Source organism: Narcine bancroftii, chromosome 3 (genome assembly GCF_036971445.1).
Source record: "Narcine bancroftii isolate sNarBan1 chromosome 3, sNarBan1.hap1, whole genome shotgun sequence".
Lineage (NCBI taxonomy): Eukaryota > Metazoa > Chordata > Chondrichthyes > Torpediniformes > Narcinidae > Narcine > Narcine bancroftii.
Genome location: NC_091471.1, coordinates 288,460,118 through 288,604,296, shown reverse-complemented (window position 1 = coordinate 288,604,296; position 144,179 = coordinate 288,460,118). Strand labels below are relative to the sequence as shown.

The window sequence follows — 144,179 nt, the reverse complement described above, 5'->3', positions numbered from 1 at the left end:
TACTCTCAGTTTGATTAATGATTCCTCATTTTGTGCAAGATTCTACTTATTACAATTTAAGGTGGTGCACAGAACTCGTATGCCCAAATATAAATGATCCCATTTTTATGCAGATGTTGATCCTTTTTGTGGGAAATGTAAAATTTTTGAAGCTTCTCTGATTCATATGTTCTGGGAATGCCCAAATTTAGAGATTCTGGAAAGAGATTTTTCAAGATTAATTTGGAACCCCTGTCTGTTAATTGCTCTGTTTAGTTTTTCTCATGATCCAAATAAACTTTTATTGGCATCTCAGGAAAAAGTTTTATCTTTTACCTCATTGATAGCCAGATGAGCAATTTCATTGAAATGGAAAGGAGTTTCATTCCCCTACTCATACACAATGGCCATATGATGTCATGTCCTATTTAAGTTTAGAGAAAATCAGATATGATAAAGTTTCAATTTATGAAATTGCGGGACCCGTTCTTAGATTTTTTTTAGAATTGGAAGAATTAATAATTGCTGTATCTGGTGATTCTTTGCCTATTCTCTGGGGGTGGGGGGGGGGTCACCATTGTTTCTACATTATTGTTGATATTTTTCATTAGACATATAAAGGAAGGGTTAGATTAGCTTTGTTTAGATAGTTTTTATTAGCTTTTTTCCTTTCCTTATTTTATCAAGTTATTTCAATAAATGACTCTGACATGGTTGCATACATTATTTTTATCAATAGTTTGAGGTGCTACAAGTAATTGTTGATGTAGTTTTATATTTTTTCATTATCTTTCTGTGTGTTTACGTATACAATTGAATCACTATATAATTGTCATATTTTTCTGTATGCTTATACGTTAAACCCACTAAAAATATTTTAAAAAGGGTGGTCTGATCGGCTGCATCACAGAGAAATGGATCCGAAGTCAATCCACAGGACCTTAAGAGTGGCAGAGATGATCACTGGAGTCTTCACCCCCTTCCTTCCCCCAACCAATGGACATGACCTACTAGGATTTTTTTATGTCTGAAGAGGGCACACAAAATCATTGAGGACCCCTTCCACCCTGCACACACCTGTTCTTTCAGCTACTCCCATCGGAGAAGAGATCCAGGAGGATCAGAGCCAGCACCACCAGGCTGAGGAACAGCTTCTTCACACGTGCAGTGAAAATGCTGAACGACCAAAGGAACTGCTCCCACTGACCATCCGAGACTCTCGGGTGTACAAATATTTATTTGTAGAGATGAAATACTTGTCCTGCAGATGTACCGTTTGTCTGTATGTGTGTTTGTCTGGTTGTGTCTGCATGTTTTGCACCATGGACACTGTTCCGTCGGGTTGTCCTTGTACAATCAGGTGGCATAAACTTGACTTGATGTTTGGATTGACATCTTGCGGACAAAATTGTACCCTTTGCAGGTTTAATTGAACACGCCCCTAGTGAGAGTGGATGTTAAAGGTCTCTGTCTATTTGTGGAGGGGGGAAGGATTTATCCCAAAATTCAAGTCATTTTGTGCCCTGATGAGTATTTTTGCTGAATGAAACTAATTCCTGATTGATATGCGTATCTCCCCCTGTAATTTGTTGCACAGGATCATTACTTGGCTAAGAAACGCGCTGCTCTAGATGTAGGTGGGTGAATGTTCATGGTGCATTCGAGGCTGCACGTTCTTCCCAAATGCAACGGAGATTTCTGCGGAACGTCGTTGCCTGGAGGGGAACGCTTCTATCTCCCTGCAGCCTCGCCAGTGTCGAGAGGGAGGGCACGCCACACGACCGCCTGGCTCCATCAAGATCTGTGGGCAGCGGAGGTGCGGGCTGAGCTTTCACACCGCCACGTTCGCTGCAACGCAGCAGCTTTCAGACTCCAGACCGCAAAGGGCTTTCGGGCACCTCTCGGATCTGTGAACTTGTTTCAGACGGGAATCGTGCGATCAATCCGGAGACCCTCCTCTGGCCAGTTCCAGAGCCGCCCCTCCCGACGTGGAAGCGAATCAACTAGGGTGCGAAGTTCGGGGGTCGTTGACGGGTCTCGCTGAAGACGAGCCTGGACGCTTCTCTCTTCGTTCTTCGAAGCTGCCACGTTTTGGTTACAGGTTTCCGTGGCCCCCAGCGCTGCAGGAGTTGAAACTAACCCCGTCTCTGTCCTGTTGCTGCACAGATGACATTTCTTTGATGTTTCGTAGGTATGCTTTGCACTGGCGTTTTGAATCCTCGCTTGGACATGACCCTGTAAGCGTTGCAGTGGAAGGTGACCGAACCCTCGACAATCCGGTAACGAGGCGCGGGGCATTTATTACCGCCAGCTCACTCATTCTATGTCTCATTTCTCCCTTGTTGGTCTTAGCTGGGGCGGGGGGGGGGGGGTTAAAAATTCTGTGTCTCTGCGTTGTCTTCCGCTCCTTCTCTCTGCCCCAAATGATTCTTTCTTTCTCTGGGACCTTTTATAAAAGGTGTGCCTTGCCACAAGCAGCTGACGGCGGCGGAGGTAACTTTGGCCGTGGCTTTGCTCGTTGGCGGAAGACGTGAGACAGTTCTGAAACCATCTGCGGACAAGGTGCTGGGGTGAGAAGGGCTGGGCACGGATTCCCTTTAAAACGGCCCTTGCCATTTGAAGTCGGGCTTTGAAATTAGTTTGGGGGAGCGTCCATTGACCAAAGATTTCTGGGTTTTGGTAAAGAACTTTTAAAACGCAACAAAATAACGTTACATTCTGGACGTTGACACATCGCAGTTCTCGCTTGCATTTTAAAGACTTCAGCAGCCTTAATTAATGCGCCAACCAAAATCGGCGCGGCGACTCCGAACAGCGATGTAAGTCGAGCGCTGAACTTGTTGGCAGGTAGCTGTGAGGTTGAATGATTGTTGTCAGGGGGCAGGAGATCTTTTGTAGCTGTGAGGTTGAATGATTGTTGTCAGGAGGCAGGAGATCTTTTGTAGCTGTGAGGTTGAATGATTGTTGTCAGGGGGCAGGAGATCTTTTGTAGCTGTGAGGTTGAATGATTGTTGTCAGGGGGCAGGAGATCTTTTGTAGCTGTGAGGTTGAATGTTGTCAGGGGGCAGGAGATCTTTTGTAGCTGTGAAGTTGAATGATTGTTGTCAGGGGGCAGGAGATCTTTTGTAGCTGTGAAGTTGAATGATTGTTGTCAGGGGGCAGGAGATCTTTTGTAGCTGTGAGGTTGAATGATTGTTGTCAGGGGGCAGGAGATCTTTTGTAGCTGTGAGGTTGAATGATTGTTGTCAGGGGGCAGGAGATCTTTTGTAGCTGTGAGGTTGAATGATTGTTGTCAGGGGGCAGGAGATCTTTTGTAGCTGTGAGGTTGAATGATTGTTGTCAGGGGGCAGGAGATCTTTTGTAGCTGTGAGGTTGAATGATTGTTGTCAGGGGCAGGAGATCTTTTGTAGCTGTGAGGTTGAATGATTGTTGTCAGGGGGCAGGAGATCTTTTGTAGCTGTGAGGTTGAATGATTGTTGTCAGGAGGCAGGAGATCTTTTGTAGCTGTGAGGTTGAATGATTGTTGTCAGGGGGCAGGAGATCTTTTGTAGCTGTGAGGTTGAATGATTGTTGTCAGGGGGCAGGAGATCTTTTGTAGCTGTGAGGTTGAATGTTGTCAGGGGGCAGGAGATCTTTTGTAGCTGTGAAGTTGAATGATTGTTGTCAGGGGGCAGGAGATCTTTTGTAGCTGTGAGGTTGAATGATTGTTGTCAGGGGGCAGGAGATCTTTTGTAGCTGTGAGGTTGAATGATTGTTGTCAGGGGGCAGGAGATCTTTTGTAGCTGTGAGGTTGAATGATTGTTGTCAGGGGGCAGGAGATCTTTTGTAGCTGTGAGGTTGAATGATTGTTGTCAGGGGGCAGGAGATCTTTTGTAGCTGTGAGGTTGAATGATTGTTGTCAGGGGGCAGGAGATCTTTTGTAGCTGTGAGGTTGAATGATTGTTGTCAGGGGGCAGGAGATCTTTTGTAGCTGTGAGGTTGAATGATTGTTGTCAGGGGGCAGGAGATCTTTTGTAGCTGTGAGGTTGAATGATTGTTGTCAGGGGGCAGGAGATCTTTTGTAGCTGTGAGGTTGAATGATTGTTGTCAGGGGGCAGGAGATCTTTTGTAGCTGTGAGGTTGAATGATTGTTGTCAGGGGGCAGGAGATCTTTTGTAGCTGTGAGGTTGAATGATTGTTGTCAGGGGGCAGGAGATCTTTTGTAGCTGTGAGGTTGAATGATTGTTGTCAGGGGGCAGGAGATCTTTTGTAGCTGTGAGGTTGAATGATTGTTGTCAGGGGGCAGGAGATCTTTTGTAGCTGTGAGGTTGAATGATTGTTGTCAGGGGGCAGGAGATCTTTTGTAGCTGTGAGGTTGAATGATTGTTGTCAGGGGGCAGGAGATCTTTTGTAGCTGTGAGGTTGAATGATTGTTGTCAGGGGGCAGGAGATCTTTTGTAGCTGTGAGGTTGAATGATTGTTGTCAGGGGGCAGGAGATCTTTTGTAGCTGTGAGGTTGAATGATTGTTGTCAGGGGGCAGGAGTTCTTTTGTAGCTGTGAGGTTGAATGATTGTTGTCAGGGGGCAGGAGATCTTTTGTAGCTGTGAGGTTGAATGATTGTTGTCAGGGGGCAGGAGATCTTTAGTAGCTGTGAGGTTGAATGATTGTTGTCAGGGGGCAGGAGATCTTTTGTAGCTGTGAGGTTGAATGATTGTTGTCAGGGGGCAGGAGATCTTTTGTAGCTGTGAGGTTGAATGATTGTTGTCAGGGGGCAGGAGATCTTTAGTAGCTGTGAGGTTAAATGATTGTTGTCAGGGGGCAGGAGATCTTTTGTAGCTGTGAAGTTGAATGATTGTTGTCAGGGGGCAGGAGATCTCTTGTAGCTATGAGGTTGAATGATTGTTGTCAGGGGGCAGGAGATCTTTTGTAGCTGTGAGGTTGAATGTTGTCAGGGGGCAGGAGATCTTTTGTAGCTGTGAAGTTGAATGATTGTTGTCAGGGGGCAGGAGATCTTTTGTAGCTATGAGGTTGAATGATTGTTGTCAGGGGGCAGGCGATCTTTTGTAGCTGTGAGGTTGAATGATTGTTGTCAGGGGGCAGGAGATCTTTTGTAGCTGTGAGGTTGAATGATTGTTGTCAGGGGGCAGGAGATCTTTTGTAGCTGTGAGGTTGAATGATTGTTGTCAGGAGGCAGGAGATCTTTTGTAGCTGTGAGGATGAATGTTGTCAGGGGGCAGGAGATCTTTTGTAGCTGTGAGGTTGAATGATTGTTGTCAGGGGGCAGGAGATCTTTTGTAGCTGTGAGGTTGAATGATTGTTGTCAGGGGGCAGAAGATCTTTTGTAGCTGTGAGGTTGAATGATTGTTGTCAGGGGGCAGGAGATCTTTTGTAGCTGTGAGGTTGAATGATTGTTGTCAGGGGGCAGGAGATCTTTTGTAGCTGTGAGGTTGAATGTTGTCAGGGGGCAGGAGATCTTTTGTAGCTGTGAAGTTGAATGATTGTTGTGAGGGGTGTTAGGTCTGCTTTGTTCATGATTGAGTGAGACAAACACCAGACTGAGTCGAAAACAGGGTTCTTTGTTCTTTATTACCGGATTGTAACACTTGCAACTAACAATGTTAGTTGGAGAATGCATTCTCCGACTAACATTGTTAGTTGCAAGTGTTACAATCCGGTAATAAAGAACAAAGAACCCTGATTTCGACTCAGTCTGGTGTTTGTCTCACTCATTCATGAACAAAGCAGACCTAACAGGGGGCAGGAGATCTTTTGTAGCTATGAGGTTGAATGATTGTTGTCAGGGGGCAGGAGATCTTTTGTAGCTGTGAGGTTGAATGATTGTTGTCAGGGGGCAGGAGATCTTTTGTAGCTGTGAGGTTGAATGATTGTTGTCAGGGGACAGGAGATCTTTTGTAGCTGTGAGGTTGAATGATTGTTGTCAGGGGGCAGGAGATCTTTTGTAGCTGTGAGGTTGAATGATTGTTGTCAGGAGGCAGGAGATCTTTTGTAGCTGTGAGGATGAATGTTGTCAGGGGGCAGGAGATCTTTTGTAGCTGTGAGGTTGTATGATTGTTGTCAGGGGGCAGGAGATCTTTTGTAGCTGTGAGGTTGAATGATTGTTGTCAGGGGGCAGAAGATCTTTTGTAGCTGTGAGGTTGAATGATTGTTGTCAGGGGGCAGGAGATCTTTTGTAGCTGTGAGGTTGAGTGATTGTTGTCAGGGGGTAGGAGATCTTTTGTAGCTGTGAGGTTGAATGATTGTTGTCAGGGGGCAGGAGATCTTTTGTAGCTGTGAGGTTGAATGATTGTTGTCAGGGGGCAGGAGATCTTTTGTAGCTGTGAGGTTGAATGATTGTTGTCAGGGGTAGGAGATCTCTTGTAGCTATGAGGTTGAATGATTGTTGTCAGGGGGCAGGAGATCTTTTGTAGCTGTGAGGTTGAATGTTGTCAGGGGGCAGGAGATCTTTTGTAGCTGTGAAGTTGAATGATTGTTGTCAGGGGGCAGGAGATCTTTTGTAGCTGTGAGGTTGAATGATTTTTGTCAGGGGGCAGGAGATCTTTTGTAGCTGTGAGGTTGAATGATTGTTGTCAGGGGGCAGGAGATCTTTTGTAGCTGTGAGGTTGAATGATTGTTGTCAGGGGCAGGAGATCTTTTGTAGCTGTGAGGATGAATGTTGTCAGGGGGCAGGAGATCTTTTGTAGCTGTGAGGTTGAATGATTGTTGTCAGGGGGCAGGAGATCTTTTGTAGCTGTGAGGTTGAATGTTTGTTGTCAGGGGGCAGATCTTTTCCTTTGGCTAATTTCTCAGTGTGGGGCCCCAGAGAGGTTCCTTCAAGGGACTTTTCCGACATGCTGTCATCCTAATAGATTTTTTTGTCAGCGACATTTGAAGTTGATTGATGCCTGCTGCTGGCTGCCACTGACCTGCTGTTCTTCTTTTGATGTCTCCTATCTTTCAAAATTTCTAGGAATCTGATCTTTGCTGATGGTTAAAGTTGAGTAGCAAATCTGCTCTTAAAGAATGTATTCACAAAATATGCTGCATGAGAGAATACTTCCTGTCCACACACTAGGAAACTGGGTGGCATAGGGCCACTAAGGCTTTAATACAAACACAGAGACTTTGCTACTTTTTCTTAGTCATTCTACAGGGTAAAATTTAAGTCATTGGTTAGCACCCTTGCCTCTGAGTTGCAAGCCATGGGTTCAAATTTCATTCCTTGGGCTGAAATCGCAGAGTTGAGGAAGTGTTGCCGTTGTGATGTCCCTTCCAACCTGTCTTCCTACTCATGTAGATAGAGCTAAAATTGGCAACGGACTCTCACTCCAGAAATGCTGGAGGAACTCGGCCGGTCTTGCAGTGTTAGTGGAAGGTGAAGGTATATTACCGACGTTTCAGGCCTGAGCCCTTCTTATTGAGGAGGCTCAATAAAGACTTGGAGGGAAAGGGGCAGTGTTGCCTGATGCCCCAAAAAATCAACCAGATGCAAAAGCCAGCCCGAAACCAGCCCAACCTCCACGCACCCACCAACTGGCCCCAGTTTTAAAAAAATAACACAAGAAGAAACATAGTCATGTACAGCCCACGGACCCTGAGATGCTGCTTTTGTATCACGTAATGTGCCCCTGCCCCCATCCCTTGCCCTTTCTGCAGATTCTGCCCCTTAATTTGTCCTCCATTTGGGGGTGTAGGCCCTACAGCCCCCAAATGGAGGACAAATGAACATCTGGCTCAAGGTAGCACCAGATGGAGGACAGAGTCCTCAAAAACCCAGGCGGTCTGGCCTAAAACTGGACATATGGCCACCCTATTAAAATCCATGCGTGATTTTGGTCAATGGTGACTATTCTCCGAATCCGTCCCGCACTGTACCGCTCGGCCCGGTCCTCTGAGACCGCTGCTGACCTCTCTGCCTGGTGCTCCGCTCCACTTCGGCTGAGCCCACTCTTACCACAACAATTGTTTCACTTAGTTGTTTTGCTTCACAACATAAAACTTTAGCCCCCCCCCAAAAAAAAATGCAAAGATTCTTAAAAGGGGCCCAAAAACCTGCATCCTGTAAATTTTCCCAAGGCCAATCTCCAAAAGGAGCTCAATTAGACAGGAAAACAGCCCATCTACCAAAACTAGAAAGGGGAAGAATGGGAGAGGGAGGAGTCCAGACCAACAGAGAAAATGTGTTAATTGGATATGATAAGGTGAGAATTGTCCGGCTGAGTTCCTTCAGTACTTCTGTGTTTTCACTACAATCACAGTGTCTGCAGACTTTCCTGTTTCATTCCTCACTCCAGTGTAACCCAGCAATAATTATCAGTGAAGAATGACATACATATTAGGTTTATTTATCTTGATGTAGAGAAGCAGGAAACTGCTCTTTTCCCAAAATCAATTAAAAGCAAATTGTTCATTTATGCTTGTGGAATCCTTAAAGTTTTATGAAAGTCAAACAAGGTGGTTTCCTTTATCTGCCATCCAGTAACTTTATTTACTAAGAATAACAGTGGACAACAAAGATTTTGCTTCCTGTACTCTTTTGGGTGTATTTTATGGATTTTGAGCTGCTGATCACGAAAAGTGCCTTAAAACTTTATTATGACGTACTGTTTTTTTTTAAGATATAACCTATTTTTGTATTTCAAAACTATGAAATGCAACGTGTCATTGAAAATTCATTTTCTGCATTCTCACTTGGACATCTTCCCTGCTGATCTAGGTGACGAACATGGTGAAAGGTTTCCACCAGGGCATTGCTACTGTGAAAAAGCAGGATCAGGGCAACTGGAATCTGTCAATGCTGGCCGACTATTGTTGGACACAAGAGGCATCAGATGTTGAGTTCAAACCAAAATCAGTGGCAAAATATTTTCCAGTCAATTGAACTAAACGCAATATGTTGGCGTCATGATGCGATTAAACATGCCAAATTCAATATAAGTCAATTTCATGTTTCTCTAAATTCCTATGTGATACAACAAATCTGAAATTTTATTTGTGTTCAGCTTGAAGTTGTCCATCATAATCCCCAATTCAGGAAGCAAACCGTTTGGGGTTAAAAGTGTTGTCCAGTGTAATTGCCATATTCATCGAATTCAGTTTAGACCCTCACCTTTTGATGACTAATATAATCATTAGGGCTGCCAAATATTAAATTGATATTTTGAAAATTAAAAAGGTATTTGACAGTGAATAGGAAAATTTTTTTTTCCTGTGATTCAAACTAAACGAAGATAAATGTAGGAATGAGGAAGGAAGAGGAGTCTTTGAGAGAACGAAATGGTCATTGAACAGTTGAGGTGGAGCAGCTGCGATCATCGATTGTACAGAAACAGCAATATTTGAGGTAAATGAATTCACTTCATGCCTACATTTCCATCTCCCCTGAAAACACTTGTATCTGTGATTGAGTAGTTATACCGGGAAAAGCTCCTGTGAATCAAAACCCTCCAAGTCTTGTAGGAGCAAAATAAAAAGGGTCTGAAGTATTTATTTAAAAATTATTTTGAATAATGAAGTTTCAGCTTTATAAGAAGGCTAATTTCAAAAAGACATCCTCTCTGAAATTGTGAGCACTTGTTTCTGTAATTTATTTGTTTTGTAATACTTTTTCATTGCCAATAAGGAGTTAAAATGGGTAATAAGGAAGGTAATTGTGGGTGTGAATCACAGCACTGTTGCCGTGACAGTATACTGGATGAACATAACAAATGCAGTTAACGGTGATTGTCTGATGTGGGAGGTTATTCAAGGGTAAAGATCAATAGGGTCTATGCTCAGCTCGCTGCCCCTTCTTGATCTGTTGGAACAGAACAGGATTAGATGGGCAGGGCAGTTGGGGAAGGGCAACATCAGTGAATACTGTCAGCAGGCAGCAGAGGGGCTTGTTGTCAGACAGTTCAGACTTCCAGCAGGTGCTATAGCCTTGTATAGTCGGAGAAGGACCACTGCTCACCTTAGAAATATATCCAAGAGCACATATAGAGGTTAAAGGAGATTAGTGGACTAAAAGAGCTGGGGCAGAAGATGCTATAGCCTTGTATAGTCAGAGAAGGACCACTGCTCACCTTAGAAATATATCCAAGAGCACATATAGAGGTTAAAGGAGATTAGTGGACTAAAAGAGCTGGGGCAGAAGATGCTATAGCCTTGTATAGTCAGAGAAGGACCACTGCTCACCTTAGAAATATATCCAAGAGCACATATAGAGGTTAAAGGAGATTAGTGGACTAAAAGAGCTGGGGCAGAAGATGCTATAGCCTTGTATAGTCAGAGAAGGACCACTGCTCACCTTAGAAATATATCCAAGAGCACATATAGAGGTTAAAGGAGATTAGTGGACTAAAAGAGCTGGGGCAGAAGATGACAATACAATTTGGAAAGTGAATTAAGGCCTATGACGTGATGATTCACAAGAGCACTGGCACATTGTGCTTGAGGAATTATTGCATGAAGAAGTAATACGATGCATGGCTAATCCAACCATTTGGCAAAGAGTTTCACCCGAGGTAAAGTGAAAAGGTGAATCCAGGAGTCGATTTTGTTTCCTGCTCTGTGTAACAAAATTGAAATCCTCGTTGTGGATGTGGGTTTAGGAGTCACCACTGTTCTGTGTTGATCCCCCAGCCAGAGGGTTCAGACAGATTTCAGCTTGCAAGCTATTAGGCTAAACTCTTGACGTTGTCATCCTCTGTTGCTAAGTAACTAATAGTAACCCTACATTAAAGCAGTCAGTACCTCAAGAGTAAGATTTCTGAATAGATGCTGCAAAATTACTACTAAATTAATTTGCTTATGCTCTCAAAAGGGAACACGTCGACAAAAAAAAAAACAAGTGTCCAAGCCTGAAAGGAGAAGCTATGTTATAGGAGTCAGGAGATGTAATATAGTCTTTTCTATCTCTGCTTTGCTTGCAGTTGAAATCCCATCCGTGGCAATTGATGCACCATCAATAGCTCAAAAAGACTACAAGTTATGTAAAACTGACAGGCTTTTATTAGCAAAAGAATGGAAGCCACGTCCATGCTGGCCGACTGTCCTGAACTGGGGAGGGGGCTGTTGGAATAGCCAGCTTTATTCAGGAGTCTGTGGGAGGAGCCACAGGTATAGTCAGCCAAAGGGGCACGTCCAGACAACTAAATATACATACAGTGGTTTACCACATTCACCCCTTGTTTTAGAAAGAGTCCAGTAGGGTGAAGTGAATTAGGTGTTAGTACAAATTAAGTCTTTTTGGTGGTCTGGTCTGCTGCTGTGACTGTTGTAGTTGTCGAGTTGGCATGCCATCCACTAGGGCTAGGGTAATATACCATGGCTCTGGTACATCATGGGTAATGATAGGTGAAGGGCGTGTGGAGTGATCAGTAATGGTCTCAGGAAATCTTGAGGGCATCAGGTCCCTACCAAAGACCTTGCCCTCTTGCCCATCAAAGTAAGTCTTGTAGGTGTATTGTGGGTTGGCGTGGAGGAGGTGGACCCTTCCGACCAGTGGGTCAGACACGATTCCTCACGTGCTTCTGGAGGAGGACCAGCCCTGGGGTCATCAGCCATGCTGGCAGCGTGGTCCCTGAAGCTGACTTCCTAGGGAAGGAAAACATTCTTTCATGTGAAGTGGCATTGGTGGCTGTACATTGGAGCAATCTTATTGAATGGAGTGCCTCTGGGAGGACATCTTGCCAGTGGGAGACTGGAAGACCTCTAGACCGCAGGAGGGTTGCCTTCCAGACAGTGGCATTCTCTCTTTTTGCCTGCCTGTTCCCTCAGAGGTTGTAACTGGAGGACCCGTTTGTGGTGTCTGGCCAGCAAGTACTGGTGCAGCTCATCACTCATATTGACATGTCCAAACAGGGGATGGCAAACAGGAAATGTGAGTACTCATCAATGATGTTGAGGAAGTACACGTTGTGGTCAGAGGAGGGGAGTGGTCTTTTGATATCAATGCTCAGGCGTTCAAAGGGACGGTGGCTTTTTATTCAGCTGCACTTTGTCTCATCGATAGAAGTGCAGTTTGCATTCCATGCAGACCTGGCAATTTCTGGTCATAGTCCTGATCTCCTCGATGGAGTAAGGCAGATTGCGGGCTTTGATAAAGTGGAAGAACTTGGTGACTCTGGGGTGGCAGAGATCATTGTGGAGAGCTTGCAATTAGTCTATTTGTGCGCTGACACATGTTCCATGGGATAGAGCATCTGGGGGCTCATTGAGTTTCCCAGGCCAGTACAAGATATCATAATTGTAGGTGGAAAGTTCGATTCTCCACCTCAATATCTTGTCGTTTTTTTATTTTACCTCACTGCTGAATGTTGAAAAAGCAACTGCAAGTTGGTCGGTCAGTAAAGTAAATCGTTTGCTGCCGAGGTAGTGTCTCCAGTGCCCTACTGCCTCGACAATGGTTTCTAGACAGAGGAGTGTCAGATTTCAGGACCCTGAAGGGTGCGGGAAAAGAAGGCAATGGGTCTGCCTGGATTGTAGACAGCAAAGTCGGATGCATCACTCTCCACCTGGAACGGGGGGATTCGTCCACAGCGTGCATCCTGGCCTTGGCAATGTCTGTCTTGATGCGGCTGAAGCCCGCACAGGCCTCTGACATCAGGGGAAAGGTGGATTTAATGAGGGGGCAGGCCTTGTCTGCATAATTGGGGGCCCACTGGGCATAGTAGGAAAAGAAGCCCAGGCACCTTTTTAGAGCTTTGAGGCTGTGGGGAAGGGGGCGTTCCAAAAGTGAGTGTATGCGATTGGGGTAGGAGCCAATGGATAGTCTCCGCGATGCAGCCAAAGATAGCAAGACAGGTTGTGTTAAATACGCATTTAGCCTTATTTTGTGTAAGGTTAAGGAGTTTGGTGGTCTGGAGGAGTTTTTGGAGGTGACCATCATGATCCTGCAAGTCATGGTTGCAAATGGTGACGTTGGAATGTGGCCTGCAGCTCATACTGGTCTACCATTTCATCCATCTCCTGCTGGAAGACCGAGACCACCTTAGTGACGCCAGTGGAAACCCTCAAGAAATAGTACAGGTGGCCATCTGCCTCAAAACTAGTATATTGGCGGTCCTCTGGGCAGACGCAGAGCTGGTGGTATACTGACTTTAGGTCAATGGTAGAGAGTACCTGATATTGAGCGATTTCGTTTACCGTATCAGATATATGGGAAGAGAGTATCCTTCCAGCTGTGTAAATCTGTCAATGGTCTGACTGTAGTCAATGACCATTTTGTCTTCCTCCCCATTCCCAACCACCACCACTTGGGATCTCCGAGGGCTGGTGCTGGCTTCATTACACCTCAATTAATAGCCGCTGCAACTCTGACCTAATAACGGCCCTGTCTCTGGCACTGTACTGCCTACTTATGGTCGCAACGGGGTGAGGTTGGCAAACACTGGTGGAGGGATGAAAGCCTGCAAGTCATGCGCAGTGGGCAATCTTCGGGTTGCTGGCCATAAATGGTGGGTGGAGAGGTTTGGGGGGGGGGGGGGTGCTTTTGCTGGTGGAACACAGTGGGCGACAAAAACTGCTGGTTACAGACAATGAGTGGGGATGGGGCCCATCGTACTTCATTGTCACACTTTGCATTGAAAGTCCAGCCCCAATAGCAAGGCAGCGCAGAGCTGTGGCATCACCAGGAGTTTAGTCTTTGTAGTTTGGGCCTCGCATGGTAAGAATCAGTACACATCAACTTTGTGGAATTGCAAAATCAAAGAGACTTTGTGGCTTACTGGCCTTACCACAAGGGAGTAACCCTGCAATGTGTCGGGGTGGATGGAGCTCTCTGTGCCCCCACTATCGAACAGGCAGCATGACACCTGGCCGTTTCCCTGGATGTCCATCGTCAGTCTGATGAGTCGGTGTGCACTACCTTGATCCAGTGTGACAGAGACCAGTATTGGGATCGTTGTCTGTAGATGCAGCAGAATGTTCAGGTGTGTGGTCCCAAGATGGCGGCATCCCAAGATGGCGGCATCCCAAGATGGCGGCGTCCCAAGATGGCGGCGTCCCAAGATGGCGGCGTCCCAAGATGGCGGCGTCCCAAGATGGCGGCGTCCCAAGATGGCGGCGTCCCAAGATGGCGGCGTCCCAAGATGGCGGCGTCCCAAGATGGCGGCATCCCAAGATGGCGGCGTCCCAAGATGGCGACATCCCAAGGGCAGTGTCCCAAGATGGCGGCCCCCGTGGCCCGCACGTGGCACTGCTGGGTTGGGGTGGACTTGGACACACATTTTCGCGTAATGGCCTTTCTTCCTACAGTTAGACTTGCTGCGTTTCCTCAAGTGCTTTTTCAGGGCACAGAGGTAGCACTTCGGGGGCTCGCAGAGTACAGCAGCCATGGTCGGGTCATTGGTGGGACATAACGGTAGCAGTGTTAGGGGCTTGTAGTGTACAGAGGCCGAGGTCAGATCATTGGCAGTGGCGGTGTTCCGCAGGTTTGCGGCCCTCTCCTGTCCCAAGATGACGGTGCCCAGGGCAACCGCATTGTTAGCCGTTCAACTGCCCTCCACAAGTTGAGCTCGCCTGCTGCAACAGTTTCTGCTGGATGTAGTTGGACCTGATGCCCGTGACATAAGTGTCTCTGATCAGGTCCTCTGTGTTCACTGGGACCATCACGACTTTGCAGTCGCAGGCCCATCCGAAAGCTCACAGGACCCCGAGGTACTCAGTGCTCGATTTCCCCATGTCCCTATTTTTGGGTGACTTCATTTACCTTCCACATGTGCTAGCATTTCAGGATGTCCATTGCCTCTTGGTATAACTTGGCATCTCTGATCATTGAATATACCAGGGGCCTGACGTGGGAATGTAGTAGCACAGCTTATTGTCTCTGATTCATCGATGGTAGATGATGCCTGCAGGAACGCTTTGAAGTAATGCAGCCAGAGTTCAAAGTTGTTGGAGGCTACAGGCGATTGTGGGTCGATTTACAACTTCTTTGGTTTTTGGATCTGCTCCATTATCAAAATTTATTGCTAATAAATTGAAAGTGTATCAGCCATGATCGTATTGAATGGCGGAGCAGGCTCGATGAGCCATTTTTGGCCTACTCCAGTTCCTACTTCCTATGTTCCTATGTTCCTAAAATTGATGCACCGTCAATAATTCCAAAAGACTAGAAGTTATAAAAAACTGATAGACTTTTATTAGCAATAGAATGGAGGCATGTACTCTCCTCTCTCCCCCCGCCTCTCTCCTCTCCATCTCTCTCCCCCCCGTCTCTCCCCCCCGTCTCTCCCCCCCGTCTCTCCCCCCGTCTCTCCCCCCCGTCTCTCTCCCCCCCGTCTCTCTCCCCCCCGTCTCTCTCCCCCCCGTCTCTCTCCCCCCCGTCTCTCTCCCCCCCGGCTCTCCCCCCCGTCTCTCTCCCCCCCGTCTCTCTCCCCCCCCGTCTCTCTCCCCCCGTCTCTCTCCCCCCGTCTCTCTCCCCCCCCGTCTCTCTCCCCCCCCGTCTCTCTCCCCCCCGTCTCTCTCCCCCCCTTGGGGAGGTTGAAATATCAACTTAGGATTTTCTACAATTGTCTCTACAATTCGGGTTAATGTCCTTGGACAGTGAAAATGGGGAATGGAGATAGGGTGGGGAGGTTGAAATATCAACTCAGGATTTTCTACAATTGTCTCTACAATTCGGGTTAATGTCCTTGGACAGTGAAAATGGGGAATGGAGATAGGGTGGGGAGGTTGAAATATCAACTCGGGATTTTCTACAATTGTCTCTACAATTCGGGTTAATGTCCTTGGACAGTGAAAATGGGGAATGGAGATAGGGTGGGGAGGTTGAAATATCAACTCAGGATTTTCTACAATTGTCTCTACAATTCGGGTTAATGTCCTTGGACAGTGAAAATGAGGAATTCAATTGTAGAAAATCCTGAGTTGATATTTCAACCTCCCCACCCTATCTCCATTCCCCTTTTTCACTGTCCAAGGACATTAACCCGAATTGTAGAGACAATTGTAGAAAGCAGAGTCAATATCTTGCAACTTCTGGGGTAAAAGAAAGTCTGTTTGAGCAAACATCAGAGTGAGAATAACTTGTACCAGGTAGTAATGAAGGAAGGAATGCATGGATTTTAGAAGGATCAAAGACTTTGTTAAATTAACTTGCAATATAATTTCATCCAGTATCAACCCAAATTTGAGTTGGTGAATCAGATGTATTATTTTGGAGAATTTAATAGGACACTGAAACAGGGAGCTAAGTTCATGCCACAGATGTAAATGTTACATATATCGCATACCCAGTTATACTGTACATGGCATATTTCCTAGATTATACTTCACATTTCCATCTGTTCACTCTGCCCACAATGTAAACAAATGTTCAGCTGCTGGCTCTATACTGATGAATAGCCACCCATCCAATGTGTGAATCTTTTTCAGCTGCAGATTTAATAGCACCTTTTCTAAATTCGTTTTGGATTTCTACAATTCAATTTGTTTTGGTTCGGTTTCCATGGATACACACTGGCAAACAAGATGATGATGCCAGACGCAGAAACAAATGAAGCACAAGAGGGGGCAAGAGGAGGTGTAATTAGTCATAATGGAACAGCAGAAGAGGAGGGAGTGATGAAAATCTGTCAAAAGGAAAGCTTGCGTGGTCTTGGACAATGGCCGGAGGTGGGGTGACTGGAGGGTTGTGCCCATGCATTTACTGAGGCCCTCACTACAAGCAACTGCCTCATTTCCTCCACTCCCAACTGCTGTAATGGAAGAGGGGTGGATGACCTGATGTTTGAGGCAAGACAGGAGCTGTAGGTTGTAAGTGTTAGAGATTGAGGAAACTAGAAATTCCCTTGTTTTCTCCGTTCGCTTTACTATGCAAGAGCGAGAATCTTCAAGTGGGATCCCTTGGACCAATTTGGTCAGCGTTTGCCAGTTACATACATATTCTATTCAGTGGAGTTCTTTCTTTCATAGCAATACTGAAAGTTTTTCACAAATCCAACTCCGGCCCTAATCGCAAATCGGCCAATCGTGCTGTGTGGATTTGTTACCAGGTGCCACTGTGATATTCTGCCAAGAATATCATCTCATGGATAGATCATACTCAATTGTTTTCATAGTTACTGTACATGGCCCAGAGTGGAGCTCCTGCCCAGGGCCTCGAGGCCAATACTTTGGATCCTCCAAAAGGTCGTCTTGGAGTGCTTTATGTATTTCAAAATACATATTTTGAAATACATAATTGCACTGATTATTGCCATCTGGCCAATTATACAATTTTACATTGAAATCTCCCAATTACATCATTGGGATACAATCTATTCATTTGGAGGGGGGGGTTGGAGAACTTGTGACTAGAAATTCGATTTTGTTCACTACAAGAAATGAAAACCTGGTAAATTTCATGTCAGTCCATCGTGCCGGCGAAACACTTGAGCATGGCCTTGCAGCAATTCTATCGATGAACATGCAATATGCTATTGATATTACAGCTGCAATATTGGTGTGTGCAGACAGAGCGACAAAATGGTGACTGCCTCAGGAGTTGCATGACTTCTTCACCAAAAGTGGTGAGATCTGGAATCCTCACTGGTCCTGGAAACTATTATTTATAAATAATCCCCACGTCGTGTTGTGCGATAGGCTATCCATCTGTTAAATCAGTGATTCTACTTTGAAGTTGCAGGAATGTGCAGAGAAGATCACACATATACATGTAAGAAAATATTTCCCTCAAAACTGACATGCATCTTCTCTGCACTGTCCAGTTTCAGCAGCTTTTGAACACAAAATATTCAGTAATCTTGTTTCTTTTGTTATTTGTTGTGAAATTCTAACCCAAGAGTGTAAGGAACATCTGAATTTTCAGTTTTTCAAATGACGCTGAACCAATTTTAAATGTGACAGAGTTGTTATAGCCAAATATAGGTTACCTTGCCATTAAATTATATCCTTTGGTGATGTTTCTTCCTCGATCCAAAGGATCGCTAATGATTATGACAGAGCTTGGTTAGAGATAGCGTGACATGGATGTGAGCAGTTGTTAAGCTGATGTTGTGCACTGGTTCCTATTTAACCTTCCCTCCTAATCCTAATTTCAGTCACACTAAGAAATGTGATTGCATTGGATACATAGTGACTTTCTAATGAGTTGAACCTTATTCTATAATAATCCAGATATATCTGTCTTCAGTCAGTGCTGTTGTAAGCAGAGAAGACAGTTCAAAGCCAAGGTCATATTTACATAAATCTGATATTACCATTGGTAGAACTGCAAGAATAGGGTGATTGTGCAACAGGCACTCTGCAATTTTTCATCAATTGGTGTCCTCACTTTTTAGCAGAGCTGTTTTAAGGTTCAAAGCCTTGAATTAATCTTTACAAATCAAGGTGTTTTTCTTTAAACAGAGCAATGAGATCCATAGCCTAGGCTTTTATTTTGATTGTCAGAGGGATGTTTTCAAATCAAAGTGTGAGAGTTATTTCTTTTCTTTCTTTTTCCCCTTTCTTTGATGCACAGATCCCGGTGGTATTTCAATATCCAACCCAAATGACATGGAGCCCTTACACATGGATTGTTGCCTGACCATTGATCTTTGAAGGCAGCACATTAAGATCGATCCTGTGAATGAATGTAGCAGTGCAAGCACCTGTTGGGTCAATTGTGCGTATAGCCAATACATCTGCTCTCAGTTAATTTGTTTGTGTTTTTTATTCAGGAGAAAACTAGTTTTAAGACATGTTTGAAGTTGTGAATGATGCTTCATTGGATTTTATTCCCACCAAAAAGATTGGCATCTGACCTCACAGAAAGAACCTGATTGATTGTGGACATTATCTCGTTTCCCTTTTTTTGTGTATTTTCACCAACACAGCATTACTTTAGTTATCCTGCTTCATCTATTACAAAATATAAATCTTCATTATTTTAAGGGTTCTGATCAAAATCAACTATTTTCTGTAATTTTAATGAAAGATGCAAAGGATTTGGTAGCTATTAGCCCCATCTACTCCAGGGAAAGGCAAACTTACTTTAATAGCCTTCATCAACCTGGTCTGCCCACTAGATTTTATGATATCAGTTCTAATAATCTATATTTCAGTTCTCACTGTGCCCCAACCCCTTTGCAGTGTTCTATTAAAATGCCAAAGGGCCAGTGGATAAATTGTAAGTGCAGTAATCCAAGTTAGAATACTGAGTGGTAAAAACGAGATTAGCATTAATGCCCGTCTGAGTGCGTAATCAAAAAATGTCATAAAAGGAAACCTGGGGACAATTGTATGGAGAGACAAACAAGACCGTAGTTATAACCATATAACCACTTACAGCACATAACAGGCCAGTTCGGCCCGACTAGTCCATGCCGTAACAAACCCCCACCCTCCTAGTCCCACTGACCAGCACTCGGTCCATACCCCTCCAGTCCTCTCCTATCCACGTAACTATCCAGTCTTTCCTTAAATGTAACCAATGATCCCGCCTCAACCACGTCTGTCGGAAGCTCATTCCACATCCCCACCACCCTTTGCGTAAAGAAATTTCCCCTCATGTTCCCCTTATAATTTTCCACCTTCAATCTTAAACCATGCCCTCTAGTTTGAACCTCCCCCACTCTTAATTGAAAAAGCCTATCCACCTTTACTCTGTCGGTCCCTTTTAAAATCTTAAACACCTCTATCAAGTCCCCTCTCAATCTTCTACGCTCCAGAGAAAAAAGCCCCAGTCTGCACAACCTTTCCCTGTAACTCAAACCTTGAAATCCTGTCAACATTCTCGAGAACCTTCTCTGCACTCTCTCTATTTTGTTTATATCTTTCCTATAATTTGGTGACCAAAACTGTACACAGTACTCCAAATTTGGCCTCACCAATGCCTTGTACAATTTCATCATAACCTCCCTACTCTTGAATTCAATACTTCGATTTATGAAGGCCAACATTCCAAATGCCTTCTTCACCACACCATCTACCTGAGTATCAGCCTTGAGGATACTATTTACCACAACTCCTAAATCCCTTTGTTGCTCTGCACATCTCAATAGCCTACCATTTAATGCATATGACCTATTTAGATTTGCCTTTCCAAAATGTAACACCTCACACTTATCTGTATTAAATTCCATCAGCCATTTCTCAGCCCACACCTCCAGCCTTCCTAAATCACCTTTTAATCTACGATAATCTTCCTCACTGTCCACAACACCACCAATCTTTGTATTATCCACAAACTTGCTTATCCAATTCTCCACCCCTACTTCCAGATCGTTAATATATATAACAAACAATAGTGGACCCAGGACCGATCCCTGAGGAACTCCACTAGTCACCGGCCTCCAATTGGACAAACAATTTTCTACCACTACTCTCTGACACCTCCCATCCAATCATTGCTGAATCCATTTCACTACCTCCTCATTTATACCTAATGCCTCCACCTTTTTTCCTAACCTCCTGTGGGGAACTTTGTCAAAAGCTTTACTAAAGTCTAAATAGACAACATCCACAGCTTTCTCTTCATCAAACTTTTTTGTAACCCCCTCAAAAAACTCAATCAAGTTTGTCAAGCATGATCTACCCCTGACAAAACCATGCTGATTACTCCCTATCAATCCCTGTACCTCCAAATATTTGTAAATACCATCCCTCAGAACACTTTCCATCAACTTGCCCACCACAGACGTCAGACTCACGGGCCTATAATTCCCAGGTTTACATTTAGACCCTTTCTTAAACAGCGGAACCACATGCGCCACCCTCCAATCCTTTGGCACTACCCCCCGTGGCCAGTGACATCCTAAATATCTCTGTTAATGGCCCCACTAACTGTCCACTAGCCTCCCTGAGTGTCCTAGGGAATATTTTGTCCGGTCCGGGAGATTTATCCACCTTTATCTTTTTTAACACAGCCATCACTACCTCCTCGGTTATCCTTATATGCTTCATGACCTCCCCACTATTTTTCTTTACTTCAACTGGTTCAACATTTTTTTCCCTAGTGAATACCGAGGCAAAGAAATCATTCAAAATTTCCCCCATTTCCTCTGACTTCTCACTCAGCCTACCCTCACTATCTACAAGGGGTCCAATTTTATCCCTCACTAATCTTTTACTTTTAATGTACTTATAGAAACCCTTTGGATTTACATGTATGCAAGATACATGTAAACATGTAAACCTAAACAGCTCATCAGAGGATTCTAGTAGTATATGCACTCCCAGCTATTTCCTTGAACATGTTCTGAGACAAATATAAGATAGATCAATGTGACTATTGGTATACATAGAAATGCACCACTACAAATATGAAAGGGGACACAGGGACACACTGTACAAGTTCGTGGACACATAAGACATCCCTTTCAGCTCCACATGTAAACTTGAACAGATGAGCACACAGACTTGGGAATGAGCATAGGCTGTTCCATGTGCACAAGAAGATCTTTATCCAGCTGAATGACACTGAAAATAAATTGGGGGTGGGGAAGAAACTGATCTTTTCGAAACTTTGAATCTTAGAGTACATTTTCTAGTTCCTTACTCCATGGTTTTCCCTGCCAAGGGTGAATATTGATCAGTGCCAACCAATCAAGTGCCTACCAGGTTTACCAAGCCTGGTATGTTCAAACGAGCTGCTGGCTTGTAGTCAACTGTGTCCACTTCCAGTTGGGCTCTATCTGGAGCAAAGAATAAGATGCAAATGTAAGCAGAAGAGAAAACTGAGTAAATTTGTCCCAACAACATTGGATGGTTGCTGCCTTGAGAAGTTTGATGTATTAATAGAGTTGAGCGATGAAGGATGAGAAATGAATTCATTGAGGTATATGAAGGGTTCAGATAGGTTGGGCAGCTCGCACCCTTTCCCTGCAATAGCAAATATCAGAGAACTGTTTAAAGTGAGTGGAGGGAATAAGATTTTTACACAGAGTGGTGGGCACCTGAAATGCATTGCCAGGGTTGGGGGTGGGGAGGTGGGGGGGAGGGGAGATGGCACTGGTACAATAGGAACATACAAAAGATTCTTAGGCTTATTAGTGTAATAAAAAATAGAGAGTTGTGGATGTGATGTAGGGAAATTAGGTTGTTGTGGAGTAGGTTTACGTAGTTTGGCACAACATTGTGGGCTGTTTTGCAATGTTCTATGCTTAAAAGTGCTATTGACACTGTGGAAGGACCAATGGATAAAGACTGTGAGCTGCAAGACCAAAATCACTCACATTGTCCCTCTCGTATAGGAGTCGCACCACTGGGCTCTGTCCCAGCTGACACCTCATGGCCATTCAGAGTGGCGCCATGAAAGGAGCATTATCATCAAAATGTGGTGCTCGGTTAATGATCAGCCCTGCAGCTCTGTGTCTGGTGACCCTCGATGTTTTGCGGATGTCCTTCCCTGCAGCAATTGATTTTTTTTGGACCAGCTGGATCAAGATCTGTGGCTCACTTCTGATTGGAAGACTAGTGATTTTGTTGTTTCTTGTCTGTGGTTTAACAACAAGTCATAGTCTGCCATACAGCACTGGGCAGACCATCATATGAGCAACTTGAACTGTGAACAACAGATAAGCTTGTACTTTGACAATATCAAGATTTACATTAGAGATCGTCTGTGAGATGTATGTAGAAGTACATTTGTAATATCACAATTAAAGATTCATGGCCAGTGCCTTGTAGTTGCTCAGGTCATTTTTAAAAATAACAATTACCCATGTTTTCCCATCCCAATTGTTAACCAGTTCCAAGTGTATGAATATTTTAAATAAAAGAGGAAAGTATGGAAATATTCAATCAGCTCAGCAGTATCTTGAAGAGAAAATTAAATTTGATATTTCTGTTCAGTTAAGTGATTTGGGAAGGGCTGGGGTTTGCACAGCTAGAGTTGACTAAATTGATTCATATCCCTGCCATTTTTCTCAACACCAGCAGTGGGCATCACATTTGGGTTGATGCTTAGGTACAGAGCAGAGAGAGAGAGAGAGAGAGAGAGCGCTGTAGATTCTGTCATTTGAATGAAATACTAAACTGAAGCGCCATCTGTTCTCTCAGGCAGGCATGGATAATCCTGCAGATTAACTGGATTAAGAAAGGGGGTTGGAGGTCCTCTCCACAGTGTTCACAATGGTACTTATCCCAAATCAATATTACAAAGTACCCTGCACAGATGCAACCTTAACACTCTAACAATCTTACTCAGCTTTTAGCTGTTAACAGTAATTGCAACTTCAACTTCTATGTAAGCTTCAGTACTGAATGCAACTCACCTACAAATGAACTGAAAGAATATGTCCCCTTTATAAATTGTTCAGCCCCACCGTTTTCATTTAAATTGGCTGGGTGCATCCCTGAACCCCTCTTTTATAAAGTCATATATCTATTAAAGAACCATGTCTGTGATGATGCAAATCTTTCCCTTTTTGATTGTCACTTTTCTGTCCAACTTATTCCTTCTAAATCAATGTATTGCTTGATTTAATTCAATAGGTAAGGTTGTTTAAATGGGGAAACATTCTGAGTTTATTGGCATCTTGAAACATCCTACTCCAGTTGATTCCACCAACTGCAGAAGTACAGAGCAGAAAACAGTTCATGTAAATCATGTTAGGAAACCCTCTCTGAGATTTTTTCTGCCCTATTTAAAAATTCCCCATGGTTCCTTCATGACGTGCTGGGGCGGCAAGATTGGTGTAGCAGTTAGTGCAACGCTGATACAGCGCCAGTGATCGGGATCGGACTGGGATTTGAATCTCTTGCTGTCTGTAAGGAGTTTGTATGTTCTCTCCATGTCTATGTGGGTTTTCCCTGGGAGCTCCAGTTTTATCCCACCATTCAAAATGTACTAGAGAGTATAGGTTAATTAAGTGTAAAATTGGGCAGGATGGACCCGTGGGCCAAAATGGCTGGTTACCATGCTGGATGTCTAAATTTAAAATGTTGATCAATGCTGGGACACCAGGAGTTGAAAGTACATATGATAACATAATGTACTCCTGTGGCTCAAAGTGTTTTATGATGTGCCTGTGATGGACCTTGAATTGTTTTCCTCTGTTAAAGATAAGAAATAAATGCAAGTCATATCAGTTATTGAAGTCCTTTCTCTATTGACATTGTGTTGCTGGCCTCAGAAGATGCAAATGAGTCATCCCCAGAGCAACCTCCTGAAACTTCAAAATCATTACTTTTTTGGGCCTCAGCATTTCAGTCTTAAAAATGTAATAGCAAGCATGGGTCCATTCAGCCCATCAAGTCTGTGCTGGCTCTGAGAAGAGCAATCCCATAACCTATCCTTATGCCTTAATTAATCCCTGTGTATGGGAGTTTTCTTTTCTTTCACACTTCCCTTATTTGCTTCCTCCCCAAATTTTACAACGGTGTCCCTGGTCCTTGAACCATCTGCTGATGGAAACAGGTTTGCTCAGCTGAACGTGATCTTGTACACACCATCAAATCTCTCACCCTTTACCCCAACCTCATCCTATCTTCATCCCTGGGAAGGTAAACCTGTGCAGACTCTCTGGTTTATATCTTTCCTAACATAAGATGGTCAAAATTGGAGATAGTATTCAAGTTGTGGCATGAGTTAAGGTTTAATATAAGCACTAGCCACAGCACTCCACCCAATACTGTGCCACCTCCTGCTTTATGACCAAGCAAAATGTGGCCTCATCTGAACAGAGACATTTGAGCACCAGTTCCCAATGTGTTATAGTTATCTCCTGAAACTCTGCCTTTCGAACTCCAATCTCCCTTCTTTCTTAGGGTCATTCAACATGGAAACAAGCCCTTTGGCCTTTCTTGCCCATGCTGACCAAATGGTCCCACCCACATTAATCCCACCTGCCTGCAGCACAGTGACCAGAACTGAACACAACACTCCAAATGGGACCTCACACCACTATTGTGGCAGCACAGTTGGCAATGCCTTCACAGCGCCAGGGATCGAGATTGAGGTTCAAATCCCATGCTCTCTGTAAGGAGTTTGTACATTCTCCCCGTGTCTGCGTGGGTTTCTCCGGTTTCCTCCCACCATTTGAAATATACTGGGGTGTAGGGTGTAAATTGGGTGGTATGGATTCGTGGGCTGAAATAACTTGTTACTGTGCTGTATATCTACTTGTAAAGTTACAGGCACAGGCATCCAGTCACAACTTCTTGTTCCTTCTTGCCACCTGCCTCCCTACAGCCTTTGGAATGCTCTACACCCTCTCTATGAAGTTTGCTCCTCCTTTCTGCCCTTTCCTGATCTCAGAAGATGGGGTCAAAATGGTAAGTGAGAACCTGACTTTCCTCCAGTCCAAGCAAGAACATATAGCCTTATTTTGTATGACATGGAGGAAAGTTGCTCGTTGAATGAGATACCATGGAGTTGTCTTTGGATGTCCAATCCAGCGCATTCACTTCTTTCAGAAAAAAGGTGGCAAGAAAGCTGGGGAAGAATTATTTTTAATGAAAGGTGTGGGTGCTTCTTGTGGAGTGCTGATATTAAACCTCTATAAAACACTACTCAAGACATAACTAGAATAACTATCTCCAATTTTGACCACCTTTTGTTAGGGAAGAGGCATCTCCTGCTCTGACATGATAGTTGCCACCGTCATCAAGGCCCTACGCAGTCTCTTCACTCTATTCGACTTCCCCAACTATATCCACAGTGACCGGGGATCCTCTATAAAACACTACTCAAGACATAACTAGAATACTATCTCCAATTTTGACCACCTTTTGTTAGGGAAGAGGCATCTCCTGCTCTGACATGATAGTTGCCACCGTCATCAAGGCCCTACGCAGTCTCTTCACTCTATTCGACTTCCCCAATTATATCCACAGTGACCGGGGGTCCTCTATCAAACATTACTCAAGACATAACTAGAATACTATCTCCAATTTTGACCACCTTTTGTTAGGGAAGAGGCATCTCCTGCTCTGACATGATAGTTGCCACCGTCATCAAGGCCCTACGCAGTCTCTTCACTCTATTCGACTTCCCCAACTATATCCACAGTGACCGGGGGTCCTCTATAAAACACTACTCAAGACATAACTAGAATACTATCTCCAATTTTGACCACCTTTTGTTAAGGAAGAGGCATCTCCTGCTCTGACATGATAGTTGCCACCGTCATCAAGGCCCTACGCAGTCTCTTCACTCTATTCGACTTCCCCAATTATATCCACAGTGACCGGGGGTCCTCTATAAAACATTACTCAAGACATAACTAGAATACTATCTCCAATTTTGACCACCTTTTGTTAGGGAAGAGGCATCTCCTGCTCTGACATGATAGTTGCCACCGTCATCAAGGCCCTACGCAATCTCTTCACTCTATTCGACTTCCCCAACTATATCCACAGTGACCGGGGGTCCTCTATAAAACACTACTCAAGACATAACTAGAATAACTATCTCCAATTTTGACCACCTTTTGTTAAGGAAGAGGCATCTCCTGCTCTGACATGATAGTTGCCACCGTCATCAAGGCCCTACGCAGTCTCTTCACTCTATTCGACTTCCCCAACTATATCCACAGTGACCGGGGGTCCTCTATAAAACACTACTCAAGACATAACTAGAATACTATCTCCAATTTTGACCACCTTTTGTTAGGGAAGAGGCATCTCCTGCTCTGACATGATAGTTGCCACCGTCATCAAGGCCCTACGCAGTCTCTTCACTCTATTCGACTTCCCCAATTATATCCACAGTGACCGGGGGTCCTCTATAAAACATTACTCAAGACATAACTAGAATACTATCTCCAATTTTGACCACCTTTTGTTAGGGAAGAGGCATCTCCTGCTCTGACATGATAGTTGCCACCGTCATCAAGGCCCTACGCAGTCTCTTCACTCTATTCGACTTCCCCAACTATATCCACAGTGACCGGGGGTCCTCTATAAAACACTACTCAAGACATAACTAGAATAACTATCTCCAATTTTGACCACCTTTTGTTAAGGAAGAGGCATCTCCTGCTCTGACATGATAGTTGCCACCGTCATCAAGGCCCTACGCAGTCTCTTCACTCTATTCGACTTCCCCAATTATATCCACAGTGACCGGGGGTCCTCTATCAAACATTATTCAAGACATAACTAGATTACTATCTCCAATTTTGACCACCTTTTGTTAGGGAAGAGGCATCTCCTGCTCTGACATGATAGTTGCCACCGTCATCAAGGCCCTACGCAGTCTCTTCACTCTATTCGACTTCCCCAACTATATCCACAGTGACCGGGGGTCCTCTATAAAACACTACTCAAGACATAACTAGAATACTATCTCCAATTTTGACCACCTTTTGTTAAGGAAGAGGCATCTCCTGCTCTGACATGATAGTTGCCACCGTCATCAAGGCCCTACGCAGTCTCTTCACTCTATTCGACTTCCCCAATTATATCCACAGTGACCGGGGGTCCTCTATAAAACATTACTCAAGACATAACTAGAATACTATCTCCAATTTTGACCACCTTTTGTTAGGGAAGAGGCATCTCCTGCTCTGACATGATAGTTGCCACCGTCATCAAGGCCCTACGCAATCTCTTCACTCTATTCGACTTCCCCAACTATATCCACAGTGACCGGGGGTCCTCTATAAAACACTACTCAAGACATAACTAGAATAACTATCTCCAATTTTGACCACCTTTTGTTAAGGAAGAGGCATCTCCTGCTCTGACATGATAGTTGCCACCGTCATCAAGGCCCTACGCAGTCTCTTCACTCTATTCGACTTCCCCAATTATATCCACAGTGACCGGGGGTCCTCTATCAAACATTACTCAAGACATAACTAGAATACTATCTCCAATTTTGACCACCTTTTGTTAGGGAAGAGGCATCTCCTGCTCTGACATGATAGTTGCCACCGTCATCAAGGCCCTACGCAGTCTCTTCACTCTATTCGACTTCCCCAACTATATCCACAGTGACCGGGGGTCCTCTATAAAACACTACTCAAGACATAACTAGAATAACTATCTCCAATTTTGACCACCTTTTGTTAAGGAAGAGGCATCTCCTGCTCTGACATGATAGTTGCCACCGTCATCAAGGCCCTACGCAGTCTCTTCACTCTATTCGACTTCCCCAATTATATCCACAGTGACCGGGGGTCCTCTATCAAACATTACTCAAGACATAACTAGAATACTATCTCCAATTTTGACCACCTTTTGTTAGGGAAGAGGCATCTCCTGCTCTGACATGATAGTTGCCACCGTCATCAAGGCCCTACGCAGTCTCTTCACTCTATTCGACTTCCCCAATTATATCCACAGTGACCGGGGGTCCTCTATCAAACATTACTCAAGACATAACTAGAATACTATCTCCAATTTTGACCACCTTTTGTTAGGGAAGAGGCATCTCCTGCTCTGACATGATAGTTGCCACCGTCATCAAGGCCCTACGCAGTCTCTTCACTCTATTCGACTTCCCCAACTATATCCACAGTGACCGGGGGTCCTCTATAAAACACTACTCAAGACATAACTAGAATAACTATCTCCAATTTTGACCACCTTTTGTTAAGGAAGAGGCATCTCCTGCTCTGACATGATAGTTGCCACCATCATCAAGGCCCTACGCAGTCTCTTCACTCTATTCGACTTCCCCAACTATATCCACAGTGACCGGGGGTCCTCTATAAAACACTACTCAAGACATAACTAGAATACTATCTCCAATTTTGACCACCTTTTGTTAAGGAAGAGGCATCTCCTGCTCTGACATGATAGTTGCCACCGTCATCAAGGCCCTACGCAGTCTCTTCACTCTATTCGACTTCCCCAATTATATCCACGGTGACCGGGGGTCCTCTATAAAACATTACTCAAGACATAACTAGAATACTATCTCCAATTTTGACCACCTTTTGTTAGGGAAGAGGCATCTCCTGCTCTGACATGATAGTTGCCACCGTCATCAAGGCCCTACGCAATCTCTTCACTCTATTCGACTTCCCCAACTATATCCACAGTGACCGGGGGTCCTCTATAAAACACTACTCAAGACATAACTAGAATAACTATCTCCAATTTTGACCACCTTTTGTTAAGGAAGAGGCATCTCCTGCTCTGACATGATAGTTGCCACCGTCATCAAGGCCCTACGCAGTCTCTTCACTCTATTCGACTTCCCCAACTATATCCACAGTGACCGGGGGTCCTCTATAAAACACTACTCAAGACATAACTAGAATACTATCTCCAATTTTGACCACCTTTTGTTAGGGAAGAGGCATCTCCTGCTCTGACATGATAGTTGCCACCGTCATCAAGGCCCTACGCAGTCTCTTCACTCTATTCGACTTCCCCAATTATATCCACAGTGACCGGGGGTCCTCTATAAAACATTACTCAAGACATAACTAGAATACTATCTCCAATTTTGACCACCTTTTGTTAGGGAAGAGGCATCTCCTGCTCTGACATGATAGTTGCCACCGTCATCAAGGCCCTACGCAGTCTCTTCACTCTATTCGACTTCCCCAACTATATCCACAGTGACCGGGGGTCCTCTATAAAACACTACTCAAGACATAACTAGAATAACTATCTCCAATTTTGACCACCTTTTGTTAAGGAAGAGGCATCTCCTGCTCTGACATGATAGTTGCCACCGTCATCAAGGCCCTACGCAGTCTCTTCACTCTATTCGACTTCCCCAATTATATCCACAGTGACCGGGGGTCCTCTATCAAACATTATTCAAGACATAACTAGAATACTATCTCCAATTTTGACCACCTTTTGTTATGGAAGAGGCATCTCCTGCTCTGACATGATAGTTGCCACCGTCATCAAGGCCCTACGCAGTCTCTTCACTCTATTCGACTTCCCCAACTATATCCACAGTGACCGGGGGTCCTCTATAAAACACTACTCAAGACATAACTAGAATACTATCTCCAATTTTGACCACCTTTTGTTAAGGAAGAGGCATCTCCTGCTCTGACATGATAGTTGCCACCGTCATCAAGGCCCTACGCAGTCTCTTCACTCTATTCGACTTCCCCAATTATATCCACAGTGACCGGGGGTCCTCTATAAAACATTACTCAAGACATAACTAGAATACTATCTCCAATTTTGACCACCTTTTGTTAGGGAAGAGGCATCTCCTGCTCTGACATGATAGTTGCCACCGTCATCAAGGCCCTACGCAAATCTCTTCACTCTATTCGACTTCCCCAACTATATCCACAGTGACCGGGGGTCCTCTATAAAACACTACTCAAGACATAACTAGAATAACTATCTCCAATTTTGACCACCTTTTGTTAAGGAAGAGGCATCTCCTGCTCTGACATGATAGTTGCCACCGTCATCAAGGCCCTACGCAGTCTCTTCACTCTATTCGACTTCCCCAATTATATCCACAGTGACCGGGGGTCCTCTATCAAACATTACTCAAGACATAACTAGAATACTATCTCCAATTTTGACCACCTTTTGTTAGGGAAGAGGCATCTCCTGCTCTGACATGATAGTTGCCACCGTCATCAAGGCCCTACGCAGTCTCTTCACTCTATTCGACTTCCCCAACTATATCCACAGTGACCGGGGGTCCTCTATAAAACACTACTCAAGACATAACTAGAATAACTATCTCCAATTTTGACCACCTTTTGTTAAGGAAGAGGCATCTCCTGCTCTGACATGATAGTTGCCACCGTCATCAAGGCCCTACGCAGTCTCTTCACTCTATTCGACTTCCCCAATTATATCCACAGTGACCGGGGGTCCTCTATCAAACATTACTCAAGACATAACTAGAATACTATCTCCAATTTTGACCACCTTTTGTTAGGGAAGAGGCATCTCCTGCTCTGACATGATAGTTGCCACCGTCATCAAGGCCCTACGCAGTCTCTTCACTCTATTCGACTTCCCCAATTATATCCACAGTGACCGGGGGTCCTCTATCAAACATTACTCAAGACATAACTAGAATACTATCTCCAATTTTGACCACCTTTTGTTAGGGAAGAGGCATCTCCTGCTCTGACATGATAGTTGCCACCGTCATCAAGGCCCTACGCAGTCTCTTCACTCTATTCGACTTCCCCAACTATATCCACAGTGACCGGGGGTCCTCTATAAAACACTACTCAAGACATAACTAGAATAACTATCTCCAATTTTGACCACCTTTTGTTAAGGAAGAGGCATCTCCTGCTCTGACATGATAGTTGCCACCGTCATCAAGGCCCTACGCAGTCTCTTCACTCTATTCGACTTCCCCAATTATATCCACAGTGACCGGGGGTCCTCTATCAAACATTACTCAAGACATAACTAGAATACTATCTCCAATTTTGACCACCTTTTGTTAGGGAAGAGGCATCTCCTGCTCTGACATGATAGTTGCCACCGTCATCAAGGCCCTACGCAGTCTCTTCACTCTATTCGACTTCCCCAACTATATCCACAGTGACCGGGGGTCCTCTATAAAACACTACTCAAGACATAACTAGAATAACTATCTCCAATTTTGACCACCTTTTGTTAAGGAAGAGGCATCTCCTGCTCTGACATGATAGTTGCCACCGTCATCAAGGCCCTACGCAGTCTCCTCACTCTATTCGACTTCCCCAATTATATCCACAGTGACCGGGGGTCCTCTATCAAACATTACTCAAGACATAACTAGAATACTATCTCCAATTTTGACCACCTTTTGTTAGGGAAGAGGCATCTCCTGCTCTGACATGATAGTTGCCACCGTCATCAAGGCCCTACGCAGTCTCTTCACTCTATTCGACTTCCCCAACTATATCCACAGTGACCGGGGGTCCTCTATAAAACACTACTCAAGACATAACTAGAATACTATCTCCAATTTTGACCACCTTTTGTTAGGGAAGAGGCATCTCCTGCTCTGACATGATAGTTGCCACCGTCATCAAGGCCCTACGCAGTCTCTTCACTCTATTCAACTTCCCCAATTATATCCACAGTGACCGGGGGTCCTCTATAAAACACTACTCAAGACATAACTAGAATACTATCTCCAATTTTGACCACCTTTTGTTAGGGAAGAGGCATCTCCTGCTCTGACATGATAGTTGCCACCGTCATCAAGGCCCTACGCAGTCTCTTCACTCTATTTGACTTCCCCAACTATATCCACAGTGACCGGGGGTCCTCTTTTATGAGTGATAAGCTGCGACAGTCCCTGCTGGCCGGGGGCATTGGCCCTAGTTACAACCCCCAGGGAAACGGGTAAGTGGAAAGGGAGAACACCATCTGGAAGGCCGTCCTCCTGGCCTTGTGATCTAGGGGCCTTCCAGACTCCCGCTGGCAAGAGGCCCTCCACTCCATCAGGTCCCTTCTATGTACTGCCATGAATGCCACCCTATATGAATGCATTTTTTTCCTTTCCCAGAAAATTTACGACAAGGACCACGCTGCTGACTTGACTGACATACCCAGGTCTGGTCCTATTTAGGAAGCCATAAGTCCAACCCTCTAGTTGATAGGGTCCATCTCCTCTATGCCAACCCCCAATATGCCTACGTGGCATATCTTGGTGGATATGAGGACACTGACTCCATTAGTGATCTGGCTCCTCCAGGAGCCCTAGAGACCTCCATAGATCACTCCACGCCCCCATCACCCCTGACCACAGGAGATGCACCTGAACCATGCTCCCCTGCCTCTTCCCCAACAGAGGATATGCCAGACTCATTGTTGCTTACCCACCAGCACACCACCGATGAGCAAATTCAGGCGCCCAAGACTGTCCAGGATGTCATCACTGTAACACAGTCACAACTGGTACTAAGACGGTCCCAATGAATGACCAGACCACCTGAGAGACTTAATTTGTGACTTTGTAAGCACCACTTCACCCCACTGGACTCTTTTTTAAAAACAAATAATAAATGTGGTAAATCACTGTTGCATGTCCTGGTCGAGCACATCCATTGGCTGGCTGTACCTGTGGCCCCTCCCACTGGCTCCTGTATAAAGGTGACTGTTCCACAACCATCTCCTCTGTGCAGGGCAGTGGAGCAGCATGAACGTGCCTTTGTTCTTTAGTGAATAAAAGCCTATTGGTTTCTCACCCTCAGTCTTAGAGTAGTTGATGGTGCATCACACAGACACTATCAAGTCATTTCTCTTCATCTCAGTCCTATATGTCTGACATCTTGAAATCAGTTCAATCATTTGAGACCCTCAAGACAGAGGAAAGAGCCTTTCAGTTCGATGGTTGTGCTTGGTTCACAGAAAATAGGCATTCATTTCAAGTTTACTGGAACCATTTAACTTATACACTTTTAAGTGTTCCCTGTTCTAAGCTAAATTATTAAACTTACTGATGGTGTTGAATCTTCATATGAGGACATGTCCACCTGTAATTTTGAAACAAGTCACTCCAAGATGTGGCACATTCTCCTATTGAGTTGTATCCTAATCATGTTAAACTGCCCCATTCCCATCTAACTTTCCTTCTTGCCTAGTTCTCTGCTTCAACCACCCTCCTGAATGCTGACAAGTGGTGGGAATGTTTCATCACTCTGCTGGAAACCTCAACAGTGCTGAACTGGCTGGGTCTGAGTAAATTTCAGCCATATTTCCCCACCCCCCCCCCCCACCCACTTTAGTCCAAATAGATTTTCAACCTCAACAACGCCTCTTGAAGAAAAAAATCTCCTGTTTTCTGAACAACTTTTTTTCTCTCATTTTATATCCATGCCTCACATCTCATCCTTTCATAACACCTCTATCAAATCAATGCAGAATCTCCCCACTCTACAGAAAGCTGTTCACACTTTGCAAACCTTACTGATAAATTTTAGTTCCTGATGTTAGGTAGTCCCTATGGCATTTCTTTTGCACCTTAAGTTAAGGCATGAAATTAGGGTGCATTTATTTTCCAGTCAAAAAGTGTGCAATCCTCTTTCAAAAGGGTATCCGGGTGATATGGATGAAGGTCAGGATGGCACAGCTGTTGGAGCCACACACTTCCAGCCAGCAGGATAAGTTCAATCCTAACATCAGATGCGCTCCGTGTGTGGAGTTTGCGCGCTCTCCCTGTGACTTCATGGGTTCCCACATCTCAAGGATATGCAGATTGTTGTTAATTGGCCACTCTAAATTACCCTTAGTATGTGAGTGAATGGTGGAAACTGATGTGAATTTTGGGAGAATAACATGGGGTGAGAACATAGACTTTAAAACAACACAGTACAGGCCCTTTGGCCTATAATGTTTTGCCAACTACACAACATTATGAGGGGTATAGATGGAGTAAATGCAAACAGGCTTTTTACCACTGAGGTTAGGTGAGACAAGATCAAGAGGACGTGGATTAAGGGTGAAAGCTTTAGGGGGCTCTTCTTCACGCAGAGTGTGGTGGAAGAGTGGAATGAGCTGCCAGCAAAAGTAATGTGCTGAATTTTGACATGTAAAAAAAATTTGGATAGGTACATGCACGTGAGGAGGTCAATGGGGCCAGGGAGAATATTAGTTTGGCATGGACGAGATGGGCCTGTTTCTGTGCTGTTGAGCCTATGGTTCCATATAACCTCATCCACAATCAATCTAACTGTTCCCTCCCTCAGAGCCCATAAGCCCCATTAGCGTATCGAGGTCAGTGATGGTGTTGTAGCCATATACTTTCCTTCGTGGCAGTACGCCAATGAGAAGGTCGGAGGGGTTTAGCTGGGTGGTGTTTGGGGGATTGAAGAATGCAATGTTGTGTCTAGTGAATAATAAAAGAAAGTCGACTTAATGGTGACTGAAAGAAACGAGTGAGTGTATTCTTTATTTGTTTTTAAGCTGTGGTAAATCAACGCCATCACAATGGTCAACACAGACATGGGGCCAATGGCCTGTTTCCATGAAACATCACTTTATGGGTGGGGAAGATAAATGGAGTTGAACTTTGGATCATCCATGATCTAACCCACAGATAGCGTAGCGGTTATCTTAATGCTGTTACGGCACTAGCGATCAGGACCTGGGTTTGAATCTGGCATTGCCTGTAAGGAGTTTGTAGGTTCTCCCTTCATCTGTCTGGGTTTCCTCCGGGTGCCCCTGTTTCCTCACACCATTCAAAATGTACCGGGGATTGTAGGCCCATTGGTGTAATTGTGTGGCATGGGCTTGTGGGCCAGAAGGGTCTGTTCCCGTGCTGTATGTCCACATTAAAAAAAATTTAAAACCCAAAAGCATATCAGGAATGAACGACCTGCTCCTGCTGCAATGTTCCTTTCTGCTTGCGTGTTAATCAGAACAGTACATGGTGCCTGCTAATTGTATTTCCCACCCTGCTTGCACATGGTACTGAAGTTCACCTTTGACTGATCTGCTCCATGAACCACTGTCCATAAAGATGCCTTGTTCAATTTCATGTTATTCTTTTGCTGTCCTGTGAGAGGAGACAAAGGAACACAGAACAACAAAATCTATATCATCTTTTTTTGGACACGTAAACACCGTCTATCGAAACTACAATTTAGCTGATGGTTTCCTGAATGGCTTTGTTAAAGTGGAATTATACAATGCAGGAGGAAGCAAAATGTATGCTGTCAGCTTCATGTAATAGCTATGGTACTTCGCTCCCTGATATTCTTGCTGACATCTCGACCCACATAATGTGCTGTTATGTGATAGGTTGAGGGCTGGGTTGCTGTGGGGATAAGTTGTCACTGGTAACAGAGGATGACAAGGAAGTGTGATAAGTTGCAAATAATAGATTTGGGTCTGCCAATGGAGAAGGGGAAAATTACTGAGCCAATATCATAATCAGATAGAAAATAATGGTCAGTTCTGATACAGAGAGATAAAACAAATTGTCGGAAATTGCAGAATTCAGTAGTAAATTTTGAAGGCTGCAATGTGGCCTCTCAGAAAACAAGATGTTGTTGCTCTCATTTACATTGGGCCTTGTTAGAAGTGCAGAAGACCACAGACTGACAGGTCAGAGTTAGACTGGGTTAAACCCCAAATGCAGTGCAGTCGATCAGTGAATGCAAGTGAATCATTAGCAGGAAGGACTGTTTACGTCCCAGGGGAATTGTAAAGACAGAATTTGCACTTTCTTCAGTTGCCTGGGGAAGTGTGGTAAGATGAAGATGGTTGGTGGGAACCGAAGGCCAGACTAGTCAGTAGTAAAGTGAATGATCCCTTCTTAGCGCTGAAAGAAGGGCAAGGAAAATGTGGGTCTAATGGTGAATCCTGTGTGAGCTGATAGAAATTGCAAATAATGATTCATGATGAAAACACTGCAGGGGGTGAAACTGTGGAGAAAGACAACAGGTTAGAGGAAAGTGCAAGGGGAGAAAAGTCTAGAAGGGGTTTGGAATTCAATGGTTTGAATTTGGTAGCTTTCATATCAGTAAAGAAGGAAGAATTAAATAGAACTAATGGATCATGACCATTAAGAGATCAAGTGAGTTACTATTGTTCTGGAGAGGAGTGAAGAGCATTTATGTGTTGATGTGTGGCACTAAGGGTGGATACACTCAATGTCACCAAAACTAAGGAGCTGATGGTTGACTTTAGGAGGGAAAAACCAGAGATGTACGATCCAGTTGTGAGAGATGAGTAAAACTAATATGAAAATATGTGTAATGAATAAAGCCAGTATGAATAGGATAAGGGTAGATAATAGAATGTAGGAAGTAAAGTTAGTTTGAATAAGATAAGTCTTCTAGCGAGTCAGCAAGTTCCGCATATGTAATTAGTAATAGACGCATATAAGAGTTAGTAAACCCTGAGGGTTGGGAAGGTGTGAATAAGGACAAAGGCAGATGAATAAGGACAATGACATGATGGGATACCCCCTGGTCCTCCAAGTTCACAGAAACAGCACGTAGGCAGACAGGATTGCCTAATGCCAAACTTATCCAGGAGGCAGAAGAATGGTGGGGGGGAGGGTACCTCTACACTGAAATGAACTGTATAAAAGTTGGGTGAGCCCCAGTATGTGTGTGTATTCCCAGGGTAAGGGGAAGCACCCAACTTTGCATTGTTGTATAATAAATGTTCTTTGTTCTCAATTTTTGTCTCGAGCAAATTCTGTGAAGGTTCTCACAAATGGGGGCTCGCCGGGATCCCACTCCCTCCACTGACAGAGTGCCCGACGACGAGGGTAGGTGCACCCCGGCTGATTCAGCTGGACTCACGGATGGCGGGTGACTGGTCAGTGGATGAAGTGAGTGATATCCGAGAAGAGGCATTGAGAACAATCAACGGGAGGACGTTAAGGAAGCGCGCTAGGAATAGCTACTGGATCCCGGTAAGAGGAATTTTACTTACCTGTTAGTATGGGAGGTGTGAGTAGTACAGGAAATAGTCCTAAGGAAGGATGGGACGATCAGATAACTAAGCAAAGTCCGTTAGGATTAATGCTATCTGATTGGGGTGCGGGGAGAACCCACGGGAAAGACAAACAGACCATGGTCAGGTATTGCTGTCTGGAATGGGTTAAAAACCCGATAAAAGGGAATTCGGTATATTGGCCAAAGTTCAGATCTGATGAGGACTGGATGTGTCAGGCATTGAACATCTGGCTCTATCAAAATCAAAGAGATAATATTGAGAGCAGAGAATATGCAGCCTGCTGGCTCAGTGGATCGGTTGATCAACTGGTTTTGAATGAAAAGTAATGTAAGGACAAGAAGGATGAGGAACCTTTTGTTCCTGAAACACAAGGACGGTATGTGTTACATTCCCTTCCTCCACCTTATGCTCCTCCTATGCCGGCTCCTATCTTTCCCCTCTCTCCTATGCTCTACCCTTCTTCACCTTCCCCTCCTCCCCCACAGCTAAAGAAAGGAGAAGAAAGTAGGGGTGGTATGATGACCCGTTCACAAAGTACTAGATTACCACCTCAATTGACAAGAGAGGGAGGAGACTTTGATTCAAAACAGTGTGAGACCCTCCAGGAGGGAAGGGCAGAACCCTTTGATTCATTTCCCGGAGAGTAGGAATTTAGATATTATAAAAGAGAGGATAAGCCAGAAATTAACTGGATGAGACCTTTACGGGAAGTTCCCATGGGAGGGGGTCTCGGTTTCGTAAATGTGCCCCTGACTAGTACGGAGGTGCGTAATTTTAAGAGAGAATGCCCAATAAACAGAAAGGAAAGGCTAAGATTTTGATGCAGGCAGTCAAGGAAGTCGTGGAGGGACAGCAAGGAAAGGGTAGGGGCTGTGTGCCAGCTCCTGGATATTGGGAGGAGCTCCGGGAGTGGGAGAGTAGAGACCAGAGCAGGGGAAAGGGTAGAGGTGAATTCCGGGGATGACGACCGTTCCCGGGACCTCGTGGTAATCCCGGTAGGAATTGGGAAACAGGAGCATTAGTTTGCTACCATTGTAAAAAGGAAAGACATTTTAAGAGAGAATACCCAATGCGAGCCAGGGAGACGCGATCTTACGCACTGATGGAAGCAGATTATGAATGGGGGGGTCATGGTTCTCAGTCAATACACACTGTGGGGCTGCACGGAGAACCATTGGTAAATTTAAGCATAGGATCCCACAGTGACAAGATGACCTTTTTTTTAGTAGATTCTGGGGCAGCCCGGTCTAATATTTTCAACCACCCGAGGGTGTTAAGATAGAGGGGACAGTGATGATTTCGGGAGTAGGATGAAGAGATTTTACGGTCCCTGTATTAGGGATGTAAGAATACAAATGGGAGAGAAGATAGTAACGGAGGACATTCTACTAGTTCCCCAAGCTGGAGTTTGTTTGTTAGGACGAGATTTACAGGACCAATTGGCTATCGGCACCAGACTACAGGAATCAGATATTGGGGTTCAATTGTATGTATTAACCGAGGATCGGGAACTAATAAATCTTGGAGTATGGGCAAAAAGAAGCAATAGAGGAGTGTTAGATATTCCTCCCCTGCAAGTTACTTTAAAATATCCTGAGCAAGTAATTAGACGAAAGCAGTATCCAATTCCAATGGCTGGCCGAAAGGGGCTGCAGCCAGTAATTGACCAGTTGGTGAAAGATGGTATACTCGAACCTTGTATGTCACCTTTTAATACCCCTACCCCTGAGGCGAACGACCAGTACATATCCAAATATTTAAAGGGACTTTCTGCCTCTCTATATGAATTAAAACAGAAGGGGTTATTAGCTCAAAACCCACCCCTGGAGCATCCTATTCATTTTATTAAATCTGGTGATTGGGTATATGTAAAAGCATGGCAAGATCACCAACTAAAATCTGTCTGGGACAGCCCCTATTGTGTACTTTTGATTACAGACCCTGCAGTGCGAATGAAAGAAAAGGGGTGGACTCACATAGAACAAATTAAACAAGCTGCTGATCCACAGACTAAAGACATTGATAATCTACCCTCCACCTGGTGTGCAGTCCTTCATCCTTCTGATCTGAAAGTTACACTACGCTGGGAAAAAGTGCTGTAATGTTGTTTTTACCATTCGCTTTTTTGTTCCCTTGTTGGTTCCCAATTTTTGGGAAATCACCAAATTGCTCACAATGTATTAAGTCCTCCTGGAATAGGGGCAGCAGAGGTGACAATTATTTACCTTTAGAATGCAGTCAGGGCGCAGGTATAGAGTATAGTCATAGTGGGGTACCTTATTTAGTATGGGTTAATATAGGATCCCAACATGGACCAGGGGAACAGAACGGCTCTAGAGGAGTAGATTTGATTTGTATTTTGGCCTCTACAGGTATTAAAAAGAGGAGTTTTAAAGAGATAGCACAAAGAAGATGGTGGGACAATGACAGTCAGAATGCTAGGATTGTACATGTACCAGAGATAGAGTGAATACATATGCTAATGTTCACAGACTGGCTGCAACTCACAGGTTCAGTGATACTTATGCTAATGTTCGCAGGTTACGTGACAAGAAACACACCCCTCCCCAACTTGGTCTCCTGTAAATCATCCTTTAGGCCACACAGACATTCGGAATGTTAAGAATCACCACTGTAAGGGGAGTTCCAGCTGTAAACGACGTAAGCTGCTCCAGAACACCACAACTGCTTGGCATTTAAATCATTTAATCAGACTCCAGCCTTGGAGATCATCACCGAACAGACAGTGATAGCCCTGAATTTATGGGCTGAAGAAAGACGACAGATATGAGCCACAGTTCAACATAACCACCTGGCTCTCGATTACTCGTTGGCTGCTGAAGGCAGCGTTTGTGAAAGACTGGTTAATGACAATGCTCACAGCGGTCAGGCGGTTAAAGACACTTCTTCAGGAGTTCGAAAATCTTCCCATGCCCAAGTTCAGACTTGGCAACCTTGGTCTGGTGTGGGATGGACTAGACTTTTTATTGGTAACTGGAGTCTGATACCCACAGCCCTTATAGCAGCTGGACTCGCTATTCTGGCCATTATGGTGCTCCCCTGCCTAAAGACTTGTGTGCAGATTTAATTCAATGGACCCCTCGTCAGATCACTATAACCCAAAGGATGTATGTTTTTCCAAATTCTGTCTGATGATGCTGAGACTGCAGTTCGTTTACTGACTCGCAGGGAAAAAGACCAAGTTTACAAGTAATACATTCCAGTTGAGAATTCACGAAGCGTAGCTAAAAGAAAAGTGAGGATTGTGAGAGATGAGTAAAACTAATATGAAAATATGTGTAATGAATAAAGCCAGTATGAATAGGATAAGGGTAGATAATAGAATGTAGGAAAGTAAAGTTAGTCTGAATAAGATAAGGGTCTTCTGGCCTTAGAGAGAGTCAGCAAGTTCCGCATATGTAATCAGTAAGCGTAAGCCTTAGACCGAATTAGCAAGTTCTGCAATTAATAAGCCCTGAGGGTTGGGAAGGTGTGAATAAGGACAAAAGCAGGTGAATAAGGACAATGACATGGGACCACAGCACGTAGGCAGACAGGATTGCCTAATGCCAAACTTATCCAGGAGGCAGAAGAATGGTGGGGGTGGGGGGAAGGGTACCTCTACACTGAAATGAACTGTATAAAAGTTGGGTGAGCCCCAGTATGTGATTCCCAGGGTAAGGGGAAGCACCCAACTTTGCATTGTTGTATAATAAATGTTCTTTGTTCTCAATTTTTGTCTCGAGCAAATTCTGTGAAGGTACTTCTGTTTCTCACACAGTGAACAATGGGGGGGGGGGAGGGGGCTGGTGAGAGGTGGAGAAGGTGAGAAAATTTCAATTCCTGGGAGTCACCATCTCGAGGACCATTCCTAAACCCAACTCGAGTGTCATCGTGAGGCAAGCTCGTTAGCACCTCCACTTCAGGAGATTGCAGAGGTTTGGTATATCAAAGAAAACCTGGCAATGCTCTACAGATGCGTAGCAGCAATTGTGCTGACCACCTGCATCATGCCTGGTATGGGGGCACTAATAAGTTCCACGCAGAAAGCCCTCCAAAAGGTAATGGAGGTAGCCCAGTATATCACAGACAAAACCCGCCCCACCATTGAGAAAAACTACATGAAATGCTGCCGTCTGAGACTCGCGACGATCATCAAGGATCCACACCACCCAGGACATGCTCTGTTCTTGCTGCTGCCATCAGGAGAGGTATAGGTGCCACAAAACTCTCACCACCAGGTTCAGGAACAGTTGCTAACCCTCCACCATCAGACTCCTCAACGGCAAACTCAATCATGGACACTTTTAAGGCCTCTTACTTTACCCATTATTTATTATTGAATCTTCATTTTCTGTATTACAGTTTATTCACATTTCCTTCTTTGTTTACATTTCTCTCTTTTGTATAGGAATCTTTTCTTGAGTACAGTTTTTTTTGACTATCAATAAGTAGAAATTCTGCCTGACCTGCAGGAAAAAGAATCTCAGGGTTGTATGTGATGTCATGTATGTTCTCTGACAATAAATCTGAACTTTAATTTGAACCATGTGGAGTTTCTTGTGGGATGAGCTATAGATGGTGCCTGACTGTTAAGTTGTGTACTGCCCCCATTTTATGTTTTTATTTCAGATTTCCAGCATCTGCAGTTTTTAAAAACTTTAATAGTTTGTTGAATCCACTTCCTTTGTAAACTGAACTGCCTTTTATCTGTAAGTCGTTAGACACTTTTTCACCTCTCTCACAACATCTGGGCTGTCTTCACTAAAATCACAAGTGTTACTATGTGCCAGCAATGTGCTACCTTCTCTCTCCCTAGATCTCTCAGCAGCATTTGACATGTTAAACACATCATCCTCTTGAGTGGAATCCAACTCAGGGAACATAAACATTAATGAGCTTTGAAATGAGGTTCAAGCGCCGTCTGCAAAAGTTCCTGATCATGTCATCTGAAGCTTAGGTTGCCATTGGTGTGGATTGGATTTTGTGTGGCTGTAGGGACTGCAGAAGTGCTGGAGGCACTTGGTAGGCCCTTTCAAGTGGACCCTCTGCCTTGAGTGTGGCGGCAGGAGCAGATCTTAACTTGTGGACTTACCTTTGAGTGTTGCCTGGTCCACCTGAAAGGGCCTATTCATATCCAGAGATGCCTCCAGATATGATGGAGGTGGGGCGACTAGTGCCGCAGCGCCACACGTCATAAGTATGTGGCATAGCAATGACCGTCTTCCCTATCCATAATCCCCCACGCTGGTGGAACTGCTCTGTGTTTCCCACAACAGTTCCAGCTTCGTGGGGGGATTATGGATAGGGAAGACTGCCATATTGCTATGCCACATTTTGAGTAGCAGAGAGTGGCCAGCCAGGGTGTGATAGCTTGCATCAGCCACCCCTCGACAGCCCCCCTGCCCCTGCATTCCCCGCCGGCCGCCTCTGCCCCGATGTTCCCTGTAGACAGCCCTTGCCAACCTCCTCACCCCAGTGGGGCTGGGGCTGTCAGGTAGCGGGGCGGGGAGGGGGGGGCTGTCAGGTAGCGGGGCGGGGAGAGGGGCTGTCAGATAGCGGGGGGGGGCTATCAGGCAGCGGGGCGGAGGGTTGGGTTGCTGGCTGATGGAGTCACCAGCCCGCCTCCAGGCATCCGCTTACAGGTGCGTGGGCAGAGCGCGGTACTCCAACGGTTATCCCTCCCGGAGGAGGATTAGTGTTGACGCCTTGGCGACATTTCTGCCTCATCCAGGTCAGTGTGTCTTTAGCCGCAAGGGGGTATACTACAAGGCTTTTCACTGGGGTGTTCAGGTCACCTGAAAGGGCCTGGTGACTCTGGGGGACTCTCTCATGCTTCTCTCTTTCTGACTGTAATATGCTTTGGCAATTCCTGCCGGTGGAGAATATGCAGGCAAAAAGAAATTTCATGTCATATGACACTGATTTATGCCTTTGACATTCAATTGAATCTTGAACACTGAGCTACAGGTTGCAGCAATGGTCCAGGTGTTGCAGAAGACTCACCGCTAGGGAGGGCAACTCCGGGCCGCCGCGGGAGGCGCTGCTGGCGACTCCGAACCGCGGGAGGCGCTGCAGGCGACTCCGAGCCGCTGCGGGCGCCGTAGGTACTCCGAGCCGCGGGAGGCGCCGCCTCTCTGTGGGTGAAGATGATCCTGCGGCCGGGGCTGCCTTGTCGCGGGATGAAAGCCCGAGGTTGCGGCAGTGTGGATGCCCGGCGCCGAGTCCCGCTGCGAGTTTGAATGAAGTTGGGGAAGGATTCGGCCTTTATTGCAGGGGGACTGCGCAAGGTGAGTGGTTGGCGGCGAACGCCAGTGCCGGTGCTGCTGAGGCAGGGAATCAAGGCCCGACGGCAGCCGGCCCCTGCGCATCCCGCTTGTCCCCAGCCAGGGTCCGGCCCCCGGCCCCCGCCCCCCGGCCCCCGCCCCCCGGCCCCCGCCCCCCGGCCCCCGCCCCCCGGCCTCAGGAGCCGCCCTCAAAACCCAACTCGGCCCCTTGCCTGGGATATGGGGCTGGTGTTGGCAAAGGCCGGGCCCGGGCGTACCGCTATCTCCCCTTCCCCTCCCCTCCCCCTCCCCTCCCCCTCCCCCTCCCCTCCCCCTCCCCCTCCCCTCCCCCTCCCCTCCCCCTCCCCCTCCCCTCCCCTCCCCCTCCCCCTCCCCCTCCCCTCCCCTCCCCCTCCCCTCCCCTCCCCCTCCCCCTCCCCTCCCCTCCCCCTCCCCTCCCCCTCCCCTCCCTTCCCTTCCCTTGCCGGCTGCGGGCAAACTTCTCCAAAGAAGAGACCGGGGGAAGGAGTTCACCTGTTCTATTGTCTGGCGAATCTCCGGGGTGGGGGCGGGGGTCCTGGATCCGGGCGATAACTGCCTTTTAAATGGGATCTCGGCACTGGCGGCTTCTCCCCCTTCAAGCTCTGCTGGATCAGCGGAAGGGAGGGCCTCATCTCCAGGTTATTTAGCTGCAAAAGTGGCCGCAGTTTTCATTGCATTTGGGTTGTTTGAACTCCTTCTTACCCCATTGCCTTCCCCTGACGATATAAATCGCGTGACACCCTTCAAGGCAGAGCACAGTCTGAAAAATGGCTTTAGGATTTTAAATGTATTCCCTGTGACTCGATGGAGTTTTGTAGCACAGAAAATGGCCATTAACTTTATGCTAAGTTTAGAAGTAAAAACACGAGAGTCTGCAGACACTGGTTGAAGTAAAAACACAATGCTGGAGAAAGTCAGCAGATCAGACAGCAAAGATAACCAACGTTTTGGGCTTGAGGCCCTTCAGCTAGACCACGTTAACCATCAAGCACTGACATTATTTCATTCCTTTCGCCCTAAACTACTATATTCTTACCCATATTCCACAATTCCCCCACCTCACTCATTTTTACAATAGGGGCCATTAAGTATGCTGTTTGACCTGCTGAGTTTATGCAATGTTGTTTTTACTTTATGCTGAGCTTCCCAGGTGGGCCAACTCTGTGACATTTTCCCTGAATGCTTGTGATTCTGTTTCCTTCAGATACATGGCCAGTTCCTTTCTGAAAGTCAAACAGAATCGGCTTTCATTATTACTGCAGATAGAATGAAGGAGCTTTCCGATGGCTGAGTGGGTAGAGCTGATGTCTCATCACACTGACAATCTGAGTTCTTTGGATTTTTCCTGTGTGGAGTTTTTGCCAGGTGCTCTGGTTTTCTCCCAGCAAAAGTCATCCTGGTTGGTAGGTCAGTGGCTGCTAAATTGCCCCTATTGTGCAAATGAGTGAGGTGGGGGAATTGTGGAATATGAAGATGGGAAAGAATATAGTAGTTTAGGGTGAAAATAAGGTTGGTGTGCTTGATGGTTAACATAGACTAGCTGAAGGGTCTCTCCATGTTGTATGAATCTATTTTTCTTCTGTCATTACAGGATCTCTTGGTAATTAATCATACATGGTCCTTGATCCTCTTGCCACTAGAAATAGTTTCTTTTTATTTACTTTGTCTAGATTCTCCATAGTTTTGAAAATCTTTTTCTGCTCAACTTTCTCTTTTCCAAAGAACAGCTTCTCTGCTTCTCCACTCCCTTATACTTAGGACCATTCTTGTAAATCTTTTGTGGACACTTTCCAAGGCACTGCCATCTTAAATTACTGTTTCAAAGTCCACCAAAGTGCTTTTGTAACTGCTTTCTCAACCTGCCCTAATGCTATAAAATTATTATATCATATACATATATTAAAACTACAAGAATGCAGGAGGAACTCAGCAGGTTTCGCAGCATCCGTAGAAGGTAAAGATATAGAACCAAAATTTTGGGTTATGAACAAAAAGCAGGCAGGCCCCCGAATTAAAAGGCTAGGGAAAAGGGGGAAGAAAGAGCAGAGGGAGGAGTAATGTACAAAAGGTGATATTTGGAATTGGATAGGAGGACAAGAGAGGAAAGGTGAGAATTGATCAGGGAGGGGGTGACTTTATGAATATAGAGCTGGAAACCAAGGGAGAGGGGAAGAGAAAGAGAGCCAGTTAGAGGAAAGGAGAAATAGGAATAGTGGTGGGTGGGGGCTAATGGAAACTAGATAAATTGATGTTGATGCCATCCGGTTGGAGGGTGCCCTGGCGGAAGACGAGTTGTTGTTCCTCCAATTTGCAGGCAGTCTCAGTCTGGCAGTGAATGAGACTTTGAGCAGACATGTCAGCAAGAGAATGGGACAGGGAATGAAAATGGGTTGCCACCAGAAATCCCTGTGATTCCAGTGGATAGAGCTAAGGTGCTGAACGAAGCGATCTCCCGTCCGTGTCCAGTCTCTCTGATGTAGAGAAGACCACAATGGGAGCTCCGGATGCAATAGATACCCCCTACAGATTCACAAGTGTTGCTTCACTTGAAAAGACTGTGGTGGTGAGTGAGGAGATGTGGCTGGAAATGTAGCACCTCCTGCATTCACAGGGACAGGTGCCAAGGGTAGGAGTGGATGAGAATGGAAGATGTGTCTGGTGATGGGATTACGTAGTTGGTGGCGGAAATGGCAGAGGATGATGTATTGGATGTGAAGGCTATTGGGGTGGTAGGTGAGGAAAGGTAAATTCAGTCCATCTTTCCCTCGATGCTGAATGCAAGAAACTTGGATATGGTCATTTATCTGCATGCCAGGATGTTTCCAGGGGCTTGCTGTAGATAAATATGGACAATCTCAGTTGCTGAGGAATTGAATGGTAATAAAGGTTGTGCAATTATCAGTAAATTTCCCTATTTCTGACCTGTTCTGATCCTTATGTTGGACCTGCAATCCTTCCCTGAAAAACTCTTGCTGGCATGAATGATTTCCAATGGTGACGGCCATCTTTGCATGTATGATAAGCCAGGGATCCAACTGTTGTTTCAGTATTTGGATAATGAGGGACATGGAATCAGAGATTGAAAGCTGACATATACCATGAAGCAAGATGGATGTTTTTAATCTGAGCTTTTGGAAGTTGATGCATCGTTTACTACTTTTCCCCATCGCTCAGATTATCTGGCTTGGCTTGTACTTTCTGGGTTTATACTTTCATCCTTTAGTTTTTGAACAAGTGTAAAACCTGTTCAATTCTCCTTTGGCACCAACCCTCAGCGATCTATGATGTATTCTGTTCAGTCCTGGCACCATATTAAGGAGGGGAGACTTTCTTTGTTAGGATTTTGTGAAGATTCTTGCTTATTTTATGAATTTGCATGCCTGTTTTTGTGTCACGGAAATAGAATTTAGCCCTAGATTTGCTCTTTGTGAAAACTTAATGCAATAAATCTGAATCTGGTCATTTAAATCAGGGTTGAATCAATAGGGTAGACATTAAGTCCACACTTGGCATCAATGGGTGATCTGAAATAACAGCCAAGATCTTTCCATTCACAGTATTTAGATGCATGCGTTTCCTCCCAATAACTGCCACATCCAATATATAATTCCTCTTCCATTGCCACTACCAATTACGTGATCCCACCACTAGACTCATCTTCCCTTCTCCTCTTTGCTCCACTTGGTCTAAAGCCACCTTGATGATGAGATGGTCATTCACCTGGTCACTGGATTTCAGCTTCCTTGACGATTGATCCAAGCTGCATTGAAGTCTGGAGCTGAGTGGACCTGGCAAAATGCAACCTAGGGAGTGGTGAACAGTTTGCTGACATTTGATAACACTTTGAAGTGTTATCAAAGCCATTGCTTTGATTAACCAATTGCCATCCTACTTTATTCTTAAAATCCGGAGAATCCACTACTCCTTGTCCATGTGAATTCTCTCACTATCCCTGCTGTTTCATGTTTTCATCATCAGTAATTTTTATAATCAGGTTCTGCACATTTAAGTCCACTTCATGACTCAGGAAAAACTGTGAATCATGCACCAAACGTCAACAGCTTAGATTAAAAATGTTCACCTTGCTTTATATGTCAATTTTGAATCCCTCATTCCATGTCCCTCTTTTCTAGTTTTTACGTCTTAATTTTATTGACGTGTATTTGGTGATACATACATCACCAAATGCCAAGAATATTTTGTATCCTCTGTTTGTCCTTTTTATCTTTATTGTATGTTTTGTCAAATGCCAACTAAAATGCTCTCAGTCGTCTTCCATAACCTTATTAAAATCTTATTAAAAGTTTTCTTTGGCCTCCTTTCTGGCTTTCCTTTATTGCTCCACACATCCATGGAATTATATCCAGCAGTTTCCCTATCACTTGGGTTATCTGGCTTGGCTTGTGCTTTCTGGGTTTATACTTGGATCCTTTAATTTTTGAACATGTGTAATTTGTTAAATTCTCGTTTCCTTTGGCACCAACCCTCAGCAATCTATGATGTGTTCTGTTCAGTCCTGGTACCATATTAGGGGCAACTTTCTTTGTTAGGATTTTGTAATGGTTCTTAATCATTTTATGAAATTGCTTGTCTATTTTGGTGTCATGCAAATAGAATTTAGTCCTGAGTTGGCTCTATGTGAAAACTGTATTCAGTGGTGATTGAAATCAGGGTTGAGTAAATAGGGTAGGCATCAAGTCCAAACTTGGCATCTATGGATAATCCAAAATAACAGCCAAGATCTTTCCATTCACAGTATTTTGATGCACAAAGGTTTTGCTCATCCACAAGAGGTACATTAAGTTAGGTCATCTCTGGTTTGATATTGTCAGAGGGTTTTGCGAAGGTCATATCTGTGCGGGTAATCGTCACTGATTCTTTTCCAGACATTGTAAAGGAAAGCAGCTGCAGTAAATTGTGCCATTTGGCAAATATTCAGATGATGAGCAGCTGACAAGCAATGATCTTGGTGCCAGAAGTGAAATAAATTGCTTCTGACAACTTGTAGGATTCTGTTTTTGGAGTTGTGTACTACATTATTTTGTTTCTGCACTGAATTTGATGGAATAAAACCACATTGGTCCATTTTGAAACAGAATTAGATTTTGTGTTCTTCTTTTGTATTCACCCAGAATTTTTGTTATTGCATTTTTGCTCATGCTTGATCTGTACTGCTCAGTCCTTGGACTATAGCATCTTATTCAGAGAATATGGATCAGTGGGCATAACAGTCAAATAGACAAACCAAGCTTATCCATTGGGGTAAATTAGCCATGAGTGATGATTGCATTTGCTGCATCATTTATATTTTTTATAGTATGACTGTCAGACAGAACAGGTCACTTTTTTTCAGTCGAAGCTTACTAATTTTTTGAAAGTTTACAATAGATTTTCAAAGAGAATGGCAAGAGTTTGCCTTTGCAACAGTGGGCAAAGTACAATAATGGTTGTTATTTTTAAGGCAGTGTGTAAATTGCATTTTGGCATTTGTTGATTGGAATTGTGTTTGTGAGCGTCTAGGCAAGAGGTTGACTTGTGTGTCAGAATTTCGCAGTTCATCCCATGTAGTTAATCATTGGACAACAGATTGCTTTGGTTCAGGGGGCAGCTGTATGACCGTGCTCCTGCTTGCTCATTACAAGTCATCTCTAAGTAGTAAATACAATAAAATCCCTGTTATTCAAGCAACTGGCAAAAAAAACTCAGAAAATAAATAGGTAAAGAATACAAAAGTTTGCAATTGGTGCACCCTAGTGATTAGTTTGGCAATCACCCCGCACACATTTGGAAAATTCACTTATCCGACATCTGGGTGGAAAGAGGAATGTTTCTCATTCTGCAGAGACTCTATTTGCTGCAGTGGAAAACAGAATTTTTTTGTTTTTATGTTAGGTTTCCAGCATCTGGTTTATAATTTTGTTCATCCTCTCATAGATTTTATCTACGTTGCGAAATGGTATTTCTTTCTTAAATATCTCCGGTTCTCTACCTTCCTCTCTTCATACAAGGCATTCTATAAAAACTCAAGTTCTTGATTTTTTTTTTTCAATTCTGCACATTTGGAGATTTTAATGTTTTCAAATGAATGTGGAATTTTCTATTTGTGGTAGCTGCAATAGTGCTTGTTCCAGAGACTATCAAAATACCGGCTTCTTTGGTGGAGTCACTGAAACTTGGTGGGGGTGGAGTTGGGATGGAGCTATGATGATCTGCAACTGTACTTTTTGTCACCAGCAGCAGGTTATTATTTCCTGTTAATTCTCCTTACCTGAGTTCGTTTTAGATAAACCTTATGGGGATAAGAATTCCCCTTGCTGGCTCATTGGCCGGACTCACAGTATGAGTCACAAAATTGTGGACTTGAGTCTTCTCTGGAGAACATGCATAAATTCAAACTGTGTCTCCCAGTGGGGGAGTAATGCATTTTTGGTATTGTTGTTTCTAAAGTTAGATGGCATCTTTCCCACCTTGGGTGAATAAAATAGATTGCATGGCACTAATTCGAAGAACTTTGTAAGTATCCCTGATATCCTGGTCAATATTTATCCTTTAACACTTATGATCTTTGGAACTTTGCTGTGCTGACTTCAGTATTCCCCTGTTATGGGAGTGACAATTCAAAATGGACTTTGTTTTCTGTAAAGATATGAGGTCTGATTATAGGTGTCTTTATGTCCCTATGCTTAATTGATAAATGGTCTTCTAAAAATAAATCACTGATATTTTCACAAAACATTGTTTTTTGACACTAGCTTTAAGTTACTCTTTAAACTATTCTGGGGCTTTGAGCTGGCACTTATTTTCTCTCTCACTATGTCTTTGTGGGAGGACTCACGTGGTGGATTAGTGGCCGGTAGGGTAAAACCAGCCCTCTCCAGAAAAGAAGAAAAAAAAGTTAAGAAAAGACAAAGTTCAATAAATACAAAATATAAGGAATAAAAGATAAAGTTGCAGAGAAGAGAAAGAAAATGGCACCAAAGAAGGAAAAAGTAAAAACAACGGGGAAAAAAAAGAAGAAAAGATGCCGGAAAAGAAAGGAGAAGGCCTTACCTGCACGAAGGAACAGGGAGCCGTGGCGGAGAAGAGCTCCCGATCTCCGAGGTTGGTGACGGCCCCGCAGAGTCGCGACCCTCCCCCCCCCCCGACCGGTGGACTGCAAAAATGGCTCTCTGAGCCAAACAAAAGTGCACAACTGCGCAATCAAAGGTAAAAGGAAACACCGACAGGAGGGGGGCTCAGCCGAGGAGGAGGCAACCATGGAGCGACCAGCTAAGGGATGCCCGACACCAGGGCTCTCAGCTGGAAGATGAGGAAAGTGGCAGGAGAGGGAGTGAAGTACCAGTTGAGGAAAAAAGTTGACGGGGTGAAAGGAAAGAGGAGCAGCAGCAGGAGGCTCGACAGATGAGCAGCTCAGAAGAAGAGGACCAACAGCAAGAGGCCAAGCAAGAAGAGACCCAACAAAGTGAGACAAGCTACTCATCAGAAAAATCAGAAGAGACACAGATACAAAGAAGAGAAGAAGACACAAACACAGGTACAGACACAGAAGAAGAGGAAAAAGACGACTAAGATCTTCACAGAGAAAAAAGAGATGGACAGAATAAAAATAAAGTTTTTTTGAGAACAAATGAGAGCATTAAAAGAATGGTTGTCATTAGAATTTAGTGCAATTAAAAGAAAAATGAAAATAGCAGAAGATAAAATGCAAAGATTAGAGCTGGTCATGAAAGAAATAGGGAAAAGAGTAGAAAATGTGGAAGAACGAGAAACGGCTGTAGAAATGGAAGTAAATGGCTTAAGAGGAAAATTGGAAGAAAGTGATAAAAAAATTAGAGTCACAAGAGTTGTTAGCTCAGAAAATTGATATGTTGGAAAATTATAGTAGGCGAAACAACATAAAAATAGTGGAACTGAAGGAAGGTGAAAAAGGCACAAAGATGAAGGAATTTATAAAAGGATGGATCCCAAAGGTCCTGGGAACGACAGAAATGCAGGAAGGAATGGAAATAGAAAGGGCACACAGAACACTAGCTCCGAAACCACAGACACATCAAAAACCAAGATCCATCTGAGTAAAATTTTTGAGATATATGACAAGAGAAAATATACTGGAGCGGGCAAGGAATAAAATTAGAGAAGATGATAAACCATTGGAATACAAGGGTCAAAAAAATTTTTTTACTCAGACATAGTTTTGAACTCTTAAAGAAGAGGAAGGAGTTTAATACAGCAAAATCGATCCGATGGGAAAAAAGGTTATAAATTCATGTTAAGACATCCACGTGTGCTTAAAATATTTATCCCCGGAGAGCAAAACAGAGTGTTCTCGGATCCAAAGGAAGCACAAGAATTTGCAGAACACTTGCAGGACAGAAGGAGAGATGAAGAGATGTAATAAGAATGAAGAATGGCGATAAAGAATATATAAAGATGTAAAAACAATGTATATGTAAAAAAACTAAAGAAGGGAAAGAGAAGGGAAGGAAGGAAGTAAGGGGAAAAAAGGGAGAACTTTGTTATATGTGTAAAAACAAAAGTCTTTTCTGGGGGGGGGTTGGGTGGAAGAGAATAACCGTCACTGCGAAATCAGTTGACCGTTGCGAGAAGGTTCGCAATCCAAATGGTAAGGGGTGTTGTGGTTGCCCGGCAAGGGATAAGGGGCAACTCAGAGAGGGGGCGGCGAATATTTGGGGTTAAGGGAATATTGGATGTGGGATTTGTTGGAGTATTTTATGTTTTAAATGTGTTGTCATACATTGAGTTTAAAAAGGGAAAACTGAGAGATGAAAATGGGGAAAAGGGGGATAGTGATGGTGAGGAAGCAGAAATGAGGTGTAAACAGGATATGAGATGGCCATGTTGAATTATATGACTATAAATATTAATGGAATACATAACCAAATTAAAAGGAAGAGGCTATTAAATTTACTGAAAAAAGAAAAAGATAGATATAGCATTTGTGCAGGAAAAGCATCTAACTGAAGTGGAACATAACAAATTAAAGAGAGACTGGGTAGGACACGTAGCGGCTCCATCATATAATTCAAAAGCTAGAGGTGTAGCTATATTAATTAATAAAAATGTACCATTCAAAATAGAGGAGGAAATAATAGATCCAGCAGGGAGGTATGTAATGATAAAGTGTCAGATATGTTCAAAATTTTTGAATTTGCTCAATATATATGCCCCTAATGAGGAGGATCAAAAGTTTATGCAAGATATTTTTTTGAAGATTGTAGATACACAAGGAAATATATTGATAGGAGGGGATTTTAACCTTAATTTGGATCCAATGTTGGATAAAACTGGACAAAAGACTAGTAAAAAGAATAAAGTGGCCAAATGTATGGTTAAATCAATGCAGGAAATGAAACTTATGGATATATGGAGGAGGCAGCATCCAAGAGAGAAGAAATACTCATATTATTCAAGTAGGCATAAAGCAAACTCAAGGATTGATATGTTTTTGTTGTCAGCCCATATTCAAAGGAGAGTTAGGAAAACTGAATATAAAGCTAGATTACTATCTGATTATTCACCTCTGTTATTAGCAATAGAACTGGAGGACATCCCACCAAGAACATATAGATGGAGGTTAAACTCCATGCTACTTCAAAGGCAAGAATTTAGAGAATTTATTGAACGCCAAATTAAAACATACTTTGAAATAAGTGAAAGACAAATTTATATGGGATGCAATGAAAGCCTTCATTAGAGGGCAGATAATAAGTTATGTAACTAATATGAAAGAGGACTACAATCGGAAAATAGAGCAGTTGGAAAGGGAGATAGTAAGTACAGAAAAGGAACTAGTAAAAAGGGATGATACAACAAAAAGGACAAAAAAATAAAATACGAAACATTACAAATGTACAAGGTGGAGAAGAACATAATGAAAATAAAGCAAAAGTATTATGAACTTAGGATAAAAAACACATAAAATATTAGCCTGGCAACTTAAAACAAAACAATCTAAAAGAACAGTATTGGCATCAAGGAAAAAGGACAAACAAATTACATAAAACCCAATAGAGATTAATGAGAACTTTAAGGAATTTTATGAAGAGTTATACCAAACTGAGAACGAAGGGAAAAATGATAAAATAGAAGAGTTTTTACTTAAAATTGAACTGCCGAAATTGCAAGAAGAGGAACAAAATAAACTGATAAAACCATTTGAAATAGAGGAAGTACAGGATATATTAAAAAATCTGCCGAACTATAAAACGCCTGGAGAGGATGGGTTCCCAATAGAATTCTATAAAACATTTAAAGAGTTATTAATTCCACCTCTCCTGGAAGTAATGAACCAGAGAGAAGAAACACAAAACTTGCCAGGTTCATGTAAGACAGCAATAATTACAGTAATACCAAAGACGAGGAAGGATCCACTAACACCAGCATCATATAGACGAATATCTCTACTTAATTCAGATTATAAGATGATAGAGAAATTATTAGCATACAGATTGGCCGATTGTGTACCTAAAATAGTAGAATAAGATCAAACTGAATTTATTAAGATAAGACGAACAGCGGATAATGTCTATGAACTTATCAATCTAATTCATGCAGTTCAAGGAAATAAGAAGCCAACAGTGGCTGTTGCTTTAGACGCAGAAAAGGCCTTTGACAGAGTAGAATGGAATTATTTATTTAAAGTATTACAGAGGTTCAATCTACCAGAAAAATATATAAATTGGATTAAAGCATTATATAATGGACCATTGGTGAAGGTAACAGTAAATGGATATGTATCAAACCAATTTAAATTAAGTAGGTCAACTAGACAGGGATGTCCATTATCCTCCTCATTGTTCGCTTTAGCAATAGAACCATTGGCAGAACTGATAATAACAGAAAATAAAATAAAATAAAAAGGATAAAATTAAAGGAGAAGGTGAATAAAATCAGTTTATTTGCAGATGACATCATAGTTTACTTAACAGAACCAGATATATCAATAAAATAATTACATAAGAAATTGAAGGGTATGGAGAAATATTGGGGTACAAGATCAACGCAAATAAAAGTGAAGTGATGCCAATGAGTAATGCGGATTATACAGAATTTAAAAAAGAATCACCATTTAAATAACAAGCAATCCGATACCTAGGTATTAGGTTAGATAATAACTTAAGCCACCTGTACAAACTAAATTATCAGCCACTAATAAAGAAATTGCAGAAAGACTTAGAACATTGGAAAGAATTACCACTAATGTTGATAGGGAGGGTGAACTGCATAAAAATGTATGTCTTCCCAAGGATACAATACTTATTTCAATCGTTGCCAATTCCCTTAACAGAGAAATTCTTTAACCGTTAAAGAAATCTGTATAACCTTCAGCACGCATCATAAGCCATTGAGAAAACATCCCTACAAATCCTCTGAATTCAGTAGAATAGTAAGTAAACCAACATCAGTGTCTTCTCCCAGGCTAATATCCCCAGAATTCCCTACATTGAACTGGCCACTGTCATTCACGAGCATAATACAAGAATCCTAGAATGAACAGGTGAATGGTCACAGGACTGAAGTGTGTTTATTTTAATGCAAGGCCTATTGTAGGTAAGGCAGAGTCTGGATCAGTATTTGGAATTATGATCTGATAGTTATAGAGTTATGGCTGCAACTTTTGCAAGAGGGACCAGACTGGCAGCTGAATGTTCCTGAGTTTTATCATGTTAGACAAAATAGAGAAGGTGGTAAAGAGGTGGAGGCATAGGTGGACTCAACTACTGAGGCAGTGTGGATAAAGATCAGAATTTTTAAGAAAGTGCAATATTGGCTTCCCAGTACCACAAAGTGGTGAAGAGATATTTAGACAGATTATGTAAAGTTGTAAAAGCAACAGGTTTGTAGTGGGAGATTAATTTCACCAATATTGCCTCTGATGTCCTTCGAGCCAGAAGCTGAGATGGAACAGAATTTGTTGATTGAATCCAGGGTCTGGCTAGGTGATCAGAGTTCCGGTGAGGGGAACACTTTGGGAATAGTGATCACTCTTCCTGAAATTTCAAGATAGTTATGGACAAGGATATGTTTGGGCCTTGTAGAAAAGTATTATGACATTATGACATGATGAGAGCTGGGGGAAGGTAATTGAGTACAGGTGTTATTGGGCCGACCACAACCAACACATGACATTTGTTTAAGAATGAACATGAGAGTCCAGTGCGAAGGAAGGCTGAAGATGGCAAAAGTTAGAGAATCTTAAGCCCCTTTTTCTTCAAGGTGAGAATATTGCACCTTTAGTGTGCCATGCTATTCTGTGTAAAAGGTATCAACATGGAATGAGGGGGCTATTATAGTCCCATCTTTAAGCTGGCGGCGGAGGAAGTCTGATCACATTATGCCAGTGCTGCTTGGTTCAATGTTTAAAAAAAAAAGCAAAGCTGGCTAAATGACGAATCTAACAGTATTGCGGGATCTCTGTGTAAAAAGAGTTATAGATGACTGGAGAGGTCATGAATTGAGACAAGTAAAAGGAGCCATATATAAGGTCAGGAAACTACAAAACAGGGCCCTGGAAGAATATCAAGCAGGACACTAGGAGGGCTAAAAAGAGCCATGAAATGTCCTTGGTGAGCAGAATTAAAGAAAGCCCCAAGGCACTTTACATGCATTATAAGCAAAATGATAACAAGACCTCACAAGGACAAAATTGGGAATTTATGCTTGGAGTTGATAGAAGTAGGTGAGATACTAAAAGGTGTTTACCAGGAAGGACATGGAGAGTGATAGGGAGCCTAATGTGAAGATTGCTGTTGCATTAAGGCATTTTGAGATCAAGAAAGAGGTAGTGTATGTTTTGAGGAGCATTAAGGTGGGTGTTTCCTGGGCCTGATGGGATATATCCCAGTTCTATTGAAAGAAGGTGATGAAAGGCTTGTACCTTTGCTACATAGAGGCACTGTTTCTCCAGCATTTGTGTGTTGTTTCATCTGTATACAGATGCTATGCATTGCATTGATATAGAATGGACATATGTTGATGCCATATGCTTTTCAGGCAATAGCATAGTGACTGTACTTAACAATAGCATTTATTTGCTTCAGGAAGATTCAATGCAACAGAAATGTATCATCAATGTTGCAACAGCTGCGATACATTCTTTTACATTTGTGGTGAGTATATGCTTAAGGCTCAAAGGTGCAACATGCACTTATTAAGAAAGCTACATTGGTTGTAAAATTGGTGACCAAGGTAAACCCTGGGCTCCTCAAGTTTGTTGTATAACATGTACAGTCAACCTGAGAGTTTGGCTCAGCATCATTATGTGTTAAGCATGTTACATTCGATGACATTTAATGTTTCTCCAACTTCCTATATCTTTGTGTTCAGCTTGAGGTTGTCTATCATAATCCCCAGTTTTTCTTCAGGTAGCAAACCTTTTGTACAGTGATTTCCGATAGATCTGAGGGTCCTGGTTCATAGCTCATTGAAGGTAAGGCATTGATTATAATAGTAAGGAGGTAATGTTGCAGCTATATAAAACTTTGGTCAAGTAACACTTGGATAACTATGTGGAATTATGGTTGCCCCATTGCAAGAAGGATGTGGAGGCTTTGGAAAGGGTACAGGGGCTTGTAAGGATGTTGCCTAGTTTAGACATATGACTTGTGGGGAGAAATTGGATAAACCTGGGTTGTTTTCTCTGGAGTGTCAGAGGATAAGGGGAGATCTGAGAGAGATGTTTAAGATCATGAAGGGCATTGATAAAGTGGTGAAAGTGTCACACATGTCTAAGATGAGGGGGAGGAAGTTTAAAGAGAGATATGCAGGACCAATATTTTACATAGAGAGGTGGATGTCTAGAACTGGCTGCCAGGAGTAACAACGAGATGGTGGCAGTATTTAGTGGGTCAGCCCTTTGATGGCTGGAAATAGTCCATCAATGTTTCGAGTCAGGAACCTTCATCAAGATTCATTTTTAAATTTAATTTTTAAAAAAATTCTAAATATACAGGCCATTTCGGCGCACGAGGCCATGCCACCCAATTTACACCCCGTTAACCTACATCCCCAGTACGTTTTTTTTGAACGGTGGGAGGAATCTGGAGCCCCCAGAGAAAACCCATGCAGACACGATGAGAACATACAAACTCTTTGCAGACAGTGTGGGACTCGAACCCCAGTCTGGACCCAATCGCTGGCGCTGTAAAGGCGTTGTGCTAACCGCTACGTCAACTGTGCTGCCCTAAGGTAAGGAAATTGAACAAGACCAGGATCAATTCCAAATCTGTTATGCACCTACAGGGATGGTATCGTCACCTACAGGGATGGGTAGATGGTGGATGTGCATTTTCCGGTTGCTTGAGACTTACTCTTGCAATGCTTAATTAGAGGCTCTGATAGATCCGTGGTTAGAGCTCTGGCCTTGTAAACCAGGGGTTGCAAGTTCGTTCCTCACTGGGGCCTCATTTCTGTGAGGGGCCCTGGACAAAGTGAACTTACAAAGTTCATGAATTTCATGTATGTTACATTCTAAATGTAGTATTATGTGATAATAATGGAACCTTTGCCTCATGTCTAATATAAGGATTTTGTTTTGCCGGTTGCTTGAATTCTGGATACCAAGGGTTTTACTGTATTTGAATATGGATCATTGGACAAAATCCATTTGGAGCTGTCTGATAGGAAAGTTACATCTGAAATTTGCATTTCTGTTGGTGGAGATTGATAACTTGGCAGAGTGGTGCACCAACAACAACCTTGCACTCAATGCCACTAAAACTAAGAACTGATTGTTGACTTCAGGAAAGGAAATCCAGAGGTATACAATCCAGTAATCATTGCGGATCAGAGGTAGAGGGGGTGAGAAATTTGGGTTCTTTTTTATTTTGAATATTTTATTTATAATTTTTCAAACTCGGTGTAAATAATCCATAATAAAAAAAGCACACTACATTCTCCAATTATATACTAACTTCACCATCAAGTCTAATTTCCCCCCTTCATTCCTCCCAACCTTGTCCCAATTAATACATCCAACAACAAAATGAAATAGTCACCCTAAAGAAGAAAAGTCAGTAATAAATTAGCCCTCCTTCCTTATTCCTGTAACATTTTTCATATCCTGACAAATTAAGAACATAAAGGCCAAAAAAAACCCCAAAACCATTACACATTACAATTTTTTTACGAGAAAGGTAAAAGCAAATTCAAAGAAAAAGAACATAATCGTAGGATTTATTGGGACCCCACCGCCAGCCTCCAGGTCTTTGAATTTACATGACTCAACCTGATTAACGTGGATCACATCCCTCCCACCCCAAAAGGAGAGGGCAGGCGGGAACGGACGGAGCGAGTAAACACAATGAACCATGCTATGTCTTTTATCTTTTCACCTATATAATGCAGGGACAGTTTCCAAATTTTAAGGAAGGTGTCCTATTTCCTCCTTAAGTTAAAAGTCATTTTCTCCAGGGGAACATAGCTCTGCAGTTCCACATTCGAACATGCAATGCCTAGATGAGAGTCCGACCTCCAAGTGACCACTATGCACTTCTTGGCCACTGCCAAAGCAATCAACACAAACTGGATATGAAATTTGGACAGCTTTATTGTAAATCTTGTGTCCGTGATGTTCAAATTAGGTTCTTGGGAGTTACTTTCTCGGAGGATCTTTCCTGGACCCAACGTACCAATGGCATCATGAAGAAAGCACGTCAGTGCTTCTACTTCCTCAGAAGTTTGTGGAGGTTTAGTATGACACCAGAAACCCTGGCAAATTTCTACTGAGGTGTCGTGGAAAGTGTACTGACCGGCTGCATCACGGTCTGGTGGGGGAACACCAATACCCTGAACATAAATCCCTCCAAAATGTAGTGACACAGCCCAGGACATCACAGGCAAAACCCTCCTCACTATTCAACACCATCGTCAAAGGGCAGCAGCAATCATCAAAGACCCTCACCACCCTGCCACCAGGAAAGGGGTCTAGGTGCCACAAGACTCTCACCACCAAGTTCAACTTCTTCACTATCAGACTCCTCAATGACAAACTCAATCAGGGACTCATTTAAGGTTTCTTTTGTTCTCTCTGTATTGCACAGTCAGTTTGTATATACTCTTTATCTGTTTACAGTTTTATTTGCTGGCATGTTTACGCTGTGTACTTTTTTCCCACTACCAATTAGTCACGGTAATTTTGCCATGGTCGCAGGAAAAAAGAATCTCAGGGTTGTATGTGATGTCATGTATGTACTCTGACAATAAATCTGAATCTGATCTGTTCCAGTATCCTTCTCACTTTCATTCTATTCATTAAAGAACATAAGCAGGATGCTTGCTGCCAGCCCATCTTACAATACACTACAAATTATCTGCAAAGACCTCTGACAAATGTTGACTACAAAACTGGCATCTATTTGGGTGTATTCTCTCTGTGTTTTTAATTTGAAAAGAAAGACTCAATTGAGTCCTTATTTTCAATGTGGCAATCTGGTAGGAGGGAAGCTGAGCGCAAGTACATATTATAAAGCAAAGAGCACTGATTTTAAAAAAATAATCTTGTTTGTTGGCCCTTGTTATGTAGATGCTCTGATCTCAGCAATGCCAGAATTTTCTTTTTCATATTTTAGCATTTGCAATATTTTAAAATTAAAGGTGTGGTTCTTAACTGAAGGGACAGAATTATTTGCTGTTTCAAATGATATAAAATCAAGATTTGTTGCAAAACCAGTGTTTTTCAAAACAGGTACAGGTAGTTAGGCTGACTTCCAAGCCTGGAAGTCAGCCTGTAGAAAACTGAGGTCCTCCATCAGCCAGCTCCCCACCATGACTACCAGCCCCCCCACATCTCCATCGGGCACACAAAACTCAAAACGGTCAACCAGTTTACCTATCTCGGCTGCACCATTTCATCAGATGCAAGGATCGACAACGAGATAGACAACAGACTCGCCAAGGCAAATAGCGCCTTTGGAAGACTACACAAAAGAGTCTGGAAAAACAACCAACTGAAAAACCTCACAAAGATAAGCGTATACAGAGCCGTTGTCATACCCACACTCCTGTTCGGCTCCGAATCATGGGTCCTCTACCGGCATCATCTACGGCTCCTAGAACACTTCCACCAGTGTTGTCTCCGCTCCATCCTCAACATCCATTGGAGCGCTTTCATCCCTAACATCGAAGTACTCGAGATGGCAGAGGTCGACAGCATCGAGTCCACGCTGCTGAAGATCCAGCTGCGCTGGGTGGGTCACGTCTCCAGAATGGAGGACCATCGCCTTCCCAAGATCGTGTTATATGGCGAGCTCTCCACTGGCCACCGTGACAGAGGTGCACCAAAGAAAAGGTACAAGGACTGCCTAAAGAAATCTCTTGGTGCCTGCCACATTGACCACCGCCAGTGGGCTGATATCGCCTCAAACCGTGCATCTTGGCGCCTCACAGTTTGGCGGGCAGCAACCTCCTTTGAAGAAGACCGCAGAGCCCACCTCACTGACAAAAGGCAAAGGAGGAAAAACCCAACACCCAACCCCAACCAACCAATTTTCCCCTGCAGCCGCTGCAACCGTGTCTGCCTGTCCCGCATTGGACTTGTCAGCCACAAACGAGCCTGCAGCTGACGTGGACTTTTACCCCCTCCATAAATCTTCGTCCGCGAAGCCGAGCCAAAGAAAAAGAAGACAGGTAGTTAATTTTTGTTTGTTCACAGAATTAAAATTGTTCAGGGTGTCGTTTTTAAAATGTTGCATTATCTTCCTTTTTCCATTCTGACCTTTCAGGAGTGATATTTAAGTACTGCCTTACAGTTGCATCTGTTGGGAGTCAATTAACCTTGCTATCTGTTTAAATTGCTGCTGTTACACAATTCTGTTTGAAAGGTAGTTTTGAGTAGAAGAACAAACATTGATCGTTCTAGTCAGGGCTTTTGTTCATAACCAAAATTCTTGCAGAAAATCTGCAATGTTAAAATTTGATTGAAAACCCCTCAGCATGCAAATGTAGCTACTTGGAGCAACACTTTTGCTCCTTTCTTAACTTTGCCAACCATTATCCCCAGGTGGTCTGAGTTTATCACTAAAAATTCTGAATGCATCAACTTTCTTCAGCACATCACTCTTGTCAACAATATCCTTAAGCTTCTAGTTTGCAGCTGTTGTAGCTGATCAAGCAGGCGAGCAATGGTAAAAAATGCAAATGCTGATAATGACATATAAAAATAGAAAGTGCTGGCAGCGCACACTAGTTTCAATAATTCTTGTGGATCCCCTCCTAATTTCTTAAGATGATATTTCACTGCCCTCCAGTAACATTCAGTCCATCTCCTAGATAATCCAACTAATCTTATGGATTGAATCGAAGCATTACAAATCTGTGGAAAATTCATTGTAATTTCTTCTGAGGATGAAGGGTTTTGATACAAAGTAACTCAACAAGGCATGAATGTTCCATTGGAATCTTGTGTCAGTCGTACAGGTAAGTATAGACCAAGCTGTCAGGACAAAGAAATGGCTATCAACCATTCCTCCATTAATCTTGTTTTTATTCTCACAACGTTCTTATTAATTCCCTCAGGTTCTATCACTCTTCTTCAAGCTAACAGCATTTAATAATAGGCAATTAACGTGCAGAGAAGAAACCAGCACCTCTGGAGGAAGCTCACTCGATCACAAGTACTTGCACACACTATACACAAAGCTGGCTCACATCCCTAAAGTTCCTGTCATTGAACCAATTTTTTTTTTGCAAACCAGATCACTCCCATTGGTTTTTTTTAAAAAAATTCAATATAAATTTGTTCCAGTTCTTGAATGGATGCATAATTTTTGCTTCCACTGTTCATAGTTGTGGCAGGGTCCCTTCTGTCATTTAAGAGAAAGTTGGATGTGTACCTGGAGGTGAGGGGATTAGAGGGTTATTGGCGGTGAGAGGGAGGTTTGAGCTAGTGGAGTTGTTCTAGTGAACTGGTGTGGACTCGAAAGGCCGACATGGCCTGTTTCCGCTCCGTAATTGGTTACATGGTTATATATGGTTAAGACGCACATTTTGTTATGGCAGGAATATTCTTTTCCTTGAAATTTATGTGTCATTATGGGAAAAATACAAGCCATTCACGTGTTAGCTTCTGTTGAATCTCTGAATGCATTTGAGAAGAGTCAAGGGATAGTTATTGCAATAGTTACAGGGAGAAACAAAGTTGCTGATGGTCATTTCTTGTGATGGTTTGTAACACCCTTAACATTTATACCAAGTCCAGGCTGCGCATCTCTGTCCAATATTTTGCCGCAGGTCATGTCTCTTGCTACTGCTAAATAAAATGCAGCTCTGCGTTGCCTCATTCACTCTAGAGTTGGGGGAGCTATGCAGGTTCGATTCGTCGACCAAGTCCTGTAACCAATACTGTATTATGTAAGCAGGGCAAGAAAAGCTTACAGTGAAGCACTTTGATATTTCTTGTCTCCTTTGCAGATTCTATCTAAAACGACTAATAATACTATGGGTTGCAGCATCCAGTTGTTTTTGGCTATGACGTAAAAGGCATGGTTCCAGTTCAGTCATTTCATGCGTGATAGCAGTTACCGGTAAGTATACTATATTGTTTTAAAAATGTTTAAGTATTTATTAGTTCTCTATTGTAGTTGAAGTACTAACCTCTTACGTATTCTAGGAATATAGTGGCCAGTGCCACAGTGGATGTAGGATCGGGTTTTAACTCTTGTATTCCTTGATAACTTTGGTTGACAAAATATTTAAATGTTATATCTTCATATTGCAACAATATAATCCCCAAAGATAAAAACTGGGATTTTTCTTGCACTAAATAACAGACAAGAATTGGATTTGAGCTAAATGCAATCTGCTGGAGGAGCTTAGTAGGTCAACCAGCATAAGTGAGAGAAAAAGAAGGTTGATATTTCAAGTCAAAACTCTTGATCAAAATTTTTGCCTTGAAATGTTGACCATTCTTTGTCCCCCACTGATTCACTGAGTTCCTCCAGCAGGTTGTATTTGGCTTCAGATTCCTGCATACTGGGTGCATAGGATGGAGATGAATTTATTTTAACGCCGCTTTCAATGCAAGCTCTATTTTTTGCCCATAGTTCTATGAGAACTTGCTTTATCATCGCATGTGAAAGAAAGCATTTCAAATGTGATATTCTCTCAGTAGTGCACTGAAATAACAATTCACCACAGTCACTGGCGCTCACACTGACTTTGCCAGATGCAGAGGGTCAGACAAACTTCCCAGTGAGGTGACTTGATCTGAGGCATTGGCTCCCTGAGAGTCTCTGTCAGTCTCCACTTATGTTTGAAATTTTATCATCTTTCACGACCCAAGGCAGTCAACACAAAATAATTATAAAGGGTAAACATGGTAGTTATTTTTATACAGAATAAGCTCTTGGTACTGTGAGCAATCAACTAATCTGCATTCATTTTGGTCATGGTGAGTAAAGGAGGAATATTGACCACAAAATTTCTTCAGAAGTGCTCAGGAGCTGACTGTGGCTTTCAGGGCAAGAAGACTTGAATTCTGTTTAATCTTTCACTTGAAGAAAAATGGTCATGCAGGGATTTCTGCTACCAATATTCTCAAAAATCTAATTAAAAAGACACCAAATAAGATGATCGGGAATAGGAACAGTTCTGAAAGTACATTAGGCTACATTTGGCAGGAGTTTAGTGTTGAAGGAGGAGGAAGATGATCGACTCAAAGTTAGAATTTATGTGATGCCAAAAAAAGTAGCCCTGAAGCTAGATTAGGATCCGGAAGACAAAGGAATTTTAGAAGCAAAAGGAGCATACTGGGTGCATAGGATGGAGATGGATTTATTTTAACGCCGCTTTCAATGCAAGCTCTATTTTTTGCCCATAGTTCTATGAGAACTTGCTTTATCATCGCATGTGAAAGAAAGCATTTCAAATGTGATATTCTCTCAGTAGTGCACTGAAATAACAATTCACCACAGTCACTGGCGCTCACACTGACTTTGCCAGATGCAGAGGGTCAGACAAACTTCCCAGTGAGGTGACTTGATCTGAGGCATTGGCTCCCTGAGAGTCTACCTCCTGAATTATCATCTTTGACAGAAGGTTAAGCTAAAGCAGAGCTTTGCCTTCTGTCAGAGCTGGAATGCTTTTCATTTTTTCAAAATTAAAATTACTTTAAATGAAGTAAACGGGAAATAATTAAATTAAAACAATCTGAATGAGGGGGGAAAATCTGTTTCCTAATTGTCAAGAAAGAAACCCCAATAAAGTGAGCTGCATCACATCTGACTAACAGATTCCACGTATTATGCCAAAGAACCCCAGTCACATGGAGCTGATCTGTTTTGGGATCGACGAGTGCAGTGACAGATGCATTGAGTTTGTGCAAGTCCAGGAATGACTTACCCGGAGCACCCAACCAGCACGGCGTGGCCCCAAACAATGAGGTCTTGACCAAGATCTTGGATGTGAAAACTGAGCGTGTTGCTGAATCTGCAAAGAGAATGTATCCAATTCAAAAGCACCAAAATAGGTGGCTTCAAAGTCATTCTACTGTTGATATGGCGTGACCATCGGTTCAAGTATTTGGCCGACAAGAACAGCAAGGGAGCATACTAAAATCTCAAATGATATGATTAGGATGGCTATGATCACGTCAAAATTCTATTAAAAGGATTGTTTTTTTTCTAGAACACTGATTTGGTGGAGGCTTCTTAGCCTGTTAATGCATAAAGTAAAGAAAGTTAAACTTGAAGATAATTCAGAAAGTTGGAAAAGGTAAGTGACCTCCATGTGTTGAACCCTTTTCTGTTCACCTTCAAATCGCACTTTTTTGGCGCTCAGTAATTTTCTGAGAGGTAACGGAGTACTGATGCTGTCTCAGATTTTAGATCTACTGCATAGCTGAGGATTCTGGTGGCTCATCAAGAACATCTCACGTGTTTAATAGTGGAGACTTTTTAAGATAGTAAACCACTGGGAGTTGGCACTGATTTTCATCTGATTTGGTGGGGTGGGAAGTGAGGTAGTGTAGAAATGCAAGAAACCACAATAATGAAACCAAATGGTTTTGTAACCATTACCTGAAGCCTTAAAGAAAATCTGAACAATCCCATACATCCTTTCTTTAAAAAAAGAACCATTATACCAGCGTAGCCATGATACTTGCCTGTCATTCCACATTGTTGATGCATCAGATCTATTTTAAAGAATTGTATGCAAGATAATTGCTGGAACTTTGATAACACACAGCTGATTCCTGATTTTTCTTTTCCAGTATTTATTACCTTCAGTTTAATGCATTTGTCAAATCATGGGGCAAGAATTGTAACTGCTATGACAAGAAAGACAGACTTTTGAGTAATGTTAGGAAAAATCTTTGGCAAGTGTAGTAATTAAGAACCCAGTTCTTGCATTCTCTTCCAGAGCGGAGCAGTAAAGCAAGATGTTGCATGTAACGTGCATATGGTGATTGCACACGTGGATCGATTGGCATGGCCTGATAAGCGAGGGCAAAAGATCGGAGGGTGGAGCTGGCTAGCCATGAATCCGAAAAGGATAGGCAGACCCTTCTGCAGCATCACCAGAATTTAGGCTATCACATGTATTCAGGACACACAGGCGAAGTTGCAGGAGGTGCGCGAGGTCCGTATAGTTAAATGATATAACCTTTAAACTGCAAAAATAGTCAATGCTGTTATGCAAGCTAAGGTTTTTAAGCTCGCATTGTTTACTCCTGCCACTGAACTATAACGTGATAGATAAGTGTACATGTCTTAATTCCTTTGAAGCAAATATCTAGCAGCAAACTGAAGTAATCTCTCCCAATCTTTATTATTTCTGAGTGTGCATAAGGGGTGCACTGTTGTATTTTGTGTTTGGGCAGATATTATTCCCTCCATAATTTGAATAGTGGAGTGAAGGAGGAGTGTACATGCTTGTGCAGGGTTCTTGATATTCAGGGTAAAATATGAGCTCATCGGATGATACAGTCAGGGTCAGATTCCAACACACGGCTTTCACAATTTCTAAAGAACTGTTAGTGTGATGTGATTGGGATAAATAATATTGAAACTTCTCTTTAAAAATTTGTGATGTATTGGTTGTCACAGGATGGGACAAAATTAAAGCTACATCCTAACGCATTTCAACTTTAAAGGGTTTGTTATTCTATTAGCCTTGGAATAGGAACATAGGGAGTAGGAACAGGAGTAGGCCAAAAAAGTCCCATCGAGCCTGCTCCGCCATTCAATAAGATCATGGCTGATCTAATTTATGACCTAACTCCACCTACCTGCCTTCTCCCCATATCCCCTAATTCCTCTATCATGTAAAAATTTATCTAATCGAATTTTAAATATGTTTAATGAAGCAGCCTCAACCACTTCCCTGGTTAGAGAATTCCAAACATTCACTACTCAATGCTGAAGGAACTGAGGTGAAAACACTGGATATTCTAACCAAATTAATGGGGCACAACAAAAACATCTTTGGATATATTCCTTCATTCAAAATTTAAAAAAGAATGCCTCTTCATCATATTCCCCAGAGTCAAAGAGACTGTCTATTACAATTCGATGGAGTTCATACAGATTTTTCTGCTTTTTTTTGAGGCTGATTAAAATCTGATTTCAGTTCTTGTTATATTCTTTAAAAGAGTATAAAATATAGAACAGGACAGCAGAGGGCCCAGGTTATCTGTGCCAACCATGTTTCCAAATTAAACTTATTTCATCTGCCTGCTCATTATCCATGTCCTGCTGTTCCCTGCATGTTCATGTGCATGTCTAAATGTCACTATTGTATCTGCTTCCAGCACCTGGCCCAGCTGCACATCCAGGCACCTGCCACCTTCAGTGTGCAAAACAAAAACTTGCTTCGCACATCTCCTTTGAACCTTCCCACTCGCCCCCCCAACCCCATCTTCAAGCTATGCCTCTCAGTATTTCCACCTTGAGAAAAAGACTATCCATGCATTTCATAATTTTACGAATTTCTATCAGGTCTTGCCTTTACCTTATGATACTCCACAGAAAGTAATTCAAGAAAATTAGTATGGTATCCTTGCAGGGTGAAACAGGAAAAAGTGTTTTAAAGGAAATTAAACAAATATTTGTATTGTCTACATGGGAGAATACAAACCTGGAGATGACGTAGAACAGGTGAAGAGTGAGTGGGTGATTTAAAAAAAAATTGTAAGGAATCAGCGCTGGTTTTTAAAAAAAATTGTCTCTAAGAAATTAATAAGACTTCGACTATAAGCATTAGGCCCCAAAGTCCTGCATCTCATGATTTTTTTGAAAGAGATGATTATTTTTATCATACGAAAATTCACAAATGCAAAATTCTATTAACTCGTAGATTCGCTTGCTTTTCAGAAACTGGAATATGGTAAACATAATCCTCCTATTTAATAAAGGCAAGAGGAAGATGTTGGGGCACAATGGAGCATTAGCAAGGCATCTGAGAAAATAATAATAGAATTAGGATAAATCAAAATGATCTCTGATGAACGGGAAATCAAGTTTGGCAAACTGTTTGGTGTTTTGAGCCTGTTACTTTTGGGTATGATTTTTTTTAAATTTTGAAATCTAAAGGCCTTTTGATGAAGGGCTCCAAGTTTATTCAACAAAATTTAGAGCCCATGGCATTAGAGGTGACATTATGCTGACATTAATTGACTAATAGTGAAAAAAATAGAGAATAGGAATAAATTGTTTTTTTTTAATGGGAAGCTTTGATTAGGACGTTATCATTTTCTATACAAATTGACTCTGGGGCCTGAGTTGTTTGTAATCTTTATCAATGATGTGTATGAGGGAATCAAGTGTAATAAATACAAGTTTGTTGCAGCAAGAAAGTTAAGTGACAGTGTCACTTGTAAGATGGTTGATAGAGATGGGCTGGGAAATCAGTTGAGGATGTGGAAGATAAAACACAATGCGAATAAATGTCATTCATATTGGTTGACACAAGAGAAACAGTTCATTGTATTAAAGGTGAGAGATTGAAAGGTGCTGGAGTTCAGAAAAACCTAGATGGGTAAGATCAGATCAATGAAAGTTAATTTGCAAGTACAATAACCAATTCAGAAGGCATTTGATGTGTTGGTGTTTATTTCAAGATGAATGAGCAAGTCTATATGGAGAGGAGTTATGAAGAGGCTGGACATCAGTCGGCAACTGGAATTCAGTGTGCAACCCAACACAAATGTGCTTTCGATAGACTGTAACTGGAGTTTGCCTGATTCATTCTAGGGATTTGGGGGTTTCCTAAGAGGCAAGGTTAAGTTGATTTGGGCTGTATTTTCTTGCGTTTAGAAGAACCAGAGGCAAACTTTTAATGAAACATTCACAAAATAAATTCATGGGACTTGACAGGATACATATGGAGGTAAATATTTAGTCTGACTGAATTGCAGCCTCAAAGTAAGAGATTGACTCTTACAATTGAGATGAAGGGAAACCTCCTCACCAAGAGGATATTGAATCTTTGCATGTTATTCTCCCAAAGGACAGAGGATGCTCAGGCAATGAGTCGAATCAAATTTGAGATAGATAAACTTTTGGTTATTAAGAGAATCCAGGGTTAGGAAAATGGGTTGGAGGTGAATGTTCAAACTGGCCTATTATTGTTTCTTGTGTTATTTTGGAAGGTACTCTTATTCAAAGTTAGTTATTTCAAACTTGTTCATTTTAGCACAAACTTTGCTGAAAGTAAGAGAGAAATTCAGATTTGCATTTTATTAGTGCCTTTTATGACCAAATATCCCAAAATATTTTGCTGCCCAATGAAGTGTAGCCATATTGTAATAGTTTTGGAAAGGATTTGCCAGTAATTGGAGGTTCATGCAATGTCAATTTAGTCACTTGAACCATCCCTGATGTGAGTTGGTATCTTGCTAGTGTGATATATTCTGCTTTTTCTCTGCCGCTGTCCTTTCCTTCTGATGCTTTTTAATGATAGTTGATACTGTGCAAGGGGTGTTCACACTTGGATTGAGAAACTAGCATGTGGTTTCACCTTGCACTGAAACTGGAATCGCACTACAAAAACAACCTGAACTTGAGTTGGGCCTGGCCTAACGTAGTATTGGAAAGCATCCTGACTCCATTTTTCCTTGGTGCCAATATGTAACACTAAAAATAAGCACAGCTTCCTGCATTAAAATCATTTGGACTCTTATCCCAGATTTCTTTCTTGGTGTAGGTAGATATGAATATTCATATTGCAACAATGAAACTTTATTTTGTTTCCCCAAAACAACAATTCTATTTTGGATCATTCAAGTGGCTAATTACATCCCATAGACTAGCCTTAAGCCATGCAATGAATATCTTGTGATTGATCATTTGACTGAGCTGGTTGAATACTGAAGGGGAGATGGAACACAACCAATAACATCAATATTCCATGGTTAATCTGTTTGTTGTTCAGTGATTCTTACTGAATTGCATTCGCCTTAGTAGGATTTGTCTGCATCTTTGTTTTATTTTGGTCCAAGGAAGTATTCATAATATTCTGATCTATATGTCATTTGTCTTAATACAAGTGTTGATCCATTACTGCATTTGTGATAATAAAACTGATGTAACTTGGATTCCTATAGGTTATTACCTATGCTATCGCCTTATAAAATTAGACGAAGAATTATTCTTAAATGGATAGACCAGGTTAGCATCTGAAAAATCACAGCCCTGGTGTTACTGGTAGGTCCCAAAGTGTCTGAGAGCAAAGCCACATCAGATGAGCTGCTATTAACTACCCTTTTGTTTTGAGCTGGTATCCATTTGTATAAGGTGGCTTCCAGTACTAATGAGCACATTTTGAGTACAAGCCAGCATCTTCAGAAATGGGAAGAGAATGAGGAAGAGATACCACCTCTCAGATGAGATTGACAGTGTTTGGGTTGTAAGATGAATGGTGGTTTCCATGCAGTTTTTTAGTTTTGTTATGCAGTCACATGGATAAAATGAAAATGGATAAAGTGAGCACATTCCCGCACAGTTATTAAATTTACAGTTGATGCTGTAGTATTTAAGTACAGTAGTTCAGATTTTGTTTGTGTTGAGGGCTGGAGGTTCCTTGGCTGTAACTATTTATTTAAATTGCTGACTTTATAGGGAAGTGCTTGTGTGAAGATTTCCTGTACTTAAAATCTCCCCGACAATCATCTGCTGAGAAACTGAAAGAAACGTCGAACAGCTGATTGTCAACGTGGTTTCAGTACATCAAACGAAAGTTGCACACTCGCCTTATTTGATAGATGGCAACACAGTGAGGAACTTGGTCCTGGCACTAAGAACAATAATTTTATATGGTAAATATTTTTTATAAAAGGCTAACAATAAGGAGATAAGAGAAATTGCTCATGACATAAATTTTGCTTCTTCTGTAATTGTTATTAATCCCTTCTCTGTAATTATTTATAATCCCAGTTTTAAGATTTGCTCAAAATGCTTTGTAAATTTGTGAAAGAACAGTTTTAAGTTGTATTTAAAATGTCCTGATTTTTAGAGATATTTAGCAGTCTTAATGAAGTAAATATAAAACAAGTATTTCACTCTTGTGACAAATGCTAGAATAGAGATGTGGCTAAATTCCACCTATAGTCCAGGTGTTGAATGACCAGGCCTGAGCGTGTATTTGTTTTTGTCGTTCGGAAATGGTGTGCAACCTTAGTGTCAGCCCAGTCAAAAGGTTGTATGTCCAAGACCCATTCCAAGGTTTTGAGCTGCCGACGCTGAGTGCAGTAGTGTGCCATTACTGTATTGTCAGGAGCTAGATTAAATTTGAGATAAATGTTTGAGATCCCTTGGCACTATTCAAAGAATAGAGAATTTCCTTGGTGCCACATTTTCTACATTACATCAGTGACTACACATCAAAAGTACATGACTGTCAAGCCCTGAAGTTGTGAAAAGCACTTGCAAGTTCATTGTTTCACTGATTTTTTTAAAAAAGAAATCGCTAGTTCATCCCTAGTTTGGTAAGTGTCAGACTTCTATGCCCATTGTTAGTTTTATTACAGATATTAATAAATTTAAGATGGCTCTTTTGAATATTTTTTTTAAACTTTATTTATTCGTTCAAAATACAGATAATAAGTAACATATATAACAATAAACTAAACATGAACGATATATTTTATATATTAATGTTTCACAAATATTTCCTGCTCACAAAAAAACACATTCTGAGTCCCCTCTTGATTGAGCTCCTTGATCTCTGTTATTTCGTGATGATGGTCTGGGGTAATAGTTAACTCTGAAAATGGGACTTGCAAGGAGGAGCTTGATCTATACAGATTGTTTCTGAATGTGATTTACAGCATATGTAGAGTATCAGTAGAGAGAGAGAGAGTGCTTCTGTAGTTCAAGAATGTCAGTTCAACTGCAGTTACTCAATGCAAACACCTGAATTTGAGTTTTGTACTTTGCAAAATGTATAATAAACTTTTTTGCTGCTAAATTTTCAAATATCTAGTTGGATAGTAGCTACTTTCAGTCTATTTTTTGCGATGCACAATTGCAGATTTTTTTTAACATTTGTGATGTTGGAAAAAGTAATTTATTTTTGATTAAGCTGTGTAGCAAGGATTGAGGAGATGGCCACAGTAGAAGCACTGTCTGAAAACGCAGTAGTAGAAGATATGGAAGATGCAACCTCGCCATTCTATGTTGAGAAGCACTCGTGGGATGGACTCAGAGAGATCATCCACAGCAGCAGGAAGTACCCTGGCATTGTCATTAACAAAGCACCTCATGATTTCCAGTTCATTCCAAAAAATGATAAATCTGGGCACCATTCCCACCGTGTCTATTACTTGGGTAAGTACTAGCTAACATCAGAATGATAAACCACACAGCATATAGACAGTTCAAGCTGCAAGAGGTTCTGCTGAGAAACCTGCTTAGAACTTAAGGTTATTAGTGTTGGTCTTTCCGCGGGTAAAATTATAGGATGCAAGTCTCACTTTGATGATGAGATGAAAAAAGATTGCTGTTTCATTGCAGTTCCTGTGGTTTGATTTTTCTTGTGGCATGTGGGAAAGAAAATTGCCTATAATTTCAAGTATCCTTATATTGTCAGTTAATAATACTTAAAAATGTAATATGCATAATATACTTCAGATTTTGCCTACTGGAAGGCAAACAGATTTGCTATGAGCATTGCCTGGTGCCCCTAACAATAAGGGAAAGAGGAGCAAAAGAGAGTCATTTCAGAGACACTGAATGACCGTGGATCCTCTGTTCAGACTCAAATTATTGGCAGCCCCCGGTCCAAACCTGATACAATCAGGAAGCCTTCAGCGCCTAAGGCCCTTTGGGAGCCCTTTATCGCCACTGGTACCCTCTCGATTCCTAGTTCTGAAGCCTGGTTCCCTTGAGCCAGTCTCCAGCAGCCCACAGCCTGTGTGAATCCTTCGACTGCATCCTGAATGGATCTTTCGACCGCTGAGCTCCTTATTGCTTTGCTGCTGTAGTCATCTTCCTGTAGGGCTGTATCCCAAGCTTCTCCTTCTCAACGCGGATTGTTTTCCCTGTATCTGGTGCCCTGTGTTGGCTTGCTGCCCCCTCTAAGTCTGCACCCCTTATGGTATGCTGCCCAGCACCGGAGCCACCTGTGTCTCTACTCCATGCTCTCCCACGTTGAAACATTAATATTTACCAGGAGTCAGAAATTGCTTGAACTCTGACCCATACTGAGTTGCATGTGAAAGCAGGTTGTAGAATGTGTGCTTTTAACATATTCAAACTTTTAAAACTATATCGGAATTATTCTTGCACGACATATTGCAAATATTTCTATAGCCATTCTACGATGTACATAGTGTGGTATAGGTGGAGAAAGTTTTAAAAATGTTATAAATTACAAAGGCTGGGTGAAATGCAAAATAGGCATTTTATCACACTGTGTTCCAATTGGTAGAGTATAGTGAAAAATAGTTTCAGAAAGTCAAAAGAAAAACCCAAAGAGTCAAAGGTGGTGAAAATTCATAATTCAAGCATTAATGAAGTAAAAGTACCTGTGCAGTAATAACCAAACCTCTGCCAAGAACCAGCTGTGTTGAGGAGATTATCAGCTTTGAATGATGCTCATTAACGGGATACTGCTCAGAATTTGCCGAGGGTTTCATTTTAACTACTATTTGGCCCAACTTGATTGTAATATTTTTATTGATTATTTCTCTAAACTACCTTTTCCATAGGGATGCCTTATGGGAGTAGAGAGAACTCTCTTTTGTATTCTGAAATCCCAAAAAAGGTCCGGAAAGATGCTCTTTTGCTGCTGTCTTGGAAACAGATGCTTGATCATTTCCAGGTGAAATTTTTTTTATTCTGTGTAAGCTTTCCTTGGCATGATGACATGATGTGGCACATCCAATAGATCCACTCTTTCAGTGACCAGGGCTCAATCCTAACCTTATTCTCTCTTACTGTGTGGTGCTCCATTTTCCTCCCCTGTCCCAACAATGTGCAGGTTGGTTAATGTAAAAGCTCAGTAGGTCTCTCTTTCTCTGGTTGGTTAGGGTTAGGGTTAACCCACCTCACTGACAAAAGGCAAAGGAGGAAAAACCCAACACCCAACCCCAACCAACCAATTTTCCCCTGCAACCGCTGCAACCGTGTCTGCCTGTCCCGCATCGGACTTGTCAGCCACAAACGAGCCTGCAGCTGACGTGGACTTTTTACCCCCTCCATAAATCTTCGTCCGCGAAGCCAAGCCAAAGAAAGAATTGCCCCTAATGTGTAGGTGGGTAGTGGAAAGGAGTGTGGGGAGAACAAATTAGAATTAGTGAAGATGGAGGGTTAATGATAAGCATCAGCTTAGTGGGCTGAAGGACTTGTCATCTTGCTAAATAATTCTATGTCACCATGAATACTTAGATCGTTAGTGCAGAATGCCATAGGGTACTAGGACAACATTTTATCCTGAATGTCATATTGCACATACCAAAACATAGTAGCACATTCAACGCAGCAATGGAGAAAGGAAACCGAGATTTAAAACAGAAAGCTTTAAAGTTGCATTCAAGATGTGTTAAGAGATTCAGCATCAATATCCCACAATAGGAGACAGTGGTTCAGTCCAAGATATTTAGTTTGCATTCTCTTCATCCTAAAAATATAATTTCATTTTTTTAACTTCCATCTACCATAAAGCTATTTTAAGTAGTGAGTTTTGCAGATTTTAAAGGTTAGACTTTTTACAATCCTCTTCATTAATTAATTACAGGACATTGTTGACATCACTGAATCCCAGGAATGCCTGCTGCAAGCTGTTAACGAGACTTAGACTCAATTCCTTAACCAATTTTGCAATTGTATCATTGTTTTTCCCTTCTAAAGATGAATGTGTCCATTTCTCTGACGTTTATAATGCTATATTTTATGAAAAACCTTTTTAAACTTCATTTGTGTATCAGTTCTGCTCCTATCTCCATGATTAGCCCAAATTTTATATTCACAACTGAATATATAGAAAATTGTAACTGGGTAACAAAGGAACAGGAATTTTTAAAAAAAACAACCAATGAACCAATGGGGACAATTCAGAAAGAGCTTAAAGAAAACAAACAGCACATTCTATGGAGGAAAGAGTTGCTGCAACATTTTTGATGATGTTTTGATTGCATCTTTCATTCTGTTAGCTGAGCTGATTACTGGAAAAGACCTATACAGTAAAACCCCTGGAACCTGGCACCTTTGGGGATTGGTAAATGCTAGATAAGTGAATTTTCTGGTTGCTTGAATACTTCTGTGTTTTTTTTTATCTATTTATTTTCCACAATTTTTTTTTTTGCCATTTGCTTGACACTGCCAGTTGCTTGAATTCAGGGATTTTACTTTATTTTTGTTGTGCCTTATGTTTGAAAACTTAATTTTCTGAACCACATTACTCTTAGCTCTCAGCCAATTAATCATTTGGGGTAATACCAATTGGTTAAATTGTATCCTCTTTTCTACCACCAACAATTAGATGAGAAAATTAATCCTTTTTCACCCAGATTTCTGGTAGTTGGAATATTCTTACACCATGTTGACACAATAATGTAAAAATATGTTTTCAGTTTGTTTGCAGCGATGTAATAATTGCACCTATTTGGTTTCCTAAAAGAGTTGGGCTATCCACTAAATTTGTCTTTGGATGACGGCTGGTTTTGTGCCCATCGAACTTCAGCCAGGCAGAATCACTTAATTCAGTTTACAAGGTTGATTTGTTCTGTGGCTTCCAGATTGCCGGTCCATTACTTTAATCTATAAAAAGCTACATCCTACTTCATGCCATTAAAATACAGATCAGCTTTTATGTTACAAAATAATTTTCTCTCATAAACAATGTATTCAGCATCTTATCTATTGCCTTAATTAATGCATATGTTACTGAAATTAAAAGATTACATTGGCACTATGTGAAAGTAAGGCAGACTTGAGGGCTGTTGTGATCAGAACTATTTAATGTTGATAAATCTAATACCTGTAATTGTAGATTATTGGTCAGAGAGTTGTCACAGGGTACCTTTGTATTTGTGGCTTTCTAGGCGACTCCACATCATGGGATGTATTCACGTGAAGAGGAGCTCCTCCGTGAAAGGAAGCGCCTTGGAACATTTGGCATTACCTCATATGACTACCACAGAGATAGTGGGCTCTTCCTGTTCCAAGCTAACAATAGTCTTTTTTATTGCAAGGATGGTGGGAAAAATGGATTTAATGTAAGTATGAGATTGAAACTACGACAGTAATCTGTCTGGCCAGAGTGGCTGGTTTGTTCATTTCCTTCCATAGGCTTACTGTGTACCTAACTTGTTGTAACTTATGAAGTGATTAACTGCAGGCTTTTCTTTATATCACTGAAAGGATTTTTGTGCCTTGGATTAGAATTAATAGTGTGGGGGTTTTGTATTTTGTTGTTTCTGCATAATTTTTGAACACTTGCATGTCTGGGTAACTTGTACTCCACATCATGAACTGAGAGCAAAAAAGGACATTAGTGATTCCTCAGATGGTTCTATTGCATTTTCTCAAAGGCAATCTCACAGACCAGGAGTATCATAAATTGTTGAGCCAGTGATAGGATTTCCACAATTATAGACTGAGAAAGTAAATGACAACCAAAACTTCCTGCAAGATCCTATCAAGTGAGTCGTGACTCGTGGTAACATGTCTTGAGGATGGTCTGGGTAGTGCGTTCTATGTTTGGCAGTACTTGGTGTCTCAAATGGCTGTGAAGAGTTTTGAAAGGATGCTGCATTACTTTAAAAGAATTAAGGTTGAACAAGGAGACAAACTTCGGCAATTTATTTTGAACAGGGACAAATGATTTGAAGTGATTTACAAAAAAAAAATTGAATAAGACTCAATTAGATAGAAAACACTATGAATTCAGAACCAGAATTTCTGTACAAGGTTTGGCACATCCAACTGTAATTTATTCAGGAAAATCAATAACTTGAAATATTTTTTTTATCACTGATGAGGTCACTATTTAAGAGAGGGTTTCTAATGTTTGATTGCCTCTTGAGTCATCTTAGCATTGCTTTAGTTCCTTGGAATGGGTGAAGTCAGATTAACACTATAGCTGACTATTGTCCTTTCATAAATTGGTTGGGCTTTGCTGCCTTTTTCAGACCTTTTTTGAAAAAAAAGTAGTTCTCCCCATAAATGTAGGGAGCAAAATTAGCTGTTGATTTATGAAAGTAAAAATTTTTTCAGAACTATGAACATGCCCCCTGCTGTCTTAGATGAGAAAAGTATCATTTAGTTTTGATGTTGAGCTTTGTCAGCAGGGAAGCCAACATCATAACTGTTTCAAACAGCAGTAGGATTTTCATAAAGGTCTTGGGGTGCCTAGGTTAAATAGAGATAAAAATGGCTCTGCTTTACTAACTATGTTGTGGGCTAGGGGAGAAACAACTGAATTTGCTCTCATTCAATGTTTAGGGCCAAATATCAGAAAAGTCATATGATTACGGTGGTTTGTGCCTTTAGAGAAAAAAGTCTGAGCAGAACAGTGATAAAGCACAGTGAAATTTTGCTGTAGGTTGCTTGCTGAAATACTATTTGGAGCCTTTTGCAGAATAAAGTTGTGGTTGGTTTGTTATTTCCTACATTTAATCTGCAGTTTGGCAAATGATACTTTGCTATTGTAAGGTAAAACATCATGAGATGGGAATGTGTAGGGAGTTACCCTGTACAGGGCTGTAACAAGAAGGGGAGGTGTCCTTGTACTCCTGTTAGGTAAAACATCATGAGATGGGAATGTACAGGGCTGTAACAAGATGTGAATGCATCCTTGTACTTACAAGATAAGAGAGACATTGATGGATTGAGAGGCAGGAAGCTAGCAGGGAAAGGATAGCAACAGTTTTAGTCATTGGACAAGTAATGATATGATGATGTTCTAAGCACATATCCAAGGGTATAAAAAATCACCATTTTGCTGATAACGGCAGAATGCATTCTCCGACTAACATGGTTGGTCGCAAGTGTTACAATCCGGTAATAAAGAACAAAGAACCCTGATTTCGACTCAGCCTGGTGTTTGTCTCACTCATTCATGAACAAAGCAGACCTAACACTACCAAGAATGCCATTCCTTACCGCTTGATTTCTCTTACAGATATCGCCAATGAAGCCAGTAGAGATTAAGACACAATGCTCAGGTCCTCGTATGGACCCCAAGATTTGTCCAGGAGATCCCTCTTTCATTTCATTTATAAATAACAATGATTTGTGGATATCAAACATTGGAACTGGGGAAGAGAAACGATTGACATTTTGCCATAAAGGTATGGAAATTTACCATTGAGTAATGTATTTGCAGTCTGTATTAATGTTGAAAGTGTGTTTTGACATTCGGTTTTGCTATATCTGCTCTGCCTCAGAATCATCCTTTTTCCCCTACAACATTCCATCTTTTTTTACTTTCAACATGTGCTAGTGGTACATTTTAAATTTTTGCAGGAGTTGCTTTATTCACCAAGTAGGTTCATCTGTTAGGATGAGCATCTAGGTTCAGATGCTGGAAACTGAAATAAAATAAAATCCAAAATAAGCTAGAAATTGGTGGTTAGCTGGAGATGGGAGAATTATATTGTTGACATTTTTTTGCCTCTTCCCTGCTTGAGGTGTGATTCTTGTTGTAAGGATGGTAGCCAACTATCAGAAGTGTTTGTGTTCATTCTACAAATAGGGCCTGGCTAGAAGACTGTGAGAAAGGGATGTTGGAACCAAGTTTGCTGCTCTCATCCTTGTTAACAAGTGTGCCCATGGATGATCAAGAGGATGGAAGAGAGCCATAAGGTCACCATTGCAGTCAAAACTAAAATTGTATTGTATGGTACTTGCAGCAGAGAGAGGCCATTAGTCCGAGGTAGTCCATGTGGAAATTTCCTTTCTAAATGTGCCTCTTTAGCATTGCCCCCTACCTAGTCGGAGGACACACCAGCTGCCAATCAAGGTTTGGTACCACCCCACCCATTAAGTGTACTCTCTAGTCTGTTATACTTGACCATGGGCCATTGGGTGTTGTAATTGGATTAACATTCCTGGCACTGAGCCATTACCCAACCCTGTAAATTACCTGGGCTGGACTCTCCAGCCTGCCTGTACTTGGCCTTGGGCCATTGGATCTTGTAATTGGATTAACTGGCACCAAGCCATTGAAACCCTCCTAATAACCTGGACTGAACCCCCAGCCTTTCAGTGCCATAAAGGTGCCATGTGTGCTTTGTTCTCTCTTTTTTTGCCATCTTCAAAGGCCCACCCTGCTTCACTCCAGGCTGAGGAACATGGAATGACACTAGAGAAACTGTTGGTGAGCTGTGCACTAAATAGGGTTGGAGTGTTGATTATTGTCTTTCAAGGGGTGGCAAGCATCATATTGACTTTTCCCTTGGTTGGTTGTTTGTGTGTGCATGCATTTTCTTCCCACATATGTTATTAGTTGCCTGCTTCTGTTTAATCGCTCTCCGACTTTTTCCTACAATCGGTAATAAACTGTACGCGTTGTTCATTGCCAACTCAACTTTTCCCCATGATCGGTAATAAACTGTACGTATTGTTTCACTGCCTCTATTTTTCCCCCTCGGCTGCTGTAAATTGCATGCGTGTGTAGTGCACGTGTGTGTTGCAACTGTTACCATTCTCCAATGTATTTTCCTTCAGTAAATAAAATCCTTTGCTACCAAAACTGTGTGTTGAGAGTCTTTGCCTTTGAGACCCACAAAACCTGTTTCCTCACTCACAACACTCCTCTAAATCTGATTTTTTTTAAAGCCCATCAAAAGATTCTGGTACAGTACTTAGTCCCTCATCTGTTTATCTGGCTTAATCATGTTGAGTTCTTCAATTACTCACTCGAGAGTTCCACTTTCTAACCTTTTTTTTCAGTTTCTTTTATCACATGAACATGGTCCTTGAAAGGCTCTGCAAATTGGAATCATTTTGACATCACCAGCTTCTGATAGAAAAATATACTCCAGTAATTTTGTATTATTTGTGTGAAATATTACAGGCAGGTTTGCCATTGAAGAACCTTTCATTCTCACTTCAAATAGGCAAAAAAAGTTGCCACCAGAGACCATGAGGAATCTGGTCCCTCAATGTCTGGACTTCCTCAAATTGTAACATGAAAAGCACAGACCACTACTTTGAACAAAGAGAGGGAATATAACTAATTGAGCTCTGGGATCTGCACTTGTCTTAGATCAAACCTAGTCTGTGAGCTTGGAAATAATACATGATTAAACGGCAGAGAAGACATACACTTATATTGGGTACTATTACATTTATTGCATCAGATAGAAGCCAGACAATGTTCCATGCACTTGCAAAATGCCTTAAAATGTGCACTTTGTGAACTCCATTGACTGCTGGTGAGTGACTTTCAATCTGACATTCATTCATTTTGTCTGCCGATGGTTTAAAATATGCAACAAATGATTGTAGAATTGTAATTGTGAAATGTGCTGAGCTTCTATCTTAATGTTTTATACTGAAATGTATGGAGAATGTGTTTTCATTCAGGTGATCAACTATTTTCCAGGCTTGCCTAATGTAGTAGAAGATCCTAAATCGGCTGGAGTAGCAACTTTTGTAATACAGGAAGAATTTGACAGATTTACAGGTTACTGGTGGTGTCCTACAGGAACTGAAGGTATGACTTTAGCTGCAACAATTCCAAAATTTTAGACAATGAAAAATTGTTCAGATATGCTTGTTACTTCCTTCGCTTTCTTTTTTTAAAATTCCTGATGAAAATCATGGCACAACTTTATAAATCTTTGGATAGCCCATGGCTGGAGTATTGTGTTCAATTCTAGCCACTCTGCTCTGGAAAGGATGTGATTGTACTGCCAAAGACGCAGAGGAGTTTCACCAGCATCTTTGCTGAGGTGGGTCATTTCGGTTACAAGAGGAGACTGGTTAGGTTGGGTTTGTTATCCTTGGAGCAGAGGAAACTGAAGTAGCAGCACAGTAGACGTAACAGTTAGCGCAGCACCTCTACAGCGCCAGCGATCGGGACCGGACCACAGCTTCATCTCATGCTGTCTGTAAGGAGTTTGTACGTTCCCCCTCCCCCCACCCGTGTTTGCCTGGGTTTTCTCCAGGGACTCCCACCGTTCAAAATGTACCAAGGATATAGGTTAATGTGTAAATAGAGCAGCAATTGAGAACACATGCGCTGAAATAGCCTGTTACCATGCTGTATGCCTACATTTTAAAAGTTTTTTTTTTAAAAATAGGTGAGAAATGTTACCCCACAACAGAAAGATCTAAAATCAGAGGGCGTGCATTTTAAAGTGAGATATCAGACGGGTTACTGGGAATCTGTGGAAAATTTCCTCCCCTCAGTGGGTGATCACCTTTCTGTGAAGGTGACAGAGACTGGTACCTTTGCAACATTTAAAAAGTATGTGGAGGAGCACTGAAAGCTCCAAGGCATGGAATGCAGCAGACCAGGGTCCAGTGGATGGGATTGGATTAAATGGGTAATTAATGGTCAGTATGAGTATGTGGACCAAAGGACGTGTTTCTGTGCTGTGTTCCTCACTCCTTCACCTGTCTTCTTGAACTGTGTAGTTTTGTTTTCAGTCAATTTTGAAACCACTTGTCCTAATCCAAGTCTGCATATGAATTCAAAGTCCCGTAGGCTAATGCATTGATGATTCATCTCACTGAGTTCAGTCTGGCCAGTAGGATGTGGTGACGTCTTGACACATCACTTGCCAGGTTTGATTCTCCAAAAGATAAACACCACTGCTTGTTTTCTCATGTCTAAAAGCTAATCATGCTGCAACACATTTGCAAGTTGTTTATATCTGTGTCAAGGTTAGTATTTACTGTTCAGATCTAATTTGGACAGTAAATGCTAGTTGAAAATAAATGACATTAGGATAGATAAAGAGATAGGAAGGGTTTCAAAGGACATGGGTCAAATGCGGGCAAATGGGACTAACCCAGAATTGCACCTTGGTCAGCATGAGCAAGTTGGGCTGAAGGATCTGTTCTGTGCTTTCTGGCTTCCTGCCGATATGGCAGTTGCCTTAGGGAAGGTGGTAGTGAACAATCCTCTTGATTTGCTGCACACATTGTGATAAAATTATTCCCAAAATGCTGGCAAGTGATATCTCTGGATTCTGGCCTGTTGGCAATATAGGAATGGCTAATCATGTCTGACTTGGAGGTGGCAACAAAGCTCTTTTACTTTTAAGCAGAAAGTTCTGTCCAGGTGGTCTTGGAGGGTTGGCTGCTGCTTTTACTGTAGAGAGCCCTCACTCCAGCCTCCATGCTCTGGTGAACAAGGGGGTGAATCCTTAAGATGGTGATGGAAGGGGGGCTTTGGAAAATTAGGAAGCCAGTCTTCCAGTTCTAGTATACTTGTAGCTGGTTGAGTTAAATTAGCTGCAGACAGTTCACAAAGTCGCTGGAAATAACGAAGAAGATGCAATATCTGAACCGCCATTTCTTCAGAGTTGTGAAATTCTAGATCTTCTTCAATAACTCTGACGTGAACTTCAACTATTTGTTGGCCTTTAAACCAGTTGCATAGAGGAGGTAGTTCTTGGACAATACATACCAAAATCACTAAAATATCACGGTTAGCGCAACGCTGTTCAGACCCAGTGATCAGGACCAGGGTTTAAATCCTATGCTGTCTGTCAGGGGTTTGTACATTTTCCCTACAAGTGTGGGTTTCCTCCAGTGTTCTGGGGTCCTCCCACCCTTCAAAACATATAGGAGTGTTGGTCAATTGAATGTAATTGGGCAGCACAGACTGTGGGCCGAAAGCGCCTGGTACTCTGCCATATGTCTAAATTCAGAATTAAGATTAAATAAAATAACCTGACATAACAGTTTACAGAATCTTGTGCAGGAATTGCTTGCTTCATTATTTTGTCAGAGAAAAATAATTTCTATCCTGCATGCACAATGGCGCTTTGTCCATGCAAATTAATTTGTTTCGTTTTTTTTAAATAAAAACTCTACTGGAGCTGACTATGGATTTTTATAAAAGCCTTTTTTTCCAGATTCCGATGGTGTGAAGACTTATTACCTCTTGTATGAAGAAGTAGATGAATCAGAAGTGGAGGTCATTCACGTACCCTCCCCTGCACTGGAAGAGAGGAAAGCTGATGCTTATAGATATCCAAGAACAGGTTAGGAATAGAACCTATGACCTCCAGTATAATGGCTTAGTAAAAAGAATAATGATTGATAGGTACTTTTATGCGTTTTAAAAGGGCAGCTAAGTTTATGCAAAACAGTAGAATTAATTTGTTTCCTTTTAAAATTGACAATATCCTTGGACCTCAGGGTGGGGGGGGTGGGGTTCTTGGGAAGGAATGCACTAATGGAATCAACGAGAAGAAGGATAATTATAGCATTATATTTGATTGCTTTATTGATGCACTGTGCCAGACTCCTGGAGTGATTTTGGATCCTGCCTGTTGCTATATGATGTGCCTGAAACAATGCTCTTCACTGCCACTCTTCCAGCAATTAATCTCTCACTGTGCTTTGAAAGCAGGCAGGGGAAAATAGTAGGTCTGCTCGGTGCTAACATGCATGACTCAGGACTTCAGGCCCAATGCTGGGAACATAGAGCACCTACTCTATATGTTGGCTAACTGCTCAGATCTCTCATCACCTTCTAGGGATTTGAGGAAAGCTGCCATCTGTGCTCTTACGAGCACTCCTGCCAGTCCCTAGTTGGGAAATTTCTCTGCAGTAAAGGAATATCTCATCTGGGTGAGCTGTATTACCAAACTAGAGAAGGAGACATAGCAGTTTTAATCAAAAGGACAATAATTCCCATCATCCAACTGGAAGTAAAGAAGGAGACCATAGTATCAAGGTATGGTCTACCAATGGACAACGAAGTGTTACAACAATGCCAGTCGAGAATCAGCCAGGTTCCTAATGCAGCAGCAGGGATGGCAAATTTCACACTTGTTCCCGCAGCGAGCAGCCCAGGCGAGTGTATTCCTTAAAAGTATTGGAGGGTACCTACCTGGTTTCTACATGTGGATTCTAGGACAATGAGCAATGCCAAGACAAACTCTCTCGGGGTTTTTTTTTTTTGCTGCTACTGATTCCAGTATCTGCAGTTTTTCATTCAGCAGTCTTTGGAGTAGAGCAAAGCAGGCACTAGAGCATCTCCCTTCAGAACTTCCCAATATTTTTTGAACTTGCCATGCAAAATTGGAATGATGCAGCAATTAGACATCCTGATAGTAGGCTATTGGTTTAACTTCATTAATGTTTTTCTGCAACTTCAACACTATAAAGTGAGGTATTGATGACTGAAGCTTACAAAGTTATAATTTTTCTGAATAATGGATTGTGTCAGTCTCTAAATAGAATTTTAAACCAGTGAGAGTCAAAAGCCTTGGTTACTATTTTAATGCCTCTTGTTTGTGTATAACAAGCCACTACTTTTGAGATGTGCTTTAATTCACAGCATCATGTGAGTGCTTTCAGCGGAAGGATTGTAGCAGTTCAAGAAGGTAGCTCACCTTCAGGATAATAAATTCTGGCCTTGTCAATGACAAGATAGAAGACAGAAAATGTATAAATAAAATCTTCTTAAAAGATGACACACTTGTTAACAATTCTGCAAAATAAGAATATTGAACAGTCTATTAACTTGTTTAAACGTTCGAAATTGCACAGCAATTTTAATTTCATTAAGACCTTCCTGTTTAGATCTAACATTTTTTAATATCTTACCCTGACAGGGAGTAAGAATCCCAAGATAACACTCAAGTTATCTGAGTTCAGAACAGATGCCCAAGGGGTGGTGAGTATTCATTTAAAAGTGGCGTATTGGATGGTTCAGAAGTTTATATTTGTATTGAAAGCTTCAGAGTTTATCGGGGAACATTTTTTTTCCCATGTGAATCAAAATTTTAAAAATCGCTGCAAATCTGAAACAAACCCAGAAAAGGCTCTAATACTTGATCTGACAAAATGTTGTGGACCTGAAATGTTAACCTTTTTTCCGCAATGCTGCTTGACTTGCTAAGTGTATCCAACTATTCCACCCCATTTTTTTTTTCTTGAGACAGTAAACCATTTGATTTGTTAGATTTGAAACTATTTATCAGGCTCGTATACTTCTGTAGATTTTAGTACAGGCAACCCCCATCCCACCTCTCACTTTACACCAGTGTTATATTCCTAGAAAATGGTTGGTATCGTGTTATTCCATACTGTAAAGGTCATAATCTCTGTGTGGTTTAAGAAAATACATTTATAATTATTTTTCCACATTCTGTAAGAACGAATTTTATTTCATATCTTAAAAAAAAATCAGATAGTAATTGGTTAATTTTGTAAGTGTGAATTTCCATCATCCAAATTGGTGTAATAAAGGGGCAGCCTCTATATGCAGAACTATCAGGTATGAAATTGTCAAGTTTTAGAAGGGAATATGATTGGGGAAGAAAATTTTTAAAAGTGATCAGGAATATAAATCTCTTTAGAAAACATTGAATCAAATTATGACATTTGAAAAATAAATTGTGATGTATCAGTCCTGACTTATGAACAATTGATAAACTCACCCTTGTTTGATTATTGGTCAGAGTGGACACACTAATTGACAAGGATACTGTGAATGTGGGAAGAGTATATTTTAAAAAAAGTTGCCAAGGTGATAGCTAAGAAGTGTTATTTGATGACTTAGAAGAAAAGTTGAAATTGTTCTCTCTAAAATGTAAAAAATACTCAGGAGTTTTAATGATTAAATAGAAAGGACACATTTTCCATCAGGTAACATCATTCACTGAAGTGTATGAAATTAAAAATATTTACTTTCAGCACTGAATCTCTGACCAAAAATATCAGTGGAAGCAGAACAACGTATCTATTGATATCCACTTCTCTTAAAGACTGGCCAAAGATAAAAGATTAAGAATAGTAAATTGTAAGATTCTCATTGACTGGGAAATCAAAAGAGTAATAGACTGAATGATTTGTAGAACAAGCTGATTTCACCCTGCTTTGCCTCTTCTTTGACTACATAAGCGTAAGAAATGAAACGGGAATAAAATTTCAAAGATTTATCACCCACAGAAGGAATTCCTTCCTATCCCAGTCTTAAATTGCCGCTCCCTTTATTTTCAAGCTTCCTGTCCCCTTGTCGCCCTCACCAGGACAAGTGTTGTTATGGCATCTACCCAGTCAGCTCTGATGAAGGATCTTTGACTTGAAGGGCAATGGCCCTGTTTCATTTTCCACAGATGAAGCCTAACTTGAATGTTCCAGCATTTCATTTCAGATTTCCAACATTTAAATTTTTTCATACATCTATCTTGTCTGTTAGGTCCCTCATTCTGGTTGTCTCTGTACCTGGCTTCATTCTTACTAAATTCTGAAGCAGAAGCCCAGTTCACTCGACAATTAAATATATATATTTTTAAGACACCTCCCTCGTAACAGAAATTATTCTCGTGAACTTTGATTTCCTCCAAGCTGAATACATTCTCCCTTATTAAGGAGCCATCAAGTTTGGACTCATTGAAGCTTTGTACAGCTGCAGCAGAATTTCCCTACTTTTTCAAAATGCATTTGATATGAGAGAGTTAATTGTCATAGACACAATATTTAGATGCACCAAGATTCTTACATGCTGCCACCTGGCAAGTACACCAATTTGTTTTCAAATAAATGACCACAATATATTTTCCTGTAGGGTCATCTCATTTAAATAAAGATTTTGCTTTTCTGTTCTTCCCACTATACTCTCTGACCTTCATTTATGCATATAGCCTTTTGTGCATTCTCGGGTTCCTTTTCACAACTTCTTTTCTCACCTGCCTTTGTATTAGCTACAAACTAATGACTTTGAGGGAGGGAATCCCAGTTGAAATATGTCTTGTGGGTTTTATTCCCTGGATTCTGTTTGTAACTTTAATTGTAATGCATTGTTTTCTTCCTTTGGTAGATTGTGAGTACACAGGACAAAGAGCTGGTGCAGCCGTTTGAGATTCTTTTTCCTGGGATTGAGTACATAGCTCGGGCGGGATGGACAAAAGATGGACACTTGTAAGTTTCCTCCCTTCTGGGTTGCTTAGTAATTGATTTTCAAAGAAAATATAATGGTCGCCTAATGTAATAGAAGATTCTAAATCGGCTGGAGTAGCAACTTTTGTAATACAGGTTTACAGGTTACTTGTGGTGTCCTACAGGAACTGAAGATATGAATTTAGCTGCAACTATTCCCAAATTTTAGTCAATGAAAATTTGTTCAGATATGCTTGTTACTTTCTTTGCTTCCCTTTTTTTTAAATTCCCAATGAAAATCAAGGTACAACTTTATAAATCTTTGGTTAGCCCATGGCTGGAGTATTGTGTTCAATTCTAGCCACTCTGCTCTGGAAAGGATGTGATTGTACTGCCAAAGACGCAGAGGAGATTCACCAGCCTCTTTACTGAGGTAGATCATTTTAGTTACAAGAGGAGACTGGTTAGGTTGGGTTTGTTATTCTTGGAGTAGAGGAAACTGAACAGGGACCTAACAACTTTTTGAGGGCTGAAATGGTGAGAAATTTTACCCCATGACAGAAGGATCTAAAATCAGAGAGCATGCGTTTAAAGTGAGATATCAGACGGGTTACTGGGAATTTGTGGAAAATTTCCTCCCCTCAGTGGGTGATCGCAAGCTGGATGTACTTTCTGCGAAGGTGGCACTGAAAGCACTGAAAGCTCCAAGGCATGGAATGCAGCAGACCAGGGTCCAGTGGATGGGATTAGATTAAATGGGAAATTAATGGTCCCTATGGGTATGGTGGACCTAAGGATGTGTTTCTGTGCTGTGTGCCATTTTCAAGTTGTTTATATATGTGTCAAGGTTAGTATTTACTGTCCATAACTGTTGAAATATATACCTTGAATTGCAACAAACAATGTCATGCACAAAATGAGGATTTTGTAGTAACTGTGTCTCAGTGCGAAATGAAGAATGAGAAAATGATCAGATGTAGTCGAGTTGAAGTTCAATAAAAGTCATTTACTCAGTCACCTGCAGCTATTGAAAGCCCTCGCTTTCCAAATGACGTTATCACATTGTGACATCGTGCTGTCACTCGAAACCTCCCGAACCGGTTCGATTAAGCCTCTGTGAGCTGCTACATGGACCCTCCACATCCCCCTGAACTGGCGATAGGAGGCTGAACCACTGGTGTCATTACTGCCCCCTGCTCTTGGCTGATCGTCCACACCTTCACATCAGGGTCATGGCGAGGACTGATCAAGGTCGAGATGAGTAATCGTAAATGTCTCTGGAAGCCCTCAATGTCACAGTAGCCATTAGTGACGACTGGCCATGGCATTTTCCCAGAAAATGCAAGGGGGTCGGCAGCAGTGAGGTACAGAACCCCAGTGTTGATGGTATAAACACCAGATGATTGTCACGGAGTGATATTTGTCCGGGAGAACATGCGCCTGGGCCTTTGGATGTGAGACAGCACTAATTTCTGTGGGCCTTGCGCCTTGCTGTTTACGCGCGCCACAGAATGTCTGCATGGGCGGCTGCTCTTCGAGGATTATCAAAGTCCTCATCAGCCAGCATGAGACAGCTATCTCCTGGCATATGGTCTAAAAACAACTGCTTGAAGGGCAAGCAAGGCCTATGACCATCTGCCAGTGCCAACATGTCGTTCATTAGCTCCAAAGGGGCACGGTTCCCCAGGCCATCAATTATGGAGGAGTCGTGCAGTTTGCTTGCGTCATGAGAGACCGTAAATCCAGAGAAAGAAGTCATTAAGGGCTTTGTACTTGCCAAGAGCTGGTGGCTCCAGAAGGAAATCCACTACTTGACCGGCCATGTCCTCGTCGAAGGCACTTTGTCGCCAGTACTTAGTGGCGTCCACTTCTATCGTGTGAACGTGGAACTGTGGCTCAGCCTGCCTGAACCAAACTTCAGGTTGAGTGGTCCAAACGACAGACAGTTTAACCAAAATTGCTGTGTTGTCCTTGTTGGGTCCAAAATCCATTTGGGCCTGTCGGGGTCACCAATGTAGTAACTGTGTCGCAGTGCGAAATGAAGAACAAGAAAATGACCAGATGTAATTGCGTGAAAGTTCAATAAAAGTCATTTACTCAAACAATCACGTGAACTTTTGAAAACCCCGTGCGTTCCAAATGACGTCATCGCATTGTGATGTCATGACGTCACTCAGACCTCCTGAGCCAGTTCGATTAGCCTCCAGTGAGCCGCTACAGATTCATTAATCACCTGGAAGTGATAAATTCAAATAATTTTCCCAGTCACTCTTGATCTTAACTAGGAAAACTGTTCTCAAATCTATCAAATCACTATAATTAATTGATATTGCACCTCTCTGGGAAAATTAAAAGATAAAAAGTGAATCAAGAATGTTTGTTTCAGAAATCCATGGAAAATCAGAGAGCTTGGACTGAACAAAATGTCTGACGTGTGGATATCTGAAAAAAAATTATTGGGTAATTTAAATTTTGCTCTCAATCGTTCAAAAGAAGCAAAATAATCATGAATAAAAAGATCTTTAAAATTATTAATTCCCAGTCTGCACCAGTCTCTAAAACTACACCTGGCAAAGAAGGTAAAAATAAAATGATTATTTATAATAGGCTGGCTAGAGAAAAACTATTGAATCCAACAAAATTTCTAAATTGTGCTCATATTCTCAACCTACGTCAAATTTTCAGGATACTTGTTAATATATAAAAAAAAGATAAAAAGGGCCTGAGGACTGCCTACATGGATTTTTTTTTAAGTTATCTCGCTTCTATTCAGGTATTGATCGATTATGTGATAAATATAAAATTCTTGAGGCTTCTAAACGAGGCCTTGCCCTAGATTAGAAAATTTTTGGAAAAATTACTTTAAAACTTTATCAACCACTTTTAAGGTCAAATTGGAACCATGTCCCTTAATTGCTCTATTTGGATTTTCTCAGAAAGAGGAAAGACTACTGACTTCTCTCAGAAGTGAATTTTAGCTTTTGCCTCGTTGATAGCTAGATGGATAGAAAGCATTTCACCTACTTCTACTTAATAGTTACGGGAGATTATACCCTTCCTAAGTTTAGAAAAATTTCAGAAATAATGTTAAAAGTATAAATTTGAACTTTCATAAGATGCAGGGCCCATTCATGGAGTATTTCCAAAATTTAACAAATTGGGGGTGTTTGGATGCTCCTGTGAACAGCACTGTCTGGTTTCCAAATGTCACTCTTTGTTTCCTATTTGATAGGCAAATTTGCCTGGTTTAGAGGGAGGGGTTTTAGTTATTAGGCTTTATTTTTTTCCTTTTTTCTTTTTTATCTTCTTTGGCTTGGCTTCGCGGACGAAAATTTATGGAAGGGGTAAATGTCCACGTCAGCTGCAGGCTCGTTTGTGGCTAATATTTTGATATAATAGGTTTGATTGGGAAGGTGCTCACAATTTGTACTATGTATGATCAAGGTTTTATTTGCCTTATATTCCATCTCATATATTGAATCTTTTTTTTAAATTAAACTCAGATATTTTAAAATAATTCACGGTTCAGAGCTAATTTGGACGGTAAATGCTAGTTGAAAGTAAATGACATTAGGATAGATAAATAGATAGGAAGGGTTTCAAAGGACATGGGTCAAAGGCAGGCAAATGGGACTAACCCAGAATTGCACCTTGGTCAGCATGAGCAAGTTGGGCTGAAGGATCTGTTCTGTGCTTTCTGGCTTCCTGCCGATATGGCAGTTGCCTTAGGGAAGGTGGTGGTGAACAATCCTCTTGATTTGCTGCACACATTGTGATAAAATTATTCCCAAAATGCTGGCAAGTGATAACTCTGGATTCTGGCCTGTTGGCAATATAGGAATGGCTAATCATGTCTGACTTGGAGGTGGCAACATTCCCACTCTTTTACTTTTAAGCAGAAAGTTCTGTCCAGGTGGTCTTGGAGGGTTGGCTGCTGCTTTTACTGTAGAGAGCCCTCACTCCAGCCTCCATGCTCTGGTGAACAAGGGGATGAATCCTTAAGATGGTGATGGAAGGGGGGCTTTGGAAAATTAGGAAGCCAGTCTTCCAGTTCTAGTATACTTGTAGCTGGTTGAGTTAAATTAGCTGCAGACAGTTCACAAAGTCGCTGGAAATACCGAAGAAGATGGTGTTTCCGAGCAATATCTGAACTGCCATTTCTTCACTGAGTTGTGAAATTCTAGATCTTCTTCAATAACTCTGAAGTAAACTTCAACTACTTGGGTGGGCTTTAAACCAGCTGGTTCTTGAACAATATATACCAAAATCACGGTTAGCGTAAGGGTTAGCGCAACGCTGTTCAGAGCCAGTGATCAGGACCAGGGTTTGAATCTTGTACTGTCTGTCAGGAGTTTGTACATCTTCCCTATGAGCGTGGGTTTCTCCAGGTGCTCCGGTTGTCCTCCCACCTTTCAAAATGTATAGAGGTTGTAGATTGATTGGGCAGCACAGACTCGTGGGCTGAAAGGGCCTGTCTAAATTCAAAATATACCAATTAAGTATTGACTATATAGTGAAATTGACCAAGCATTAAAAAAAATGTGGACCAATGTAATTTAAGTCTACTCTCAAAGTTTAAAAAAAATACTATGATATTCTGTTATGCACATGGGGTCCTTTAGGAGATGAGTGATTCATATCTAATTTTCTGAAACAGTTTGAGTTCCTTAAGTGCAAGTTAGCATCTCCTTTCAAGAGTAAATTTAAAAGGAGATTTAATGCAAATTCTATCAACATAGCATTGCTTTTTCCCAGCCCAAAAAAAAGACCCAACTTGGCCAACACAGTGGTTTTGCCCATGACTAAAATTATGGCCTTTGAATCTGCTGTCAGATGAAGTATTTTGAAGAAAGGGAAGCGTGGTTTCCAAGGCCCACATTGTCCATTATTTGTATTCTTAACCAACAGTCTCTTCAGGTACTTCACAGACTGCCTCTTAGACGCCACAGTGTACAATCATGAACAGAATAGAAATGACCTTTTACCTTCAATCTACCACCTCTCACTTGATGCCTAATGCTTATTCCAATCACAGACTCACTGGACAGCCTGAATTGCAGTAATGAATAACTTGTCTCTTCTTGCTCCTTTGTCACAGTGCCTGGGCAGTGTTACTAGATCGACCTCAACAAAGACTCCATTTAGTTTTGATTCCAACGTTATTATTTATTCCGGTGACCAAGGATGAAAGCGAACGGATTAAGTTTGTAGAGGCTGTGCCAGAAAATATTCATCCACATATTATTTATGAAGAAATATCTGATATTTGGATAAATGTAAGTCCAAAAGTTCCTGAAGAATATAATCTACCTTTTTGAACTTGGTATGTTCGTGTTAGAGCATGAGATGCTTTCTGAAAAAGTCCTTCAGCACTGAATAATTGAGCATTCATAGTTTTCTCTGATCCATACCAGCTAAGAACTGAATATAATCTAATGATAATTTTATATGGGGTCCAGCTAGTGGATGTATGGATGTGGAGTTCAAAGAATTATTTGTGTACTTACAAATTTTTACAGATGGAAAGAGGGTGGCCAATTAAACGAACACAAACCTAATTAAATAATCCTGCAAACAAGCAATTGCTGATTCTCTTCTAAAATATGTTAGAAATGAACAACAAATGTTGAAAGGGGTTTTCATGCATGTAAAAGGGTTTGGCTTTTGATTATTGAAAATTCACGAAAGTCTCCAGGCACAGTTGTCCAGTTAGCAATAATATTGTTCAATATTGTCAGTCTCCTCAACGTAATTTATAATTACTTGGGGGAAAAAAAATCCTCTGTTAATACCACAAATGCCATTTGGAAGAGAAAATTTGAGGAGGAATTGAGAGTTCAACTTGAAAAATTGAAGATGAAAGTGATCTAGGTCTTCTGAATGAGTCATGAAGTAAGGAACCTACTTAATCCAGCGTGAGAGGGAGAATGAAGGACCTCAGATTTAAAAGTCACTTGGCAGCAAGGATAATGATAAAAGAGATGCACTGCTCTTGCTTGTTGACTCAAGATACGGCAAGAGCTTTTGGTTAAAATTTTCAGCTCCGTTTAAAAAAAAAAAATGGCGCGGTCAGTGTAGCAGTTAGCGCAGTACTGTTACAGCACCAGGGACCTGGGTTCAAATCCGGGTTTGTACGTTCTTCCTGTGTCTTCTGTGTGCTCCAATTTCCTCCCATGCTTCAAAATATTATCCAGGGTTGGGTAGCATGGGCATGTAGGTTGAATGGGTGTGTAACCATGTTGTATATCTAAATTAAATGTTCAATACTCAGTGCTGGAGGATCAACAATTATTGTTACAATTCTTCTCCACCACACTCAGTCCTCTCCCCTCTTGATGGCATTTGATGATCAGGAAGTACATGCAGAATCTTCAGTGATTGCATGAATAATTGAGTAAAATCTTCAATGAGCGGTTGTACATTGTATTGTCTTTAATTATTACCATGTGTGCTAAGCTAATTAATTGTCATTTCCCACTTTCTCCAAGGTCCATGACATATTTTACCCTTTTGTACAAACTAGAGAAGATGAAATAACTTTTATCTGGGCAAATGAATCACAGACTGGGTTTTGTCATTTATATAGAATAACATCAATTTTAAAACAAGGCTGCTACCAGTGGGCAAAGCAATTCAATCCAAGTGTGGGTGAGTTACTGCTCTTTGCTTTTAACTATTTGTCTGGTGGAAAGACCAAAATTAATTCATATGATCACAAATTTAAATATGATAGGCATGTATTTTAAATATTGCAGTGTGAAACAGTTTTTAAAAAAGTTTTAGTTTAATGCATTTTGAACCAGGTGTCTAAGTTTAAAATGGCAATGTCTCACATTTAAAAATTTCTCCTTGATTCTTCTCTCATTCTTCAGATCAAATTTGTAGGTATGGGAACTTGCATGGGCCCAAACCATTGCCAGTCTTTTTGTTGAATAATCCTCAATTTTTCTCCAACTCTGGTCCCCTCCCTCAGTTCTGTTTCCAGTAAATTGATGACTGTATTGATGCTATTTTCTGTACTTTTATAGAACTCAAATGTTTTATCAGTTTCTGCCAATTCTACACTGCCTTCACCTTCACAGTCCATTTATAACTCTTCCCTTTCTTGGTGTCTCTGTCTCCATCATGGGAGAAAAATTAATGACAAGCATCCACTACAAACCCACTGCTACCACAACAATATATCATTTCTCCCTGCCTCCAGCAGGGACTTGATTTCATGCTCTTAGTTGCCCGGTGCCTTTTGTGAGATTGTACAGACAGCTATTTGAGATATTTTCCTTTTATCATATTTTACAAAACTCTCAAATTGTATCTTGTTTATTTCTTCCACCTCTACTTCCATTAGAATCCCTCCCCCCAATTCCATGGGCCAGGGCAAAAATAGTGTTCACCTGGCCATCATGTTCTACCACCTCAGCAGCTACATGCAACAGAGATTACCCTTTACCATTTCTACTACAAAGGACTTGCAACAGGTTATGGGCTTTTGGAGAAGCCTCATGTGAACCTGATATGGAGACTGAGATTCATGAGGGTGCCAATGGGAAACAGAGGCCCAAAGAGGCTCTGTCATTAATAGCTTCCTATTCATAGCAGAGGTTCAAAATTAGGAGCTCAGGTTCACCATTGGAATGGACAGGATGCTGCTCAGCAGGAGAGAATACAGGGATGCAGGAGGCAAATCCTCTGGTACTCAGCATCTCCGAAAAAATCTTTTTTGCTTCTCTTTCTCTTAGTGGTGGGGCTCTGAGCCAGTGGCACCTCTGGATGTACCTTTATGGCAAACAAAAGTAAATAAATTGCTTGTTATGTATGTGACAATAGAGGCATCTAGAGATCCCAGCTTTTTAAAAAGAACTTAAAATACTGCCTTCAAAAAGCAAAATGTTGCAAAGGCCAGAAATCGAAAATAACACAAAAACATGTCAGATTAATTTCGATAGCGTCTATGCGGCATTTTGATTGTATGTCCTTTTGAGTAAGGGTATCTTCAATAAGGACATAAAACATGAAGCAGGTGATAACCACTCAATGCCTCAAATCTATTTTCATCTTTACCCTTAGAGCAGAGATTTCCTAGGAACCGTGGCACTCACTAGTCTCTTTGAAATATATGTCCTGATATAATTTAAGTATCAGATTTGTATCAATTAGACATTGGACAACTCTATCGAAATCTGCAAAACCAAGCAGCTCAAGGCATTTATCTCTTTGTACATTATTTTCTCTTGGTCTCGTTTCAACTCTATGGGCGCACACTGACTGGAATAAGACAAATTGAAAGGGTCGGGGGCCAGAAGTTGGAAAATAATTTTTATTCCTAATAAAAGAGAGTCCTTTGAATTCTGAGCTGGGAATTGGTCCAATGTGTCAATTACTAATTCAAGCATAAAAATGGCTCTTTTTTGTCTGAGCATCCACTATCCATAAAACAGGATTTTAATGCAGAGCCAGGTGCCATTACCGCGTGTATGCTGAGACTTTAAAATGTTTTATGGATTGTCCATTTTGTAATTAGTCTCATGTGTTCTGGCAAGTGAGCATACAAAACCTGATTTTTGTATTTTTCCAAGATTTTTTTATGCTCGAGTGCCTTGTATTTTATTTTATCTCAGATTAAAAGCACTGCAGTTCATTGGTTGCCAGGGCAACGTCTTTTACATTTTTACTCTTCGCTGGCTACTTGGTGTAATTTTACTTATTGTGCCATTTCTTTGACTAAATATTCCCTTATTATTTTCAGATGATTTTAAATGTCGAGTTAAAGAGGAGGTTGCACTAACTAGTGGTGAATGGGAGGTGCTCGCAAGACATGGCTCAAGGGTAAGCCTGCACTGGATGGGTTGTGAAAACCAGTGACTTTACTAATGGGACTGATAGCAAGGTAGTGAATTAGTTATAGTTATATACTGAGTTGCATCATAATTAGACTTAATTCTGAAATATTTTCTCCATATGCTGATGCTCTTCATTCATTTGCTCAAGTAACATTATATGGGCACAAAAAAATGGCGATACTGTCAGATCTGCTGCACCCAGCAGTGTGCTGGTGCGGACATGCAGGGAGACAGCCCACCCCCCGCGAGGTCCATCCACCCAGTAGGACTGCAGTTGGCTCCATACTGGCGTTAAATGGCCTGCCAAAGGAGCCAACGGTAGTTTATTTTAAAATCCTCAGGGTCTGGGCCAAGATGGTAGCGCCTATGTATGGCAGTAACCGCAAAGGGTTGCAGACTCCAGGGAAGCAGAAGACTGGTGCAGGGCACCAGAAAATGGGGGAAACCACCCCTCCCTCCCCCCATCAGAAGAGGAGAAACAGGAGACAACCCGCAAGATGGTGACCATGGATGGCAAAGCAATGAGTAGCTCTGAGGCTGAAGGTGGCAGGCTGTTTGTGACTTGAGGGGAGGAACTCATGCGGGGTGCTGGCAAATCCGGTCAAAGGACTCTCACTAGGCTGCAGACTGCTGAAGACTGGTTGAAGGCATGCCAGGCATTGGAACCACGATGGAAGAGGGTGCTAAAGACACTAAGGGCTTCCTGATTGTGTCGGAGCTCAAGTTACTGATGATTTGGGCTGAAGGCTTTGTGGCTGCGAAGACTGGGAGTACTGGAGGCAAATCCATGGACCTTTAGTGATTCTGGGTAGACTCTATTTTACTTTGACTGTAAGGAGTGCTGGGCAATTTTTGTTGATGGTAAATCTTTGTCTGCCATACCGTAGACTCAAGAAAATCACATTTTCTGTTTTATTATATGTCAATAAAAGAATCTTGAAATAGCCAGCAGAAAAAACTGTGTTGTCCGTTCCAGCTGAGAAAATTATTTAATCTCATCTCTAACTCGTGGTTTATAGTCGTAGGTTACATTTTATCAAGTGCTTATCCAGTGTTTTTTAAATGTACTGTCAACCTTGCAAACAGTGAAAAGATTAAAAACAATCAACTCTTTTGTCTTTTAAACTATGCTGCCAAGTATTGTCTGCAAAGCTAAGTTAAATAGGGTTTTCCAATTCCCAGTATCTAGAAATTTTTTTGTTTAACACTTCTTCATCTTTGCTAATGAATGAATTCGAGCCAGTCACGCAAAATTACTTGCCTTTTCCTCTGGCATTATTCTTGTAAAGCTCTTTTATACCACCTTTTTGCAGTCATATTACCTTTCTACAATGTTATCAAAATTACTGATACATTAGCAATCAAGCTAAAGCCGACCTGGTATTCTGTTTCAGCATAACCTTTCAGTTCTTGTGTACATTGTCTTGGCTAAAGGCAATAATCCATATATTTTGTAACCTACCTTCCCTACAGGCCTCCGAGATCTGTGTATATGCAGCTTAACATCTGTTTCTCTACATTTGTCTTGTACACTTCCCAAGTTTGAATTCCATTACCCATTTTTCTGCACATCTTATTTATCAATTTTCCTGCCGTCTGCAGTTTTTTCCCTCAGTATTGATCACATGGCCAATTGTTATCATCTACAAGCTGCTTAATCATTTGTTCAGTATATCTGAACAAATTGGTGTGTACCACAGAAATCATCTCCTTTCTTTGAACTCTAGCACCCCATGGCAAAAGGCCTTCCAGGCACTAAAACCCCAATCAGTATCCTTTACTGCTTGCCATTGATTCGGCTTTCCAATTTAAAGTCCAAGATAATATTTTAAAGAGCTACAATTTTAGACAGAAATATCCATCCTACTTGCATATAGCATACTATGTGCTTCCTGCATTCAATTATTTTTTTTAAATCTTTCAAGATTTTTCTTCTCAACTTGAAAGGATTGAGAGTTTGCGTCAATAGCTCCAGTCACTTTGTTAACGAGAGAGTTGGTGGTAGCTGTTGACAGCCTTCTCTCTGAGTGAACTTGAATCTATCATTGAAATGTCATTTCTTTCAGCAAGTATTGCTGGATGATGACCCAGAATTGGGTATTATTTGTCAGTGAACCTTGATTACAAATAATTGAATCAAGAACCCATTGCATCCAAGCATAGTTCTTCTTTTACTTGAAATTAGCAATACATGAGCAACATTGTGGTCAAGAGTGCAGAGAAGTATCAAACAAATGTTCACATGGCGTTTGCTCCTTTTTTTTCTTGAACTATAGAATGATAGAATCCAAACCAATGCAGATTTATTGGGCAAGAAGAAAGGAGGGCTTGAACCAGGAATACCACAACATTAGAAATACTGTGCAAATTTTTACTGTGATAAACTAAAGACATTGCTGGTTTTAAACTCTGTTTATAGCCTTTGATGCTTTAACCTTTGACACTATTTGTGCCTCTTCCAATTTCTAGATCTGGGTGAATGAAGCCACCAAGTTAGTTTATTTCCAAGCCACTAAGGACACTGCTTTAGAACATCATCTCTATGTGGTAAATTATGAATCTCCAGGGGAAATAGTTCAGCTAACAAAAGCTGGCTTCTCACATAGCTGCTCGTTGAGTCAGGTGCGTGTTTTCACTTCTGAATTCTGGGGAAATGGTGTAGAAAGTTGAAATGATTGTTTTTCAACAAATAGCAAAAAAAAAGAGATGAGATCAGTTAATTAAATCATGGGGAGGGATAAAAAGCAAGGACTGAAGAGTTCTTTGATTTGAAAAACACACTAGGGCCTGAAATCATGTTATTCACTAACCAGCTCTGAAAGCTTAATGTACCTATAAACATTTAAGTTATTAACGAGTTAAATATCTTGCTTTTAAAATATAATTTAGTACCAATAAATTATTTAAATACAATATTGCACAGTACAATTTCAAACTTGCATATGTTGCTGTTGATCATTGCCTTCCAAAAGTTCATTTATAATACTGCTTCTGTTCACTGTTTTCTGATCCACTTCCTCTTTACAGCAGTGGTGATCCCAATGAGGTGCCTCCTCACTTAAAGTGGTCTGTTTTATATTTCGCAGTCCTGCATTATTGGTCTATGTAAAATTGTCACCAACTTGATGTAAAAAAAAATGATGAGGGCTTGAGTGATTCTCCATGATTCTGAGATCATTTGTTCTATTACAAGACGACACAGTCGTTTTCTTAAAGCTGGTCACATTGTCAATGGTCACTCGGATAAAATCATTCCTGCCTATTTAAAAGAAACATAGAATGAGTTGTTCAAGCAACGTTTCTCAAATTTATTTACTTAACTTTTTTTTCCCCTTTGAAATAGCCTGGTTTTTTGGTTATAAATATTCTTCACTCTATAAAGGATTACAAGTAGGTAGTTTTGTAATCCAGACAGATCATGTATGTTGATAAATATTGATTTTTATGCCTTGGCAATTAACAAAACTACCCAACTTTAAATATTTTCCTCCCAACCAGCAGCATTACTAGTTCTCTACAGGAGCATGTTCCGTGAGTGCTCTGTCTTCAACTGGATCCTCACTGGAGAAAATTGTTGCCCTTTCATTGTATTGTAAACACCGTGATTAGGTTATTGCATGTCCAGTGAGTTCATGAATAGTCAATGCGACGAGTTGTTATATTTGAACTACCATTACAGCAAGATACAGTGCTCATCCAGTTTTCCAGCTAAGGCCTAGACAGTGTTTTGCATAATTATAAGGTCCACTCTTTTATTTTCTTGCTCCTTGCATTAATGCCTAATGTACCAATGGCTTTCCATAATTATTAATTATACCTCCAATTTGTTCAACTTTTTCACTGTTAGTAATTTCTCATTGTTTAAAAAAAATATAATTCAGATACATTTAAAAACTTTTTAAAAATTTTTCACACTGTGAACCATATCAATTAAAATACATACAAACATTTCCCTCTTAAATATACACAGTGGCATTTTCTCCCCCATTCCCCCCCCCTACCTTCCCTCCCCATTAAACGTTCAACATATACAATACAATAAACCCATTAAACAATGTCATCACACAATGAAAACAAGCGTCATACCCACACTCCTGTTCGGCTCCGAATCATGGGTCCTCTACCGGCACCACCTACGGCTCCTAGAACGCTTCCACCAGCGTTGTCTCCGCTCCATCCTCAACATCCATTGGAGCGCTCACACCCCTAACGTCGAGGTACTCGAGATGGCAGAGGTCGACAGCATCGAGTCCACGCTGCTGAAGATCCAGCTGCGCTGGATGGGTCACGTCACCAGAATGGAGGACCATCGCCTTCCCAAGATTGTATTATATGGCGAGCTCTCCACTGGCCACCGTGACAGAGGTGCACCAAAGAAAAGGTACAAGGACTGCCTAAAGAAATCTCTTGGTGCCTGCCACATTGACCACCGCCAGTGGGCTGATAACGCCTCAAACCGTGCATCTTGGCGCCTCACAGGTTGGCGGGCAGCAGCCTCCTTTGAAGAAGACCGCAGAGCCCACCTCACTGACAAAAGGCAAAGGAGGAAAAACCCAACACCCAACCCCAACCAACCAATTTTCCCTTGCAACCGCTGCAATCGTGTCTGCCTGTCCCGCATCGGACTGGTCAGCCACAAACGAGCCTGCAGCTGACGTGGACTTTTTACCCCCTCCATAAATCTTCGTCCGCGAAGCCAAGCCAAAGAAAGAAAGAAGAAGAAAAAAAGGTGTAATCTCAGGCTCTCTTCTGATTTCCAAGTTGACATTATACATTTTTCTGCTACAGCTAAGGCTATCATAATAAATCTTTTTTGCGCTTCATCCAGTTTGAGGCCTAATTCTTTACTTCTTAGAAGAAAGATCTCTGGATTTTTTGGTATGTTGCTTTTTGTGATTTTATTTAATACCTGATTTAGATCTTCCCAAAACTTTTTCACTTTCTCACATGCCCAAATTGCATGTACTGTTGTTCCCATTTCCTATTTTAGCGAAAACATCTATCTGATAATGTTGGATCCCATTTTTTAAACTTTTGGGGCGTGATATATAACAAGTGTAACCAATTATACTATGTATCATGCGTCACCTTGTGTTTATTATATTCTACATAGTTCCAGAGCATAACTTTTCCCATATTAATTTTTTTATCTTTATGTTTAAAACTTTCTCCCACTTTTGTTTGGTTTATAGCTTATTTCATCACTTTCCTTCTCTTACAGATTGATGTACATATTTGTTATAAATCTTTTTATTATCATTGTTTCTGTAATCACGTATTCAAAGCTGCTTCCTTCTGGTAATCTCAGTCTGCTTCCCAATTTGTCCTTTAAGTAGGCTTTCAGTTGATGGTATGCAAACATTGTACCATGAGTTATTCCATATTTGTACTTCATTTGTTCAAATGTTAATAAATTATTTCCCAAAAAGCAATTTTCTATACTTTTAATTCCTTTTCTCTTCCCATTCTCTAAAGGAAAGGTTATCTATTGTAAAAGGGATTAGTTGATTTTGCGTCAATAATAATTTTGGTAGTTGGTAATTTTTTTTTCCTTTCTAAGTGAATCTTCTTCCATATATTGAGTAAATGATGCAGCTGGTGAGCTTTTATATTGCACCCAGCTTTTCATCCCACTTATAAAGTATATGTTCCGGTACCTTCTCCCCTATTTTATCTAGCTCTATCTTAGTCCAATCTAGTTTTTCCCTTCTCTGATAAAAATCTGATAAATACCTTAATTGTGCTGTTCTATAATAATTTTTAAAGTTTGGTAACTGCAAACCACCTTGTTTGTACCGCTCTGTTAATTTATCTAACGCTATCCTCAGTTTCCCCCCTTTCCATAAGAATTTCCCTATTATCCTCTTTAGTTCATTGAAGAATTTCACTGTTAAGGGAATTGGTAACGATTGAAATAAGTATTGTATCCTTGGGAAGACATTCATTTTAATGCAATTTACCCTCCCTATCAATGTTAGTGAGATACATTTAAAAACTTGAGCTAAAGGTAAAGAGGCTCACACTTGCTTGCACTGTCCTGGCTTTGCTCTTTAAATAATCCATAAATATACATATGCAAGTCCTATTCCATCTAACTTTCTGCTCAACCTATATCGTGTTGCAAACATGGTTAGATATGTGAGATATGTGATTCTTTATTCAATCAAGTTCTTAGTTTTTAAAAAAAAGCCCTATGCACTTGAGCATTTTGTGAGAACAAACTAATTCCTTATCTAAACCAATTGCTGTCTTCCATTCATTACATGCTTATGTTATGTATAACTCTGCCAAATGCCTCCTGTCTTATTTATAAAGACTGAGGTGAATTTTCAAAAAAAAAAGCTTTGTGGACACATCTTGCCCTTTACAGATCTATGCTAGCTTCTTCTGATCAGTTCATATTTGTTTAATCTGCTTCTAAAAATGATTCTAATAGCCTCACCAGAACTGTTAGATCATTTGGCATGTATTGTTCCCTTAAGTAATGAAGACATTTTCTGATTTGACAGTTGTGGGAAGGGGGGTGCTGAGATGGATCCACGAGTCATGGAGAGTGTGTCAACAATCTCACCACTCACTCTTCTGGGCAGATAACAGCAGGTTCCTGAGATTTGTCTGTAATTTTCTTTCACCATTTTGTGGCTAAGTTTGTTATATTCAAAACATTCCCTCTGCTTGATGCATCTTTAATTTTCCATGGATACCAGTGATATTGTTCCAAGTTTATTTGTAGTATGGCTATTTCAGAACTTGCATGAAGGTGATGGCATTTTGATTCACTCTATGGCTTGAAATTAAAAAGACGATTCATGATTCTTATTATTGACTTGTCCTCCGTAACCTTACAGTTGTCAGTCAGAATAAAAATAATCTGTCTTCTTGAGCTGTATAGAAGGAAGAATGAAGGGTGGAAACATATTCCCATCTTTTTTTTTAAAAACTGCTAATTTTGAGATCTTTAGATCTGCAGACACCTGAGATACTCATTCAAATTTTAGAAGTCTTGGTTTATAAACCTGACACTCATCTTGAATGCATCTCTTAAATTTTCCTCAGAACTTTGACATGTTCATCAGCCATTACAGTAATGTCAGCACACCTCCTTGTGTCCATGTCTACAAACTGACAGGCCCTGAAGAAGACCACCTGCACAAAGAGCCAGAATTCTGTGCCAGTATGATGGAAGCTGCGGGTGAGTGTTTGGAAGGAAATAGTGTCAGCTTTTCTTAAGTCAATGTGTAACAATTTTTCAAATGGCTTATGTAATCAAAAGAGAGATCATTCAATTCTAGGCTTGTTGCCCTGTATTAGCAGGCATAATCTTCACCAAGATGACAACTTGAATGCTCCCAAGTTGCTTTCTGCTGCTATTGACTAAGTAAAGTTTGGTGGAGATAGTTTAGAAGAGGATAGAGGGGTGCAGCCCAGATTTCCTATTAGTGGCTTCTTCCTGCATCTGGTTGGATAGCCAGTTAGGACAGGACTGGGAGGATCATTGTGGGTTTCAGGATTAGCTGTCACAAAAATATGCATTTAAAAAAAAACCAGTCAGGTCAAGGGAATTCTGGAGATGGTCTGGTTCCCATGGATCTTCATTCCAGCAAGAAATCAATGGGAAGCAAAGGGTCCTCAACCTGAAACTTTACTCTGCTTCTCTTCCCATGGATACAGTCTGACCAATTTCCAGCAGTTTCTGTTTTTATTTTATTTTATACATATGCAGATGATCTGACTAGTAATAACGGTGTTTGGGAGGTACAGTGATGTGGCTTCACGGAGCCACTATCTCAGTACTAGAGACCCTGGTTCAATCCAGATCTCAGGTGTTTTCTATATGGAATTTGCACACTCTCTGAGACCACATGGATTTTCTGAGTCTTCAGTTTCCTCTTGTGGCCCAAAGGCATGCAAGTTGATGAGAATGAAAATGAGATTAATTTTGGATGAGTGTAAATGGGTAGTCAATGCCCGACGCAGACTTAGTGGGCCATAAGGCTTATTTCTGTGTTGTAAATCTCTATGATGTGAAAACTAGTGGAGATGTAAATAATGAAGTTGGTTGTCTAAAGATAACACCACAAAGTAAATCAGATGAAAAGTTGGGTGGAACACATTGAAGCTTTCATTTAAACTAATCCTCCTTTGCACCCCATAACCACATTCTCATTGTCTACCCCCACCCTCCAAGCTTCACACACACACCAGTCCACAGTGTCCAATCAGCCTAACGGTTCATATGACATTGGGATGTGGGAGGAAACACAAGTACACGGGGGAACCCACGCAGAGACAATGTCCAAATCCCATACAACAGCATGAAATCAGCATCAAACCTAGAACACCACAGCTCTGAGGCAGTAGCTGCACCACTTGTGCTGGCTCCCAGTGGCATGAACAAAAGTGCCTTTCAAGGAAATCCAAAAGCTGTAGATGCTGGAAACCTGGAATAAAACTCCGATAGCTCAGTGGTTGAGGCTCCAGTAGCTGTGGTTAGAGCACTGCCCTTGTAAACCAGAAGTTGCGAGTTCATTCCTCGTTGGGGCCTCATTTCTGTGGGGGGGTGGGGGCACTGGATAAAGTGGCGACTCTCTGTCTTCCTTATGGTAGACAAAGTTAAAGAATTTCATGCGTGTTACATTCTAAATGTAGCATTACATGACATTAATCTTTTATACCTTAATCAACTTTCTTTGTCCATAGGTGTTGCCAGACCTAATTAGTTCGTCCATTTTATATCAGTGCCCGCAATTTGTTGGTCTGGCCTTGAATCAGTAACTCTGGCCACCACTCGTCTCTGAGGCAACTTGACAAATCCTTCCAAAATGGGAGCAGCAAAGGTTCTCATTCTCCCCTCTTGATCCCTCCCTGATGCCCTCCAACACCAAACATATAGAAATGGACCAACAATACCCACCACAGCAAGCAAATATTCCCACTTGTGCTGCAAAAATTGAGTTTTGACACAAAAATCGGAAAGGCAGAAACAGGCACAGGAGGCAGTTCCACAAGTTCAAATTTTATGATGTGCTAATTCAAATAGGCTTGAAGAATAGAGACATTCTTAAATCTTTTTAATTGGAGGCCTCCACTATATAGGCCACTCCCCTGTCTGTCTATCTCATTTCGTCCATCTCTCTACCCTCTTCACTCTCCATTCTGAGAACTCCCCCCCTCTCCATTATCACTTTCCAGCTCTCTCTGCTTCTGCCCTCTCATGCATATCCACTTAAGACCTCCTGCCTGTGGGGTGCGTTCCTTCCTTTGCCTCACCCTCCTCCTTTGTATTCAGATGCCTGTCTGCTTTTTGCTCATACCTGGAGGAAGGCACAGGCCCACAAAGTTGGTTATGCATTTTTTGCTGCATAAATAACGTTGCGTGACCTTCTGAGTTTTTCCAGCACTTTTATGTATCACTGAGTCTGCAGATTTACTTGTTTAGCAGCCACTATTATGTTGTTGGTCTCAGAGATCTAGTAGCATAAATCAAAGTTACAAGCAAGTGTTCAATTACGAAGGTATAATGCATTTTGTTGTAAACGATTGGTCATCCAGGAGTAAGAATGTTGTCACAAACATATATGGTTGTGTGAAGACTGTTCCTGGAGAACTGTGCATAGTTTTGATCTCCTTATCCCAGGAAAGATGAACTTGGAAGCGATTTTAGGAAAATTCATTTGACTTATTTCTGAAGTGAAAGGGAAGCTCCATGAAGGTACATTGAGAAGAATGGTTTTTTATTCTCACATTTAAAATTAAAAAGAGGAAAATGTAATATTCTGAAGGTGTTTGAGAGTGTGGCTGCTTAGAAAATGTTTCTCCTGGAAAGAAATGTAGCAATAGCCAAGTCTTGCCCCAAGGCTATTTTAGGACTAATTTTGGAAGCATTTATTCAAAGATCTCTTTACATAGAGTGATGTTTGTACTACCATCATTGAGTACATTTAAGATTGCAATAGACAAATACATGAAATCTGAAGGGAATTAGGCAAAAGATTATACTACTGTTTGGCCTTGTTAAGTGTTAAAGAAGGCTTAAGGAGGCTACCTGGGCTTCTCCACTCATATATCTAGATGTGAGATGCAACCCATTCCAGATTAAGTACTGGATCCACTGGCGCTAAATATGCTGCGATGGCACTTGCCCCATCAAGCAAACTGGCGGGTGAACGGCAAGGGCAGCTTAAAGGCCAACGACCCCAAAATGGTGGTGGCCTTGCTGCACAGCCAACAGACAGGGATAGCGCACGGGGAAGAAGGGCATTGTTTTGCAGAAAAGTTCCTGCGCACGGGATACCTGCTTTTGTTATGCATCTTGTGACATGGCGGGGGGGGGGGGTGGGCGGGCATGGCAGGAACAGTGCAAGTATAAAAGTTGGGCCTGAGCCTTAATGAAACTCAGAATTTAACTTGACTACACTATGTGAATACACTTTGGAATAGCACACAGCTGCAATTGGTGACCCCAATGGTTTAGACGGCATCTAAATCCAGCAATGAGTGAACAGGCAGCAGTCAACACGGTCGCTCTCAAGCTGCCAACCTTATGGACAAATCAACTACGTATGTGGTTTGACCAGGCTGAGGCACAGTTCCAGATCCAGCAGATCCCACCCGGTACTACCACATGGTGAGCATCCTGGACCAGGACACAGCAGGCCAGGTAGCTAACTTCATCCAGGACCCCCCATGGGAAGGCGTGTACACCGCCTTCAAGTTCTTGCTGATCGGCCCGCCAGCAATGACACCTGTCTTACGTATCAGAGTACTCCACAGATGTAAGGCACGTCTCTGGCAAGGACAACATGGTGGCCGACGCACTGTCCAGGCAAAGTATCCACGTGTTATCAAGGGGGGTGGACTTTGTGGCACTGCCAGAGGTACAGCAGAAGGATGAGAAGATGCACCAATACAGGACTGCCATATCGGGACTGCAGCTCCAGGACCTCCCAGTTGGCACAGGTGACACCGCCCTCCTGTGCGACGTGGCCACCGGTCAGGTCAGACCCATCGTCCTGGCGACTTAGAGATGACATTTTCTATTCCATCCACAAACTGGCTCACCCATCCATCAGGACCACGGTCCGACCAGTGACCAGCAAATACGTGTGGCATGGATTGCAGAAACAGGTCAGCGGGTGGGCGAAGGCGTGCATGCAGTGCCAAACACCCAAGCAGCACTCCAAGACCCCACCTCAGCATTTCGAGCCCACAGAACGAAGGCTCAACCACATCCACAAGGACATAGTAGGACCCTTGCTGGTATCCCAGGGTTTCAACTATCTATTCATGATGGTCAACTGCTTCACCAGGTGGCCAGAAGCAGTCCCGCTGGCAGACACATCCACAACCTCATGCGCCAGGGCCTTCATCTCATCCTGGGTGCACGGTTCGGGTTACCGTCGCACATCGCATCCGACAGAGGGGCCCAGTTCACCTCCAGTCTGTGGTCCGACCTCACCAGCCTGTAGGGTGCCAGCTGCATGACACAGCTTACCACCCACAGTCCAAAAGATTGTAGAATGCTTCCACAGGTACTTCAAAACAGCGCTCATGACCAGACTCCTTGTCCTCAACACCTCTTCAGCCAAACTTGTCTCTGGAACTCCACTGGTGATCCCAGGAGAATTCGTACTATCCCCAGGCAGACAGTAGGACAACTCTGCAGCATTCCTCAGCAGGCTAAGCTGGCCCCGATTCCACCTTCCAGGCACGGACAAGGGGGGACCAACATACTCAAATACTTACAGGACTGTGAGTATGTTTTCATTCGCAGGGATCCACGTCGTCCTCTGCTTCAAAGGCCATAAGGGTCTGTTCTGGGTCATCTGTAACAATGGGGCCACGTTCTAGCTGGACGTCAGAGGCAAGACAGAAGTCTTCACCACAGACAGGCTGAAGCCAGCACAGCTGGACCTGATGTGCCCGGTCGAGGCACCAGCACCATGCTAAAGAGGCAGACCACCAAAGGCTGCAGAGTTTTTGCCTCTGGGCACCAAGGGCAATAACAAAGACAGTACTGCCAGTTCTTTTGGGAGGGGCGTCATGTGGTGGCCCACCACGGCGGTAATCAAGCAGCACTGGCCCTAACAAGCGAACCGCTGGGTGAAAGGCTGCGCAGCGAACAGACAGGGAAGAAGGGCATTGTTATGCAGGAAAGTACCTGCATGTGGGAAACTCACTTTTGTCATGCATGTTGTGACGTCAGCCAAGGGGGGCCACGGAGGGAACAGTGCAAGTATAAAAGTCAGGCCTGAGCCCTAATAAAACTCAGAGCTTAACCTGACTACACTACATGTATCTCTTCTTTCTTGTCGCATGTGGCGACGTGCAATTCTTAATTTTGTCTGATATCCACACTGTGTGTTTCTGAGATAGACCACAGATTCATGTTGAAAAATAGAAAACCAAGCTGTCATTTGTCAGAATAGGAACACTAATTTTACCCTATCTAAGATCTGAAGTTTGGTATTTGATTGGGGGAGTTTTGAACAATGCTGACTGACACCAGTGATGTTGATAAATAAAACAGAATAAAACTTTGATAAACTGTTACATGTTAGAGTAAGTTTTAACTTTTCTCTTCAAAGGTTGTCCCCCTGATTACGTGCCACCTGAAATGTTTAGCTTCCAAAGTAAATCTGGATTTGAGCTATATGGGATGCTTTATAAACCTCACAACCTGCAGCCAGCCCACAAGCACCCCACAGTCCTTTTTGTTTATGGAGGGCCACAGGTAAGGCGATGGCAAGACTTTATTTGGAATTGTAGTAGCTAGGATTTTTAAATTAATCATTTTATTAAAAAAATATAAGTGCAAAGTATTAAGAAAACCAAGGAATGTTTTCTGAAATCAATTTCAGAAATGGTATAAGTTTGTCATTCTCTTTGCTGCCACAGTTGATATTTATTTGTCATAACTTTTTTTTAAGGTGGTCTTGAACCCGTCAGACCGTTTTGTACATGTACTTACATATTATTAGGTAGGATGTTCCAGGCTTTGGAATATGATGATTGAACAGTGATTTATATACCCACATTAGATAGATATTTGAAAGTTTTTTTTTTAATCATTCACTCCTGGAATGATTTCTTGCATTCATTATGCATTAATCTAAAATGATTAAACTCTAGAGATGAAAGCAGGTCGAACAAAGGTCATACCAGGGAGACAATTCTGCTGCCAAACTAACCTCTGAAGTACCAGCTAGTCTGATAAGATTGAACGAGGAAAGTGAATGCCACTGCATTTGATTCTCCATACCGTTTGGAGCAGGGAAAGAATTATCTTCAACCTAATAAACCCACAGCTAGAACTTGAGTGGAAATGGCAGTTTCCGTTGGACAAATAACTAGCATTTTCCGATGTTTGTTTTTGATCTAGTGTTTTTATGTATTTGTGGGAATTCCACGGACCAATCATCCAGTGAACACTTTGGGCCTAAGCATCTACATGACGGTTTGGATTTGTACAATGTCACAGATTAGTGATTAGAGCCGTGACACTTCCTCGTTGGGTTCCTCCAGCATTTCTGTGTTTTTATATTTCCTTGTATGAATGGTCCTCATTGGCTCTTGTGGTGCCTCTGGGATTTCCATATCCGTTGTGGAAAGATTTCACTTTAATGTGTTTCCATTCTGTCTCTCGTGCCCATTAAGCTTTCTGATCAGAAGGATTAATTTGAGGAAAGTTTGCCAACTGTGCTTGGCAATTTCCATCCCATTTCAATGATAAGTTTCTGATGATCTTTCCCCCAACTCATGCTTCACTACTCACCCCCCTCCCTGCCTCCTCACCCTCTGCACATCACAGCTGGGTGAGGTAAAGATGGTGCAGAAAAGGTGGGATAAACATGGGTTTCACCAATGCTTTTATTGACTATTTATCAATCCACCCTAATCTGGTGTACACACATTTCATTATATGTTTACAAAATATCCTGGTTCTGGCACTTGAGTTCATTTAAAATTTATGAGCAAGAAAACCCAATCAATTTCAGGGGCAGGGGAGTTTTCACTGAATTTTTTTAAGTAGCTGGAAAAATTTTAACAAGTTATCCGTATGGAATGAATTTAAAGAATATTTCAGTTCACTGGGCTTCTGAGCATTGTAGCTTATATTTTGGATCTGCAAACATGGAGCTCGACTTTTATTATTTTATTGGTGAACGCGAAGAAGTAATTTCCTTTCTAGTATTGATATTTAAATGGGCTTTTGATTTTTAAATAAAAATCCATGAAGGAACTTGATCAAAATCTATTAAAGGAAACGTAGAGTTAGTGAAATCCTGTATGACTCTAAATTATGCCAATGTGATCATTCCTACCCTGTAATACTCCTTTCCCCAACCTCTCCTGTCCTGAGATCTGAGATTTACAATAATTTCAGTGGGTATTTAATTGTTGGTATAAAAATATACTGACTACAATAATGAAACGTTTGCAGTTGATTAGTTAAGTTGGCTAAAAGTGTGATCACAGCCTGTGAAGTAATTTTTCGCTGCTTTGCATTATTTGTCTGATTGGTATTTGTTCTATAGGATCAAACATCTCATACTTTTCATTTCTGAAGTAATGCAGTTGGATTTAGGTACAGCTGCAGGTTTGCTAATGCTGTTCAAGAAGCAGAAACAAAACTTTCAAAAATTGGAAGAACCCCTTGTAACGGATTTGTGTTAACCTTTAATGTTGAACTATATTTACTTTCTAAAAATGTCTTAGTAAAGTATAGAGTTAAAATATTTTATCTATGTTCTTAGTAAATTAGCTCTGGGTTGGTACAGGGTCACACACAGGTCACAGCACATTTATAGAGAACCATTGTTTTTCGAGAAGCGAGTTCATTCTCAGAGTCCACATCTTGGACAGTCAGAGCTAAATGTTTTCAAGTGGGTCTTAATTATTCAAGAACTGCTGAGGAAGCCATCTATCTTAAACAGAGATGAGGTCAGAGGTTGTTATAGATATGGAATGGTTTTGAAAAAGGAACAAAATGTTGTTGGAAATAAAACTGATGGTCATGTTGTTTCTTAGAATTGGGACTCACTTCAGTGATGATGTAATGGTCCCATAATTTGGAGAAACATATTACTGAATTCAGACATTTTGGTTTCAATTTTGGAACAGTTCAGCTTGGAGTTCACAGAAGTTAAGTCCCTGTGACATACAAGGGTTACAGTAACCAGAATTGGTGTTTGTTGTGTGTTATTCCTAAAAGAAGGGGAACACAGAATTTGTGGCTTTTTTCCATTTTGGAAAAAAGGACAGAATTCTACTGGGTCTATTTTTGTGCTTGGCCACTTCGTTTAACCCTTGTCTGGTTGGTGACTTCATGGAAGAAGATCACCACATTTGTTTAACCCTTGTGTGGGTTTGTGAATTCATTGTGGAAGAAAATGGCCACATTTGCTATTTTTGAGAGGAGGGCAGATTCTTTGAGTAAAAGAAGCCTGAAGATATAATGTTTGGAAGCGCTTTGAAATTATTTCTGAACTGAGAATTTTGGACCTTTGGGCAAGACTGGAATGATGCTGAACTTTTAAGGATTGACTTTTCAGAGTGAGATTTTGAATCACAATCTCTCTCTCTCTCACATTACATATAGTGGGGTAAAGTCTAGAGTTAAGTAAGAAATGTTATGTTATTAATAGTTTAATAAAAACTATTATTTTGAATTTGTCATTGTCTGGTGAATTTTACATTCCTGTTCCTGGGTTAGTGCTAACAAAAACCCTTTAATCCCAAACATAATTAAAAGGTTTGTTAATGTGTAACCCCTCAACCAGCCTAAACCTGAAATAGTTTGACATCCACATGTTCCTATTTATAATTGGGTTCTGCAAAGCAATCAGAATGTGAGAATGCATTATGTACCTAACTGTGGAACTGTTGGTGGAGCTCCTTTAGTTTCTTTTGATATCCTACCTAGCTTGATAACTTAAATATTGACTGGATTTTTTTCCCCCCTTATTTGGATAGGTGCAGCTGGTGAACAACTCATTCAAAGGAATCAAATACTTGAGGCTGAATACATTGGCATCTCTTGGCTATGCAGTCGTGGTGATCGATGGCAGGGGTTCGTGCCAACGTGGTCTTTTGTTTGAAGGTTCACTCAAAAACAAAATGGTATTCAATCACTGATTTTTAAAGTGGCACTTAATTGAGCATGTCTAGACCTGCCATGTTGTTATAGTCTGAGGACATTTTATTTTGAAGCTTTCATTCAGAGGAAGGCGTTGATGTCCTCACTAGGGTAGAGGTTGTCTGGACGATGCTTATTCATGTTGGTGATCTACCATATCCTGAACGAGAGCACTCCCTTTTACTTTTAATTTTTAAATTTCTAGTACCCTAAACTAATTTCTAAGATCTGGTCTGAAGGGTTCTTATCAGTGCTAAATTATTGGTTATACCTCTCATTGCTATTGGAAACACCTTTTGTTTTAAAAGTGTGTAATGAAAGTATTATTGAAAAGTGATCACTAGTCGATTATATCAAATTTCCTCACAGCTCAACCTGTTTTTTCTGGGTGTGACTGTGACAGATAAATAACCTGATCATTTTGTGTATGTATCAGAGTTTCTCCTAGACTTGATATTTTAGCTGGAGTCTGAACAGGTGCAGTGTTTGGTATCAGATCATTCACCCATATTTTTAATAAGCATGGTTGTTGAAGTAAATCTTTTTTTTTAATGATCATCTTGTGTACTAAAATTAAACGTGTTCTTTGTTGCGCACTGTGTAAACTTCGAGTACCACCTCCCATCCACACTTGTATTTTGCAAATGTGTTGCTAAAGGATCTGGTGTTAACTTTGGGGAAATGGACATACTTCTATAGTAGACAGCTGGTGTCTGACTCAAACACACCAGATAAATCCAGGATTACTGATTACAAAATACTACTATATATATTTGCTCCCACGATATTCAGGGGTGTTAGTCTCTGCATGTACACCAATGTGACAATTTTACCATTCCATATGGTCTATTAATACAAATTGTTGTATTTGCCAAACTTACAGAACTCTGTCAAGAATTAGGCTGACACTGTCCCAACATTGCACAAGTACTTTCAGACTCGGGTAATATTCATCTGCTTAGATAACAGTGGATTGAAACTGTCTCGTTTTTGCTTAAAAGATGTGTGTACCTAACACAATGGTGAAACAATCTCCTTTACTGCAGTACTGCCCGTTTGTAAGCATTACATCAATGTCTATCCCCACCTGCTGGGAAATATTACATAATTATTGCATCTTCCAGCAAAATGAACTTTTCCTGTTGCCCATCAATTTGTATGCTGGTCTTACTGTGCCAATATGAAATGTGCACCTGAAAATATTATGACTTAAGTTTAATTTCCATGGAATGCTAAATTCGGACAGTGACCACTCATTCTGGAAGAGATGGTGGTTGTCAGCCCAGCAAGCTTCAATACCCTGAGTCAAACTCACCTGTCTGGAATTTGGTGAATATTTTGAACTTGCCTAATCACAAAGAAAAATAGACAAGACCATTTGCCCCATCTAATGCAGCCTTTGATAGAACTATACAATTCTAATTTTACAAGTATTGAGAACTGGAAAATCTTTTTTTTTAAATCAACACTCGAGATCATTTGCTCAGAAAGAAATCCTAATTTTGTCCCACCTTGCAGCATTAGGTTCTTGTAGCCCCAAAAGTCAGTTCTTCATTATCTTGGGTAAACTTGAACCTCTCACTTTGTTCGTTTTAGATTGGTCACAGTGTTTGAACTACCGAAAGAAAATAGATACACACACCGAGAGCAGTTCAGATTATACAAATGTTTATTACAAATTCAAAAGCTGATTTCACACTACTATATGCAAGCCCTTCCCAACTATACTTATCAATGCTTGGACTGGTCCCAACTGCTGAAGCGAGGCAACGACTGCACACTTGTAGTGGGCTGTCAGAGCACTGGTAGCAGCTTCTCCACCTCCCCTGACCGGGACGTTGGCTGGACACCAGAAGTTCTTCTTCTTGCTGAGAGATGTTGCCACCTCTCGGAGAGTCTCTCTCTTCAGCAGCGGGACCATGGCTTATATTACCCAAAAATTGCTTACCCAAGCACCTATTCCCAGCACAGCAAGAAAGATGAGCAAGCAAGCTAGCATACTAGGTTTCTAACTAGTAACATAATTTCAGCTTATCATTTTGAATACAATGGTTTATTCTACATCAAGGCGAGGTCTCTGACAGTCTGTGACCAAAACAAGCAGGAAGATTAAATGCTCTCGGTACTCAGATGTCCTTTCTTCAGATAACAGCATCTCTGGCCCCTCGGTGGAATTTTGCTTACGTCTGCTGAGTCTAAAAACAATTAGGTTCTCATCCTTGCAGAACCCAAAGCTGCAAGTTTTTTAAAAAAAAAGGTTCTCAGCTCTGCAGAGCCAAGAGCTGGAAATTAAGAAAAATAAAGGTTAAAAAATTGGTTAGAATCTTCCATTACATTCATCCATATCCAAATATATTTTAAATATGTTGAGGATTTCTATCTAACATTTTTTTTCAGTGAGATATGAATTCCCATCACAATTCGGGTGGAAAAGTCTTAGCTTTCCTCTAAGCCTTTGGATGAATCAGAATTTATTGTATGAATGTATCAGAAAATTTGTTGTTTTGCGACAGCATTACAGTACAAATATTGCTATAAATTACATTCAAAAATAGTGCAAGAAAATAGGATAAAGCAAGCTAGAATCTGTGGTTCATTGTCCATTCAGAAGTCTGATGGCAGAGTGTCCTTATGCCACGGGGTGTTTGTCTTCAGGTTCCTTTACCTTTTTCCTGATGGTAGCCATGTAAAGAGGGCATGGCCTGGGTGATGGGGATCCTTGAGGATAGAGGCTGCTTTCTTAAGACACCACCTCTTGTTAACGTCCTTGATGGAGTTAACCATCCTCTGGAGTTTTTTCCTGTCCTGTGCATATAAATCCATGACCCTTGGTTTTTGTAACTTCTGCTAAACGAAATAATTCCTTAGTCCTTAATGTCAGCTGTGAAATAATCTTTGACGGACATTCTACATACTTCAATTGTATTTTCAATTCCTGTGAATCTACTTATGTTTAACAGACCACAACCCATTTCAGTATCCCCATGATCTTTGTCCTTAAATTATTAACAACCCCCCCCTCCCCCCCATTCCCGAAGCCATTTCCACCAAGGAGCTGGGCTCGAAACGGCTACTACATATTGCTTTCCACGAAACTTCATGATCACTGAGTATTTTGACAGCAGTTTTATTCCCCCCCCCCTCCCCTGCCCAATCCATGCTTGTATTGCAGATGTTGTAAATTCTGTGTAGTCCTGAACAGTGATGCTAGTTTAACTTCTACCCTCTGAGGCTGTTCTCCTAACCCTGGAACACTGAAGTCCATCATGATTTGTTCCATTCTTCCACAGGGCCAGGTGGAGATTGAAGATCAGGTGGAGGGATTACAGTGGGTCGCAGAGAAATACGGCTTCATTGATCTAAACCGAGTTGCCATCCATGGTTGGTCATATGGAGGTTTTCTCTCCCTCATGGGTTTGATCCACAAGCCTAAGGTCTTCAAGGTAATGAAAGCAGCAGAACTGAATCATCTGTATTCAAACACATCCAATTGTTTTATGTAAAAACAGAACATTACAACTCCTGTTGCAAAATGCGTGTGTGTCTGATCCAGGTCACAGATTCTTGGATGAAATTCTTTCATATTACTTTTCAAAGTACACATGTATAAATTAGCTCATGATAATTAAAACTCCCAAGAATTTTACTGTTCAAAAAGCTGTGACCCACTTTTGTCATTTTCTAGTGTATGAATAGGAGAAAGTCACATTTGTGCTGCAGTCTGAGGCATATGGATTTTAGATGGAAGGCATTTTATAAGTATGGTATAGGCTAGAGTGAAAATCGTTGAAAATGGAGTGCAAGGAAAATACTGTCTCCCTCTGCAATGCAGGAGATTACAAGGACTATGAGATGGAAAGAAGCAAATCTGAGTTGATACGTCAAGTGCAGAATGTATTGATGCTGTAACCTTCACAGCTGTTGGTGTCAGTATTAATGTAGAAGCATCCTGCACTGTAGAGAAAAAAAACAATGCTGGAGAAACTCAGCAGGTCAGAGTTTCTACCCAGAAGAAGTTATCCTCTATGCTACTGTAAAATCTGTAAAATCTCTTCATGAGATGCCTACCCTAAAGAAGTTCTACTCCTCAATCTCCACACTGCACTGTAGAATGTACTCCAAGTCCAAGCTGCACCCCACTCTCATTATCTAATTCATTCTTGCCAAACTCCTGTAATGCTTGCCATTGTGCATTAACCTTCCTTCTTGTCCATGTGTCTGCAGCATTTGATGTACTCGAGTGCTACAACACCTTGCTTCCATTATCTTTCCTTTATTGTCTGGTGCAAAAACTCTTCAATGAGTCGTCAGTATAACTTCAACAATGGCCTCTCTTCCTGTTCAAAGTCCATGTAAACATCTTTATTTTGTTTTTCTTTGATTGCATTTGATAACACAAAGTTGGCACTGCCTGATTAGTAAACTGGTCTCATCATCCAGAAGCAAAATGCAAAAGTCTGCAGAAACTGTGGTTGAAGTGAAAACACAATGCTGGAGAAACTCAGCAGGTCAAACAATGTCCTTTATCCACACAATGGCAAGGTACCTTGATGAAGGGCTCAAGCCCGAAACGCTGGTTATGTATCTTAACCTTTGCTAAAGTACACTGTTGGGCCTGCTGAGCTTCTCCAGCATTGTTTTTACATCATCTTCCAGTATGTCATTATCGTGGTTGAGTTGATGACTTCTGCAGTGAGATATTGGGGAGATCAAAGTCAATGTTTGATATTGATTTCTCTTCCTCCATGGCTGCTTTTAAACTAAGCCAGGTTGTTTCTTCTGTTAATTCTGATCTCGCAACACTGCCCTCCCTTATCCTTACCAGGCTCCAAAGGTTTTGCCACCCAAAACCAAAAATGATTTTTAAAAAAACAGCTGAGACAAGGGCAATTAAAGAGAGTAAACGCAGTTATGAGAAAATAAAATAGGAAGCTGCTCTCTCGATGCTATTTAATGATGAGAGAAAAACTGTCAGATTTTCTTGGCTCTGATTTGTTCTTGTTCCAAACATGTATATTTCTTTCCAATTTCTGTCTTAACCTTAAACTCGCTGTAAGATTTACACAGTTGTAAAACTGGAACTTCTTTCGCTTCAAGTTCATTTCTGCGTTTCAGCAGTTTTAGTTATTCCCTTTTTACTACATTTTATCAGTTGCTTTGGCCTTGCAATCCAGAACCTGAAAGGCAGGTTGAATTCAACAAAGGTACATGCAGCTAGGTGCGAATGCGAATGGTGCACATACAAAGGGTGTGCAACAGAAAATAGAGCAAACATGCTTTTCAACTTGACTCAGAAAGGTTGGTTTACAAAGTATTTCATGAAGCATACTGGATTTCACAAATAACACCATAAAGTACAAAAGCCAGATTGTTCATGTTAGATCAACTTTAAAGTTTGATTTAGTTGATATTTGGTGAAGGTTTATCTCTATAGAGAAAGTTTTTTTTTCATCTTTTTTTTCATGCTACAATTTTTTTTTAAGAATTGATTATTGTTTAAGAATTTTTGATAGATAATGTTATTAACTTTACTAATTTTTTATATTAAGTTTGAGTTAAATATATGTTTCATCTTAACTCCGTTTGTTAAATATATGCATTTGTTTGATTTAAATATGTTTTTTGTCTGATATCTTAGTATTAATTACTTTTTTTTGTTAGTATTTTAATCAGTTATGTTTTTGGTTTTTTTTGTAAGTGGGTTTTTTTTCTCACATATTATTAACTTTATTAATTCTTCACTCTTTATTTTGGGGGGAAAGGGGGGTTGGACTAATTTGAGTTGGGTTATTAATGTGTAATAATTATTGGGGAGGGTATAGTTTATTTAGATTACTGATATTGTATTGTAATTTTATTATTCATAATTTTTTTTAATGTAATCCTATATGTTATTCATGTTATAAAATCTTAAATAAAGTTTAAAAAAAAACTTTAAAGTTTGATTATGTGGATTTTTATTCACACCTTGCTTTAGGATGTGAAGGCCTGTAAGTAATTTAGTAGAGCAGTTTGAGGTATGAAAGACTATCATAGAAGAAATCAAACTCAAACTGGAGCATAATTGGAAAGGGATTTGTTGAGATGTACAAAACCATGACTTTTTTTTGAGGAGTAAATGAAAATGTTTCCAACAGCTGAAGGTTAATATCAAGAAGATGTAAATGAGCAAACAAACGAGTATGGCCTGAGGTATTAAAAAAAAAGGCAAAAGATATTTGATAATATAAGTGATGATCTTGTTGATACTGAACTTGGTGTTGCCCAGATGTCAGAGTGCACTTCAATACCTTGCAGGTTGCCATAGCTGGCGCACCAGTCACAGTCTGGATGGCCTATGACACTGGTTATACGGAGCGTTACATGGACATCCCAGAGAATAATCAACAGGGTTACGAAGCTGGTTCAGTGGCGCTACATGTTGATAAACTACCAAATGAGTAAGTAATAAGTTATTTTTCAAGCCAGAGATAATCATTTCTTACAGAAGTTAGCTCCATGTGAGACTTCTTCTACTCCATTATTCCAGTGCCCTGTGCTGTCAAAATGTTTGTTCATTAAAATTCTCCCTTTGCATACATATACAGTATCTTCCATAATGTTTAGGACAAAAACACTTTCTTCCTTTATTGGCCCCTGTGTTCCATTGTTTTAGATTTGTAATCAAACAATTCACATGTAATTAGTGCACATTTCCAGATTTTATTCAAGGTTATTTGTCAACATTTTGGTTTGACCATGTAGAAATAAAGCACTTTTTATACATAGTCCCCTCATTTCAGGGTCCCAGAATGTTTGGGACATTTGGCTTCACAGGTGTTTGTATGTCTAATTGCTTCATTGGTGCAGGTGTAAGAGAGCTAGGCTTGCTTCTAAGCTTTTGATCACCTTTGGAGTCTGCAGTTGCCATTTTTCAACACGAGGACCAGGGTTGTGCCAATGAAAGTCAAAATAAGCCCTTCTGAGGCTGAAAAAGAAGAAATAAACTGTAAGAGTCATTGTCCAAACGTTAGGATTACCAAAACCAACAGTTTGATTGCAAAAGGTGACTCCATGGTTCTTTTTGAGATTTATGACAAGCATCGTTCCAATGTGAAGAATATCCTCCTCATCCTATATGAAATGTTCAACTGTAATAACAATAGTTTAGTGGCACAGGAAATAAATAGAGAGATAAGTGAGGCACGTAATAATGATACGCCAGTCATCATGGGGGACTTTAACTTCCACATAGATTGGGAAAATCAAGTTGGTCGTGGGAGTCTGGAAGAGGACTTCATAGAATACATCCGTGATAGCTTTCTTGAGCAGCATGTTAAGGAGCCAACAAGAGAAAATGCTCTCCTGGATCTAGTGTTGTGCAATGAGATAGGTAGAGTAAATGATGTAATAGTCAGAGACCATCTGGGAAATAGCGATCATAGTATGATTGAATTTCTCATTCAGATGGAAGATTAGTTAGATCTAAAACTAATATATTATGCTTAAACAGGGGTGACTACCATAGGATGAGAGAGGAATTGGGCTGGGAGCACAGGCTAATTGATGAAACAGTTGAGGAACAGTAGAAGATTTTCAAAGAAATATTTTGTAATGCTCAACAAAAATATATTCCGGTCAGGAAAAATGGCAGCAAGGGAGGGAAAAATCAACCATGGTTAACAAAGGAAATAAAGGAGAGTATAAAATTGAAGGTGCAGGTGTACAAAGCTGCAAAGAGCAGTGGGAAACTAGAAGATTGGGATAACTTTAAGAGACAACAAGGGGTTACAAAGCGGGTTATAAGAAATGGGAAAAAGGATTATGAAAATAAATTGGCACAATATAAAAACAGAAAGCAAAAAAATTTATAAATATATAAAACGGAAGAGGGTGGCCAGAGTTAACATAGGACCCTTGGAGGATGAGAAAGGAAAACTGGTAGCAAAAAATGAGGAAATGGCCGAGGCATTGAACAAATAGTTTGTGTCAGTCTTCACGGTGGAAGACACGTCCAGCATGCCCAAGTGCGGAGTTAAGGATGCGAATGTTGGGGAGGGCCTTGATAAAATAGTTGTTACAAAGGAAGTAATGATGGAGAAACTAATAGGACTAAAGCCAGACAAATCACCTGGTCCTGATGATATGCATCCAAGGGTTCTGAAGGAAATGGCAAAAGTTATAGTTGATGTCATATACCAAAATTCTTTGGATTCTGGGCAGGTCCCGGCAGACTGGAAGACAGCAAATGTCACGCCACTTTTTAAGAAGGGATGTAGGCAGAATACTGGAAATTATCGACCAATTAGCTTGACGTATGTAGTTTGAAAAATGCTTGAAGCTGTAATTAAAGATGAAATAGTGAAACTTTTGGAACGTAAGGGTTCGATCATGCAGACGCAGCATGGTTTTAGAAAGGGAAGATCTTGTTTGACAAACTTGTTAGGATTCTGAGGATATAATGGGTGCGGTGGATAGAGGGGAACAGGTTGATGTGTATTTGGATTTCCAGAAAGCGTTTGATAAGGTGCCGCACAAGAGACTTATCAGTAAGTTACAGGAAAGTGGAGTCCGGGGAAGAATATTGGCATGGATCGAAATTTGGTTGTCAGACAGAGGCAGAGAGTCGGGATAAGTGGGAGTTTTTCAGGTTGGCAGAGAGTGGTAAGTGGGGTGCCGCAGGGGTTGGTGCTAGGCCCACAACTGTTCATCATTTACATTGATGACTTGGAGGAGGGGACAAAATGTGGTGTAGGCAAGTTTGCGGATGACACCAAATTGAGTGGAAGAGCAAATTGTAATGAGGATGTGGAGAGTCTGCAGAGGGATATAGTTAAGCTGGATGAGTGGGCAAAGGTCTGGCAGATGGAGTACAATGTTAGTAAGTGTGAGGTTATCCAGTTTGGCAAGAAAAATAAAAGAGCTGAATATTATTTAAAGGGTGAAAAACTACAGCATGCTGTTGTGCAGAGGGACTTGGGAGTGCTTGTGCATGAATCGCAGAAAGTTAGGTTGCGGGTGCAGCAGGTTATTAAGAAGGCAAATGGAATGTTGGCCTTCATCGCTAGAGGAATTGAATTCAGGAGTAGGGAGGTAATGTTGCAACTGTATAAAGTTCTGGTGAGACCGCACCTGGAGTACTGTGTCCAGTTCTGGTCTCCATATTTGAGGAAGGATATACTGGCTTTGGAGACGGTCCAGAGGAGGTTTACTAGGTTGATCCCTGGGATGAAGGGGTTGACTTACGACGAAAGATTAAATCGTCTAGAATTGTATTCGCTCGAGTTCAGGAGATCTTATAGAAACATATAGGATTATGAAGGGTATGGATAGGATAGATGTAGGAAGGTTTTTTGAGCTGACCGGGGAAACTAAAATGAGAGGACACAGTCTCAAGATTCGGGGAAGTAGATTTAGGACAGAGATGAGGAAAAATAGTTTTTCCCAGAGTAGTGAATGTTTGGAATTCTCTATCCAGGGAAGTGGTTGAGGCTGCTTCATTAGACATATTTAAAATTCGGTTAGATGAATTTTTACATGATAGAGGAATTAGGGGATATGGGGAGAAGGCAGGTAGGTGGAGTTAGGTCATAAATTAGATCATCCATGATCTTATTGAATGGCGGAGCAGGCTCGATGGACCATTTTTGGCCTACTCCTGTTCCTACTTCCTATGTTCCTATGTAATTTGCACAAAATTATTTGGGTTCACGTCTCTGATACCTCCTGAAATCAGATCATCACCATTTGTTGAAGATAAGGCAGATGCCACGAGACTTTTTGAGTTCTTTTCTGCTTTCCATCTTGTTATTTGATGCCCAGCCTACTACTCTAGTGGTGTTGAAGAATTTGAAGCTGGAGTTGGGACAGTATTTAAGTGGTGAATATAGAGGGAGAATGATAGGGAACTGACCACCTATCTTCACTGATTGCCATCTATTGGACCGGGGGGGGGGGGGGGGGAGTCAAAGAACCAGTTACAGGGGGGGTGCTGAGGCCTAGATTCCAAAGTGAGTTTGTTAGAGACTGTGGTACTGAAGGCAGAGCTGTCATTATGAATAGTAGTCTGATTGTGGATGTCCAGGTGTCCCAGGGCTGAGTGGAAAGCTAGAAAGATGGCACCGTCCATGAATCTATTTGACCAGTAGGCAAATTAAATTGGGTCAAGGCTGGCTGTTAGGCCAGAGTTGATGTGAACCATAACGAGCATCTCAAAGCATTCCATGATGGTGTAAGAACTGATTAAAAAGCAAATTTTGCGAGCATGACAACATCTGGAAAAAGATGAGATTGGAATGAAACTTACTTTCCAAGAGTGGGGTTAGAGAAAAGCTGAGAGTTTGGCTGGAAAATGGAGAGAAAACCAGCTGGTACAGCAAACATTCAAATGGTTTAAACTCTGTAAACTTTAAGTGAAAACTACTGGATCATTTACAAAAGGTGTTTCTGGAACAGCCTACATTGTACAGAAAGGAAAATAGCCCAGACATGGGAGAAACGTGAGAAATGAGAATCCAGCTAGTCTCGTGCACTGCTTACATTCTCTTGATGCCAGTAACAGCACTGATAAAATAGAGAAATTCTCCACCTCCCCCAATTTTGTCATAACAAATGTATATATTTGAGGTGGAGACATTAAAGACTGGAATCTGGAGCAAAAGCAAATTGTTGGAGCAACTCAGTCAGTCGAGCAGCATCTGTGGAGGGAAAGGAAGTGACATTTGGGATCAAGGTTATTTGTCTACATTTTGGTTTGACCATGTAGAAATAAAGCACTTTTTATACATAGTCCCCTCATTTCAGGGCCCCATAATGTTTGGGATATTTGGCTTCACAGGTGTTTGTGAGTACTCGGGTATGTCTAATTGCTTCATTGGTGCAGGTGTAAGATCCTTCGTTAGAACTGAGGAGTTTTTGTACATCTTTGGAGTCTGCAGTTGCCATTTTTCAACACGAGGACTAGAGTAAGAGACATTGTCCAAACGTTAGGATTACCAAAACCAACAGTTTGATTACAAAAGGTGATCAAAAGCTACATTGGGGCTTGAACCAGAAAACAATAAATCCTTTCTGTCCATGGATGCTGCTCGTCCTGCAGAGATCCTCCATCAGTTTGTTTTTGTTTTATATAATAGAACACATTATTTTCCTTCCAGTCTAATGCTTTTAGATGGACATTTGTATACAGTATTTGATTACAATGACAGAGCACACTCACATACTATAAAGTGTAGGAGAATTTTTACAAACCTCAGTGTTACATGGATCATTTATAATTATATTTCATGTAATTATATATCATCATCAGATGTGAAAATTTATACATTATTATTTATAATAATTATTTATTTTTTATAATCTATGTAGATAATTAAAATCAAAGTATGATTTGAGAAGAATTAGCTGATCAGTGACCAATCTTGGGTTCAGTCCCAGTTTGTGTAACATTAGAAGTTTTTGTTTTCATTATTTTAAATTTAGGCATGCAGCAAGGTAACAGGGCACTTTGGCCCACAGGTCTGTACCACCCAATTTACAACCAATTAACCTACACCCCCAGTATGTTTCAAATAGTGAGGGGAAACCGGAGCCCCCAGGAAAAACCCACACAGACATGGGGAGAACATACAAAAACTCCTTACAAACAGCGCAGGATTTGAACCCAAGTCCCAATCACTGGCGTTGTAAAGATGTTGCGCTAACCGCCATGCCAACCGTGCCCCCCCCCCCCCCCCCATGGAGAAGTTGAAAAGACAATCTTGTTATAAAGATTAAAAATTATATGAACAGTTGATTGTGAAAAATCCTTGGACTGGCCACTTGGTTGGAGAAGATATTTTGATAGACAGCATCCACAGAAAGGAAGGAGAGTTAGAATTAGGAGGGAGCATCTTGTTTTTGATTTCGATTTGTGTTTTTGGTTGTAATCATGTGTACTCTATTCATATATAGGCCCAACCGTTTGCTGATTCTGCATGGATTTTTAGATGAAAATGTGCACTTTTTCCACACAAATTTCCTAGTTTCTCAATTAATCAGAGCTGGGAAGCCATATCAGCTTCAGGTAAGACCACATTTTATGAAAAATCAAGTGCTTTTTTTCCTCAGTTCTAACGAAGGATCTTGGATTTGAAATAATAACTTTTTCTTCCATAGATGCTACCTGACCTGTTGACTATTTCCAGTATTCAGAATCTACTATTTACATTTTAAAATGGGATAAATGTAGGGTGACTGTTAGTGGATGGTTGAGGGTATAGACCCAATGAGATGAAGAGTCTTTATCTGTAGTACATCTCCCTACGATTCTGTGAACATTTTGCGATTAATTTGCCTTAAGAATTGCTAATGCACACATTAAAATCAAGCTTTTAATATCCGTGCATCCATTAGAGTTTTCCAAAGTACCAACTGAATTCAGCCTGACATCTATGGATTGTGCAAGTCAGAATGCCCACAGATGTATTCCAATAACTAGGAAAGAACAAAAATCATTGAGGCCAAACAAATTACTGCACCAAATTGGTCAGACTCTGGGTTTGCTCTTATCCCTGTGAAGGGCAGCTCAAATTTTATGGTATTTCAGTGAAAGTTAAAACAGAAGTGAAATTTTAATCCAAAGAAATTATGATATTATGCTGCATCATATCTTTCCCACCAACTCCCTCCCCCCCCCCCCCCAAATAACCTCACCTGTCCAAAAGCATTAGGATCATTGTCTAAAGAAGGCTTACAAAATCAGTGAGGATCCCTACCAAAGCATTTCACAGCTGCTCCCTTTGGGAAATTTTCTAGATATTTGTCCAAGCGTTAAATTCTCCCATGTCAGCCATTTGATAATAGATGGATATCTAACTCTTGCCTTTCTGACGTTTTTGATATTTCTGGTGGTCACTTAATGCAGAAGCAGGCACGATGGCCCACCATGTCCACACTGACTCTCAATTGCCTATCTCTCCTAATTCCAGTTTACCAGCCCCCTAGTCCATAGCCTTCAATGCTCTGGGAATTCAAGTTCCTGTCTGGATACTACTTAAATGTTGTGGGAGTACTTGCCTCCACCATCCACTCCAGCACTGTGTTCTACTATTGCAAGTATTTGAATAATTTTTATTTTGTAGAAGGATTGGAAAAGCTTCTGTCTTTATCTGCTGTCAACTTTTGTCTTCCAATGGTAGTTTTTTTTTTACCCTCTCTAATCAAGGTAGTGGACAAGGAACAGAGAAATGTCCTAGTTGCAGCATTAAGGGCAGGTTGGGAACCAAATCTGGGCTTTTTGAGACGTGTAGAAATACCATGTAGATGCATTCAATTTGGCCCACCTTTGCCTTAATTTTGCTCCAACCCATTTTATTCTCTCCACATTCCCAACAACCACCCCACCACCCCCCACCCCTCCTCTCCACTCATCTATACACCAGAAGCAATTTTTTACTGTGGCCAAATAAACTATCAACCTGCACATACTGTATATTTCGGCGTAAAGTCAAGTTGTGAAACCCTACAAAAAGTGGGGGGGTTTGGGGTCAACTTATACACCGGATATACTTTTTAGAACTTAAATTCTCAAAAAACAGATTGACATCGATTCGGCATACAAGTCGATGCTGGAAGCACCTCTCCACCACCAGTGCCGCTGCTCCCTGGAATCTCCCCACCACTGGGCGCTGCCATAACCGCTCCTATCTGGGACCCTGAGGTCGTTATCGCTGCCACTCCTGTCTGGTTGGCCGAGGTTCCTGCTCCCTCCAGGAGCACGATGTCACCACTCCAACTCTGTGGGCTGTCGCCTCTGCTGCCTGGGGTTTCTTTAAAATTTAATTTACAGCTTTGTTGCTTGCATTTTGGGTCATGTTTTTTTTTAATTGTTTTGTTCCTGGGAGGCCCAGACAGCCCAAAAAATGGGGGTGGACTTGTATTCTGGATATAACATAGAACCATTAAAATGAGGCTTAAAAAAGGGGGGTTAACCTCTCTGCTAGTTGACTTTTTACCAAACTACACAGTCGTTGGGATATGGGAAGAAGTCAGACATTCAGAAGAAATCCATAAGAGAAGTGGGCAAACTTCAGTGACACAACAGAAGCTCAGGACTGAACCTGTGAAGCAGTATCTCTGCTAGCTGTGTTGCTTGCTGCCCTATTGCTATATTTAACCTTAACTACAACCATAAACCCATCACAACAACTCGATTTGAGTCAACTGAGCACTTAAGTTTGCCCTCTTTCCAAATGTTGGCAATCTGTGCTGGGATTTGTATTGTACTGGTCATTACGATCATAAACATTCAAATATAAACTTTTTAACGGCGCAGCTGCTACCTAACCCGTCTAAGGGTATAGGCCTTTTCATAGCCTCTCATGGAGGCCGGATTAAAAGCTGAATGAAGGATATTTCTTACTTTTTCATGCAGGCCCAGAAAAGCCTGCTTCGATGTCCCCTTTCAGCCTGGATGTGGTTGGTGCATTGATGTGGTTTTCAGGAGACATGGCTACTGGCACCATGGTGCCATATATACACGCTGAGCTATGGCCAATTTTGTTACTTCTAATCCCCCACGCAGCTGGAACCACTCTGTGTTTCCCAGAACAGTTCCAGCTGCGTAGGGGATTATGGGTAGGGTAGACGGACATTGCTCTGCTGTGTATTGAACCGCTGGTTCCAATGAGAGGCCCCGAAGGCCAAAGCGGCCCAGTGAGGTACCGGAGGCTAGAGTGGCTGGCAGGGCTGACACAGCCTGCCCCTGCCGCCCCCTGACAGCACGAACATAGGTCATGAGCTAACGATATCACCGCGACGTCAACAGCCCGCACCTAGCTAGACACTTGCAGCGGCATTACATTCATGCTAGGCAGCGGAGCACAATGCTCTGCCACTGACTCTTCCCCCAAGAGAGATTGCAGTGGCGCCTTGGAGCCGGCCAGGGCACATTCATGGAAGTAAGTCTCCCAATGTAAGAGCGGAGAATATCAGTCTTTACACTTGGGCTTTTTGACTATGAAATTCCATTTTATTTCAGAATGCTTACATCTGCAATATTTTTCTTCAGGCTTTTTCTACTAAAATAACTGGATATTGTCTCTTTCCACAGATTTACCCTAATGAAAGACACAGTATTCGCTGCCCTGAATCTGGAGAGCACTATGAGATAATGCTGTTACACTTCCTTCAGGAATACCTCTGAGAAAAATGAACAGATCAACAGTTAAGAAACACATGAAACGATTTTAAACGATTGCTGATATTCAGTCCCTGGTGATTTTGCTTTTGTCAACAACATATTTGCCAACCTTGCCACCATCCAGAGATCTTCAATCCTAACTACCACAGTTTAATATTTTCTTTATAACTTTTAAAGAGGAAGGAGATACACTGAATTTGGTTTTAAACTGTGATTTGATATGACTCACTACCTAAGTTTACTTATTTTGGTTAAATTTACATAAATTTTAATGATACATTGTGGAGTTGGAGTTGATTCACCTAAACTGTATATTGGCATTGAATTTAGCTTTTTTTTTTAAAAAAAATGCCGGAACTCCATGATGTTTGAGAATGAACAAAAAGAGTGAGTGCTTATTCTCTCAACTTCAAAAGACGTGCCCAATCTTGCTGTTGAGACTTTGACGTATTTTGTGTTTTAAAAAGAAACGCTCTGGTTATTCGGGTCAACAGCCACATTTTTGAATTTATCCCCACAGAATGTGGTTTCACATTGTCAAACAGGAAAAGACTTGTTTTAACCTCTGCAAGCTGCATTATCCAGGGAGTGTTTTCAGGGCAGGAACCAACTACAACTTTACTGAGTATTCAAAATGTGTATTAAAAGAAAATATTTTTATGAATTCTTATTCTTTTATAATGAGTGTATGGCATTGTAACTCATTAAATAATTGTATCGCTTAATTCAACCTGCATTAATCTCATATTCTTTACTCCCCTGAAGTCATTAGCCTCTGCATCATTTTCAGATTCTGGGCGTCTTCTAGTTTGTCATAAAACTGGTTGACCCTAAAATTACATATTCATTATCCCAAATGGTATAAGCTGAAAAGCCATATACATTTGCTCAATAGCAGTGTTACAGGCCCAGAGGACCCCAAAACCCAGCAGCAATAGAAATTCACCAAGACAAATGGTTACTTAAACAAAAGTTGCTTTTAATTTTCTTTAAACATAGAAACAGGATCAAACTTTAACTTATTACTATTAACTTAACCCCCTTCTAATTCTAAGCACATGTGTATGCATTTATGTTCAGGAAAGTTCTTTAATATACAGTCCAATCTCACCCCTCCAAGTTCAGGCAATTCTTGTACTGTGCACAGAATTTAACATTCATGAATTTTCACCAGGCCCTAGTGAAAAGGTAAATGGTTACCGCTCAGGAAGGTTCCAGTTGGTTTCAGAGAGAGATTTGTTGCTCGTTGGACACACGCAAACGATTTCCCATGATCAGTACTTCAGTGTCTTGCTGAAGAAACTTGCCCTGTCATGGGTTTTCCAAATGATAACTTCTTCCAGGTCGCCACAGAGTTCCTCTTGTTTCCCTTATTTCAGGTGAAGCACTCTGGCCAGCCATTTCCTCTTGTAAGGACCACAAAGGGTTTTCAACAGGCTGAACTCAGAACTCACAACCCGTCTTCAAAATGGGGTTTTCAACTAAGCTTGTCATGTTGCAGACTCAAAAGCCACCAGAACTCCTAACTGAATTCTCTCTGTCTCTTAGAGAAAGCCTGTTTGGTCTTTTCCCTCTCTATGCTTGCAAAACCACATGACCTTCTTAGAACACCAAACTACAACCAGACAGATTGTGGCACCGGAATCAGTTTCTTGAGCCTGGCCATCTGTTGCTTTCAAAACAATAATCCATTTATTCCACAGCATCAGTCCAAATAACACCTACTTGTGAAGACTCCATAGGCATTCTTCAAAGGTTCCGTAAAGTCACTGTGGACATGACGTCTCTCTTTATGCATAGCTCTTACATTTTAAATGAGATCTTTCTTGTGAAGTGTTTGTCTTTTTGTGGTGACCTCCTCTAAACCCATCCCCCCACAATATATCTCTTTTAAAAACATATTTATATATAATATAAAATATAATATAACCTGGCACAGCAGTAACTTCCATTTTAATAATGGGATTAACGTTAAAATGTGTAAGTTCATTGATATGTAAGGGGGAAACGTGAATGCAAAGCAAGCAAAGAAAAATTGAGCAATGATCTGAAGGGCTGACACGATACTGGCTTTGGATGGGATACATGAAGACCTCTTTATTGCAAGGTTGGTTCGAGCGAGGAGAATGTCGGAGGAGTTGGAGTTTAGGTGGTGTTTCAGAGGAGGAGGAGAAGCGAGTAACTGGGTTAATTGGTCGAGGGCCAATAAAAAGAGGTAAGGTAAAAGAACAGCCAGTGAGGAGTGACCCAGCAAAGGTGTGGGGTATTGAAGCTTTAGCTCAAGAGGCTTCGGCGAGAAGAGGCTGAGGTCGAACATCCGCATTAAGGTAGGCCTGTATATTTGTCTCTTTATTCTCTTATTTTTTTCTTTCTCTTTTTGAGGTGAGGGGGTGAGAGGAAATTGACTGTGAGAGCAGTTTGCTGTTCTGAATGCCAGATGTGGGAGGACCTAGAGTCTTATAGCCTCTCTGACGACCACGTCCGTAATAAGTGTGCTGAGATGCAGCTTCTCAGGGACCGTGTTAGGGAATTGGAGCTGCAGCTTGACGGCCTTGCCCTGGTCAGAGAAAGTGAGGAAGTCATAGATAAGAGTTATGGCCAGATGGTCACACCAGGGCCACAGGAGGAGGACAAGTGGGTTACAGTTAGGAGAGAGAAGAGTAAGGTACTAGAGAGGACTCCTGTGACTGTAACCCTCATCAATAGGTATTCCTTCTTGAGTACTGTTGGGGGGGGGGGCATCAGTAGCAGTACCTCTGGCACAGGGTTGACCTCTAGCTCAGAAGGGTAGGAAAAGGAGGAGGACGGCAGATATAGGGGATTCAATAGTTAGGAGGACAGATAGGGGATTCTGTGGACATGCGAAGAAGAATCAGATGATGGTTTGCCTCCCTGGTCCCAGGGTCCAGGATGTGGCTTCCTGTGTCCAAGACATCTTAAGGTGGGAGGGAAGTGAGCCAGAGGTTGTGGTACATGTTGGTACCAATGACTTAAGGAGGAAGAGTGTAGAGGTCCAAAAAAATGAGTATAGGGAGTTAGGTAGGGAACTAAAAAGAAGGACCACAAAGGGAGTAATCTCTGAATTACTGCCTGTGCCACATGACCGTGAAGGCAGGAATAGTATAAAGTGGAAGATGAATGTGTGGCTGAAGGGGTGGAGCAAGGGGCAGGGATTTGAGTTTTCGGATCACTGGGTCCTTTTTTGGAGGAGGTGGGACCTGTACCAAATGGATGGGTTGCATCTGAATCCCAATGGAACCAGGATTCTGGTGGGGGCATTTGCTAGGGCTACCTGGGTGGCTTTAACTTGAATGGTTGGGGGAAGGGAACCAAATAAAGAACAGCAAGAAGAGGGTTAGACTGCAAACAGAAGGTTTGTAGGCAAAGCTTGGGGGTGGATAGACAGGTGATTGAGAAGGAAAATTATCAGTGCAGTAATGGAGGGGAGATGATGGAAAGAAGTAACAATTGACTGTAAAGATAAGGACAAACAGAAAGATGTGTGAAATCTCTGAAATGCATTTACTTTAATGCTAGGAGTATTGTAAGGAAGGTGGATGAGCTGAAAGTGTGGATAGACACTTCGCAGTATTACGTGGAGGCGGTTAGTGAGACGTGGTTGCAGGAGTGGTGTGACTGGCAGCTAAATATTCCTGGATTTCGCTGCTTTGGGTGTGATACAATTGGAGGGGCAAGAGGGGTGATGTAGCATGGCTTGTTCAAGGAAAATATTACAGCAGTACTTAAGCGAAATAGATTGGAGGGCTCATCGAGGGAGGCGGTATGGGCGGAATTGAGAATTGGGAAAGGAGAAGTTACACTTATAGGGGTGTACTATAGACCACCTAGTGTGGAGCGAGAAATTTGTAAGGAAATAGCAGATATTTGTAATAAGCACACAACTGTGTTAGTGGAGGATTTTAATTTTCCTAAAATTGATTGGGAAACATTCTGTGAAAGGGCTGGATGGATTAGATAGTTTTTTTGCAATATCTTGAGGTACCCACTAGAGAAGAGGCAATGTTGGATCTACTGTTGAGGAATGAGATAGGGCAGGTGACAGAGGTATGTGTTGGGGAGCATTTTGGATCCAGTGATCATAGTACCATTAGTTTCAATATAATTATGGAAAGGGATAGGTCTGGTCCAAAAATTGAGGCTTTTGGGTGGAGAAAAACCAGATTTGAAGGGATGAGAAAGGATTTAAAAGGAGTGGATTGGGATAATTTGTTTTATGGGAGGAGATTTGAAGGTCTTTTAAAGGTGAAATTTTGAAGGTACAGAATCTTTATGTTCCTGTTAGAATAAAAGGCAGAGCTAAAAAGTTCGAGAGAGCCATGGTTTTCAAGAGATATTAGAAATTTGATTCGAATGAAAAGGGAGGCCTTCATTAAATACAAGGTGTAAATGAGATGCTTGGAAAGTACATTGATTGTAAAAAGAATCTTAAGAAAGAAATTAAGAAAGCGAAAAAGAAGGTACAAGGTGGCTAGAGCAAACAGGGTGAAAAGGGTTTTTACAAATATGTAAATAGCAAAAGGAGAGTGAAGGATAATTGGGCCATTAGGGAATCAGAGAGGACAAGTGGGTGGAATCAGAGAGGACAAGTGGGTGGAGCCAGGGGAGATAGTGAACAAGTTCTTTTCTTTGGTTTTCATTAAGGAGAAGGATATTGAATTGTGCAGGATAAAGGAAGCAAAAGAGGTAATTATGGAAAATGTAGGGTTCAGGAATGAGGGGATATTGGAGCTTCTGAAGCATATAAAGGTGGATAAGTTTCCAGGTCCCGACTGGATTTTCCCCAGGACCTTGAGGGAAGAAATAGCAGAGGTTCTGACAGTGATTTTTCAAAAGTCATTAGAGAGGGGCATAGTGCCAGAGGATTGGCATATCACACAACTGATTCCTTTATTTAAAAAAGGTTCAAGGGGTAAGCCTAGCAATTATAGGCCTGTAAGTAAAATATTCTTAGAGATAATATATATCAGTATCTTGAGAGACAGGGTCTGATCAGGAATACTCAACATGGATTTGTGCATGGAAGGTCATGTTTGGTGAATCTTGTTGACTTTGTTGATGAGGGCAGAGCAGTGGATGTTGTCTATATGGATCTCAGTAAGACCTCCAATTAAGTTCCACATCGAAGGTTGGTAAGGAAGGTTCAGGTGCTAGATACTAACTTTGGGATAGTCAAATGGGTTCAACAGTGGCGAGAAGGTAGATGCCAGAGAGTCATGGTGGATAACTGTCTGGCAGGATGGAGGTGTGCCTCAGGGATTGGGCCCCTTGTTATTTGTCATTTACATTAATGATTTGGATGATGGAGTGGTAAACTGGATTAGTAAATATGCAGATGATACAAAGATAGGTGGAGTAGTGGATAGTGAAGAAGGTTTTCAGAGATTGCAGAGGGATTTGGACGGCTGAGAAGAGTGGGCTGATAGGTGGCGGATGGAGTTTAATGGTGAAAAGTGTGAAGTACTTCATTTTGGAAAAAATAATCAAAACAGGACACATGCAGTAAGCGGGAGGGCATTGAGGAATGCAGAAGAACAAAGATCTGGGAATAATAGTTCATCATTCTTTGAAGGTAGAATCTCGTGTAGATAGTGTGGTGAAGAAAGCTTTTGGTATGCTGGCCTTCATAAATCAAAGCATAGAATATAGGATTTGGGAAGTGATGTTGGGACTATTCAAGGCATTGGTAAGGCCAAATTTAGAATACTGTGTACAGTTCTGGTCAACAAATTATAGGAAGGCTATCAATAAGGTAGAGAGAGTGCAGAGAAGATTTACTAAAATGTTGCCTGGATTTCAGAATCTAGATTACAAAAAAGGATTGAATAGATGAGGTCTTTATTCATTGGAGCGTAAAAGGTTGAGGGGTGATTTGTTAGAGGTATTTAAAATTGAGTGGGATAGAGTAGATGTGAATAGGCTCTTTCCCTTAAGGGTAGGTGAGAGTCAAACAGGTCACGAGTTGAGAGGGGGCTAAAATTCAGAAGTTACATGAGGGAGAACTTCTTCACTCAGAGAGTGGTGGCTGAGTGAAATGACCTTCTGGAAGAAATGATCGCAGCAAAGTCGATCTTGTCCTTTAAGGAAAAGTTGGATAGGTATATGGATGAGAGGGGATTGGAGGGTTATGGGAAAAGTGCAGGTAGGAGGGACTAGAGGAGATCACTTAGATCAGTATGGACTAGAGGGGCCAAAATGGCCTGTTTCCATACTGTAATTGTTATATAGTTATATGGCTGAAGGAAATTTAAGGTTGAAATCTTAAGAGAATAAGGTGACCATGGATTGAAGGTGTAGTCTGGGAAAATCTCAAGCTTTTGTGTTAAAATTGTTACAGTCATGGTGAGTTTTTTTTAAACTGCAACTTTAAAAGAAAGCAGACAAACTTAATTTTGAGACATAATCCCAGAAATTCCATTGGTTTGCCCTGTGATTATCCATGAACATCCTTTTGTGGAGACCAGTGTTAAATCCCCAAGAAATGAGAGTAAATGGACCAACATTTGTATAAAATCTGATCTCATGTTTTCAATTACAGTTTTGATTTACTGGTACCTTCACATTGTGTGAAAACCACAGATGTAATTGGAGAAATAAAGAAGAAAAAATAAATGGTGAGTCTGCACCTAGAATATATTATATTATATTTTATATAGAGATCTGGTTTCCTTGTGCCAGAGGGTACACCAGGTTGATTCTTAAGATGGTGTTGGAACGGGAAGGGGAAAGATAAAGCAGATTGGTTCTTCATCTGGAGTTTAGAAAAATCGGCTGGGATCTAGGGAATGTTGCAGAGCAGATGGATCAAGGAATACAGGTACATGATACCCTGAAAGTGGCATCACAGTTGGATTGGGTGATCGAAAAGGGCTTTTGGCATATTGCCTTCATCTGTCAGAGTACTGAGTATTGAAGTCGGGACGTCAGGTGCAGTTATACAAGGCATTGTTGAATTTGGAATTTTGTGTTCAGTTTTGGTCACTGTACTGTAGGAAAGATATTGTCAAGCTGGAGAAGGTGCAGAGTGTTTGTGGATTTGCTTCCAGCTCTCCCTCGGCCTCTACAGATTCATCGGCAACCCAAGCCCCAGATCCAAACCTCCAAAACAATCAGGAAGCCTTCAGCACCCAATGCCCTTCGGGAGGCCTTCTTTCCCTCAGAGCTCTTTCAAATCCTGGTTCCCATGAGCCATTCTCCAGCAGCCTGTGCAGGTCCCTCAGCTGCTGAGCCCCTCGCTACTGTCATCACTGTCCTGTAGGGTCGTCTGCTGGGGCCCTATGACTGTCTGCTGCCTCCTGGAGTCTGCACCTCCTCGAGGCTGCTGCTGAGCATAGGTGCCTCCATTTTGGGCACAGACCTCCAGAGTTGCAGGATTTGAACACCATCAGTTCCTTTTACAGCCTGTTTAAAACCTGTATGGAGCTGCTAGCATTAGAGTTGAACTCTTCGGAGTAGCGCTGTGTCTATATGAGTGGCAGCACCGCCGTTTCTGTGCCAGAAATCATGAGAAGTATAGAGTCTTTTGCCCAAAGAAGGGGAATCCGTAACCAGAGAGGGGGAAGGGAGAGATTTAACAAAACTTGAGGGGTAAACTGCGGTGGCCAGGCCAGATGTGCAGTTAATGGAGGATGCGGGTGAGGGCAGAGTTGATGATGGTAGAGGGAAAACCATGTTGTTTGAAGAGGGATGATCTGGCCACCACCATTCGGGGCCTGAAACAGTCTTTCCAAGTGAAACAACATTTCACGAGTGAATCTCCAAGGGTCATCTACTGCATCCAGTGTTCACATTGTGGTCTCTACTTCAGAGAGACTAGGCACAGACTGGGAAATCACTTTGTTGAACACCTTGGAATGGCTACCTATTTCAATTCCCTGTTCCGTTCCGTTCCTTTCCTTTCCTCGTACCATCAGGCTAAAACCAGCTGCAAATTGGAGAAAAAACACCTCATCTTCCATTTGGACATCCTCCAACCAAATGGCATTAACATCAGTTTCTGTTTTAAACCCCTCCCCATTCCCCCTGTTTTCTTTCCTCCCGCCCCCTGCCCCCCCTCCCACCCAGCTCTGTCTCTCCCTCTCTCTTCTCTTTTCCCTCTGTCTCCTTTCACAGAGCCAAAATCAATTCTCACCTCTTAACATAACTAATTAACACCTTCTGGTGTGGACTCCTCCCCCTCTCATTTCACCCACCCCCCACCTCTTTCTTTCTCCAGTCTTTATTCAGATGCCTTACTGTTTTATGCTTTTAACTTGAAGAAGGCTTCCAGCCTAAAACGTTGGCAGTATATCTTTGTCTCCTATGGACACTGCAACACTGGCTGAGTTCCAGCATTTCTGTGCATTTTACTCCAATCTCAGCATCTGCAGTCTTTTGCATTTCAGACCAACTTTTTATTCAACAGAGGGTGGTGGGTATATGGAAGGGCTGCCGGAGAAGATCATTGAGGCTGGTTTTATTTCCATGTTTAATTTAAAAAATTGGATGGATACATGGATAGAATGGGTTTAGAGGGATATGGGTCGAGTGCAGGGAGGATTAGAGAAGTAAGAGTGGAACATGTTAAATCGGCATCGACAAGTTGGGCCGAAAGGCCTGTTTCCACGCTGAATTACTGAGGGTTTTCACACAATAAACTGACTTTGGTAACAATGAGAACTAAAAAAAACTTTAAAAGTAGATAGTTATTGAGGAGGGGTGGTTGGAAGCAAATTAAGAGGATAGTTCAACTCGGAGCCATCTAATTGGAAAAGAATGAACTATGGCTAGAAATATTAATTTAATCACTAGAGGGAGATGTTTGATAATTATTGCAGTATTGTATAATCAAATGTTTTTTTAAAAACATGCAATGCAAGGTGGTTAAGTCGTTAGGTGCTGGTGGTATTGTGATTGGTCACGTTTTCCTTCAATCCTCACACATGAAAAATTGTGTCACAGGTCTGGAGTGCAAATAATATAGCATGAACTTTAAATGCTGGAAATCTGAAATAGCCACAGGAATTAAAATAAAAACACAATGCTGGAGAAACTCAGCAGGTCATACTGTATGTACATAACCAACATTTTGGGCTTGAGCCCAAGGGATGGACCAAATGATGTGGGGAGGGGAGGGCTGGGGGAGGAGCACGGTTCCACAGGCAGGAGGCAATAGGTGGATAAGGAAGGGAGGGGACAACAGCAAAGAAACGGGGGGGGTTGCTCTGTGAATGGAGAGGAAAGGAGTGGAGAACTGGGGGAAAGAAGACAGGAATGAGGAAGAGCGGGAGAATGGGGAGTGGGCTATCAGAAATGGGGGAAGTTGATGTTAATCCCATCAGGTTGGAGAGTTCGTAGATGGAAAATTAGCTGTTGCTCCTTCAATTTGCAGATCGTTTGGGCTTGACAGTATATAAGTGCATGGACAGGCGTGTCACCCTCAATCACAGTGTCTGTAAACTTTAATGTTTTGCTCCTAGCACCAGGAATTGTGATCAGCTCCGGCTGCGTTTGCAGAGAAAGAGTCTGGGAATGTAGGAACAGGGGCCTCTGCTTGATGCTTCTACCCTAGATCTATTCATTCCTGACTGCCCACTTCCCTCACAGGCTCTAATCTAGCCCCTTCAATCACTCCCACTCACCGAGGATCATTAAATCTGCCAGCAGAGATGGTGGTATTGTGTTTTGATGAACAAACCTCCATCTCAGAGTTAAAACATCAGCTCTCGTATGCTTCGTATCTCCCTTTATGTCCCACCACTAGACATTAAACAGGTAACTCTTGTGTGGTGGTGGTGGGGAGCGTTTGCATCCTGCAAACAGTCCGTAGTACGGTTTTCCATAACATGAAGCCACATCCATGCGTGCATCAAGAACAGTTGAAAAAATGTTCACTGTGAGAACAAACTTTTATTCTATATCACAGATTATTTGGCTGTAATGCAGAGGTTGCTTGTACCTCTCCCTGCAGTACACAAGTGCTAGAGAACCTCTGCGCTTTTGTATACTGCACTGGACCCCAGCATCTGAAGATTTACTTGTTTGCTTCCTCTCCTCTCCCATTACTACCTGATCTCCATCAATTGTATTTGCTCTTTTCAGCAGGTCCCTCCTTTTGATGTTATTTTCCCTCCTTTCTCCTAGAGTTGATAAAATCCTTGATGACTTCTCAAACCTTTCCAATATCTCTTTTTTCTCCTACCCTCCTCCTCATCCTTCCCACCTCAACCTTCTGTATTCAGTGGGTCATCCTTCAGTTTCCATCACCTTCAACAAAATTCTTGAACGAGAAACATCCCTTTCAGCCTCCCCATGGCTTCTTGTTCCCTTTGCCTCTCTGCTACTGACATTCCTTCTGATGGACTTTCCAATTCAAATGCAGTTCTTTTACCTCATCCCTTCCCACCATCCATCTACTCAAATGTTTCTTTCACGTGGAGCATTGATTTGTTGCATTTGAGGCTTGTAACTTTACTGAGCACCTTCATTCACATTACCGCAGTGATCCTGAGCTTCCAAGTGCCTATTACTTTGGGTCTCCACTCCACTGCCACTCCGACCTTTCTCCGCTATGGCACTACATCCAACAACATCAATTTATTTCCATCAGATCACATTGGGATGTAATAATGAATTAAATAATTTCAGATAACCTGCTTTCTCTGTTTTAGAAAAAATGAGTCCATCCCTACCTGCCAGCCAGATTTGGGGGAACTCCCTGACTGCAGGTTAACGATAGACACAGTATGAAAACAGGCTCTTCACACCAAGCCCGCGCAACCACCAATTTGTAGTTGCCCGACATCCCTCTTTTTATTTTCCCCAAATCCTCGCAACTCATCCTAGATTCTGTCCCTTACTCCAACACCGATGCCATTTTACTGTGGCCAGCTGACCTGTGATGTGGGAAGAAGCTGGAAGCACCTGGGGTAGTCATGAGAAGAAAGCTCAACTCCATGCTGCCACATCTGAGGTCTGCATTTGGCCCCCATTTGTTACTGAGGTGGAAACAGCCCTCCCGTTCATACCACTATGCTACCCATTATTCTGGTGATGACCATCCTCCTCTGCCCCCCTAACATAAGGGATGAGAGATGTCTGAACAAAAGGACATCTCTCATAGTCCCCCGCACCTTGATGAAGGACGCCAGCCCGAAACCTTGCCCATGTATCTTCACCTTTGCTACATAAAGGCACTGTTTGACCTGCCGAGTTTCTCCGGCATTTGCGTGTTTTTTAAAATTTAAATCATTGCTCAATCGTGATTTACACATGCCGCATACAGATACAAATACAGATTTCATGACCGCTTTGCCTTCCAAAAGAGTAACCTTAGCTTCTGGTTTCTGTAACTTTAATTCTTCAAACCCCTTTATCTCTGTGTTCAGCATCCTGCACTGTTCCAAGGAAGCTCAAAGCAAGTTCAAGGTACAACCCTTCATTGTCAGACTAGGCATGTTACAGTCTTCATAGCTCAACATTGACTAGAGGAAGCTGAAAGGACTCAGCAGAGCAGGCATCGTTTGCAAAAAGAGATAGTGTTAACATTTCAGGTCAAGGAACTTGATCAATTGAGTCCTTCTAATTGACTCATAATTAAATATTTCATTTATATTGTAATTATACCATGTCCTCAGGCCTTCTCAAAGCACTTCATTGTCAAAACATTGCTTCGTCTACATCTTAATACATATACCTTTGCTCCCTTCACTCTCCATCCATTGAAGACCTCTATCTGAGGCATTGCCTTAAGAAGGCAGGTGACATCATAATGGACTCCCATTACCCTGGTCACAACCTCTTCTCATTGCTACCTTAACAAAGAAGGTACAGAAGACCACCACCTCTAGGTTCAAGAACAGTTTCTTTCCAAAAGCTATATTAGGCTCTTGAACCTCGCTTTTTACATAAATTGGGGACTGCTCCAACAACATAAGAACACTGTGTGTGTGTGACTGTAATGCCTGTGTTTATTATCTACCTTTTGTATTTATTATCTCTTCAATTTAATTTAATGTATGCGATTATAGTTTTTATAAAGTATCTGTTAAGGTGCAGCAAGTAAGAATTTTGGTGCGTATGTACAATGTACGTAACAATAAACACATTGTCAATTCTCTGACACTTACATGACCTTTGATGTTTTTACCTTTCCCCATTTTTGGTGAACGAACGTTGATGTGAAATATTGATTTTTGTGTCTGTTTCCACTTCTGCTACTTGATCTGTCAAGTGTACAGTTCAGATCGGTGAGTGGGTGGGCCTGCTCAACTGTTCTAATCCAGCACTTTCTGATTCTTCTTTTAAAATATGATCATTTTAAAAATATTTGCAGCAGCCAAACTTACTCATTGCACTTTCCTGCAAATGCTTAATGAATAACCAAACATTGCTTTTGATCGTATTGAAGGAATGCTGGCTCGGTACAAATTTATTTTTTTTTTCCTTTGTGACTTTACGCTCTGTAATTGTTCTCTTGTTTTTTCACTTTGTATGGTGTGTATATGCTAGAGTTGACTTGTAAGACTGCTCGCAGAAGATCCCTACTCACTGTACTAGGTGTATGACAAATAAATTTAAACAGAACACTGTGAGAACAGTGGCACGGTTAGTTACCCGGGTTCAAATCCGGCACTGTCCGTAAGGACTTTGTACGTTCTCTCCATGACCTGAGTTGATTTTCCATGGATTCTCCAGTCTCCTCATCCTTCTGAAAATGTACGAGGGTTGTAAGATCCACCTCCGTTAAACTTGTGTATCAGGAGAAAAACTTTCTCCTTCACCCATGTCTGAAGCCCCCAATGCAGGTTTCGAGACTCATACACAGGTAACGTGAGCCCATGCCAACTCTTCCAGCTCTATTCCTTCTCTATGCCCAGATGTAGTCTCCATGTCTTTACTGTGGACAGGACCCATTAACACGAGATCCCGACAGTGACTCAGTGAAACAATAAATGTAAACTGAGGCAACGCTGCTCACTGTTATATGATCTAGGGGACATCAACTAGCATTGAAATCATCCGTGAAGTTTGGGTTTCATCAGATTTATGCTGAAACAGTATAAATTAGCATTCCCCAGAACATCTGAGAAAGGCGAACGGTAGACATCAAGCTGTCAAATATTTGAGGAAGGAGGTGAAATGAACAGAGGTGTGAAACCGGCGGACAGTGATGTATCTCCAGAGAACATTGCACGCTATTGACGCAAGAAGCAAGCCAATCCACTGTGGCCACACTGACACAAAGAAAGGACTGCAGCCAGTCCTCCTCGACTGCAGCAAATGAGAGATGAAGTGAATGTGATGCAGCCCCACACACACGCCACAAGCCACAAAGCTGATGTGACATTGAAAGGCTGTGCTGAAAAGTTGCTAATTACACCTCAGCTCGCAGTTCACCTTGAAGGGTTTTACATTCACTCTGCTCATTTCAGAGGTTTGGCCAAAGAAATATGTCCTCTGTCTCTGGACTCATCAGTCCAATAACCTCATATCAACAAAATGTAGTAAAGTTCCTGCTCCCATTTCTTAGGTTCTGTTGTAACATGGACTCTGTGGGAAAGAGATTCATCTGTGAAAACTGATCAACTTAAGGATTCGTCAGAGATCTGAGAATTGGGAGAATGGTGATTCTGAAAATGGGAGAGTTTTTGAAAGCTGGAGCGTGGCTGTTAGCAGATGCACAGTGACACAGCTGGTAGACCTGCTGTCTCACAGTTTCAGTCCTGACCTTGGATGTTGACTGTGTAGTTTGCATCTTCACCACACCACTGTGTGGGTTCCCAACACCTCCCAAAGACGTGCAGATTGATGGGTTAAATTTTGACACAGTCTTCACTATGGAAGACACTGAAAGTATACCAAAAGTAGTTTGCAAGAAAGGGTCATGGGAGGGAAGAAATTGTACTTGACAAAGTGGTGGGTTAACAAGCATCTCGCCTGCTGTTACCCAGCCAGCATTGTGAAGCACATTCATTACTTGTACCTTGCAGGTAATGGAAACACTTTGGGATGTCTTGAGATGAGTCATTTTAAGACTATGACCCTTTGTCCTCTATTCACCCATCAAGGGAAACATCCACATTCACTCTGTCAAAACCTTTCAATATTTGAAATGTCTTTGAGATCCTCCTCATTCTCCTATACTTGAATGAATACAACCCAAGAGTTGTCAAACGCTCCCCATAAGCTAGCCCTTGCATTCCAGGAATCATCCTGATAAATCTTTGCATCATCTCCAATAACATCACATCTTTTTTAAAATAGGGGGCCCAGAACTGTACACAGTACTCCAAATGCCCTTTAGAGTCTCATTAACACCCCTCTACTCTTATACACTATTCCTCTTGAAATGAACACTAGCATAGCATTCGCCTTCTTCGCTACCAATCCCACCTGGGCATTAAATTTTAGATTTCCCTGCACAAGGATGCCCAGGTCTCTTTGCACTTCGAGGATTGAATTTTCTTCCCATCCAGATAGTTCTCTGCCTGTTTATTTCCACATGCAAAATGTAGAACCGAACACTTCTCAACATTGTACTTCATCTGCCATATTTTTGCCCAGTCTCACAATCTGTCTGTATCCCTCTGCAATTTTACACTTTCTTCAACACTTCCAGCTCCACCTCCTATCTTAACATCATCCGCAAATTTAGCCACAAAACCATTCATTTCACAATCCAAATTGTTAATATAAATTGTAAACAACAGCGGCCCCAAGACCGACCCCCTGCAGAACACCACTTGTTACAGGCAACCATCCTGAATGAGATCCCTGGATTTCAACCCTTGGCTTTCTGCCTATCAGCCAATTTTCCATCCATTCTAATAGCGTCCCTGTAATTCCATGGGCATTCGTCTTATTTAGCAGCCTAACTTGCGGCACCTTATCAAAAGCCTTTTGAAAATCTAAATAAACAACACCCACAGCCTCCCCTTTGTCTATCCTAACTGAGCTTTCTTCAAAAAAAAACTCTTAATAGGTTGGTGAGGCATAATCTACCCTTTAAAAACCATGCTGACAAGGACCTATCCTGTCATGCATTTCCAGGTATTTCATAACTTAATCCTTGAGTATTGACCCTAATATCTTCCCAATCACTGACATCAGACTTGGAGGTCTATAGTTTCCTTTTATCTTTTTCCCACCTTTCTTGTACAACGGAACCACATTTGCAACTTTCCAACCCCTGGAACTACGCCAGAGACTATTGATTTCTGGAAGATTGTCACCAATGGATCTACAATCTCCAAAGCCAACTCTTTCAAAATCCATGGGTGTTCCTTGTCTGGCCTAGGAGATTTATCTATCTTTAATCCATTCAATTTACCTAGCACTATTTCTCTAGTGATCTTAACTCTTTCCAACTCTACTCCCTGAGTTCTCTGTTTGTCAGGGATATTACTAATGTCTTCCACAGTGAATACAGATGTAAAATATTGATTTAATTTTTCTGCCATTGCTTTATAACCCATTAAAATTTCCCCAACATTGTTTTCTCTCAGTCCTATGTCTTTCTTCATACCACCATAATTTCCTTCATTCCACTGAAAAATTGATGCATCTGATAACATTTTTTAGTTTTCAAATTTGAAATTGATTCGACCATGTTATGGTCACTACTTCCTAGAGGTTCTAAGACCTTTCACTCCCTAATGACCACAGGTTCATTCCACATGACCCAATCGAGAACTGCAGATCCGTGGTGGGCTTTTCAACAAGCTGTTCAAAAAATCCAGTAAGTTCCTGTCTTTCCCAAACCACTGTCATGTTAAAATCTCCCACAATATCAAAATAATTATCTTTGTGACATGCTTTTGTATTTCTGTCTGTATCTCATAGTCCACTTCCTGGCTGGTGTGTGGGGACCTGTATATAACAGCTAATGTAATCCTTTTACCCTCAGCATTTCTTAATTCAACTCATACTGATCTATCGCATTAGACCCTATGTCCCTTTCTATTGATTTAATGTCTTAACATAATGAGAAGTGAGGTGATATGGACATAGACACTGAGGACTAGGTAAGGTTTTGGAAATGATAGATGTGGAATGCAGGATGGAATTTTATAATGAGTCTGATGCAGATAATCATTTGATCTGGATAAAATATATTCCAGGCTCCTGAAGGAAGCAAAAGAGGAAATAGTGCAGACTTGGACGACCCCTTTGGTTCCACAGATTGTTGGAGAATCTAAACTTGGATAAATTGGAATCATTGTTTACAAATGGTGAAAGGAGCTGGGATTCATGACCTCCAAGATCTGCCACCATTTCTCTTTGTGAAAGGCATAGTGGCTTTTGTTTTTTTTTCCCCCTTTGCTACCCAATGGCATCAGTGTGATCTGGGCTTCCTGAAGCCACAGCAGGCCAAGTGTTGCCTCAGGATCAACAGCACTTAGACTCACCTAACCTCTTGAATTCAACCCTTTGGTTCATTTTGGGATGAAGGCTGTGGTCAGGGTTGGGGCTGAAACAGAATCTCAGTTCAATTTTGCCCTCATTGGAAAATAAGCCTTGTCACAACCCACTGAGGGTTGGCAAATGTTGTGCTCATTTCTCCGGACTTACCAAGAACATGCAGGACAGGAAATCCTACTGACTGAACCATGTCTGTGACATACTGTCCAAATGTAATCCACACGGTGAGCAGAGTGGTCCCAGTCTCCTCACATTGATCCCAAGTTTGATCTGACTCAAAGTGTGTCTCATGAATTAATGAAATGAATCAAAGTTTAGTCTAGTGGCTGGATTAAACAACTCATCTCTCTTGACTGAACTTGTTTGTGTGGGGATTATGTCAGCCTGACATTTTCCTAGAGAGATGCTGCTCGGTTTAAACTCTGCACCTGGCCATTGAATGTTCTGGTGTCAAAAGACGCAGGGCACTTTTTTGTTCACATTTATAAAGTTTTAAATTGAATTAGGGCATTCATGGTTAATAAAAGGCAATTGCTTCATTAAATTTAGAATAAAGAGACAGTTGATGTGATTGCCAACAGCATTTATTAATTTCTCAGCACCATTAACTTGACCCTCAAAAAATGAGCTCGTCTTTAATGCCAAACGGCAGAAGTCGTAGAAGCTGCTATTAA

General features: G+C 41.6%; 1 protein-coding gene across 4 annotated transcripts; it reads left to right on the top strand.

The window, feature by feature from the left end:
- Positions 1–43,268: 43,268 nt before the first annotated feature.
- Positions 43,269–127,816, top strand: dpp9 (dipeptidyl-peptidase 9). 4 transcript variants are annotated; one of them, XM_069928538.1, is made up of 22 exons: positions 43,269–43,461; positions 62,908–63,020; positions 65,122–65,208; positions 72,016–72,260; positions 73,643–73,755; positions 75,977–76,150; positions 78,058–78,226; positions 80,485–80,595; positions 82,970–83,098; positions 84,680–84,741; positions 86,890–86,990; positions 92,047–92,224; positions 93,437–93,596; positions 95,695–95,774; positions 98,258–98,410; positions 102,845–102,980; positions 108,376–108,521; positions 111,764–111,910; positions 115,217–115,369; positions 118,224–118,366; positions 123,858–123,969; positions 126,997–127,816. In XM_069928538.1, the coding sequence occupies exons 2-22, from the start codon at positions 63,001–63,003 to the stop codon at positions 127,087–127,089; spliced, it is 2,712 nt and encodes a 903-aa protein (XP_069784639.1). In that variant the 5' UTR covers positions 43,269–43,461; positions 62,908–63,000; the 3' UTR covers positions 127,090–127,816. The 4 variants fall into 4 exon arrangements, with proteins under 4 accessions (XP_069784639.1, XP_069784641.1, XP_069784642.1 ...); XM_069928540.1 differs by lacking the exons at positions 43,269–43,461; positions 62,908–63,020; positions 65,122–65,208 and adding exons at positions 65,886–66,066; positions 70,554–70,750; XM_069928541.1 differs by lacking the exons at positions 43,269–43,461; positions 62,908–63,020; positions 65,122–65,208 and adding exons at positions 65,886–66,075; positions 70,554–70,750 and having other exon boundaries at positions 72,024–72,260.
- The last annotated feature ends 16,363 nt before the right edge of the window (positions 127,817–144,179 follow it).

Bases quoted from the DNA above. Each gene is read 5' to 3' on its own strand.
- dpp9 (XM_069928538.1), top strand. From the start codon at position 63,001: ATGCGTGATAGCAGTTACCG. The intron at 95,775-98,257 runs GTAAGCCTGCAC...TCCAATTTCTAG, and splicing joins TCGCAAGACATGGCTCAAGG to ATCTGGGTGAATGAAGCCAC. The intron at 98,411-102,844 runs GTGCGTGTTTTC...AATTTTCCTCAG, and splicing joins ATAGCTGCTCGTTGAGTCAG to AACTTTGACATGTTCATCAG.